General features: G+C 34.8%; 8 protein-coding genes and 4 long non-coding RNA genes across 12 annotated transcripts in view; 5 read left to right on the top strand and 7 right to left on the bottom strand.

Annotated features, from left to right (window-relative positions):
• Window positions 1-17,963, bottom strand: part of LOC136806115 (tetratricopeptide repeat protein 21B-like) — a 28,562-nt gene extending 10,599 nt beyond the window's left edge. The window contains exons 1-23 of the mRNA XM_067062682.1: window positions 17,899-17,963; window positions 17,350-17,479; window positions 16,940-17,217; window positions 16,630-16,761; window positions 16,418-16,474; window positions 16,192-16,292; window positions 15,712-15,796; window positions 14,846-14,944; window positions 14,549-14,641; window positions 14,318-14,417; window positions 13,800-13,897; window positions 13,522-13,629; window positions 13,044-13,136; window positions 12,647-12,776; window positions 12,324-12,409; window positions 11,628-11,820; window positions 11,018-11,118; window positions 9,603-9,667; window positions 8,671-8,760; window positions 8,138-8,221; window positions 7,799-7,871; window positions 5,912-6,022; window positions 5,431-5,480 (exon numbers count right to left, since the gene is read on the bottom strand). Of these exons, the coding sequence (XP_066918783.1) occupies window positions 5,431-5,480; window positions 5,912-6,022; window positions 7,799-7,871; window positions 8,138-8,221; window positions 8,671-8,760; window positions 9,603-9,667; window positions 11,018-11,118; window positions 11,628-11,820; window positions 12,324-12,409; window positions 12,647-12,776; window positions 13,044-13,136; window positions 13,522-13,629; window positions 13,800-13,897; window positions 14,318-14,417; window positions 14,549-14,641; window positions 14,846-14,944; window positions 15,712-15,796; window positions 16,192-16,292; window positions 16,418-16,474; window positions 16,630-16,761; window positions 16,940-17,217; window positions 17,350-17,479; window positions 17,899-17,925 (2,384 nt within the window). The 5' untranslated portion in view covers window positions 17,926-17,963. The remainder of the gene's footprint in view (window positions 1-5,430; window positions 5,481-5,911; window positions 6,023-7,798; window positions 7,872-8,137; window positions 8,222-8,670; window positions 8,761-9,602; window positions 9,668-11,017; window positions 11,119-11,627; window positions 11,821-12,323; window positions 12,410-12,646; window positions 12,777-13,043; window positions 13,137-13,521; window positions 13,630-13,799; window positions 13,898-14,317; window positions 14,418-14,548; window positions 14,642-14,845; window positions 14,945-15,711; window positions 15,797-16,191; window positions 16,293-16,417; window positions 16,475-16,629; window positions 16,762-16,939; window positions 17,218-17,349; window positions 17,480-17,898) is intronic.
• A 10,749-nt stretch (window positions 17,964-28,712) lies between these two features.
• Window positions 28,713-45,636, top strand: LOC136806114 (histone acetyltransferase type B catalytic subunit-like). The gene is made up of 15 exons (XM_067062681.1): window positions 28,713-28,884; window positions 34,723-34,788; window positions 35,189-35,264; window positions 35,603-35,639; window positions 35,983-36,063; window positions 36,416-36,458; window positions 36,913-37,040; window positions 37,328-37,415; window positions 37,866-37,899; window positions 38,290-38,394; window positions 38,802-38,845; window positions 39,254-39,316; window positions 40,118-40,269; window positions 43,181-43,297; window positions 44,876-45,636. The coding sequence occupies exons 1-15, from the start codon at window positions 28,866-28,868 to the stop codon at window positions 45,047-45,049; spliced, it is 1,227 nt and encodes a 408-aa protein (XP_066918782.1). The 5' UTR covers window positions 28,713-28,865; the 3' UTR covers window positions 45,050-45,636.
• An 8,519-nt stretch (window positions 45,637-54,155) lies between these two features.
• Window positions 54,156-69,503, top strand: LOC136806113 (uncharacterized). The gene is made up of 13 exons (XM_067062679.1): window positions 54,156-54,731; window positions 56,781-57,368; window positions 57,804-57,975; window positions 58,239-58,314; window positions 58,594-58,652; window positions 62,017-62,440; window positions 63,556-63,660; window positions 64,233-64,290; window positions 64,545-64,710; window positions 66,748-66,868; window positions 67,332-67,591; window positions 68,138-68,261; window positions 68,856-69,503. The coding sequence occupies exons 1-13, from the start codon at window positions 54,266-54,268 to the stop codon at window positions 69,129-69,131; spliced, it is 2,895 nt and encodes a 964-aa protein (XP_066918780.1). The 5' UTR covers window positions 54,156-54,265; the 3' UTR covers window positions 69,132-69,503.
• Window positions 69,504-73,529: 4,026 nt separating this feature from the next.
• Window positions 73,530-105,762, top strand: LOC136806112 (uncharacterized). Its single transcript, XR_010846521.1, has 3 exons — window positions 73,530-73,726; window positions 91,532-91,670; window positions 105,662-105,762. It is a non-coding gene; the product is annotated as an uncharacterized lncRNA (long non-coding RNA).
• LOC136806108 (uncharacterized) lies at window positions 75,073-89,191 on the bottom strand. The gene is made up of 2 exons (XM_067062676.1): window positions 89,114-89,191; window positions 75,073-76,955 (listed from the first exon to the last, which is right to left on the bottom strand). The coding sequence occupies exon 2, from the start codon at window positions 76,939-76,941 to the stop codon at window positions 75,826-75,828; it is 1,116 nt and encodes a 371-aa protein (XP_066918777.1). The 5' UTR covers window positions 76,942-76,955; window positions 89,114-89,191; the 3' UTR covers window positions 75,073-75,825.
• Window positions 90,750-93,544, bottom strand: LOC136806109 (uncharacterized). The gene is made up of 4 exons (XM_067062677.1): window positions 93,253-93,544; window positions 92,478-92,654; window positions 91,550-91,662; window positions 90,750-91,064 (listed from the first exon to the last, which is right to left on the bottom strand). Exons 1-4 carry the CDS (start codon window positions 93,257-93,259, stop codon window positions 91,041-91,043), a joined length of 321 nt encoding a protein of 106 aa, XP_066918778.1. The 5' UTR covers window positions 93,260-93,544; the 3' UTR covers window positions 90,750-91,040.
• LOC136806111 (uncharacterized) lies at window positions 94,608-106,065 on the bottom strand. Its single transcript, XM_067062678.1, has 3 exons — window positions 105,973-106,065; window positions 104,707-104,984; window positions 94,608-94,673 (listed from the first exon to the last, which is right to left on the bottom strand). The coding sequence occupies exons 1-3, from the start codon at window positions 105,974-105,976 to the stop codon at window positions 94,647-94,649; spliced, it is 309 nt and encodes a 102-aa protein (XP_066918779.1). The 5' UTR covers window positions 105,977-106,065; the 3' UTR covers window positions 94,608-94,646.
• Window positions 96,138-96,533, bottom strand: LOC136806155 (uncharacterized). Its single transcript, XR_010846525.1, has 2 exons — window positions 96,448-96,533; window positions 96,138-96,167 (listed from the first exon to the last, which is right to left on the bottom strand). It is a non-coding gene; the product is annotated as an uncharacterized lncRNA (long non-coding RNA).
• LOC136806107 (uncharacterized) lies at window positions 103,496-103,956 on the bottom strand. Its single transcript, XR_010846520.1, has 2 exons — window positions 103,871-103,956; window positions 103,496-103,525 (listed from the first exon to the last, which is right to left on the bottom strand). It is a non-coding gene; the product is annotated as an uncharacterized lncRNA (long non-coding RNA).
• A 9,283-nt stretch (window positions 106,066-115,348) lies between the features above and the next one.
• On the top strand, window positions 115,349-122,907 carry LOC136806106 (uncharacterized). Its single transcript, XR_010846519.1, has 4 exons — window positions 115,349-115,436; window positions 117,122-117,377; window positions 117,769-117,943; window positions 120,711-122,907. It is a non-coding gene; the product is annotated as an uncharacterized lncRNA (long non-coding RNA).
• A 4,417-nt stretch (window positions 122,908-127,324) lies between these two features.
• LOC136806144 (probable myosin light chain kinase DDB_G0279831) lies at window positions 127,325-128,962 on the top strand. The gene has a single exon (XM_067062710.1). The coding sequence runs from the start codon at window positions 127,325-127,327 to the stop codon at window positions 128,960-128,962; it is 1,638 nt and encodes a 545-aa protein (XP_066918811.1).
• Window positions 128,963-135,180: 6,218 nt separating this feature from the next.
• Window positions 135,181-144,179, bottom strand: part of LOC136806105 (gamma-aminobutyric acid receptor subunit beta-3-like) — a 13,557-nt gene continuing 4,558 nt past the window's right edge. Inside the window, exons 4-10 of the mRNA XM_067062675.1 lie at window positions 143,985-144,179; window positions 143,476-143,558; window positions 143,013-143,156; window positions 141,320-141,534; window positions 140,108-140,278; window positions 139,439-139,525; window positions 135,181-136,265 (exon numbers count right to left, since the gene is read on the bottom strand). The exon at window positions 143,985-144,179 is cut by the window's right edge and continues 23 nt beyond it. Coding sequence (XP_066918776.1) covers window positions 135,984-136,265; window positions 139,439-139,525; window positions 140,108-140,278; window positions 141,320-141,534; window positions 143,013-143,156; window positions 143,476-143,558; window positions 143,985-144,179 — 1,177 coding nt within the window. The 3' untranslated portion in view covers window positions 135,181-135,983. The remainder of the gene's footprint in view (window positions 136,266-139,438; window positions 139,526-140,107; window positions 140,279-141,319; window positions 141,535-143,012; window positions 143,157-143,475; window positions 143,559-143,984) is intronic.

The raw sequence follows: 144,179 nt of genomic DNA, 5'->3' as shown, positions 1-144,179 counted from the left end.
AAATAGACGTGTAAATTTCAGACCGTGATGTTACCGCACACGTTGTCGACTTGCAAACCCAGTAATCCGGGGCTCTCAGAAGTTTTCACGAGCACCATATTTGTTTCTGGGACAGATGCGGTAAACATTTCAAGAAATATTTTTAGATAATTTTTTACAAACACTTTAGCAGATGTTTAAACACATATATTGATTGGAAACGTAGGTTGATAGTTTCAGGGTGTTTGTACATCAAAAAACACTCAATGCAGATAATATTTGGACATATGACTGGGGTTACATAACACATCCTACAAATAAATCATTGGTCTGTAGGCTATGAAATTCTGATCCATTATGTATCCTGTTAAATAAAGCTTACAATTTATACCAAGATGTTGACCATGTATAAAACGAGTGAACGGGGACGAGACTACAGATCTCACAAAAAGCAGCAACATTGTAGCCTAACTTTCAGTGTACATAAGAAACAAAAAGATAAAGAGTACTGCAATCTACAAAAGAAACGCCCACTCTTTTTATACGAGTGTGTATAAAGCGAAAACAAGTATATCAGTCAAATGGGTGTTAACGTCTCACATTAGAGAGCACATTTACTTAAATGAAGTTAGAAATGAAGTCGCTTCTCATAATCAATATCTTCTTGGCGAGCCTGCAAATATCTGAGCTGAAACCGTCCACGGATACCAGTGTATTAAAGTCACAGATTCAAGCCCTCTCAAGAAAGATTGAGCTGCTGGAATTTCTGAAAACCAAGGATCGCGTTCGAAATGGTTTTTGTCAAACAAAGGCTGCCTCATGCGGATCTTGTTTTTGTGTAGAGGACTATAACCTGGTTGAGAAATATTATTGTGATTGTCGCGCCAAACCGGTCAGGAGAGATTGCAAGGATCATTATGCACAAGTCGATAGAACAAATGGTCTGTACCGTATCAATAAAAACATGATAGATGTGGTCATCCAGGTCAATTGTGATCAACAGGCTAACGGAGGTGGCTGGACCCTTGTGCAGCGACGCGTCGACGGCAGTACAAACTTTCAACGAAATTGGGAAGCCTACAAATAAGGTTTCGGTTGCTTGTATCGGGAGTTTTGGTTGGGAAACAAGAATCTCTACCATTTAACCGCACAAGCACATCGGACAGGAAGTGAAGTCCGTTTCGATATGGTTCAGAAAGATGGAACGAAAATATGGGCCAAATATTCAAATTTCGCAGGATATTCTGGCAACGCAGGAGATGGGGTGAGTGGTTATAGCGGAATGAAGTTCAGCACTTTCGATAGAGATGAAACAAATCGCTTTAAATGGGAATGCTATTTTTCTTGATGGTGAGCATTGTTCAATAATGTTTTTGAGTGTGTGAAAAACATAGAAATATAAGGAAAAAATCCAATGAAAATGTGCAAAAACGGCGACTTCCGGCATTTTCAACCGGAAAATTTTTTTTCTCAAAAATCGAACTCGGCCATGTTTAGAGCATTGCGAATACGCACTTTTCTGCAAAAAATCAGAAAAAACTAAAACTGAAAATTCGAGAAATTTGTCAAAAACCGGTTTTTCCAGCATATTTCCGGCATTTTCGGCCGGAAAGAAAATCAGGCTCCGTCAGGGGGGGGGGTCAACATCCAGATACCAAACCCATAGCCGGGTGGTGGTGTCTCTTTTTTCTTTACAAGTCTGAAAAGTCAAGTTGGTATTGATGGGGGTGGGTCCCCCTTTTTTAGAAAAAAAGAGTTATCCTCAGTTGGTATTGATACCAAAATAGGGGATGGGTACCCCTTTTTTTAAATAATATGATTCAGAAAGTTGGTATTATCAAAATGACAGCAAAACTTTCCTAATTTTTGCTCTTATAGCTAGAAAATACCCCGGGGTACATATCAGTCTAAACAGGTTTCAATTGGATTTGTTTTAGCTTTTGAGTATAATGACTGTAAATGAGTAATAAGTATAAATGACTTTGAAGTTTGTTTATTTTGGACTTTTTCGATATTTTCAAGTTTTATTTTTGATCAAGCCTGAAGCAAAAACATTTTTTCTGTGATAGCATTTGGTAATGAGTGAATCTATTCTGTTCTAAAATTATGTACTAATAATAGCTTCTCCTAGTTTTTTCACATCAATTATATTCAGATAATATTGATTCAATTGATTTTGCTAGCTTCATTGGGTTTGTTTTTATTATATTGTCAGTTTTCAGTCATTTTCTATTTTAGCATATGACATTTTTTGTGTTGTGTTGAAGAAAGAGTATTTCAAAAATGAGTTTTTTTGAAGTTTCTCTTAGTACCCTGTTTGTGTGGGAGGGGATGGGTCCCCTTTAAACAGCTTTAAACTCAAATTTGTTAGATTGGTATTGGTACTAAATTAGGGGGTGGGTCCCATGATATTTTGTCAAATTCAAAAAGTCATGTTGGTATCGATACCAAATTAAGGGGGTGGGTCCCCCCTTTTTCTGAAAATTATGATTTTCAAGCTGGTATCGATACCAAAATAAGGGGGTGGGTCCCCCCTTTTTCTGAAAATTACGATTTTCAAGTTGGTATCGATACCAATTTTGGGGTGGTGTTGTTAACTTAGCTCAAAAGGTCAAAAGTCAGTTTTTTGGGCTATGGGTTGGTATTATAAATGTTGACCCCCCCCCTGGCTCCGTCACATTTTAGGTATTGTCATATTGCATCAGTGTGCAAAATTTCATGAAAAAATATAAAGTACAGCTCAAGAAATTCAAGTCTTTCCGGCGAAAATAGGTTGTTCCGGCTTCAAAAATCTATTTCATTGGAAATTGAAACATGCTTGATGGTGGGCATTGCTATTAATAATGTTTTTGAATGAAAAAACAAGCAATTAAAAGAGAAAAGTCCAATGAAAATCTAGAAAAAACGGCGATTTCCGGCATATTTCAGGCATTTTCCACCGGAAAAAAAAATTTCTCAAAAATCGGACTCGGCCATGTTTTTACTCTGTACCAGAGTGTATCTCACGATTATCGTAGCCTAGTACACTCTGTGCGCATTGTCTGTTTGATGAAAGTTTTTCCGTACGGAGACCTCTGCGATGAAGTACAATTTTGAAATAAAATGGCCGCCAAGTACGACAATTGTAAACAAAGGGATGGGGTTCATTGAGGGGATCGAGGGTCACTTTCTAAGCATGTTTTAGAGATCGAATGTCGTAAAAGTAATGCTGAATTTGAACTTAAAAACATGCAGAGATAGTCTGAGTATATTCCTTTGCAAAGAACTGAAGTTAAAACCACTTTAAAAACAAGATTCCAATCAAACAACTTCTCTCTCATGTTCGTGAATTCAAAGATCCAAAATGTAAACAAAAAGCATTCGATTTGTGCAAACAGGGGGGTCAGGGTCCAGGATACCAACCCAGGGCCCAAAAACCTGACTTTTCGAGATTTGAAAGTAGTAGACACCACCACCCCCTAAATTGGTATCAATACTAACTTGAACATCCCAATTTTCTAGAAAAAGGGGGGACCCACCCCCCTAAATTGGTATCGATACGAACTTGAAAATCCCGATTTTTCTGAAAAGGGGGATCCACCCCCCCCCTAAATTTACAATCAGTAAAAATGCAAGAAGTTATATGCATAAGATACTGCATACAAGGGACGCTAAACAGAATCTGTGGATGTTTTTATTCAAAGAACATTCCTCTTCTTAATCACTTATATTATGTCAGGGGCCGCGGCACCGGGGGGGGGGGCACCCGGCCTTGTCCCGACCACATTATTTCAAAGTAAAAAAAAAATTTACTAATCAAGCCAAATTTTGTTTAATAACGTTAAAACAGACCTGTTTTAGGCGATCTAGAAGGGCTAAAATTCAGAAATGGTGGGGCCTCCTTCGTCAGTATATCATGCCCCTATCACTTTCAATTTGTCATTTTTGAAAAATCAAAAAGTTTTAAATTAGTCTCTCTAAGGGTTGGTTTTCGGAGGTCCCGTCCGCACATACCCCTCATTCGCCAACCCTAGTACCCCCCCTGCCGGATGAACGTTATGTATAGAAAAATTTTATCGCGACTAAAAAGTTCTAAGATCTGCTAAGACTTGATTCAGTTTGGTCAACTCTAGTTTTGAGTGAATTTTGGTTGATTGAAAGGATTGACAGCAGCAAAAGTTGAATAAAAATTTAATTTCAATTATAGAATGAAGAATGCTTTTATATGGAATCAGGGTATACAGGGGTATAGTGTAAACGATTCAAATAAGTTTTTATACTTACATTATACAACATATTAAGTCAGATACAAATTTCAAATCCAGCAAAAATTAAAAAAAGGGGGACCCACCCCCTCATTTTGGTATCAATACCAACTTGACTTTTTGAAATTTGATAAAAAAAATTGACACCACCCCCCGGCCCTGGGTTTGGTATCTGGATCCTGACCCCCCTGGTGCAAAAAGAGTTATTTTGCAATAGAATGTCTTCATTTAGAGCTCTCTTTTATTCCAATTATTAAAAAATTAAGAAGTCAGTTTTGTTATGAAAACACTTTTTTTCGACAAACTTCTATACTTTCTGACAACTCTGACGGCCATTTTGTCTTTATCGCCTCCGATTTCTCGCCAAACTCCAACAGCACTCCATCGTAGCGGTTGGTTTGAAAAATCTCAAACCAGAAAAGACAATGACAACAGACCCTCTACGGTAATGAATTTTGAAATTAGCCGTAGAGATTGGGTTTGTGTACAGACAACATTGTTTTGGGCATTGTTAATACGCATCTTTGAGCAAAAAATCAGAAAAAACTAATGATAAAATCTCGAGAAAATGCCAAAAGACCAGTTTTTGCGGCATATTTCCGGCTCAATGTGCAAAATTTCATAAAAAAATATAAAGTACAGCTTAAGAAATTCAAGAAATACCGTTTTTCCGGCGAAAATCGGCTGTTCCGGCGATTTTTAGAAAATTCTGGCTTCAAAAATCAGTTTTAATGACAATTGAACCATGCTTGATCGTGGACTGCTATTAATAATGTTTTTGTGTGAAAATATAACGAAATATAAGGAAAAAGTCCGATGAAAATCTGCAAAAACGGCGATTTCCGACATATTTCCGGCATTTTCGACCGGAAAAGATTTTTTCTCAAAAATCGGACTCGACCAAGTTTTGGGCATTGCTAATACGCATCTTTGTGCAAAAAATCAGAAAAAACTAATGATGAAATCTTGAGAAAATGCCAAAAAACCGCTTTTTCCGGCATTTTCGGCCGGAAATGAATTTTTTTCGAAAATCGGGCTCCGTCACATTTTGAGCATTACCATTTTGCATCTTTGTGCCAAAAATCAGGAAAAACTAATGAGTCAATCTCGAGAAAAGTTGGTAACAAACTAACGAACGGACGAACATCAGTTAATTTATAGGACCTCCGGGTAGGTCCAAAAATGAATAAAGTGGGCGTGATCATACCTTAGAACATGGTTACCAGCTCTCACTGCTGCTTCATAGTAACTGATTGCCTACAATGGAAATTATGGAAACAATGATACAGCCTGTTTTTTCAAGGACAAAAATCAGCACCTATCCGTGCTCCCCCTTTTATTGTGAAATTTGAAGAATGGGCACTACATTTTATGAACTCTATCGGTAGAAAATAAGTGAAACCGAATAATTTTTTGTCGACGATTAATATTTGCCGAAGAACGATTTAGTGGTTTTAGGTAGACCGTACAAGCAACCCTAAGAAAAGTCACGTTAGAGGCCTGATTCCGACAAGGAAAAATAATGGAAGGGATAAATATTGCATACAAACTGATATTATCCCATAATAATTATCGTATTATCATATAACACCCATATTACTGTATTATATGTATTATAAAAGACCCTACGAACATCTCAATTCAGACTCAACAAAATGAAGAAGTAAATTAAAGAAAAATCGATTTACTTTAGAATATTGATGAGTCTTGATAAATGCTTGACCGATCTTCATTTGTAATGAATGATCTTTGGGGTTCTTCTTCAAAGCGCTTTCGTATACCTCGATAGCTTTCTCAGGCTGAAATGAATGTGATGTATTAGCAAAATATGCTCTTGACATTATTGTAGTATACTTTCAGGTACTCAATAGACGATGGGATTGGAAAAAGTGAGTTGGTTTGTAAAAATCTTAAAATCAAAATAAATTTGAGCGGGAATAAGGATGCCGGTGTAACCGTAAATCTTTACTCCCCGGAAAAAATCACTCCCTCAGTTATAATTTCCCGGGAAAAAATGACCCCCGGAGTAATAATTACCTGAGAAATTATTACTCCCCCGTGGAAAAAATTACTCCCCTTCAAATTGCAAATTTATTTGCTCTAATTAGGGGGGAGTGTTATTTTCCCAGTAAATTATGACTCCCTGGTGAATTCCGGCTATTGCATATTCGAATTAAACATTCGATTTGGACATTCCAATCAATGAAGTCACTTGCTAAGTAGAGACGTTTTAAAAATGTATGCATACTGTAATCCATAAACTTTATTGTTGTGGTTGCTGTAAAAGAAAACCTAGCCATAAAATCATCTACAAGTTAAAGTGACCCGTTGTTACCCCCACCCATCCCGTTGAACTGTACCCCTGGTGACGCCGTTCGGGGGAAAAATCAAAGAATGCTATCCCCACTGTAGACGATGCTATCGTCCGTTTAAAGTAAATGCGAGAAAGAGTTAGGGCGTCAGGGCGGTTTACGGGAAAAAAGTGGCGGTAGAGTTTTGGAACACTGTAAACATCTCCGCCACTGCTTACTCCACCTGAATTTATCACGCCTCTCCTAAACTATTCCCTTTTTAGTGATCTTGTGTAGACGATAGCATCGTCTATCCCCACTGTAGCGATTTTTTATGTTCATTTTCCTTTTGAAATATTCTACTCTAAGGACCCGAATAATAGAGGGGTCCAAATATAAAAGGGGAGGAGGTCCGAAATTTCTGTAAAATATAATAGACGGGGGGTTGAATAAACGGGGGGGGGAATCAGTATACTCCTTTGTATTATAATTTTTATTGAGCCGAGAAAAAGCTCTACGAACAAGAATTTTTTGAATTAAATTTCAAGAATTATTTCAAAATAAAGAAAACAGTGTTGCATTGTCAGATGTACGGTTTTAAATATCTCTCAATTTCTACCCAAGCAATCGCACTAAGAAAAAAGTTAAATTAACTAAATGTCAAAATAACAGTAAAAGTCTATTGCTTTTGTTATTTATTCATGATAAACAGGAAAAAAAGATTAGGAACCGAATGTTGATTTGATATATGCAGTTTTTTGGTATACTATCAGGGGAGTAAAAATTTCCCGAAGGGAGTCATTATTTTTGCGTAAATTTATACTCCCGGAAGTAATAATTTCCTGGAAAAAGATTACTGGGGAGTAATAATTTCCCAGTAAATAATGACTGGAGAGTATAAATTTTGGGGAGTAATATTTTACTGTGACACCGGGATGCGCATATAATGCTAATTTAGAACTTTTAGGGCGAAAGAATGAATTTTGGAGAATATTTTCAACGAAATTAGCATCATTTCGGAAGAGGGTGGTTTCAACAAGAATGTCCGTGCACCGTGGTGAAATATTTTCGAAAGTTGAATTAGCGGGACGCTTTTTTGAAAACAAAGAACAACGCAATCGACAAATCCTTGTTAATTTTTCGGTTTTGGATACACCAGCGGGGAATTCACTGGGTGGGAATTCAACAGGGGGGTTTCCTGGGAACCAGTAGAGTGGTTGGAAGTAGCTTCACTTCAGTGATTTCATTTCTGCAGGCTCGGAACTGATAGTATTGTGTACAAACCTCCATGATGCTCATGTACGCATCTCCGAGAAGGAGAAAAGATTCAGAAGTTGGCATCTTCTCTACCAGTTCCCTAGATAAGATGAGAAATAAAAGGTACACAGCTGAAGTTTATGTTTTTATTTGTTTCATAACTGTAAAAGAATAATATGATAAGATTTTCAGTGTACACTTTTTTCGGTAAATCAAAAAATGAAAATAAAAAAACGAAGAAAATCCTTACCCAGTCGCCCAGTCAACACTCTTCTCAAGATGTATTAACAATTGAATTAAAAAAAATTTACGTCGATTCCTAAAAGACTACTGATAATAAGAATAACAAAATCTTAACTTTCTAACCTGTAGACACTAACATACAGCCGTTTGTCCTTACGATATTTCAAGTAAATTTCCGCCATCTTCTCTCTCGCTTGAATGAAATAGCTGGAACAAGTTTTAGAAGTAAGAAAAATAAGTCACAGTCATGAATTAAAAATGCTGAGTGAGATACTAACTTGTTTTCAAAAAGTCTTCCCAACCTAACTCTCGTTTGAACTTACTCATATCGGGAAAATCTTTACTGCTCTAGACGTAGGACTCGATCTAAGCTTGTTTTTTTGTAGGATCTGTTGTTACAGTATCGTATACAATGGAATTTTGCTAATTCGAACTTTGAATATTCGAATCTTTTTATAATTCGAATCAATTCTCAGTTTCCGTAAAGGGGTGTACTCTTAAAACACAATTAAAAACTCTCTGTAATTCTAACAAATATGACGTCACATTCGAATTCGATTTAGCGAGAGTTAACTGTAGTATTTGTCATTAAAAGGTCTTAATATTTTTCAAAATATATTTAAGATTTCAAAAGCCATTTTATTGGACATTCATACCTTTGATCAGGAGTAATTTTGCGTAACATTTCAAGAGCTTGTTCGATGTCTCCGCGACTCAATGAAAAGTCAGCATTGGAAATCATCACCCTGTTAAGATAAAACGAAACGATTTCAGGTATCACAAAACGGAAATTCACTCTTCTAAATCCAATTAAGAGCGCCAGTTGTTATCCAGAATGTACAAAGAGAGACTTGTTTTACAAAAACAAAAGATAAATCATATAAAACTCCGTCCAAAAAAATTCAGTTAAGGCTTGGGAGGAGTTTTTTTCGCGTTTGTGCAATGCAACATGCTCCATCCCACCAACCTGAAACACTTTTTTTCTTGTGTTGGTGGGATAGAGCATGTTGCATTGCACAAACGCGAAAAAAACCTCTCGTGTCCCCAATCCTTTAGGATACAAGAAAGTTTTCCAAGGAAAATAAATTTGTATATCCTAGAAACCTTAAAAATATTGGAGTTATTGACCAATCATTTGGCCATCATAATATCAACAACAAGAGGTTTAAGGCCGGCGCAAATGAATCCAACATTTGATCCAACATTTGATCCAACATTATTGTTGGATCAAATGTTGGGTTCATTTGCGCAAGTCATAATATTGCAACTTTTTAAGAAAATTGTTGGAAATCATGTTGGATGAAGTTTGATCGCCGTCAAACTTTTCATCCAACATTTTTTATGAGATTGACGTCACTTTTATGTTGGTTTCAATGTTGGATGCATTTGCGTAATCATGTTGGATGAAAATGTTTGACGTTTTTGCGCAAATGACTTTTCATGCAACTTTTCGAATTTTTCCACGTGACTTTTCGTCCAACATGTCGTCCAACAATGAATTGGAAATGTTGGATTGAATGTTGGATTCATTTGCGCCGGCCTTTACATTCTTTTTTAAAAGCCATGAGAATTTCACTGTGGAACTTACCTGATTTCTTCGGGAGTACCAGTAAACTCATTGATTGCATCTTGCATCGTTTTCGCTGCTTCATGCTAAAAAAATTGCAAAAAAAGAAATTTTAATGTGAATTGCCTATATAATGACATAGAAAACAAGTGATACTTTTATGGACCTACCTGGTTATGCATTTAACACATTTATAATTGATATCTACGTGACGTGACCATTAAACAATCATTCAGAACACAAATAGTGACGATCTATTAAAATTAGTCGTTTGTTTCTTATAAAAAAAACGTTTAGAAACCAAAATTTCATGCTCTTGAAATATTCTTTCATATTCAAGACTTTGTGAGCAAAAACAAACCTCTATCTCATCAAAAGATTGAGTAATTTGGCTAAGAACATTGATGTTGTATGCTTATTAATAGTGATTCTTATAGATAAAGATGCGTTTTTTGAGCTGAAAAATTCTTTGTTTACAAAAATCTGCTTGAGCCATCTTTTACCTACTTTCATGCAAAAAATCAATGTTCCAATATTTCACAAAGTCCAAAAAACCCTTTTTTTGGCTGTTTTTTAGCTGAAATTTACCTCAAAATTTTTTTCTCCAAAAATCGAGCTCCGTCACATCCGAGGGTTTATAGTTATGCATGTTTGTGCAATAAATCATAAAGAATGAAAGAGCCAATCTCGAGAAAAGCTAATACCTAAGTAATTGATGATGTGCTTATAAAAATATATCGAATTAGGCCAGTTCTTTAATGAAAACACGACAAGCAACCAAAATTTCATGTCTAAACACACATATTCTTCGAAAGTAAGCCCTCATGAGCAAAAAAAAACATCTGTCTCATAAAAAAATTGAGTAATTTAACTAAGAACATTGATGTATGCTTATTACAAGTGATTCCTATAGATAAACATGCGTTTTTTGAGCCAACAAAATTATTTTGCAAAAATCTAATTGAGCCATCTTTTACCTATGATGGTACCCTACTTTCATGCAAAAAATGAGAAAAAATTAATGTTCCAATTTTTCACAAAGTCCAAAAAACCCGTTTTTTAGCCGTTTTTTAGCCCAAATTTGCCCAAAATTTTTTTTTTCAAAAATCGGGCTCCGTCACATTTTGCCCACCACCATTTTGCACCTTTGTACCAAAAATCAAAAGATTCCTATGATTCAATCCCGAGAAAAGTTGGTAACAGACGGACGGACGGACGAACACAGGTTAATTTATAGGACCTCCAGGTAGGTCCAAAAATGAACCGAGTTCAGTCATTCCTTCTGCTAGGCAAATCAAGACTTTTCAATCCATTAAATTTCATCATTAATAACAATTAGTAACTAATATGACTTTGGGAATAGCCCACGACATGCAAACACAGCCGACTACACGTTAAATTCCGTAATTGTAGGAAAATCAAATGTTTTAACAAACCGTAAGATTGAGTTGTCGTTGAATGTCAGCTAATTCCAAATAAACCACCACGCGATCACCAAGAGTTGCCGAAAACTTTGGTGGCTTCTCGTTAGCTGACACTGGATGTATGAAAGTATTTTGTGAAGTACATAGTGTGATTGCTTGGCAAATATTATACAGTTGAATCTCGATAACTCTAACACGCACGGAAAACATAAACTTGTTCGAGTTACGGAGTGAGGTTTACAAGGCATTGTTAACTGAAGGGACCATGACACTTGTTCGAGTTACGAAGACATTCGAGTTAAAGAGGTCAGAGTTAAAGAGACTCCGCAGTAGATATTTTGAGACACAGTTTCCTGTAATCCCATACTATACGAATTTCGATTGATTCGTTAACAATAGTGTTGATTCATAATCAAAATTTTCATTACTATTTTATATGAATTTTTTCATTTGGGTTCGTCAAAGTTTTCAGTTTTTAAAGTTTTATATACCAAAACTAAAGTTAAGCTTCCCTTTGTAGAATTAAAAGTCAACAAAAAATCCTAAGTCCACAAAAAACTGTATACTTGTATCACCCGTTAGATAGATGCTAAAACATATAAAAACTGAGTTGGAAATTTACCTGGCCGTTTGACACCAGGTAGGTTCATTGCAACCATCAGTGTTTCTTTGGACTCATTCAAATTGTTTTGTTTCTTTTGTATCTTTGCACAAATGATGTGGTAGATGGGGCTGTCCTTCACTTCGAAGTTGTAACTCAATCCATTCTCAAGAGATGCTTCACAAGCCGAGTAATTGTTGTTATGAAGGTGGATCTAAAATTTTAAAAAGAAAGAATAGAATTGGAAAAGTTTTAACAGTGCATATTTATGCCTTTCGTAAAAAAGACGCCAACAAACAAACTATCTGTGGAAGTAAAAAAAAAAAATTCTTTGTCGCTCCAAGACCATTGCAAAATTCATTGCAAGGTGTCCAATACAGGTGAAAAGGTGAGAGAATTGTAACACATTCCCTAGCGACTATTGGTAGTAAAGGGAAAAATATCGGTATAGTACTTCAAAGGGCTATAACTTTTGATACAGAAACTTTTGCTTGATTTTTGATGAAATTTCAAGAATGTCAATGATTTCTGAAAAGAGGGCTCCACAGTGAACATGCTTTAAAGTTTTTGATGTTAAAAAGGAAATGAATTTCCTAAGAGGTCTTCTAATGAGTATTTTACCTCCCCCCACGTGAATAGTAAGCATGCTTTATATTTTAAAAAGTAGGGAAATTTAGGAATTATATTAAATGAAATTTGAAATGATAGTGTTTTTACCTGAGCCATGAGAATGTGTGCATTAACAAAATTAAGATCAACTTCTAAACATTTCTGGATATAGGTTTTTGCTGTGTCGATGTCACCTAAAAAGAAGAGTTGAAATTGAAAAATATGTTTACCAAGTCTGCCAAGTCTGATACTTGAGGTTGCTCCAGTCACTGTAAATCAATAAGACAAATCTTTCTGGGATTTTTCAACGTTAGCAATCTTAACATTGATCAATTTTGAATAAGATGATTTGTCGTAAATGAAGAATCAAAGTTATGCCATAAAGTAAATTTATGATGTAAATTCCTTCCTGTGAGAATATATTAACATACCAGATATGAATTTGACTTTGGCGTACACATATTGAGCTTTTACAAATCCTGGGATGGTCTTAATGACTGGTTCAAGGATCAGACCACACTTCTTTAAGGCTCCATTGGTAGACATCACAAGACCAGTTGGCTGTTATAAAATTGAAAAAATAAACGTTTCATCAACTCAAAATCAACTTATCGTACAAATTTGTTAAATATTGACACCAAGCTCATGAAACTTGGAAAAACTTTAGAAAAACACTTTAGAAAAACAATGAGCAAAGCATAAAAATATTACGAATGAAAACGAAGGATTTATTCAATGAATATCATGGATGTGGATATCTTACAAATTTAGTTGTATCATCTTTTTAATCTTTGTTAGGATATTAGGTTGACTAACAAGAATCCTTACCTCAGTAGGTGCATAGACAAGGAGTAGGTCAACAACTTGTAACAGAAAGTCTGGATTCAAAAGCTCAAAATATTGAGTGCCAAGTGGCAAGCCCTAAAATAAAAAAGATACATTGTGAACATAAACAACGATAGAAGGAAATAATATCATATTTACCTTTCCTTGATTTTTACTCGTAAATTAAATAAATCAGTTGGTAATAGCATTATTTTGATTAATTTGGTCAATCCTATTAGTTGGAAGCATAACTACTATTGTACAATTCAATGGTCCCATTCAAACAAATAGCAGAAGCAGCATGAAGGCCCAGCAATATTTGAATGTTTGTTTGCATGTTACAAGACGCTGTTTCTTCCAAATTGAACTTAATATTGACAAGGCGCTGCTTTTTCAAAAATGGACATACAGGCCGTCACGGACAGTGATGTGCTAAATGAAAGGCTCATTACTGGGTCTTAAAACAAATCCACAGACTTACAGCCATTTTTGCAAAATGACTTTCAACAGTTTGTTGACAGAGTGTCATAATTTCATCTGCCTTTTTCCCTTTCTTCATACCAAACAATGCCATTAAATATAAAACATCCTGAAAAAATAGTAGGGTATTCCAATTAAAGCCTATAAAAGAAGGAAGTGCAAAAGTTTCCCACTTAGGCTAGGGACATATCATTTCACAAGCCCGATAATTTTGTAAAAATACTGAAAGAAAGAGGTACTATAAAGATATTTCTAGGTACATGTTGAATATTGACTTACTGCAGTTTTTCCAGTAGAAGCTTGTATTTCATTAAAGAAATCAAGCTGTTGTTCAGCGTCATCCAATTGATTCTGCAAGATTTGACAATGAATGATACCTAAAGTGCGAATGAATGGAAAAAAAGTGAATAAAATAGACTGAATACAGAAATGATAATAAAAGTGATCACAGAATTTGAATTATAGTTCAATAACCATAAGTAATAACAATAAGTAATAGTAATAAGTAATTCATAAAAAAATAAACACAGTCAAACATAATAATAATCCAGTTATTAGGATCCTCAATTAAGGCTGACTTCAAAAATTATGACTTGCTGTCACTCGGGCTTTGGATCAGTGTATATGTTGGTAGAAGAATAGTCTTTTTAGTAATTCAAGGTTCTGTTCGGGTGGTTAAAAGACAATGTTTTTTTACTTAAGGTTGGGGAGGTTATGGCAAATCAAACAGTATTAGCTTAGCTATATAGCTATCACATTTTTGTCAATATAAGTATGAATTGGAAATTAAAACAAACCCATTAGTGCTTTTACACTTGATTCATCAATTTTCATTGCTTGTTTGAAACTTTTTAAACTTTCCCTCATTTTATTTTGAAGCATCAATTGATAGCCAGCCTAAAAACAGATGAGTGGATTTTTTTCAAATTCCCTGTTGGCAATATAATTGGTAAGGCATAAAGCTGTCTGTGATGTTTATGGTTATTTAAAAAAATATAATTGACATCTAAGTGAATAGGTATCTTTACCTCATTATATAAATCAGCATTTTTAGGGGAGACTGATTTTGCTCTTTCTAACAATGTCAAAGCTTGTTGTAAAACATTTTGATTTCTTCCACACTAAAAGAAAGTCATAAAAATATTATTATAACCATTATTTGAATTAATACTAAAAAAACAATTTAAAAACTTTCAGTTTGAGTTCTCCCAGAATGTAAAAATAACAGAGAGTACCAAAAACATCCTATATGACAACGCTGTTTTTAAACTAGTGAACAATAAGGCCATTGACCCCTAACCCCTAAAAAATTACACAAAACTTACCAGTCTTGCATAGCACTTTGACAGCCTAGCATACAAATGTGGATTTTTCGGCTCATGTCTGTCCAGAGCTTGAATGACATCTGAAATTTTCTCAACAGCCTGAATGAAAGATTATTGACATTGTTTCCTTATTCCCAGTGGTTTGATAGTGGAACAGTTCAAAAGTATAAAATGGTTTTCTCATGTCATAATAAGGCCAAAAAAAAAAGTAGTTTTGTTTCCGGAAATGCGGGTGACGAAAAAAAATCTCACCCGGGCGGCCGGAAAATATTTTTTTTTTTTAATTTTCCTAGAAAAACTCTAATTGACGTGTACGAAAAAATAATCCAGGTTCGATGTCTCTTTACTTGAAAAAACGAAATTTTAAGAAGAAGCTGTACTCTAAGGTAATTCTATTCACAACAACATAAAACAGGAAAGTAGAAAGCATTTGTGACAGAAGATTTTCTTTTTCAAAACACAAGTGACATACGTAAATCTTTGAATACAATCGTTAAATGGATCGAAGTAAACGCGTCGCGTACAATTTTTTGCACACATAATGCCTCGTGCACAACTAATACATATTGTTACTACGAAGAACTAAATAATGTTGAGAAAACGTTTTGCGTTCTTTAGCTTACTTGTCTGAAATATTCAGTTTGAAAAAAAGTTTTTTTTCTTCGATTGCACAAAAAAAAAGTTTTTTTCTATTTGCGGCCGGGTGAGATATATTTTTTTCCAAAAAAAAGTTCACCCGGCCGATTTCCGGAAACAAGACTACTTTTTTTTTTGGCCTAATGTAAAACAAATACAAAATAGACTCAAGGAAATGATGGATAAAAAAACATTGTCAAATAAAGTTAAATTTAATTTTTTCTTCATACCTGATTATAATCAGTATCTTTGCAAAGATAAGTCAAAACCAAGAAGTGTAAAGCTTCAATATTTTGTGTGTCTACTTGAAAAATCCTAATTAGAGAAAAATATAATATCATCCTGTTAATATTACAATTCTGAAAATTAGAAAACTATCGAACTTGCTAAACACACTGGGTCAACTTCAGTATCTTTGAAGCTACTTGTAGGACTAATTTAAAATTGATAAGACAATTTCAGTCTTTAGCCTCGTTTTTACTAAAGGGGTTTACCAAAGGATCAAGAGTGCTTCAACAAAATTGGACCATTTTTAAAGTCTCCAGCCAAAGTTTCGGTGCTAAAACTGGTGACCATGGCCTCAAAAATAAAATTTTTAAAAAATTAAAAAAATTAAACAGGGATTAACCCAGATATTCAGTCTCCAGTCTGTCTCAGATTTTAGCTCAACTGAAGTTTGAGAACAAGGTTTTAAAGGCAAAAATGTTGACCTATTAGCGGTCTCCATGGTCTGTTCCCAATCTTGAAGGGATAAACAAATCCGCATCTTTTCAACCAATGCTGGGAAAAAGTCTGGGTGCATCACAACCAGCTAAAATATAAAACGAAAATTTTCTATGAAAGATGTGAAGAAAAAGCTGACAAAGCTGATAAAGTAAGATGTCTTGATGTTATGTTTTGATTACATTTCTGAAAGTTCTTCTAAAATAGAGGTACCTGATTTGTCAAATCTAAAGCACCAGTGAAGTTCTGTTTCCTTTTCATGTATTCCATCTAAAGAAGAAAAATTGAAAATTACATTATAAAAAAATGTTTTTGTCCAGGAATGATAATGTCATTAGAGCAGGAGAACATTGAGGTTTACAGGATAAAATACATGTCTAATTTTAAGACAGTCCTATAAATACAAGTAAGACTATTTCCTTTACCTTTCCCAAAAGTGCATCAATATCTTTGACAGAATGATTGCTATTTAATGCTTCATCAAAATACTTGATTGATTTTTTGACATAGTTTTCTTTGGAACTTTTAAGATCAGCCCATCCTCTTAATATTAGTCCCTAGAATAGAATAAAATAAAAAGATTATATTTAATTTAGATAAATGACTAGTTTTAAGATGAGACTATGTTTTTGTGGATGGTTTCTTTCAAAAAGATTAAAAAAAGTAAATGAATGATTTTTAAAAATGCAAATTTAAAACAGTTGTGGAAAACTTCATGAATAAAATTAGATTTACTTCACTTGAGTCTGGTGACATCTTCAACATTCTATCTACATATTCTCGAGCTTTATCAGGCCTACCGCTATGAAATAAAAACATTCCTCCAAAGTAAAGAGCTGTTTCTCCACATTGTGTACGTTCTGATTTCAATTTGGCTTCCAATTGTTGGACAGTCTGTTTATCAGAGGATTTGGATCGTTTATGAGCCACAATCAGGGCCATCAAAGAACATAAAACAACATCTCTTTGATCCTTAATTCTTTCAAATTCTTGGATTGCTTCAGAAAGATTGTCTATGGTTAAAAAGAAATGTAAATAACATGTAGATAAATGCAGATGACTGACTAATTAAAAGAATAACCCAAAAACTTGTCCCTAATTTAAAGAACAAAGTACAAAAATTAAATAATTCTTAAGAGACAAACCTTCTTGAAGCATTCCAAATGCTTTCCAAAATACAAGGACAGGATCATTACCATATTTTTTCAAAGAATCTAGACAAACTGTTTGCAGTTGGCGATGGTAACCTTCTCTACAGCAATAATTTATCCAGGCCTACAAAAAAATCATAAAAATTAATCCAAAATTTTTATAGTGTGCAGAATCTCATCACACACTATAAATCTACCTTCTCTTTATGACCTCCACTTTTTGCAAATTGTACCTACCACCTGAGGAAGTAGTCATTTTTAAATACCTTACAACCGAAACAAAAAGGTGATTCTAAAAATTTCACATAGCTTAAAACATTCTTTTAGCAAATATACTGGTCAGAAAATCCACCCATCCCACCATAATATCACACCCCATCATAATACGCGCCTAGCCCTTAATCTTTTTCCATTCTTAAATCTCACCCCTCCCTTTAGTATTTTTAATCTAAAAGCTCAACAAGAAATTTCAAATTTTTAGCATGAAGAATGTGCAATCTTAGACAACAAGTTAAAGACAGAAAAACATTATCTACTACTTACTAATGTTACTGAGTCAGTGGCAGCCATTGTAAAATAAGAATATTTCAATTATAAATTTTTAAGCTAAAAAAAAGATTTGATATGTTACAAACAACATTACCTGAAACAATTTAAAGAGAAGCCTTTTCTTTTTGGCGCAAAAAAAAAATTCTTCTTAAACTTTTCTTAATCCATACCCACTAGTTTTACATGCATCCACTGAAATGTGGAGTAATTAGTTATGCAATAAACCGTGGTGTTTGCCTAAGGCTACAAATTATAAATAACTTGTGTTTGCGTCGTTTTTTTCAAACTATGAGTCGGGCAGAAATCAAATCTATCGGAAATTGAAAATAAACGGCCAGCTGTTTTCTGTGTATATGTAGACGGTCCGTCAATGTGGTCCTTGGATTTCACGATACAGCTCCTCTTTTATGTTCCCGCAAACCTAGGAAAGGGTTGGATATTATCTCCTTTATACCGTAAAACATTGAAGTAAAGATGGCGGGGGTGAAGCGAAGGATTGAATTGGATAAAATTCTGACAATTTTGCAACTTCCCAACAGTTAGTCACACTAGCATCCCGTCAAACTGTGTATACAAAGATTAATGCTGCGAAAGCGCTTTATCGTTTGCTTCACTAGCAACCAAAAGAATGCGGCACAATACTTCTAAAGGGATTTATAAAAAAATAAACCAGCGCTTTTTAATGAAACTTTTTTTTTAAACTATGAGAAATTACAACGTAGTGGTCTAAAGAAACGGCTATTCTTTTTTAGAATCAACCTTACAATCTAGTTTTTATATTTAAAAAAACTAGATTGCTGACGTGTGGAAAGGAATGTCGGCGTGAATGATCCTTTTGTTTCGATAATAACATCAAAGCGGGAACTAATTTTCTTCTCGTTTCTTTCTTTCCTTTTTCTTTCTCATAACTTCAAGCTTTCCCTCAGACTTTCCCAAGCGTGGTTAGCTCAAGTGGTTAGAGCGTCTGTCTCATAAGCATGGGTTTCCGAGTACGATCCCTCTGGGTGTCAAATTTTCCAATTCTTGATTTTGTTTTCTTACTCATCACTTTAATTTTGAATCACATTTCATGGGAGTGAAGAGATATCGACGGGTTATGTAATGTTAATTGCTATTAGTAATTACGCGTTCAATTTGAATCTATGATCTGTTCCCTCTTAGTGAGGAGTTTGATACCCTTATAACAACCGTATTTTATAAGCATTGAATACTGAAATTCAAATGACGACCACGCAAGAAAGATAAGCAAACGATTGGATCAAGCGTCAAACATTTTGACCCGGAAATCAATTAACATGCTCGCTCACTCGCTGGCTGAAAGTGGAAGAGAAAGTGAAAGTGAAAGTGAAAGTAGTGAAACTGAAACTGAAACTGTCAGTCACCAAACGCAGGCGCAAATTAAGTGATGCTATCATAGCTTATCTAAACCTTACACAGAGAGCGGAGGTAATATATGCTAGTTACTTGTTTGATTGACCTTCATTTTAATAGAAAGAGAATTAAAATAAGAAATTTGAAGAATTGAAGGGGGCTCACCCATAGTTATAGGGGTTTGTGCAAAAAACTAAGCATAGAAAATTTTTCCAAATCTCCCATTTCTATTAATGCAATGAAAAATGAAACTTTTCTATGTTTCACTTTTTTGCACCTATTCTTCAAAATGAAAATATTCAAGATTTTAAGTTCTTCTTTTATTCAATGATTTTTTACGGCACTTTGTTGACAATCTAACTCTCGCATCAAATTCCCGCTTTCTTCAGTAAATTGAAGATGAGAAAAAACCTAAGCCACGGATCACCGATTGAAACAAATATATGAAGCTTGGGATTTTAAAGTCGCCTGTCATGTATGTGTGTTTTTCAGCGACGGAGACAGTAAGGTTCTAATTTGGCTAGATCATGACCGTAAATCAGCACTTTTACCGTCTTCGATTTTGCGGGTCAGAACTGCTGGTTTTTCCAAATCGCTTCAGCCACTTTACCGTCCTCAAAAGAGCAAATACATAAACTCTCTACTGAAAAGCATTGTATTGTTGTAAAGGAAAAGATAAAAGATGTAAGACTAGCCTAGTTTATAATCCTGATATAGGAGTTCAAGCTTAGACTGCCTGACCACTAACAGTCAGGCACATCCTGGCAAATGAACGGGGTATTTTTCACTTGCGACCATTGGCAAATGAACGGGGTTGAAAACGAAAGTGACGTAATAGCGCCGAATACCCAGTTTAATTGAACCGGGTTGGAAATATTTTGCTTCATTTCAAAGAACTGCATAGATGAAATTTTTTTTCCATGGGTCAATTTTGCCTTCGAAGATTGAAGAAACTTTTAATGAAAAAATAATGTTCCCAGTTTTCTTCCTTTTTTCCCTTTTTCAGTTTGAAGTTCATTTTTATTCATTTTCACGCTTTTAGCCTGAGACGTCCTATCGCATTTACACTGGGTGACGAATACCCCATGCAAATGCTCACCCCGTTCATTTGCCAGGATGTGCCTGACTGACTAAGCAAAGAAAAATAACTTTGAACTTTCTTTCAATTTCAGCTGATAAAAAGGGTGTCAAAATTAGATGAGGGATGTCGACATTAGACCAAGTTACGGTAGGATATCTTATACCTGATCGATATAATCAATACTCACAATTTTTTAGGCGCAGATTATTTAATGATTAACGTTTTTAATTGATATTCAATCAATCGATTAATTATTGATTAGCTATCGATTTTAATCGATAATCGATTCTATCGATTAATAACGTCTCGATCTTCTTCCCATCCATCCTTATTTATAGAGCAAAAATAAAGTTTGTGATTGCGATTGCGATTGTCGCCTAGCCTAATAAATAAAGCCCTCAAAACTCTCTACTACTACCGTGAGATCGGGTAACTTGCATCAGTAGAGGCAAACTTGCATAGCCCTCAAATGAATGACACGTTGAATGACCTGTCTGGTCATAAAAATACAAAGTTAAATCAAAACAAAATTATGGCATGGTAGAGTAGAGCTGCGAGCGGAGTCGGTAGTTCCTTTGTTTTGAAATTTTGCTGCTTTGATTGGTCAGTCATTTGATGGCTATGCATGTTAGCCTCCACTGATGCAAGTTACCCGATCTCACGGTAGTGAGAGGCAAGTCAGTAGTGAGTAGAGTAGTAGTATCTTCCATGTCAGTTACATCAAAATGCCTCGAAAATGTCAATATGAAAATTGCGTAATCAGAGAACGTATGTCTCGCTCATTATAAAAGGCCGAGACAAACTTTCAATAATTGGATTGTAAAAGCGAGTTAAGTGTCTTTTGTTAAGTCACCAGGGGGTAAATAAAACAGACCTTGATACATTTATCGTTCATTTCAACTTGACCATTTGTTTAAAACTCAGCCTCCTAAACATTTGGGGTAGGTAAAATATGTACAAAGAAATTCATACTTTTCCAACCCGGCCAATCTTTAAAAAAGAAGCGAACAATAAAATGTAATTACCCTTTCCAAATAAACCTCTTCGGTGGCGAGCGTAGTCTACTCTGACGTAATTGTAAAATTTATGTAATGGGAGTTTGACATTCTCTGGGATTTCGATTGCATTTATTCAGGTTGATTTTTTATGACTTCTAATGGTACTTTTTCTAACCAGTTTGATTACTCTGTTCTCACACTTATGTCTTTTTTTTTCGCGTCTTTTTCCATTGATTACTTTTATTTATATTTTTAAAGACAGGTAAGAAGGCATATTGATGTAACTGCCATGTAAACTAAGAAGTTAATTTCAAACGTAAGCAGTACTTTCTCCCGACCTTTGTAACGATGGGAATCATCTAGTAAATAACTAGAATAATATTCACAAAAGCGAAATTTTACTTTGAACCTTTTTTCAGTCTTGAGGCACAGCCAGACAAATCACAGCAACTTTTCTCAGGCGAAAAATTCAAAAAAATTGAATAAGGGGAGCCATCCATATTCATTTGACAACGCATAACGTCAATTTGACGTTATCTTCCCAACCCCCCCACCCCCTCCAGATAACGTCAAGCGTGGTAGTAAATGAGTGACTTACAAATTTCGTAAAAGTTTTGCCTTCCCAACCTGTCACAGCGTCCCTCTACGTAGCGTGAGCTATATACCGTCGTTACCAAAAATATGGCCACACCAAGTTGGTATAGTAACGATAGAAATGTAAAATTAATTCGCGGGATTCCTCGCCAACTTTGATTACTTTCAACCCAATTCTTTCACAATACAATGACTCGGAATTACCGGAGGGGGACTCGAAAAACAACGGAATGTATAAATATCGTAATATTATTTTAAAAGTTTGCGAAATGTATCTGAAAATAAATATGATTGAAAAGACTAGAACAATTAAAATGTAAAATTGTATCATCAAATTTAGACAATTGTATCCGAAAAACTGATTGAAAAGACTAGAACTATTAAAAATGTAAAATTGTATCGATTTTAGACACCAATCATGCATCACAGCACACCGCACATCACGCACACCGCACCAATAAATTTAAGTGTCAACAGAAGAAGTAGAAAATAGGTATATCAGAACTTTTCTCGAGACACTAATCACGCTTGTGTCACAAATAAATTCGAGTAAACAAAGAACGTTGAAATATTAAGAAAATTAAGAAGTAACTTTTTCTCGTTTTCAGATCCGAATCTTTCATCACAAACCCATCACACATCACATATCACACATCACGCAAAAAAACTCCAGATTGTCCAGGTCCTCATCGGAAAGATTGTCTTTCTCAATACAGAAGTCGTGGAACCAATTTTGGCAGTCGCCGCACTGGACCCAGCGATTCCGACTGTTCTTCGACCGTGATTCGATCAAACATTCCTCTGAATCACACTGATCAGTCCCCCTATCCTTTGCGACTTTCTTGGCTTTTCTTTGTTGTGTCTGTAAATGGAAAGAAAAGTCATTTAAGATTGGCGATTTCTTAACAAAACTAAAAAATGTAAATACAATTTCAGCTGTATATTATGGGACCTATGGACTTATTACTGCAGTTTAAAGTTTAAACTTGAAATACACTAACTTGTCGATGCATGTCATTGATGGACAAACGATTCTTTTTCTTCTTGGATTTCTTCTTTGTTTGCGATGCTGGAACATCTCTTGCTCGATGATTTTCTTTCGTTCTGTGTCGACTCAATGAAGACTTTGATGTGTATACTTTATCGCAGCCCTGGAATGGACATTTAAATGTTGGCTTGTTCGCTTTGGGTTCAGTACTGCTCTTTGAGCCTCTTGATCGATGGAACAGACTGATGTGCCTGGCTTTCTCCGTTTTTGACTTAAAAGCCCAGCTGGGACAGGTATCACAGCTTCCGAGGTTAGCTTTTTCTGCGGTAGGTTGTCCTTTATCGCCGTACAACTACGAAATAAAAAGAAAGAAACTAAAAATCTAAATCACGATGCTTAAATCAAGAAGTTTCTTATCATAATAAGAGTTGTTTGATCTTTATGCCATGAAACAAAAGATGGCTTACTTTCGTGTTGTTGATCTGTTCCTCAAGGAAAGTCTTGTAGTGGCCCTTGTGTACTTCGCTTAACGATGGCGATGGTAATCGTTTCTTTTCACCCAAGAGAGCTCTGGCGGTTTTGGATTTCCAGTTTCCACAACAAGAGGATTTGTCACACTTCACAAATACAACCTGAAGTTGGATAGTTACATAAAAAAAGTAAATACTATTTGTGCAAGGACCACAGGCACGACGCAACGGGTACGGCAGGTACGGCGGCCGCCGTACCAGATTTTCACAAAAATACCCGAAGTTTTCCTCTTCGTCGGTAAAATCGCTTAAATTTCCTCATTCGCCGTACCAGATATAAAAAGCTTCCGTCGTGCCTGGGACCAGCTAACCTCTAAAGACACCAATATATAATATGATATACCCTGGCAGTGATAAAGCTCTACTAGTCGACACAGGAAAACAATAACGAAAGCAAATGAAGGGAAATAAAATATAGCTTGCGATAGATTGAACAAATTTGCCGGATTCTCAGAAAAGGAATGAAGATATTTGAAAATTATAATTGGATTATAATATACTCAATAAAAAGTAATATTTACGTACTTCATTTAAGTGTCTGTCAATATGAGTAAACATGTCCTTAAACTCTTTTACCAAGTCAGCGTATTTATGTAAATCACGAATTGGTGTCTTCAGAAATTCTTTTACCCTCTCAAAATCGTTAAACACAAGTGCATCTTCTCCAACGAGAACAGGGTCAACTTTGATTGCGTTGTCATCAAATTTCAGATCCTTCCAATGATGATTTGCAAGAGATTCCATGGCTCGGTCGAAAACGACTTTTTCTTTACGTTTCAGCTCTTCGTCGGTTAAATTGGTTTGCAAGGCAGGTGCCGATTCATCAATTTCATTTTCTAACGGTGAAAACAACACACCAGATAGTCTGTCACTTAGTTGAGACCAGCAATGTTCTATTGGGTTGAATGCAGAGTATCGTGCGGCATAGGTCATGACAGAGAGTATATCAGCATCTAGCTTTTTGAACAAACGATAGTAAAACAGATCATTCACGATATGGGCTGGATTGAAATCAGGGCCACCATCGGCAAGGAAAAAAAAAACGGATTTATCTTCTTTCATTGGAGACAAAATTTCGAATAGATCTGTAACGTGAGTAGACGCTGTGGTAGAGTTGTACTTGTGAGATCGCACTTTTAGATGGCAAGTACCAGTGTAAGGTGCATCGAGATGAAGGCGACCAATGGCGTCATGCCTTAACTCGCCACTTTCAAGATTTGAAATGATAGTTGCGTACTTTTCAACACTCTCTTTTCTGAACGTAACGTTGTGAAAAGTTTTGTTAGATTCGTCAAAGCCATAGTAGATGGCTGAATTTTTGATTGTGGTGTCGTACTGTCCATTAAATATTTCAAACTTTAGAGGAGATTTGCAAACCATAATGAATTCACAGCCAAAGAAAGAACTCAAAGTTTCTGATAACATTTTCAGCGATTCTTTGTCTATCGGATCTACGGTTTGTTCAGGCTCTGTGTGATTGGGTCTGACGAGCTCTTTCAGCTCATCTACTGTTATATCTACGTTTGATTGGATCTGTAGTTGTTTGACCAAAATTTCCCAAAAATCAGAAGCTTCCTTTTCCAATTCTGTCGTAACAGAGCCAACTTCAGTACTTTTTGAAATATCGAATGTTTGGGTCCCTGATTCACCGTTCTGACTACTTGCCTCGAGAAACATGTAACCAGATACCGATAAGAGGTAGTTGGGTACAGGAAAATCATGGTCTGGGAGGTTTGGCATATCTGTTGTTGAAAAAAGACGTCTTAGCTGATGGTATCTTGAGACTGCTGGAGCACCGACTTTCAACTTTGCCATATCGTCCATACTTAGGACACATGCATCCTTTCCTAAGAGCGTAGCAAACTCCCTCCTCTGTTTGTTGCGGGCGAACAAATAGTGGCTATCATGGTGGTACTCTCTGTAGTTATTTTTCTTAGTTCCGATTCTAGCGTCTACTAACGCCTTGTAGCGCTGACTGGCACGATTGCCTTTGTTTGGAGCATGGAAAATGCGGCGGACGGTTGTGAGGGATATTCCGTGCTCTTTCAGCCCGGGTATTTTGGTTAAAAGATGTTCTCTTATCTGTGAAACAGATACCCCAGAACTACTTCCCGTGTTTGATCTCCGCCTAATCTCTGCGGCAAAACTGTTCTGTTTGACGAAGTCGGAAGCTATGTCTACAATGGATGGAAATTTCGTGGTAATTGCAGGTTGTCCTCGGCGACTTTTTTGACGATTTGCAGGAGTTTCTGGTTCTTGTTGCGAATCAGGCTCGGTGACTTCTAGAATGTCGTCATCCCAATTCTTAGACTCAACAGAGAGAAGAAACGCTTCCATTACCCCTGGTGTGTAAATAAACTCGTGCATATTAATGAATACAGGTTCATCTTTTTTCAACATAATGACTGGCATGAGCTTAAGAACTTGATGGATATCGTCATTTGTCATAACATGATTCAATTCCTTTTGCGTAGTGACGATGTTCTCGGATAAAATATCAGCAGTCTCCATCAGCTTGTCGACATTCAAAGGATGCTGGCTTTGGTTTGAATTTTCCATGTCAATGAGTCTATCAAAAGTCTCTTCCCATGTTAAACTGCAATCATTATAACCATAACACTGGGTCAGTTCGTTACTGCTACGGGAAGTAAGATCAACGTCCTTACACTCTTGTTGTTGTTTGATTCGCCGTCTCAAGTCGTTTAAAAGAGCGGAGTCTGAGACTTTTAAATTGATCTGTCCTGCTTTGATAACGACACTTTTAACGATCTCCGCCTTTTTCAGGTACGTTTTGAAAATCAATGTACTGTCCATGTTTGGTGATTTTTTACATGCCGCACAATCTTCCAATAAGAATTTCAGCTCACCAAATAGAATGTCTATTTCAGAGAATTTGGCTTTCAGGTTTGACTTTCGATTTTTTTTCGTGGCAGCAGTATACACTACTCTTAGATCATTAAACGAATCGATAGCATAGCTCAAAGCGGTTAACGTTGATATCAACGGCTTGTCTGAGAGAACTTCATTGGTAAAGAAGTCGTCTAGGTTTTTGGCCCCGATAGTATGGAACAAAACTTTTCGGATTAAACAATGCTCATTACTAGATAAATATTCTTCACGATTGGATAGGTTGGTGGGTGCATTTGGAATGGGCGGGTAGGCTGTAGCAGAAGATTGTTCTGTGTTAGAGGAAGCGCTATCTTTTTTGTTCGAATCCAAAGAGGCCTGCAACGGTAGGTTGGTGGTTTTAAGAGAGGGAGCAGAGGCAAAGAAATTTTTCCGGTAGCGTTTTGATGGAGGGGGTGTCGGGCGGTCTATATAGTCACGGATAGCTTCCTTGTCATTCTTAATTTTTTCCCACTGGACTGAAGCTTCTTTAATGAACGATTCCTTATTGCTCGAAAAACGATTGTGGTTCAAGTGCCAGTTTCGATTAATGTATCGCTGATAGTCATTGGTAACCGTCTCGAAATATGGTTTGACTTTGATTTCAACCCCGAATAGGCTAAGCTGCTTGGCCATTGGCTAAAAATTAACCATAGAAACGTTTTTGAAAATAAGACTGTTTGCAAGCTGCGAGTTTACGAAGATGAGACCATCCCGAATTAATCTTTCAAGCCTATTATACCTCCTAAAACCTTTATAGATCTGGCTTTGGGATCTCTAGCATCCCATCTAGACCTGATGAAAGTTTGAGGACAAATTTTTTGACCGACTTCTCCTGTGGGTGAGGGATCTCACCAAGTCTCTGACACATATATATATATAAGAACAGGGCTAGTAAAATTTTCGTGAAAAATATTACGATTGTTTGTAAAAAAGATAACTTACTTTCTTTCAAGCGAAGGTTTGAAAGTTTTAAAATTCACAAAACACAGCTCCAATTTTTTCACAACTTAAGTTTTAACATTCACTTTTAATAAAAAACTAAAAAAGACAAGAGTAAAAGGAGAAGCGTAATCATAATTAACGACAGATTCTCTGGTAGAAATTTGGTATTTTGAAAATAAAATAAAGAATGGCTTTGGAGGTCAAGCTCCTTCAAAACAAACTTCAGAAAAACATCCAGATTTTCTGCATACAAACATCAACCATAAAACAGTCAACAAAGATTTTTCTACCAAACATAATAACCCCATTCTAATTACCAAAAATTAAAACTGAGCAAAACACCGGATCAGGAGAATCCTGGTTTTCTTTTTCTAAATTTCCCGCCACAACTCACAAGAGAACGATTTTTCAAAACATTCGAATGTTTTTGTGTTTTGCAATTCTGATTGGAAGAAAAAATCAATCACGCGGGGAAAACAATGCAATGACTTCTTTTCATATATTGTATGAGTAGTAAGTATCTCTCCCCCGGGGGAGGCAAAGACTTTATATCAAGAACAGAAGAGACAAGCAACGGAAAATCAAATAATTACAAATACAAGAAGAAATAAAATTAAATCAATCGAAAATATTAAAACAATCTTCACAACAATCCAACTCAGCCACCAGCTGTAAAGAATGGTCGAATGTTTTCGTTTGGTGCGATCGAATATTCGACGACAAAAAACAACGGAGCTCTCATTTTCTGCGATGAAAACCAACCGGAGATTCCCGAGTAGATCCGGATAATTAGAAGAACCAAATCAGCCCTTAAACTGTTTAAGAAACTTCCGAGTTGTCTCTTGCGAATTAGGCTTTTGGAATGATCGGCCAGAATGGTGAAAATTCGTGAAAACAAGCATCAGAGATACAGAGGCGACGTCGATGAAACCGGGAAATATCATATGATATGATTGAAGGTGGCTGCTCTTGTGAACTGTTTTCTATAAAAAAGGTATACATTTGGATTTCGTATAACGTCAAAATGAACTTTTGAAAACCCCCCCCACCCCCCCATAACGTCAAATTGACGTTATGCGTTGTCAAATGAATATGGACGGCTCCCCTAAGCAAAGCGAGCGGACGCGGACATGTTGCTCAGGAAAACTTGTTTATTCTTGTCTTTAAAAATCTATCAAACTGTAACCCGGTTTCTATCGATTATTTTTTTTTTTTTTCAAATCTCTTTAATCACCAAAATACTTGGTATAATAAAATATAAAATATAAAATTTATGAAGATCTACTGTTGGTGAAATACTCGCTAAAAGAAACCAGTTTAACTGAACAATCAAGAATATTTTACTGGCCCCAAGGCGCCGTCGTAAGCCAGTGGGGTCCCAAACTTGCAAAGTTTGCACTAAATATCATCTTTTCAATCCACATTGCATTTGTTTTTGGCGCGAAATAAAACATAAACCCAAAGCAGCCAGCCAGAGACTCCATTTTTTATACTCTCAGACTGTATAAACTTTGCTATTATATTTCATTTGCCAGTATTTTCCTTTCACGTTTGGCTCAATTATTAAGATGGCAATTGGTGCTGGAGGTATATATTTTATTCTTTATATTTTTTCTACAGTTGACAGTTATTTTTAGTCGGCAGTCGGGTGTTTAAGATAAAAACTGCAATTATTGCTCTTTTCGGAAATTATTGCCGAAAACGGCAATTTTTTTAACGATGAAATGCTGAATCAGTAGAAAAATAAAAAAAATAAATAAATGAAAATTGCCGTTTGCGGCAATTATTGCCGTTTTTGCAAATAAAAGTTGACTTTATTATTGAACACGTGGTATTTGACACCCTCGCGATAAGAAGGCCCACTGTGCCTCGTTTAGTTTTGTTTTCAACTGGTTTTTGTTGGAAATGCAGGTAGCAAAATCGAGTCATATGTAAACAAATTTACAACGGGGGTTTTGTTATCTCTTTCTGGCTGTGTTTCGGCATCGATGCAGGATCTTTTAACATATTATTTTAAAACTTTTCATGTTATTGAGCCACGAAAAATTGAAAAAATCACTTTTAAAAATCCGAAAAACCTTTTTCTCGATGGAATTTTACTATTTTCAAACACCTCTGACATCTTTGCCCTTATAAGGACAACACATTTTGCTGATTCAGCATTTCATCGTTAAAAAAATTGCCGTTTTCGGCAATAATTTCCGAAAAGAGCAATAATTGCAGTTTTCATCTTAAACACCCGACTGGTCGGTGGTGTGTTTTTTCAGTTTTTTTTAGGCCAGACGTCCGCGCTCGATAGGATCGATCATCGGAACGGCTCGATGGCGGATCGATATGTGATCGATGGATTACTTAACGATCCGGATAGGAGATTAATAGAGGATCGATACTCAAGTTTTTTTAAGCTTATGATGATTAGTTATCGATCTTATCGACCCTTTCGAACTGCTGTTCCCCTCAGGCAAAATCGTCGATTCTGTAAAGGTCACGAAATTGCTGAGTACAGACGTCGAAAAAAAAAAATTCAAAATGGCTGCCGAGCGAGCACTGACTAAAACAAAAAATCAGGAGTTTTCATTATTTGCCTACTACAACGGAATAAGACAGAGAAATGCAGTAAAATAAAAAGTAAACAAACCAGGACCCTGCCGACGCACCGGACTTAACGAACACCGGACACGCAAAAGTCCGGTGTAAAATGAGAATTTTTTTTACCACCGGACAATCTCTACACCGGACTTAAGGAAGTCGGATGTCCGGTGTCGAAGAGGGATATTTTTTTCCACCGAACAATCAAAACACTGGACATGACCAGTCCGGCGCATCCGGTGTTTCTTAATTGTTTGTTTAATAAATTTCCGGCGTCCAAAATTCCCTGTATGTAACACCGGACTGACAGCGGACTTATTGCGTCCGGTGTTGTAGCGAAAGGATACTTTTTGCCACCGGACAAATACACCGGACAGTCCGGTGCGTCGGCAGGGTCCTAACAAACCTTGAACCTTTTGTTTGTCAAAATAAAGAAAATATTCTAGCTGCAGTAATGTTTACATTCAGAAATAAATCCATTTTCCACCAGACCTACAACAAGGTTTCAAACCACGCTGCGGCATTACTGGCAATGAATTCTGACTTAAAAAATCTTGGTCCAGTTCCCTGGAAAGGGTATGATTACACTTCCAAATGACTTTTTTTTACAATAACATTTGTCTTCTCACAAATCCAAAAATATAGGTTATAAAACCAACACGGGGGTCAACATTCTTTACAACAAACCGTCAGATCAAACTTTAAAAAGATCAACCATGTAAATGTCACTTGTTTTCCTGATATTTGGATAATATTAAAACCTTTCTGTATATATTTGGTTCTTCAAAGCCATTTCCCTTTCCCGCAGCAGGCTTTAAAGTTCATGTTGACCCCCAGTTTTTTTTGCGCGGTAATCTAGAAAGGCCTTTAGTGCGGTATAAACAAATGATTTCATTGGTTTAAAAAAGTGAAAACATCAAGCTATATCACGTGATCAGAATCATGATCAAACTAAACGGTTTAGTAAACTCGACCACGTATCAATGTTTTGATTTTTCAAGCAGGGATTTCTGTAGAATGATAAAATATGGCTTGGCTGGAATGGATACCATGTAATGACCTACTGTGAGAACGGGTATAATTTGCATAAGATAAGGGAAGGACGGGGAGTTTTCTGGCAGAGAGCAGTAAAAAACACTATTTTTCTTTCCAGAAAGTTCCGGAGCTCTTCTGGTGCTTCCGGAGCAAGTTATTTTTACCACATTCTAAAAACTGTTTAAACATGTTTACAAAAAAATATTTGTCCCCAGGTGGACTTTGGTCAAATAAAATACTTACAGTTACAGACAGCAGTCTTTGAGGAATGGTTAGTTCAGCCATTAATGAAATTGAGTTTGTCACATTATTTTCGAAAGCATCACTGGTCGAAATATTGAAACTACCATGAGTTGATTTGAAAAAAATATATGCATGGGCAGTTAATTTTCACATGATTAGCACATATCGTAATTATATTGCTGATATCTTGCTCTGGAATACCTGAAGTGCTCCGGAACGTTTTGGAGCAAACTGATTGCCAAAAATCGTGCTCTGGAACACTGGAAAGGTGCTCCTGAATCTTCCGGTGTTCTGAAGTACGAAAAAACGGCATTTTTTGCTCCGAACGTTTCCGGAGCGCCAGGAGGGTCCTTTTGCATAGCCTAGACCAACCAAAGCAGCAAAATTTGGAAACAATTTCAAAAAATGTAATTGTGCACGAACTACCGTAAGTTGGTCTAATGTCGACAACCGTCTTCTAATTTCTACATCCTTCTTTATAGATAGGAATAATAAGAGGGTCGAAATCACTGATAGACTAAAGATTTTCCCTCTCATCGCGCTAATCAAAGTCAATCAGCGATTCCGACCTTCCTCAGTTTCTATTGTTCCTATCTCTAAAGAAGGGTGTCGAAATTAGAAGACGGATGTCGACATTAGACCAACTTACGGTACGCAGCTCCTTTTGCAGCTCTACTTGCCGCTGGCAGATAAATAAAACAGCCATCACATAAAAAATCAATCGAGATCATTATTTTAAAAGTTGGCTGCATGTGCTGGACATGTAATCTCGAACTTAATAATGGTATTCGACATAGTAATTACATTTTAATGAATAAAATTAGTAAATGTTGTAAATCAGGTTTGTTTTGGTTTAACTTTGTATTTAAAAAAATGACCAGCCAATTCATTTAGGGCTATGCATGATTGCCGCCTCATCTCTATCCTCCAGCGCGAGAACGGGAGCTAATCATTTTTTCTCGCGCATTAAAGCGGAAAACAAAAGCGATCGATATTCTTCAAGAGAAGAACGTTAGAAAAAACCCATTGACCAAAAGATGTATTTTGTGGTTGAGAATTGATCCTATGAAGATGAAAAAACCTTGGCAATGCGTTTTTTTCGGAACTCTGAAAACTCTAATTTAGATCTTTCTTTAAAGCTAAAGAGGTTGCAGGATTTGGGTTGGTGAGGCAAAAATTGCTAAAAAGCTGGTAAAATTGTAAACCTCAAATATCAAAGTTCCAGCCGCACCAGGGGGGGGGGGGTCGGGGGGGGGGGGTCGGTAGTAAAATCTCAGACATATATGAGTAGTAAAAGGATTTTATGAATTTTTACATACCACCACGAGAAAGTGAAATAATAAACTTCTTTCTTCTTTTTGACTCAGACTACTCTAACAGAAAACTTCCTTTCATGAAGACCAAATTTCATAACAGTGCTTGAAAATAATATACAATATCTATTTAAGCCTTCCTTCTTAAACTATCCCCCTTCCTTGTTATCCCCCATTTTCATGAAAATTTCTGACCCCCCTTCTTCATTTTTTCAGAAGGTCTCATCCCCCCTTAAGAAAGGGGGAACGAACTATGAGGTGACTGATGTTTTTCCTAATGTGACTAACAGGATATAAGGATTAGAGTTTCCTAAATAAAGTTCAAGATTCCAAGAAAATTTTTTAATTAAAACTTGAAAACTTGACATGAAACAAAATGACTGATTATCTACGTGCAGCAGCCAGCTATAATCAACTGACCAAAATTTGTTATTTATATAATTCCAGAGAGATAGTGCTTCGTTTTGTTAGGCCTTGCTTACACTCTGTAGTAAGAATAATTCTGCACATGGAATAGGTCTATATTTGAGGTCAGGCAAAATTTCCAGGAAATAGCCTATCCAGCCATGCACAGATCTATGTGGGTGTCTTCTCCCCTGTAGATCTTTTTCTTGGGAAGTTGTTCTTCAAATTAATTTTCAAGGTTGGCTCTCTTAGTTTTTGAAAATGTTAATTTCATTAAAAAGGGTCAGTTTATTTTTATCATGAATCCCTTTAGAAGTTTTGTGCTGCATTTTTTTGCTTTTGAGTCAAATGAACAATACAGCACATTTTCAGCATTAATCTTTGATACAACTATTGGTGGGGCGCTAGTGTGACTAACTCGTAACTGATGTAGGTTTCTGAGTACAGTAATTTGGAATAAAATATTCCAGCTCTCCGAAGCTCATTTTTCAACTATCCAGAGTCCTGGTCTTTTTCTGGTAGAAAAGTAGCAGTGGAATTTTAGTGTGGGAAAGGGAATCTTATGCAAAGAGCATCTACAATCAGTGACAAAATAATTGGCACAAAAGGGAAATTCCCCACAAAATTTCATAGCCACAAACAATTTGGAAGCGCTCTAAATTAGGTTGGAAGGGTAATAAATAGTAATAATAATAATAACATATGTTTTAAGTGGCATGCTCCAAAAAACTCTAGTATTTACACCCTGAGCATCAGGCCCACCACCATTACCACAAAGAACAAAACTTTTAGAAAGATAAGAAGGACATATATTTTGAATAGCTTTAAAAGTCATAAGAGCTGTACTATAGTTTGCAACCTTATTAAATGATTTGTTCATCGGAGTAACATAGATCTATCTGTCTAGATAGTGATTCAAAACGTTTTCCAACATGTTATAGAGTGTTACTCCAAGTATTTACGCAATAACCCAAATGGGGATATACCAAGGTATTAACCAATAACCGTTTCGTATCATTATTCAGAGTTGAGCTCACCTTTTTGATTTTGTTGAGTCCTAAGTAGGCTTGTTGTCTAACAAGAGCGGCATGTTTTTCCCAGGTTAGACCTTCGTCAAAGATGACGCCGGGGTATTTGACATGTGACTTAGGTTCGATTGGACAGTTTTGAAAAGATATAGGAGGCATATCCTTGCATTCATTAACTTTCTGTTTTCTGCCAAAGAAAATCACTTCAGTTTTTGTGGTGTTTACAGATAATTTATTGCAATAAAAGGGTGGAGTTTTAACTCTGAGTTTTAACGCTGGACTTAGGATTTGAGGATCCAAAAGCTCAAAAATGGTCCAGTAGGGCTTGAAATATAGCCTAGAAACCAATAAATCATTCTCAGATCGAAATAATCAATGAAATCAAGTCAAAGGCCCAAAATTGACATTCTCGCTCAAACTTCAATTTTCGAAAAAATGGTTGAATAGCCAAAATTGCCAATATGTTATGGCACTGATTGTAGTAACATGAAAGGCAAAATATATGATTCTTAAATGGGAAATCAAAACTATAAAATGCACTAAATAACATTAATTTGTCAGATGTAACAAAATCAGTAGTAACAGCACTGTCATCAAAGGGATTTTCTGTCAAAAATGAGCTGCAATCAATATGATTATAATATATTTTTAAGAGAAAAGAATGGGTGAGGGAGTAGGAAATGTGTAACACTCAAAGATGAAGGCTGTTTTGATAGGAGAATATTTCTAGAATCCAATAGAAATTAATTATACCACGATTCATTTTGTTTATACTTACATGCGAATAAATTTCAAACTTTTCTCTTTTTCAGCTCCAATTGATTCAACACTTGAGAAATATAAGATTGACTCAAATGAGGCACTCAATATTAAGTTAGGTAGGTTGTAATAATCAGTCAGTCAGGCTGAATCATTTGAGACGTGTGATACATGCGCACGCCTCCACACACGCCTAAAATCTCTGAGGAGCGCGATTTTTAGTTTTTATTATTAAAAGTGGTGGCTAGCACGCATTATCACACGTCTAAATCATCAAAATTCAGATTTTAGGAGTGTGATTGACCACATGTCTGAATTCTTCAAATGGCAAAGCCAGCAAGATTACAGTAAGAAGTATAAGAAAGCTTGAATTTGGCCATTATTCCATCCATCATCTCTAATTTGTCTAATCTCTACTTTTGTATACCCCTATGAAACTCCCCCATATTTTCAAACTTAACCCTGAAAAGGTTTTTTTATGGAAAAGTTCATTGATTATTTTATTAAAATAAATTTTAGTCCACAATGAAGAAGATGCAGTTAATGAGGAAACAACATTCCACTCTGAAATGAGTCACCAGGTTTTTGGAGATGGGTAGGACAAAATTATTTCACAAATCCTTTCTCTGTTCCTCTTCTGAAAGAAATTTGCAAATTGTAGCCTTCTAACTGTAAAATGACTAAAATTTGTCTAGTTGTCGAGGTAAATAATAAATGATTTTTATTTTTACCTTATCATTATCAGTAACATAGGGGATATTCTGGTTCACTTAACCTAAATCTCTGTGGTAACTTCTTCCTAATATTAAGCAAAAAATAGTTGAGTAACAAATTAAAAGGTCCTACATATCCTTTTCCTAAACAAAAGAATGAGATATCTATGAGAATTGTATTGTATTTAGTAGATGCATTTGATTTTTTATTTTTATTTAGGGAAGCTATATTTGGTTATAAAGATCTGAAAGTTAAGGTAAAAGTGGATTGTGTTAAAAAAAAAATTAATTTATTGTTCTACAGGAAACCCTTCAGAAAAATATTGGTTAGTCGGTATAATAAAAATAAAAATCTTAAAATCTAGGGTCGGAAAGTCAAGATCTAAAGAATTTCTGACGTGATGAATTTGCACTCATTCATTCAACATGTTCAGTTAAAAATATCTGAAAAAAATTACTATTATTTTTTCGATTTTGGAAAAAACATGATTGGTAGCACACTATTTTATCATTGTAGATCTATCTAAGTTGAGTCATTAAAGGAAAAATCGCTTTGAATTTTGAATTTATATTCTTTTATATCATCTGTTTTATTTCTAGTTGTATTACCATGCTGGCAGTCTGTTAACGTACATGAGCATGTCATTTGACTCCAAAATCCCTGAAAAATTTGGTATTAGTGTAAGAAAGTTTTGCATTTTTTGATAAAAATTTAATGTCACAAGTTTACTGCTACAAACTTTAAAAAGTCTAGTTACTTAAAATATGATTGACTTTAATAACCCTTTTTAATTGTAGTGCAACCTTACCTAAGCATATCCTTTTGTATAATTTGAATTTGAAGAAACTGCAATATTATTCACCAGAATGTGTAATAATCTGTAATAATCGTCCTAAAAGTATCTAGAAACTCGTTTATAGCTCGTCTTCGCCTAACTGTTTTACTGGTTAATATAAAAGGACTTAATATCATGTCTTAGTAGAAACTTACTTACTTACGATACTAAAATGATTTAAATTTTCTTTTTTATAGCCTGATCCAGTTCTACCAAAAATTGCAGAAATAATCCCAGAAGGTATGTAAAAGAATGGCAATTTTTCTTGAATCTAGATTTTAAACATTTTTAAGTTGCTATTCTGAATCAATGTTGCAGATTCTTCACTCTAGACGGATTTTTGTCCCGTTCTATTTCTGTTGTTTTTTTGGCTGCACTTTAGTTAACTATGTTTCAAGACTGGCTTAAAAACAATTTAAAGATATGTCGTTATACAGTTGCTATCCGAAATCAGTGTTGCAAGTTCTACACGTCGATGGATTTTGTCCCGTTGTATTTCTAAAACAATGCTTTTTCATCACCGAATGTTGGTCAGTAATTTAGGCCTCGTTTTTTGTCATGTATGATTTTCTTTCATCTTCAATATTCCACTTTTCTTTGCAACAAGTGCAGTGCTTAAGGCTAATTAAGATTGTAGTAGTAAAACTAAGCAATTATGTAAAAACATATTTCCATTATTGACTTATTATTGCAGGTTTTGTTTCTAATTTTGATGAATTCACCAAGCGTTTACCAGAAGAAAATAAATTCACACCGATGGGATCGAAGGTTCACTCTTACACACGTGAAAATGAAGTCGGTGTAGAATATGAAATCTATCATGTATGTGAATGAGTTTGTTTAATGCTTTTTTGTTATCGATTTCTGGAAAATATAAAATATGCTTAATGTAGGCTCTTCTAGTTTCATCAAGAGTATCAAGACCACTCAAATTTTGTTGCCTATTTTTAATTTGGAATGAATTCTTTTCAAAATGACCATATATTTTGGTGATTGCTGTATTAAGGTTTTTGTGAAAAGAAAGTGAGAAATAAGAGTTCTTTGGGCAAACTAACCAACGGGAGTGGAGGATGTGTTGTCATTTTTAACGGTGTTTTTTAATATTCTAGTGTGACATTTTTACACCACGATTAAAAGAATATCATGAACGGTTACAGACTTTCATCATGTGGTACATTGATGCAGCTTCCTTTATAGGTGATTTACAATATATTGATCAGTGTTCTCGTGACAATATATTGATCAAAGTGTTTTTGTCAATAAAGACGCAAGTTATAATATTGTGAAATTTTACCTGTGACTGTTAATACTTTGCACTATTTGATCATTTTAGTGGTCCATAGAGCAAGTTTCCTTTGGAGTGGATTTTCTGTGAAAGAAGCAGAGATATTCTATCTCATTATAAAAGTTGGGATTATACTAGAGGGAGGGACTGAAATAAACATACCCTTTTGCAAACTATACCCCAAAACCTGGATTAAATGAATTCTTTTTTATAAGCAAGTGTCAGCTGCTATATCAGGCTCGCATTATGTTTAGCATTCTATTGTTCTTAGACAATAGAAACAAAAACTGAGCCTGTATTTATGCTTATAAACGTTATGCTTATAAAAGAAAAAACATTTAAGTTTTCTTATTATTTGTCAGATGCTGATGATGAGAAATGGAATTTCTTTTTATTGTAAGTTGTTCATTCCAATAGTTATTATTTTTCATACTATAATGAGTACGTACCTTTGAGGAGGGAATTAAATTTCACTGTTCTGCGGTTTTTTAGCAAACCGCGAAAATTAGAACCCGCGAATCACAAATTTGGCCATTTTTCATCAAAAATTTGAAAAATCCCTAAAAAATTGAAATAAATGTGTCTAAAATAAGGCAATCGCGAAAATTAGCTCCAGCTAAAATTAGTTCCCGTTAAAATTAGTTCCCTTTATGGTAAATCCTGCAGAAGAGTCCCGCAGAAGAGCTATATTGGAATTGAGATCCTTTTTGCCAACAATTACCCATGAACTCTTCAATCTTTTACCTCCTCTTTTGTCTCTAATTTCTATACCTATAACATTTTCAGGTTCAAAAAGAAGAAAGGGCCAATGGAACCTCAATACAGCATTATGGGATACATGACTGTGTATCATTATTTCTCATATCCTGACAAAATCAGACCACGTATTAGGTATCTATCTCTTCATTTTTACAGACAGTGTGTCCGGAGAAAAGAAGAACGGAATTTATGAGGAAGAATCTTAGTAGGCTTTTAACAATAGATATTTAGTTCCCATCGTAATTTGATGGGTTTTTAAGAATCATTTTAAAAATTAATCACTCTATCGGCCCTTAAAAACGTCGGCTCTTATCGGTGTTATATTTGGCCCTGACGCGGGTTAAGGCCGGCATTATTCAAACTCACAAAAAGCATCGATCTTAAACTTACTAAGTTAATTCAATGTAAATTTAGCCAAAACCAATTTAGCGAAATTTTGGGTGTCATTCAATTGGCGTAAGCTCAAAATTTAGTAGGGTGATAAAAAAGACTTTTCTTCTGTTTATTATTTATTTCAATAAATTTTATTTATTTTTCAGTCAAATGTTGATCCTTCCTCCATACCAAAAGAAAGGCCATGGTGGTGAGTTTGTGTTTACTTTGTTCAAAACACATAATTGTCCCGTCAAAGTTCAAACCCATAGTAACCCTATACTAAATGTAATTGTCACATCACAATGAGTTCCTAACTTATTGTAACCCTATACTAAATGTTTTTAAATGCACTGGAAGGCAGGATATTGCAGAATAAGACAACTGGTAAAAATTCGCCCCGAGATTAGGAGGGCAAAACGTTTGACAGAGTTCGATTCAAAACTAGGTATTTTGTCCTTTAAATGAGACCTAATTTTTATAGTTGGTTGAATTTCTACATTGCCTCGCTTCTTTTAGGTATAAGAGACGGCGGAAGAGGTGTTAATTTATTTGCATCGACTTAAAGACAGTCCATTCCCCAAGTTTGTATGAAGCCTCAATACGTTCTTTTATTTAGTGCAACTCCTAGATACTATCACCAATTTCTACATGGCAAAAACGGAAGCAGTAGATATTTCAGGTAACAAGTCTTTTCATGAACTTGTCTCTCGCCAAATAAACGGGAGGGGGTTCGATTAAACGGGGGGGGGGGGGTTGGGGTTGGAAAATAAGGTAAATATAGGCTAAAATCAGGCTTTTTGGAGCAAAATAAGGCGACTTCTTCTTGCTAACTGAAAATATTCTTAAAAATTAATAAACGGGGCACATTAATCTTTTTGACACTCGTATAATAAACTTTAATAGACTAATATATTTTAGTCGATTGTGGGATTTAATAAACCTTTATATCGGCTAATAAATATAACTTTTAAAACACATGAAACTGGGTTGCATTGACTGACGCTGTTAAATATATAAACGCCATAAGGTCATATAATGGGATGGATTGATGGATCATGTGAACCGCATTGGTCCTATCCCGGGATAGTTGCCTATTCTAGGATAAGGAAATTTTGGTGCTTACCAGAGACTGTTGACCCTGTGCTCGCGACACACAACAGAACAAATGATGTATCGGCGACATTACTCAAACACGTGAGAGAAGACGATTGCTTTCGCAAGTGTTTGAACAACGTCACAACATATGTACTGTACTATGTCTGGCATTCCTACCCTCTCTCTTGTATTATAGTATGATACCCAATTACCTTTACATGACAAATGTCGATCAGGGCGAAAGTAAATTCACTTACCAAATCCAACACGGGAGGTCTTGCCGTTGTCGAAAGCGGTAACCACTATTCTACTACGCCTACAAGACCAAATCCCTTTGTAGCCCTTATTTACTCGTGAATTCAATCTTGGTCTCAATTTTTTTCAGTTGAAGATCCATCAGAGGATTTTGTTCGGTGTCGTGACTATGTGGATTGTAAAAATTGCATCAAGTTGGACGAATTCAGTAAAGAACATTTATTGCAAGGGTTTACATCTAAGATGACTACAGCGGCTTTGAAGAAATACAAAATCAATAAAGTAAGTCAAAACCCTGATCATGTCTTTCTTATGTGTTTGTGTCACTCAACCAGCGAGAATCATTTGGCCTTTTCTAACTAGTTAATAGCTGTGTCTGAGTATGACTGAATCCTAACACGATATGGCCGAAAGTTTTCCTATTAGGGGTATTTATTTTGTTTTTTCTAAAAGTTTCGTCATTAAGTTCTGGGGAGAAGAAATTTGTCAATATTACGTTTGGGCCTACGGCTACAATCAGTGCCAAAATATATTGCATTGGGAATTTTGGGTATGTCATCGTTTTTCAGAATTTAAAGCTCGTGCGAGAGTTGCAATTTCAGTACTTCCACTTTGTTTCAGGGGATTTTTCGATTTGGGAGGGGTTAAGTGGTTTTCAGGATATGTTCTCAGCCATATTGGGCTTTTAGATCCTGAGATCGTAAGGTCTTAAGTCTAATGTTAAAACTCAAGAGTTAAAAATCTACTTTCTAACCGTACTTTAGAGCACTTTAATCAATTGTGGTTTTAAAGTTTTGAGAGAATTCCCCTTTGGTGCCAAATATCTCGGCGTCGATTGTAGATTTAAACTGAAAGTAAAGCTTATCCCGTTTGCAAGCTCGAATTTTTATGCCCAGAAAAATCGTAATTTTAACTGTTGATTTTTTTTTTGATTTGAACAGAACTTTCTAAACAATTTGCGTCAATAGGTCATCAAAATGCCATCCTTTTTTTGAATGGTGAACTATCATTAGCAACCAGGTTACTAATGCTCGAGCCGTGAAGTAAACCAAATATTTTTTACTTTTTAAAAACTTTTTAAAATACAGAGGGGTCTCTTTAACTCGAACCCCTATAACTCGAATGTCTCCTTAACTCGAACAAGTTTTATTGTCCTTTGGGTTAACAATACCTTATAAACTTTACTCTACAACTAAAATTGTCTTTAATTAACTCAAACAAATTTGTGTTCCCCGTGTGTGTACGAAAATAAAAAGCCTTTGACCCAATATGTATAAAATGGCATTATAACAGGGTGGTCATGGTAAATTTCTCACATATTTCTCAGAATTCGATATAGAATGCTTAGCAACAACGGGGCTCGAGATGAAAATAGAATTACTTATGATAAAAAATGCGTGCCATTATGAGATTTTGTTCTTCAGCAAACTTCAACTATTTTTAACGTCCATTGCAAAAGTCAACTCGTTCACAAAAAAAAGATGTCTTTTAAAGAAGTTGATTAAGAGCAAGATATTATTAAGAAAACCTCAAGGAAAGCAAACATTAGGGTTTATACTGGTTTATACGCGTTTATTCATATGAACAAACTTTATAAGAACATCAGGCTTCAATGACCAAAATACATGTTTTTTTTATTAGAACATCGAACATCCAAAGTTTTTGAAGCCTTTGGATGTTATTAACCTTTTGAGTTTCAAGCCTAAAAATGTTAGAACAAGCTAAGAACATTTTTAGCTTTAAAACTCAAAAAGTTAAGAATATCCGAAGGCTTCAAAAATTTTGGATGTTCTTACAAAAAACTTTTTCTTATTTTCTATTCTTATTCTTATAACTAACGCGTGTTATGACAGACTGACCACGTGATACATAACAACAAAATAATACCATAGAGATATAAAGAGATAACGAAACCTATATCCCGGAAATGTTAAACATGCTATTTTCAAAAGGGAATAACACACAAAGTCGGGTATGTAAACAATGCGGAATGACGTCATTGAATACATATTTTCACAAACTCAATTTTGATTGGTTGCTATGCTAATTTATGGCTTGATTGAAGACGGGGGTTTTACATGTTATATTTTTGTATATTACAAAGAGACTTTTAACGACTTTTTTAAGGAACCAAAAGATTGTTTGGGTTATGGAGGTTCGAGGTATAGACTCCACTCTATAGGTTGGTTTTAAAAATATGGTGGTTTGGTTTTTCAAAGCTTTGAGATCGTATAGCCCAAAGAATGATGTTTGGACGTACCATACCATTTTTCATATGAACAAACTTTGAGACCCAATTACACATTTTTTATAAGAACAAACTATATAAGAACATAAGGCTTCGATGGCCAAAATATTAAAAACAAGGTAAGAGCATTTTAAGGTCTTGCGGACTCTAAAACACTCGATTTCTAGAGAAAAATAATCAAAAAATAAGAACATGTTAAGAACATCCTAAGGCTCAAAAAATTTTGGATGTTCTATAAAAAAGTGTATCTATCGAAAACAAGCATTATATCATCACGTGACCGATTTAAATTTTATGGCCTGTGTAATGATTTATTTCTATTTTGTTATTGATATTTTGCGATTGATATTTTGCGATTAAGAAAAGTTGAATAAAGCCGACATGCTCAGGATAGCGTGTTGGTGGTTTGGAAGAACGCCAGGTTTTTGCTAATCATTTTATTGCCATTAGCACATTCCATCATTGCTTTATATCCTAGCACCAACAAGACTTTATGATTGGTGGACGTTTTTTATAAGAAAGTTTTTTAAGCCTTTGGGTGTCCTTATTTCTTTGAGTTTTAAGCCTCAAAATGTTCTTAACATGTTCTTATTTTCCCCATTTTGTGAGTATTTTTGTCCATTTTCCTAAGAAAATAAGTGTTTCATGGTCAAAGCCTTAAAATGTTCTCAACTTTATATTTTGGCCATCGAGTACTTATGTTCTTATATAGTTTGATCTTATAGAAAAGAGAGTATTCTAGTGTATTTTCCTTAGGAATTGCACGTTTTAGAGAATGCAAAGGCTTTTTGGCATCAAAAAGCCTCGTATGTTCTTATCTAGTTTGCTCTTTAAAAAACGTTTCGACGTAAGATTACCTTTGCCTGACTAAATATTCTTTTAGCGAAATTCAGTCATGCTGGATTTGTTGATAACCATCGTGTTTTTTCTCTGTTTGTTTTTCAGCATCAAGCTCGTCGAATATACGAAATCTTACGTTTATACTACACCGATAGAAACAATGAAACAATGTTTCGCGAGTACAGACTTGACGTCAAGAACAGACTCAATATACCATACCAAGTAAGTTGATTTTCAAAATCTACCGGATGACCCCACGAAAAAAAACCCTTTTTAAGTATTTTTTACACTCCAACAGACTAAAGCTCATAAATTTGGCACTAGTGGGTCAAATTCAAATAAGCAACAGCTCAAATTTTAAATTAGGATATCTACATTCCTTATATTGAAATTCTTAAGCACTTTAAAACATTTGTTTTGTTCTTGAGACGTCGAGAAACGTCCGAACTCTTTCGTGGGTCACTTTTTAACCGAAGTTCTTTGGATCTTTGCGGGGGACATGGATATATAAAGATGTCATATGGCTTTAACTACTCTTAAACATTTTCTTTACACTGTCGAAAGCAGTGACAATAAAATGCTTGTAAAAGAGTGTTATTCAGATAATAGTTAGACTAGAGTCTACTTCTGGCTGAACTTTGCTTTTTTATATTTTTTTATGAAGATGAGTAGTAGACTTGTAGTAGTAGCACTTGACGAGGTCGCCATTTTTTAAAGAAATGTTTTGACTGTTTTACAGTCCGCCTAAGCAAAAGCATATTGCCATATATACTACCAGACCACTTAATCGCACCATCCAGACTATAAAAAAGCTTTATGTGGACCCCAGACTAAGTGGAAAGACTTTACTTATTCTCTGCCCTCCTTAAGGTCAAATTTTTATAAAAACTTTCCATAATTCGAATGTATTTGTAATTTGAATGACTTTAATTTTACTTTTGAGTTCGAATAAGCAAAAGTTAACGGTGTGAATTTTTAGCTGTGATATGCCATCAGGAATACAAGGTTAGACATATTCCTAAGTATTTCTTTTCAGTGAAGAAAGTTTAACCGACTTGCTTTTTATGTTTAAAGCTTAATATAGAATTTACCTGTATCTGACACGTGTATAGTGTGTAGTTGGTCCCTTATTGACCTCCCCGGTACTTTTGGCAAAATGTACCTCAACTGACAAAACTGCCACATATTCAGTACTTTAGTAATAGCTGAGTATGCCATATGATAGCCAGAATCTCCCCTGACTATATTGATTTTAGCTATTGTTTAAGGTAAAAGTGGCTTTTAAAATTTTTTATTGAGTTGAAAAATTGAGGGCTTTTCTGCATATTGTCACAAAATCAGCACCCCTTTCCTCATCTTTTATTTAATAAACAATTTTCCCTTCTATCCTCTCGGCCTTTGTGATATTTGGAGAGGTTCCTCCCCCATCCACCTTTAGAAAAGGAGAGTGCAGAATTAAAAGTTACTTTATATATATTTGGTGTTAATTCCTGGATAGCTATTTATAGCAAATCTTAATGTAACAGCGGTAGTAAGCAAAAAAGAAAGTCTCACTTTTTACGAAAAGAAAAGTAATACAGGAGTTATAAACCAGGTCAGCCCAAAAAAAAAGGATACGACGAATCAAAATATAAGACAGAATAGCAAGAAGGATGCGATGATGACAAGTACTCTGATAGGTGGTTCGTTTTTTTAAATAGTTATTTTGGAAAATTCTCTTGATTTCAAAAAGAAATAATTTCCACGTATAATGGCCAAGAATTACTTCACAAAAGACCACACCCTGTATCGTTTCTATAGAAACAAGCACGTGACATGAAGAAATTGGAGAAAGCATTATCAGCTGAAGAATACAATGCAGCTATTGTTGGATCGTCACGTGATGAAAGAATGCAACGGTTGGAAGATGCGTTCAAATCATTATGTGAAGACGAATATGCACGTGTTATAAAACGATTGAACACTTATTGTTGATTGGTTAGATTTTGGTGAGCTGTGAATTTGATTGGTCATTTCGGACGAACTCTTTGGATGAATTTGGAAATTTGATAATTTTATGGTAATTCTGAAATTGCCAAATTTTGATGTGAATATATCTGGACAGGTAAAGTTGATGTGTGGCATGAACTTCTAAAACGATATTTATTTGATAATTTTTAAAATATTTTTTTTACTAGACTAAAATTTTCAGTTTTCTTTTGTCTTTGGATTGATTTCAACATTGGTAAATTTCCTTTGACATAATTTGACAGAAGGATAAAATTTTTTGGTACCCGATAAAAATCCAATTTAATCTTTTTGCATATTGGGATTTGAAAGGTTTTTTATAACTCGATTGGTCATGATATCCAATAAAAAGCAACGAAGTTTCAAGAATTGTATTTTAAAGACATCGATAGGGTAGAAATATTCTATACCCAGCTGGCACACAACGTCGTTTCAACGTTCATCTAACGTTCACAACGTCCATATAACGTTAGATGAACGTTGTAGCAACGTTGTGTGCCAGCTGGGTAAATTTGAGTTATTGTCAGAGAAATATTTGACAAAATATATTTGAACTTTATAGTCACTGAAATTACTTTTCCCTTTAACTTTATGAATGTGATATAATAGGTCAAATCTCCAATTTTAAGAGAACTGATTTTCTGTGAGAACTAATTTTGCTAAAATCCATCTAAAGCTCTATGAACAATGAACGTATTTTCGTATTCTTGTACCGTGAAAAATTGTTTCGCAAAACCTTTTAGGAATTATTCCGTAAGATTCTATATTAGCGTTTTACTTGTTTTCCTGATTTTAGTTTAGGGCTTGAAGTCTCGAAACTTAGGAACAATGTATAAACCAGTGCGCTTATTCTCAGATTGCTATTACGGCAGGAGGGGTGATAAAGATTAAATGATAAATGAAAGGTAGATTTCTCCTGTGTGATTGAAGAATGACCCCCATCCTCGAGTTGGAAACCTAAGAAGAACATATTATTGCTTTTGCGACTTTCAAGGGTGACTGGATTCCAAAGATTCTTTCAATCACTCAATTTATTGACGTAATAAAATTGATGCACTCAGACCATTCTCTCAATGCTCTCTTGAGATTTGATTGGACAAAGTTTTTACAACGTGCTATATAACATGATACGTCGTGACAATGAATCTGGATTCGTTTCATATGAGTGATGGAGAAATACCATAGCCCAGTCCCAGTCTTTTTTTCGCGCCTAAAGACAATAGAAAAAGTGTTAAGAAGGATTGAATCGAGTTTAGGATGGTAAATTGAATAATAAAGTGGCACGCGCCTGACTGCGCGAAAAGGTGTATTTATTTTATTCAAAATTTTATAATTCTTCGGTACAAAACCAATTTTGTTTCGCAAATAACGATGTTTTGCGAAAATTAATTCATGAAAATTCACCGATGAAAAATTCTTCGGCAATAATTTAGTAATTTCTTAACGACAAATACTTTTTTGCCGATGAATTTCTTACCAGAGTAAAGTTGGCTTTTTAAAGAAGTTGAGGCTGGAAAACACCAATAAACTGAGTAGTTATTGCATTTCCTTTAATTTTTGTGGCAAAACCTTTGTTGTGAGTGGCACATAAACCAAAGATTCAGCGCTCAAGTTTTCAATTTTAAACGAAAAAATGTTCAAAGTAACCTAAAGTCATTTGGTAATCTTCGTCGGTCAAAAATAATTGTCGGCTATAGAAATTTTTTGTCACTCTTTATCACTGATTTTTCTTCCGATAAGGTATAGTCGAAGGCTAAAGAAGACCATCTATTATGTAGGATTTGAAGCCACTTATTCCCTACATAAGTTAATCATGTGATTATCATACATGTGAAAGTCTATCATTTGTGTTGACCTGCTTCGGGTCAATGGAACATGATTCACAAATTACAAAGATGAGTGCGTTCGTGAATTTATTTATTGATATTTCTATATAAATTTCAACATGTTTACCCAAAAGAAATCTTCTTCATTTATGACATATTTATGACAGAATTTTCCAAACCATGTCCAATCACATTGTTAAAATGTAAAATCGATTGGGCCTTTAGGCTAGATCTTCATTAAATAAAATGTAGGAAGGCACCTAAAATATTTGTAAGAACTGGGATCTCTTTACCCGATTTGCGTGACTGTGTTTATAATGGCACGCTGTGTCAATGTCAAGCTTGCCAAAAGGCCATTCCATTTTATATTCATACAGGGGGGGGGGTGATTGAACAAACATTTCCTTGGGGTGTTTTTTCATTTTCTCGAGGGGGTTAAAAGTTATTCTAAAATTTCTTAATGGAACAGCCCAATACCTATCTGTGCAGTCTATCAAAAGGATACTAAAAGACCCTTATAAAAGTGAAAGGTTCTGGGCTCTAATTTGATTTCACAAGTACTTACGACAGTAGAGTGTACGTGATTCAAGCTACGTCTCTTGTCTAACAATCACTTCTCTTTCAATAAATATTGTGGTTGTATCAGACTAACTCTTTGACAAACGAACCAATTTTCTGAAAAGTGATAAACGCCCATTCAGCAATAAAAAATAGCACCCTTAAAATTTGGATATTTTCCGACCCTTACAGAGACTAATTTAAATTTTTCAGATTTTTGCAACCCTTAGAGAGACTTTGAAAGGTGAAAAACCCGACCCTTACCGTCCGCATATACCCAGCACCCATTTTTGCTTAAGTACCCCCCCCCTCCGGGACAGTTTACCTAGTTTGTAGGCGAATTTTCAAAGCTGACATTTATTCAATGTCCAGATAACGATTCTTTTATTTTTATTTGCAAAAGGGGGAAAATGTTGTACCTCTCATTTTAAGCCTTTTACCTGGTGGTACTGAGTTTTGGTTGGGTACAATGGATAAGAATTTACCTATTTCTGAAAATCAAAACGGATATTTTCCTAAAATTCCGAAAAAGAATTCCCTGAAAATAATCAGATTTCCTTTAACGGGGATACATTTTTTGCTTTCGAATCGAAATCGAAAAAAAAATTGAAAAACTTCTAAAAGAGCTTTCCCACATTCTAGTGAAATGAAATTGACACGTTTTATAAGGCGTTTTTACAGGGTGATTTACCCATATTTTTCTTGGCAACGAGAGGTTGGATGGGGTCCCTTTTTTCCTCAAAAAAATTAAGAGCTAACCAGGTACCAAAAAGCGATTGTGGTATCTAAGACGAATTAGAAAATCAGGGTTTGTACTCTTTTGCATTTATCTGCCTTTTTTCTTAGAGCCTTTTTCATCTTTCCTGTTTTCCTTATTAGACTAATAAATTCTGATCTTGGAAAACCCAGTCAGTTTGTCTCTTCCTACATACTTCAGAGATTGATTTGAAAGCCAAAGAGCTCTTAGCCGTACATCAAGTACCCTACCTAATACTGACGTATTATATAATTCTTTTTAGCACCTACATATTTCTTCATAATCCATGTTTCGCCGCCTATTTGCGTCAATGAAAGTATCATTTTTGCGAGAATGTATTAGATTGTGATTTAACCATGGTCTAGCCTGTCAAAAGTGTTTGTTTTTATTTGTCATGGCCAGCCTTATTACATATTTTAGTCTTAGGCACGCTTTAGTTTATTCAATTTAGTATGTGTAACCATGAATCTTCATTTGGTTTCATGAATTTTCTTTTGGTTAGTGTCAAAAGTCCTGGTGTCAAGGCTGGTCTGAAGAGCTGTGAGGTAAACATAAATGTGTTGTTTATACACTTCTTAATCCCCGCCTAATTAATTTTGGAAGTTTTTCTACCAAGGAAATTTTTATTTCAACCTCCTTAATATTAATTTTAAGAAAAAAGTTTAAAGTTTTCATTATCATCCTGACCTCTCGCTTTCCCTGACTTTTCTATATCAAACTTTTCCTACTTCAAATCCAGGACATTCTTTTTCAAACCAGCTTAGCTCTTACACTTTGAAAAATAGTTCATTTACCCTTTTCCAGACCGTCCGTCTACAAGACGCCGAAAGTAACTTGTAGCTCTAACCTGCTTTTACTTTCTAATCCCCAAGTTGTAGAATCCCCAAGAATAACCTTTTTATCTGTGTAGAATTCGAGAAATGCTGGTTTGCACAAAACGATAACGATAAAACGTAACGAGGATTGATCTATACTTTAACGTTCCTTATCATCATTGTAGATCAAAATAATTTTCAAAATGCGTTACTCGAAGCCATCGTTTGATGAAATGACCTACTACCGTCAGCTGAATAGAGGTATGAAATTATGTTTTTGTTTATTAAAATGAGATTTATGTACTTTAATTGATCTAGGGGGGGGGGGTCGCCGTTTTCTTGATATATTGGACTCTCTCTCTAATTCAGTCTTCAAAAAATAAAACAATTCTCCGAATTAGAGAAACATTTCCATTACATAGAGTATTTATTTTGAAAGTTGAGGGGACTAATTTTAGTTTGAATTAGATAAATATTCGTATAACAGAGGTTCGAATGAGACTGAGAATGAGACTGTAAAAATGTTTGATTCAAAACATGGAAATGTGAATGACATATCCCTGTGACACGGGTCACACTGCTGGAAAATTTTGCCAAAATATCGTCCCGGTGGGAAAAATATCCCACATTTTCAGCCCCACTGGAAAATTGACTTCTATCTCATTCCCATTTAGAATAAAACATAAAATATTGCACTCCAAAACCATCCCCACTGGATTTTTTGACTTGAAACAATAGAATTTCTATCCCCCATTGGGATTTCGATAATTTCAATAGAAAATTTTATTCCCACTGTGGGAAAAAGTTTTACTGGGCTGTGGGACAGGGGTGTCGAATGGCAAACTCAAATGTGGGTACACCTGTTGGTAGTTGTTGCAAAATTACTTTAAAATATAATTTCTGTCCCTCCGGGGGATTTCTGTAAATCCCGATAGATCACAGAGACCTGCAAAAAATAGCTTCTACAGTATACACCCTTTTGCATTTTCAATGCATAAAAATCTCAAGGGAGTTCTTACCTTGGCAGCTGACGGGGACATGCCCCTGAAGTTGGAACAATCGACCATATCAACGAAATTTGGAGCCAAAAGTGAACCTCGATTTAAATTTAATGAATATGTAATAACTCTGTCAACTTTTGTTAGAGCTTGAAAAAGGGACCCTGACCAGCGACCCGCCTCTATACCTAAGTTTATCTGGGTAAAGCCCCCCATCACCACCAGATTCATCGAACAAGTTGAACTGATGTTTCAAACGTTTCGCTCCATGTTTCAAAACTTAGGGTGTGGCTGGTTTATTAACAAAAGCCTGGGGTAGGGAACTCCGTATCTAGAGCGACATATATTGTATAGCCCAAAGTACTGTAATTCTTGTTGTTATATATTGCTGTTGTGTTAAATTTTTCCTCTTTAAGTGCAGCTTATTATTTTCAACTCCTAGCATTTTCTCATAAAACTTCGCTGTACCGCGTAATTAACCTTTCCAAATTAAGATTCGGTAAGCGGAAAACAAAACATGTTCTTCGCATCACTAAAACAACTATAAAAGAAATACATCCAAATCATGATGATTTCATTATTTCAACGAAATAGATTTATTCAAATTTGACAATAAGCTTCTTTAGCTTGCATTGCCTAAATACCTTTTTTTGAGGACCAGATAACCTGTAAAAGGAGTCCACTAACCTCCGACAAAACTTCGATTTCACATATTCTTATAAAATATGACCTACTGATTCTTAGTAAAGATCGATCATTCAAAAAAAGCATGTTGATCAAATGAACAAGAAGTTCGAACTTGTTTTACAAGATAACAGACAATCAAACTCATTTGTGATTCATTATCATTAGCGATATTTTATGAGTGTGTAATTTCCAATTAATCAAACGTCAATACAACATAATGCCGTATAATTTTTATAAGAACACATAAAAGAGCTATGTTAGAAAGATTAATGAGATCAATCCAGGGGGTTTAAATCTTTATACTTCCGTATGCTCTTCAGACAGTTTGATATTGTTGCTTAATGGTATGATTTTCGCTGGTTTTTAGCTTCGCTGTCAATATGCATGTTGCTTGCGATTCAAAGATTTCTGTTGAATAAAGTTTACTTTGTGCCGAACGAAAAAAGGAAAATATAAAACAGTGGTAAAAAATTCGAGTTATCCAAAGGAGGTCAAGGTCAGCCCATGCGTCGCCGTTTTTTTTCTGTTGAGACTTTCACCCGTGGTGAACTTTACCCAACGGGGAGTGTGACCTAGGGGGTTTAAAAGATTTTTCTAAAAAATCGTATAGTGTCTCCTCATTCAAAGTTTCTTTGTTCAATGGCATGAAATGTAGATTTATTGTTCGAAGATTGCAGTTATGAAAGCGTGCGGTTCTCGGGGAGACCCTTCTCCATACGGTTAGTATCTTCATTTTTTATTTGTTCTCATAGTTCAAATTGGTTGGAATGAATTCAAGGTAATAAGGTACTATAAGAAATGTCTTTCTACGTTTGTAACCAATTAGGTTTTAGTCGTTTTTATCCGCGCAGAGAGACCTGCAAATATTTGCGCTTGTGCCTTCCTTTATACTTCAGGCAATCAGTTAGCATACGTAATTGCTTAAATTCACGAGTATAGCAGTTTATGTATCTGCACTTTTGAGGACGGTACTGTGACTAGAGCTTTTTGGAATAACCTGTAGTTCTGACCCGTAAAATCGAGGACGGTAAAAGTGCTGATTTACCGTCGTCCTCAGCTGGTCAGGATAAAATCAAATTAGAACCTTACCGTCTCCGTCGTAGAAAAACACAGATACATGAATTCGGTAATATGATTTTCCGGTGCGCGCTTCTTTTTTTAAACAATGCATTTAAAAAAATATTTATGATGAAATTGGCTAAAAAATTAAGAAAATGCTAAGAGTATCGACATTATAGAATCGGGCTACTGAATCAAGAATTACCATTCTAAGGGAATTTTATCTTATCTGTAAATTGGGAGTAAATTGCTAAATATCCCCAAGCAATGCTCAAAACTTTCAAAAAACGTCATAGTTTCCTTGAGAGCAGGTATGTATTATTTGGTAAAATTAGGTTGGCTTTGGGTCCCAACGGGGTCCCAACCTTCAAATATCGTTTTTAGGATGATTTTAGGATGATTTTCCACGAAATTGTCAAAAGGACAGATAAGGATCGATTATCTATGATCGAATAGAAAAACACCATTCTTATAAACGAACGTGTATCTATTTTTAACCTTGGGCGCAGTCAGGCAATTGAACGACGGTATGTTTTCAAGATATCTAAACTGTAAGGGTGGACTTTTTGATAAAATGCACTGTGAAGGGTAGAAATTTCAGCTAATCCAGGAAAAATGGCAAATCTTTGCCCAAAAATTCGGATTTTTTGCTCTTAAATTAAAGGGTTGAAAACTTGAGGAAAATGCACTGTAAGTATAAGGGTATGAATTTCACCGATTTTTTTTTGCTGCACTATAAGGATGCGATTCTAAAAAGCCAATTTCTTCGCCGCACATACCGCCAGATTTTTCCTTTAGTGATTATCAATACAAGTGACTCTAAAATGTGCGAAAAAGAAAGAACAGTAAAGATCATTGACTCTGAGCAAAGCTGAACAAAGGATTTATTGATGTCTGGAAGCGATCAATTACTTCTTTCGTATCCTTTAGACAAACACTATTCTCAATTCAAATGTTTGATTCATTTTTTGAGCATTGCGGTATTCTTTACGGCATGGCGGTATTTTTGTAGTTTTCTTATTTATATGCGGCGGCGAGTATTTCGTAATTGCACTTTCAACATTTTCTATGGCAAAACTACACACATTAGGCACAAAACATGTCAAACAAAATCACCTTGTGTGTTTACTTTATGGTATCTTTTTGTCATGTCACGCCTTACGGCCGGTCAGTCTTTTATAAGAAACACTTTATATGTATGCTGTACTTAAAAAAATACACCCCGTTTGCCAGTAAGCTTTGCGGGAAAATTTCTTGGATTTATTCTTACTACCACGTGGTATAGTCGTCGGTAACGTATTCTTCTCCAACGATTTAACGGTTAGACATAATGTAGATGGTTTTTATCTGATGCAATAAGTTTTTCATTCTTCTTTCTAATGCAATGTATATAAACATAGTTTCTTATAGAAAAAATCAGCTAGCGAGACCAATACACAGTTGGAAATTTCAATAGAAGAACCTGTCAAAAATATATTAGCGCGTTTGTATAGTTTTGCCACATAAACAAAACCATGAAAAAATGTTCGTGACACAAAATGTCTACCGTTCATAAACGTACAAAAATCAGTGATCTTTCACTTATGCTGTCTAATGTTTATTTGAAAAATGTGTCAAAACAAAACCCCATGCAATGACCATTATAGTGGCCATAGTGTTTGTAATGTTTTAAAATCTGCCATTTTTATGTTTGCGTGTTCATTTAAGAAAATATTCTGACTAGACTAGTCTAGTCGTTTTCTCTCTTCGTTATTTTCTTAAAACTTTCTATAAAATAGATCACGTCAACTCTTAACTCATCATTTTTATATGATGATGGTTTTCAAGAGAAACTAAAAACATAACGTGACCTTTTCTTGTGCATAATCTCCCCCCAGTCTGTTGATAATATTTTTTATGAAATTTTTGTTATATTAAAAGAAAATGTGGGATTAGGGGTTTTTACGTAATGCCTTTATTTCATCCAGGATTGCTTTTAGACTGTCCGCGAGCCTTTAGACCCTGCGCGTTTGCGTCGATATTTTATCGTTCTGGTTTGATACTCCTAGCAAATTTTCTCGCGTTGCTACCTCCGTCTCAAATTTCAATTTTGGATAAACACAAGGCGCCTGAACATAAAAAATCTTGTTCTCATAACGTCACAGCATTGTCTGAAGCACAATACAAGCATTTTATTGTTAGTTAGAGAAAGTTAGAGAGCGAAAAAAAGTATATATTTGCCAAAATGTTTTGTCTAATCGTCCTTTTGTTATTTTTCAATCAGTCTATTCAAAAGACGAGACTATACTTCGTTCTGATTGGTAAAACGCTTGTAGGAACATGCGCAGAAATTCGCAAGTCTCTGCGCAGATAGTGCGGTCATAACATACGGTCATAACATAAGGGTTACGAGCGAGGGTGTCAACAAGAGATGTGAAACATGTTTTTGGATGTTATTTTAAAGTATAAAATGTTGTTTTATTATAGTACCTGGATTTAAATTTATGGAAAAGACATATATGACTCCACTTGTCACTAAATGGAAAGATGCTTTTGGTCCAACTTCGTCTACAATGAGTATTGTTGTTGAGCTGTTATGTTACACTACGTGTTACAGGCAAGGTGGTGATTCAGAGAAATTTGCTCGAAGAGCCATCGAAAGTCTGGTCAAAAAACTGAGAAAAAAGGCTGATGAGCTTGAGAATTTAGTTATTGCTATTAAGTCAAAAGGAAGACAACCTTCAAAATGTGTTACAATACCGAGAACCTTAGATGGAAGGTTACAAGTTTGCGAAAGAAAAGGATTTCCCCATGTGATTTATTCCAGACTTTTTCGCTGGCCAGATATCCACAAAATGGAACTACGGCATTTGGATACCTGTCAATTTGCATTTGATTTGAAGTATGACGTTGTCTGTGTGAATCCATATCATTATGAAAGAATTTCGTCAACCCCATCACAGTCAAATGGTAGGACATTCAAATTATTCCCAAAATTATGGTTCAAGTGAAAGTTTTTATTTTTATTTTTATTTCATTTTGTAGATTGAGCCACATCTTGGCCTAGAAGAAGATCCTAAACTCTCCTTTTCTGGTAGAAATCAACCTGTCTTGTACACAAATATTTCATAAAAAAAGGTTTCCTTGAATAAAACTAAATTTGGGGAATTTTCGCAAAATTCATCAAAATTCAAAAACAAAAAAAAATTAATAATTTCTGGCTCCAAAACTTATTTTTCCCTATAAATTATAACCATTTTAACTGGTTACCTTTGCCAAAAGTAGTTTTCACTGGAATTGCTATTTTCCAATGGCCAAAGTTAATATTTTGTCACACTTTTACAATCAACTTTACTTTAGGTGTACAAACTTTGGCGAGCGAAAACTTTCGCAAGGTAAAAAAATCACGAAATTTAGAACATTTACTTTTGGAATAAAGAAAAAATATTTTTTGCGCGCATAAAACTTTTGCGAATCATCATTGGATAAAATGAGAATTTTTAAACAGAAATTAGCTAAAAGGTGACAAATGTTCCTTGAATCCAATACGGTTATTCCTTGACTTTAAAAAGGTGTCAAAGGCTAGAAATAAGCTAAAAATGCTAAATTTATTACGATTTCGAAATCTTACAGATTGTCAATCTTTTAAAAAAAAATCCACAAGCATAAACTTTTACAAATTACCCTGTTAAGAATTGCCAAAGACGTTAATTTTGAAAAAAGGCCAAAATTTGCAAAAATCACTAAAGTTTTTGCCCACAAAAGTTTGTACGCCAAAAGTAATACATTGCACAAAGGAGATTAAATGCAAAACAAGAGGGAAATACCACTTTAAAACTTGAAAAAGTTTCATTTATTGGATGGTTTGTCAGATCTATCTCTTTATTTATTTGATACAACTACCTTATTAAATGGAAGTATTTAACACCTGTGAAATGAACACAACATCAAATTAACACAAATGAGCAGGTGAGTTTTGCTTTAAGAATTAAGGGGGTTTTTATGAACACAAAAATTTTCCATTTATGTTAATTACACGCCTCTTAATATTTAGGTAATAAGGTATATACGCTTTCGATAAGTGCCCCCCAGCACATTGGACTGACTACCAAATTCCCCTTACATGACATGGGTTGATCCAGGTGAAGGTTCGTTCACTTGCTAAAGCTGCTATGTGAGTGGTAGTCAACTAATGTTGATGACCACTATACCACAGGGCCCTTTAAATGATATTGGTAGACCAAACTGGATTTTACAAAAAAATACTATTTGGATATTGAAAACACAAGAATTCATTTTACCATTATATATTTTTATAAATGAATTGGTAATCATTGAAAAGTAATCCATATCCTTGATTAGCTATCAACAGATGGACAGTATACATTTCTATTCAGGGGACAAAGCACAGGTGATTTTCATAAATATCCCTTATTAGGAGAAATTTCAACACAGTACTAAAATGAGATGGGGGGAATCGGGGTAAAAGGGCAACTGCTGAGGCAACTTTTGACCAAAAATAATTTCAAATTCTTTTTAATCCAGGGAAATTTCTCCAGAAACATATTTTTTTTTTTTAATCCATAATGAAGTGAACACTGCCTCTTTTTTTGTTTGAAATTTCAAATCAAGTAGCAAAAAGAACTGCTAAGGCTGGACTTAATCAAATATTGGTTGCCGTAATCCGACTGAACCTACCTTAGAACCTGCCATTCCAAAAGAATTAATTGCCATTTTAAAGAAGATTTTTTCCTTCACATCACAACCTCTATTGATTCAAAATTATCCAAATATAAACTGTTAGAAGACGACAAACCTAAATTTTGTCCAGTCTGATTTACTTTCCATATTTTAATAACTGAGATTTAACGATTCTATTGGCTATCAGCACTGGAACCTAGTTTTCTTTAGAAGAGCAGATCAGTTGGACAATAGTTTAATTTAATTTTATTAATTTTTCTTGAGTTCCCAAAAATATCTATATAATTTTTTTAAACATCTAGTTATTCTATGTTTTAGTTATTGACCCAGCTGGATTTCACCATCGTGGTCCTAGAAGCCAACCACCAGATTTATCTTCATCTACGATAAAGGCTCAACCTTTGAATAGACCACACATACTAACTTTTAATGGTGGTCAAACACAGACTCCCATTCTGCCACTGGCTGTTACGTATCCTCCACGAATGCCATGTGCTGCAGACCCTTTTCCTGTTATTGTACAACACCTTCTCTATCATACAAATTGGTATAAAGAGTATAAAGATGGTATTGATTCAAATGACAATGGTTTTACACGAAGAGCAATTGAGTCTCTTGTTAAGAAATTAAAAAAGCGATATAATGAACTAGATGCATTAATTGCAGCTATCGTTTCTCAAGGTAGAATTGAAACTAAATGTGCTACTGTTCAAAGGACGTTAGATGGACGACTACAAGTAGGGGAAAGGAAAGATTTCCCACATGTAACATATACTAGACTATGGCGCTGGCCTAATGTACACAAACTAGAATTGTGTAGTATAGACTCTTGTTTACATGGTTTTGACCGAAAAGGTGGAAACATTTGTGTTAATCCTTATCATTATGACAGGGTAAAACCACCAGGTAGGCTTATATAGATTTATACTGACAACATGTTGACACTGGTTGACACAATGTTACATTTGCTTGGTCAAGCAGTAAACTGGTGAATTTAGGGCAAGTACAACATGAGCGAGGTTAATCAAAGTCACAGGCAGGAAATCTTCAGCATGAAATTAGCAAAGCTTGTAGCATTAAATAGTGCCTTAAAGTATCACATTGCCATTGCTACATTACTTACTATGGGAGGTGGCGCTTCTGAATCTGAGAGATGAGAGTTCTGGAATTGGATAGAACAATTACCAGTATTCTTGTATTTTAGATACCTCTAGTGCTACCAGTTTTTCAACAAATTAACAGATATTTCATTTAGAGAAGAAAAATAGCACTCTCAGAAGCCGCTACTTTAAATTGTTCAAAAGTTTGAAGTTAATGCATTATTTTGGCAATTCTGTTTAGAATTACACACCTATCCTCCATCCATGGCACATGCTGAAAGCAAACGTCTTGGTTCAACTTCTACTTCAACTGCATCATCTCACAATAATTTTCATCATTTTTTCGAACGCAAACATCCTGATGCAGATAGAATGAGTATAGATGACAAGTCTTCTTATTCTAGGCGGACAAAGTAAGTGGCACATTTTGTTGAATGAGTAAAAGGGTAAAAGTGAGATTCTTTGCTCAAAGTCTAAAACCATCAAACTCTTAAATGGGCATTTTTACTTGCATTCCCAGCTTGCAATAGTCTATCATGAATCAAATAGAAAACTGAATACATTGATAGGTTCGATAATTATTTTAAATGTTTTATATTGTATTTATTTGAATTACTAGGATTTCTTTAAGCACGTTGTTAATTTTTTTTTCAACAATGATATTCTTATATTTTAGTAGTCCCAAACGGAAGTCCATTGAGGAAGTTGAACATTACGAAAATGGATCAAATCGACCCCCTAAAGAAATGAAGGTACTTTGTGTTGAAGGTCTATGAAATTTTTGAAACATTATTGATGTCTAACCTTGCTTGTCCTGAAGTCAGTAGCATGGAAATTTTTTTTCTTCAAATTTCATTCAAGTGAGAAGAAATTATGCTGAACTAAGTCTTATAAGGTTAGCACCAATATTTTAGGTTTTTTGCTTGCAATTCTTCCAAATAAGTCACTGGGAAATCCCGATTTCAATGTTATGACCTGTATGATGTACAGAATTCTTCTTGTCTTCATTCTTTTGATTTTCATATTTTCAGATCAGCAGTCCTGTACAGATACCTCACAAAGCAAGGAGTATATCAGATTACAGCTCAAGGTATGTTCCTTTCTATTGTGATTATATATATTATACAGCTCATAGAAAATAAGTGTACTAGGAAAATTATGTTTATCAACTTCTTTTATGTGATGTTGAAAGGATTTTTGAGTGATTCTTATTCTAACCTTAAATGATTTTTTCTGTTTCATTTTCTGTGTAAATGACTTTTGAAGTAGTCCTTGTAGTTGTTGCTTAAAGCCTTGCTTTTTCTCTTGTACTTGAAAAAGAATGTTCTTGATTGATGTTTAAGCTGTTACTAGGGTGTCTGCCTTTTGTGAAAAAGTTGTTTAGTTAAACATTAAATTCTTTTTGGTTATAATGCTTTAACTTTCTATCAGGTCATTCTGACCTGGAATTTTTTGCAAGTTGCATAATTATAGGCTCTCTTCTTTAATTCTTGTTCGGATTCAAAATCCCATGTTGCTTTCGAACAAGTCTTTCATTCTTTTAGTACCTTTTTGCACCTAAATCTGCTAAAGATTTTAGTAAAGTTTTCTTTATGTGTTGTTACTGTATTTGAATACGGGACCTTTTTCTCATTATTTGCCTCAAAATGTTGGTGAATATGTTTTTTTTGTGTACACAAGTTTCTTCACTATCAATTTAAGAAGGCTTTTTGTGAAAATGAAGCTAAGAAAATGGGTAATAATGTTATGTAAAAAAATTTGATTAAGATCTAAACATGCTTTTTGTTTTGTTTTGGGATATTAGTAATGTTTGTTGTTACACTATAAAAATGCATGTAAGACGGAGATAAAGAAAAATACATTTTGTTTTTCCTGTTCACTCATGTTTTGATTCAAAATATTATGTTCTTTTTCGTGTATTACATATGTTGGAGATGAATTTTAACACTACTACCAGACAATAGAAAACAAGAGAGAAAAATCTTAAGTAGCTTTTCTCTCTTTCTCTTTCCTCAGTTTTTTTTTTACAACAACACAAAAACGGTGTTTTTGAATGAATTGCGGAGAGAATCATTTCGTATTTTCCACAAATTTCCATGAATTTTCTCTGTTTGATTTCTTTTTTACTTTTCATGCACCATTCACAATATAGGTGTACCAGATTCCCCTTTTTTACTGCGTCTCATTCCTACTAAAATATATTTAATTTAATACATGTGGTATGAAATTACAAAAATTCCTCTCTAGGACGATAGCAATCATTATTATAAGCCTCTTTCTAACGGTAGATTATAGTGTGTATTTCTATGTAAATTTTTTTTGTAATAATTCATTCAATAAAGTGACACTTTTTATCATATGGTTGTATCTACATATTATAAAGAAGCCAAAAGAATGTCATTCATAATTTCATGTCTACTAATATCTTGATAAAGAGCAGTCTGTTGTAAAGCATAACATAAGCTATTGATGATTTGTGATGCTGAGGGCTTGTTTTTTTTCTTTATTTCCTTTTTACCATTGGTAAGCTCTCGAAGCACTGCCAAGTTTTATCAAAAGAATTTAGACAATCTTATTGTATGTGCATAATCAGCATGTTTTTCAACTGTGTTGACTTATTTAAGAGCTCTTCGAATAAAGTAAAAAAAAAACGTATATGTATATTAAGTAAGATGAAGCAATAAAAAGTGAAACCTTTTGGAAAAAAACAATAAAAAAGAAAGAGCTATTGTTTAATTTAATGACTTTCGGACAAGCAATTAAACAGTATATAAATAATTAAACAGGAATGCTCGTTTGGCAAGATTCACGCTCTATGATTGCTTGTATAAAAGACACCGCCATTCTTCTAATGAATTACTGTAGCTTTTTTTTTTTACTTCGTAATTTTCCCTCGGTCCAATGCTCTAAAGTTACATTTTGAGATTTTTCAATAATTTCCATCTTTATAAGAATTTCATTTGATGTCCATTCATTGCTAGAAATTTTTACTTCCACCCCTCCTGGGGTATTAATCTATAACCAGAGGCATTTTCATATAAAATGTGTTTTTCTGCATAATGATATTATGAACGAGTTATTTAATCTATGTAATACAAGCTCTTTACAAGTCTGTAAACTGATATAGTTGATGTCTCTTTCATCAAGAGAAAAAAGAATTTTTATAATATGTTCAACAGAACAAGTCGAGAGGGAGAAAGAAAATAATATAAAGCCATGTCTGAGTCTGATATTCTCATTTGAAATGAAGTATTAAACAAATATATGCAGTTGTAGTCTTTCTCTATCAGAAATTGACATTTCTCATATTACACCATAGCGTTTTATTATATTCCAACATGAAAAAAAAATTGGAAAATTGATTAAGTTTCATTAAAACCACACATCACTTGTTTAAGGTCGATTTCTATATATGTATTTTTATGGCAATGCTGTCAATACAAGTGATATTTATAACTACCTGTCGATTGTAATTTTTTAGGTTAAGTTTACCAAACATTATAAAATTAGAACATTTGAAAATTTGAAAACTTTAATAAAAAAGTTAATACTACAAAGGGTAACAAATGATTTTTTTGCAATTTGAGCTTCTATGAAATAATTCTATAAAAATGCTACCATGTTACAGTATACTTCAGAAAATTCATTTAAAAAATGGGTGGTCATGAATCAATCGATGACACTGCCTTCTTTTCAAGTTTCCAGAATTGTTGAGTTGAAAGAAAATACTATTTCTGACTTTGTCACGTGATGATGATTTCGTATTTCTTTCATTGTCATTGCGTCATGATTTCATTATCAAAATTCTCAATCATCCAAAGTTCAGATCTTTAAAGTCATTCAAAACCCTTTCAAATGCGAAGAAATAATTTAGATTTGATTCAGATTGGTATTCTCAACTACTTGATCAATATAATCAGTACAAATTCTTCCAAAGAGATTTTGAAAAATCTACACTTTTCGTTTTTCATGTCCTACAAGAACCTGCTAATGTTTTTAATGATGTAATGACATAATCTTCAAAATTGGAAGGAAGGGTTTATTACCATATCACCCACACTCACTTCCTAATGAAGATTTCTTTTCAGTACACAATGACTGATTGTAGTTCTCTTTTTAAAGTATCTTTAAATGGTAAAATATTTGGGGACCGTCTAGGTGTTTTCAGAACCTGACCTTGAAGCTAATAGAATCTGAATAATTCTTTACAATATTTGTCATACTACCATGAACGGTATTTCATCAGTCAAATTGTTGTTTACTATCAAAATTGCTCCTTGGCAAGCTTCTCCTCAAACAATCTTTAGAATATCTAAATATTTACACTACAAGAATCGATGTTCATCAAACTTAGTTCTGCAAACTGTTGACTGATGTTTTGTTACCAAAGCTATTAATTAAAGATTACCCCACTCCACTAGTTTCTTCATCTTTTCCTTTTTCTTTCATTTTAGTTCGAAAGAAGAATTACGCGGTGCTTCATCATCATTCAATAAGAACCTGATTACCTGTGCCTTCTGTTCATGCAGTGAACAGCTACCCTGGTTTAAAGGCCAATTCAAAAGCTATGGACCCCTTTCTAAACTTGCTGGGTCACCTTCAGCCAATGAAATCTTTCGACCTTACCTAGAAACAGATACCGTATCATCGCGTTCGGGAGGTGGACATTCTTCACCTGATCCTAAAGAATTCAACCCTTCGAGTGATGCGAATTCTCTCCCAATGCATGTTGGGTATTTCTTTCGATCGAATATTCATTCCGTAGTAGACTATGAAGAAATGATATGGGCCCATAAATCTTGCATGGATTGGAGTATATGTACATCGAAAGCTGAGTCAGATAATCCGCTTGTCTTGGTTGGAAAAGCACTGTCTCAGGTAATTAATTGAGTTATTGATCAGTTTATTTTTTTGCACCAGAACTATGGAGAATTTTTGATTCGGGATGGGGCTTAAGGAAATGTTAAACTTTGATTATAGTGCCTTAAGAGATTATAAGGGCGAATTTCCTCGTTTTTCGTTAACAGGTTGAATTAACATATTTACTTTTTACTGCAGAGATATTTTCAGGGAGGGGCGGGTGGATTTGAAATCATTGCTATCTGTCGTAATGGACTCTTTCCCTGAAAAAAAGAGTTGATCTTACTCAGAAAAGGCATTTCTTCTTCTTCTAAGGTCCAAAAGGTTGGAAGATTTTTGTTATTGTTACATTATCTTTGTGTTTTCGAAACAGATGAACTACTTTCTTAACTTCTTTCGGCTTTTTCCTTGTAAAAGGGTCACGCGATGCAAACGGAGACATTTTCCCTTCTTTTTGTCTCTTTTATCTGTTTTTCAATTTCCCTTTGTACTTAATCCCGGGGGTTCGTTTTATTTTTTTGGTCGATTCCAAACCCCCTCAAAGACGCAAAATATCTTTTTGGGGATTTTCTTTTGAATGAAATTTTTGAAACATTAAAAAATATAACTAGGATGAAAATATGTTTCACAGGTTTGGGAACATTACGTAATATAAAAACCACCCATTACGTACACAATTTTCATAAGACCAAACTGTAGTAGAACATATAACAAAGGCATTTGAGATAAAAAACACAAGAGTTTTGAAATGAATAAGCAGAGTCTAGTTTTCATTTTTCATCCCATAATTTTCATGGAAATTATGCTTTAGGCTTTTTTCATAACTTAAAAACACTTGAAGGACTACATAGTTTTTTTAGTTGGTCTTACAAAAATGATCCCATGAAAACATGACAATTTTTACTTGCCTAAGAAACTCAAAGAATTGATTAGCCTGATCATTTTGGGATGAGACCCCTGAGGACATTTCCCTGCAAATCTGATGACATTGAGACAAAGAGTCCACTATCCTAGCCAATCTTTTATCAATTTTTTTAATTCATTTCAACAAACTTTCTTGAGTAACTAACACCAGAAACATAAACTCACCGAGTGAGCTGTCAGTCAAGTGAAAACTTTCTGCTCTTTTTTAGTCATGTTCATTTTGTGGAAGATTTGGTGCCAGTTTAGGCTGCTGCGTCCAAGACTGCAACAAATACTTTCATCTACCATGTGCCCTCTATTCAAGTACACTAGCAGTAAGTCAGCATCAAAAGATTGATTGTATTTTTGTTTTTTGTTTTCGGATAATGAAAAAGAACAATTTATGTTTTGTGTATTTGAAAGTGTCCATTCTTTTGTAAATTTATGACTTTCTTGCGTTTTCAATCTTTTATTAAAAAGTTTATTCCAAAAATTTATACCCCCCCCCATCTTTAGGCAATTACATTTTTCCGTCATGGCAAAAAACCTGGAAACCTGGAAAAACTTGTATTTCGGAAAATTGGGACAAGCTGGAGTTTTTACAAGCTGTTAGTATTTGATTTGGTTGGTCGTTAAGATGTAATAAAAGAATCTCATTACATTTTCTAAAGAACGCAGCATCTCTATCACTTTAAATGACCAATTAGTGAAGTATCTTGTAAAAACTCCAGCTCATCCCGAAAAATTATAATCGCCCTCCCCCCATTTTTAGGAGATCACATTTTTCCGTCAAGGCAGAAAACCTGGAAAATCGAAATGTTCGTTAAAATTTCGGCAGTAATCCAGTTGAGGTACTTCTTTAGTTCCCACTGAAATTTCAAATTTGGTTTTCTTGTTTTTTTTTCAGCTTCACAAGTCAATGGAAATTTATTGTGCAGATCATCTGAAGTTCGTTCCGGAATCAGGTAATTTTTTTACAGAATTCACAATTCACTTCTGTATTTACCCATTTTAAAAGTATGATCAAGCCAAGTGAGGCGATTGCCTTGTTTAATCGTTTCAAAAAAAGCCAAGTGCCGCTCGTGACTTCATTTATGAAAAAAAATCATCGCAACATCTCATTTCTTTTTCAGGGTCTAAAGTCAGTCCGAGTTTACTAAGATTTTGATAAGTTTTTAATACGGGATTCGCAAATGTAATGAACTCTTTATTCTTTCAGTTGTGTGTCAGAAATGTGAGAATAATGAACATGTGGAGAATTTTGTCACCTGTTCGGTTTGCAATTCCAATTTCCACGCCAGTTGCAAAACTCCCAGTATCCATTTAACCGGTAGACGAAAATTGACATTTCAATGTGAATCGTGCAGGAGTTGTGCACTTTGCTCGTAAGTTGTTGCAGTATTAAAGATTGATAAACATTGATTTTTCAAGTTCATGGATTTGTTCTGAAGTGTTTTTGGACCTACCTGGAGGTCCTATAGATTAACCGTTGTCCGTTCGTTCGTTCGTTCGTTCGTTCGTTCGTTCGTTCGTTCGTTCGTTCGTTCGTTCGTTCGTTCGTTCGTTCGTTCGTTCGTTCGTTCGTTCGTTCGTCTGTTACCAGCTTTTCTCGAGATTGGCTTATTAGATTTTTCTGATTTTTGGCACAAAGATGCAAAATAGCAATGTCCAAAATGTGACGGAACCCGATATTCGAAAAAAAACTTTTCCAGCCGCCGGAAAAGCTGTTTTTTAGCATTTTCTCGAGATTTTATCATTAGTTTTTTCTGTTTTTTTGCTCAAAGATGCGTATTAACAATGTCCAAAACATGGCCGAGTCCGATTTTTGAGAAGAATTTTTTTCCGGCCGAAAATGCCGGAAATATGCCGGAAATCGCCGTTTTTCTGTATTTTCATGGGACTTTTTCATTATAATTGGTTGTTTTTTTTTCATTCAAAAACATTATTAATAGCAATCCCACCATCAAGCATGTTTCAATTTTCAATAAAACTATTTAAAAATCGCCGGAACAACCTATATCTTGAATTTCTCGAACTGTACTTTACCTAAAATGTGTCGGAGCCTGATTTTTGAAGAAAAAAAGTTTTGGCAAAAAATGCCGGAAATATGCCGTCAAAGCCGGTTTTTTACCATTTTGTCGAGATTTCATTATTCCTTTTTCCCGATTTTTGCACAAAGATGTGTACCAGTAATGTCCTAAGTGTGGCCGATTTGGATTTTTGAGAATCATGTTTTTCCGGCCGAAAATGTCAGAAGTATGCCGGAAATCGCCGTTTTTGCAGGTTTGAATTGAGCTTTTTCCTTATATTTCTTTGTTTCTTCACTTAAAAAAATTATTGATAACAATGCCACCATCAAGCATGATTCAATTGTCAATAAAACTTTTGCAATTTTGCAACCGGAACTTTCTATTTCTTTTTCCCTACTCCCCTCCCCCCCCATCAACAATCAATGATTGTTTTTATTTTTCTCCTTATTACTATCTAAGTTTCATCATCAGGTAGGTCCATTCAGCATCTAGCTTGTTCTACTTGGTTTGTCACATATATAAAATAATTGCTAAGCTGAAAGGAATTCACTGTATTGTATCCAACATTGTCACAAAAATCAGTACTAGTTTAACCTGTTGTTTGCTACCAGAATTCACAATAACCATTTATTTCATGATTGAATTTTGTCAAATTTCAATAATAAAACATCACGTCACTTTGGAAAGAAAACAATGAGTAAAAAGCCCAAGTGCTCGGGACACTGACTAATCATTTTAAGGTCTTCTTGGATTCTTCCTTTAAAGTTTAAAGGGATTAGAGGCAGTTTAAATAAATCGTAACCCAACAACATCTTTTTGGACCTACCTGGAGGTCCTATAAATTAACCTTTGTCCGTCCGTCCGTTAGTTACCAGCTTTTCTCGAGATTGGCTCATTAGTTTTTTCTGATTTTTTGCACAAAGATGCATAACTATAAACCCTCGAATGTGACGGAGCCCGATTTTCGAAAAAAAAAAATTTCGGCCAAAAAACGGCTAAAACGGGTTTTTTGGACTTTGTGAAAAATTGGATCATTAATTTTTTCAGATTTTTTGTATGAAAGTAGGTAAAAGATGGCTCAAGCAGATTTTTGTAAAAAATGAATTTTTCTGCTCAAATAACGCACGTTTATCTATAAGAATCACTATGAATAAGCATACATCAAGTTTCTTAGTCAAATTACTCAATTTTTTTTATGAGTAGAAAAACAAACGACTAATTTTGATAGATCGTCACTATTTGTGTTCTGAATGATTGTTTAATGGTCACGCTCACTTAGATATCAATTATATATGTGTTAAATGCATAACCAGGTAGGTCCATAAAAGTATCACTTGTTAAATTTGGACTCAAATTAGATTTTTATTCAATTTCGCTCTGTTTGTTTCACAGGAACATCGTAAACGACGATATATGTATCGATTGTTCATCATGTGGTCGATCATACGATTTGACGTGTGTCGGATTGGACGAAAAAAGTGACGAGAGAGAACGAAATACATGGATGTGTAAAGTAAGTCAAACATCCGTCAAGAGTCTAAGTGACTCCTCGTGTTGCTCTCAATGAGTAACCTTTTAACACCCTTAATGCGGAAAATAAAGACAAAAAGCCACTGTACTGTATTTACAGATATAAATAGCCAAAAGTTCGCTCATTTAACAATCAAACACTTTTCTGAACACCGGAGTGGTTTGTTTGGCTCGGTTACATCATCATTTTTAGATTCAAAAAATCAGTTTGATTTGAATGTCGAGTGGGCTTTTGGATAGTCCACCGTTAGCACGATGTTCACCAACCAAAATTACTGACTGAAAAATAATAGGTCCCAACCAACCTCCATAACTCGAAATTTCCATAATTCGAACAGATTTGTGTTTCCCGTGAGTGTTCGGATTATGGAGACTCCACTGTATAAATGAATCAATTTTCTATATTTATATCTGTAAAACACATTTATTTCTTTTCATATTTCTAGGATTGCATCCGTGAAACGCAAAAATATCCTTTGCGTCGCGTCCGTCAATCGTCGGATTCCGGTTACCATGGTTACCACAAGCAACGAGGTGAAGCTTCAAGTCCGAAGAGCCCGAAATTGGAAGTGGTTTCCCCGATCGCTTCCCCGACAACCGAAAATAAAGAACATCCTTTGTCTAAAGGTCATTGCACCACCTGTGGAGAAGCTTGTATTGATAAAATTAAAGACGAACTCATACTTCCCTGTAAAATATGCAAAAAGTAAGAACCTCTGGTATTTTTTATAATCGCTTTATTTTAAAGTGCATGGGATAAATTAATAGACATGATTGCTTGATATTGAACTGTACTAGTTCTGACACTTTGGTGAACCGTATATCGATGTTTCCTGGCTGACTTTGCTTTCGGTCAGGCATTAGATATGCTGCGAGAGAATACTCTTTCAAATTTTTCTGCAACTTGGCTGACATTGCCGTCATAATCAGTGCTCATATTTTCCACGTCTCAGACGGATTTCCTTCTCAAGGAAGTATGAAAAGAGACTTTTCCACCTTCAGAATTTAGAAAAACTTAGCGAAATCTGTAAAATCTGCGCTAATTTGTCGTGCTGATGATATTTTCCGTCTGAGATTAAAAAAAATCTGCTTTAACCACTGCATAATAGAGGCTCGACAAAGCGGTGTTTGAATTTTTTTCTCCAGACTCTCTACTTTTCCCGTTGAAACTAAATAGACCATTATGGATCATGAAAAACTGGGCTGAACCTATCCACTGATAATGACAAAGTTTTCTTTCCCTGATTTTCAGGTATGCACATGCAATCTGTGACCGAGTACCTCCTGAACTGGTTGAAGCTTTACAAGAAAAAGATTTGTTCATCTGTCGAAGCTGTCGCCAATCTAAATGTGAAAAGAGGGGCATACGGCAACGAGTAAGATCCCCCCTTTCTCATTCTATGGGCTTTCTGCTGAACTCCCCTATGATGAGTTTTATTTTTTTGAATTAAACGTTTAATATAATAATAATATAACTAGCTTTAAACGTTTAATATAATATTAATATAACTAGCTTCAAGAGACTAAAGGCTTGTGGACACGAGAATCTTTTTTCACGTTTGAGCAATGTAACATGAATCCATCCCACCAACCTGGAACGCTTTCTTGTGTCTCCACGCCATTTTTCTTTCTACCAATAAAAGTGAAATATCACTTTTGTCCCTGGGACAATGGAGGAAAATTGATTCGAATTAATTTTACTCCATTGTCCCAAGGACAAAATCAGCGTGTCTTTTGGTTATTTCCCTCACTTTATGTCTCATGAAACAGAAAAAGAAACCATGGGACACATTTTTTTTTCGCGTTGGTGCAATGCAGCATGATCCATTGCTGCATTGCACCAACGCGAAAAAAAACTTTTCGTGTCCACAAGCCTTGATGATCTTAATGATTATTCATCCCTACGAAATTATGTAAAACTAAGAGCTTTTTCTTTCTGATATTTACACTTTATCTCTTCATGTTTTCAGATATCTCAAGTCTGTTTGTGGTCAAATGACATGCCAAAACCATGGAACTCTATACACGACATTTCATCAGACGCTCAAAATGAACCAACGCCACGCACTATATCCGCTTCTTCAATGCTATCAATCAAAGACGAAGAAACTATTCAAAAATCTACTTTACATCCTGAGCGCCCTATCAGTGAGGACACGCCCACGGTAGGGTGTATGTCTATATCTGAACCGCCCGTGTGGTGTCGGCTGAAAATCATATACTCGTTTGAATATAATGGTAAGTGAGATGGTTTGGTTCCATATTGTGGTAGAGAGCTTCCCTTGTCCAAACGCAATTTCCGTCACCAACAGAAGTCATCAGTTACATTGGCTATCTCATTCTGTTCTGTAAATTACACATGCAAAGTTACTGAAACGTCGTTCTGTCATTCAACATTGCTGTTAAGCCTATGGTTCGGTAAACCTTTGAATCATTGGTGTCTATGCTCATTTATATTTTTGTGTCTTAGTGTTTAGGATTACTTTATCTCATACACACTGTATATTCGAATAATTAACCGATTCATTCATTCAAGTGTATTCTATCATCGTATAATCTTAACATCCGTATATCAGTACATATATTCTCTTTTTTCTGTAATTTAGTCAAAATGTAGATAATATAATATCATTTCTTCCTTTTGTTCTCAATATCTGACAACCTTTTTTCATCATAAATATCAGTTCAGACATGCTGAGCTAATAGAGGCTTTTTGAATCTGATACGGCGAATGCCGAAAATCAAGCAATTTCACCGACAAAATGTTTTTGGTCTTTTGAAAAAAATGTCGTATTTAGTATAAGTACATGGCAGTCAGACCAGTCAAAATGGTTTTGGTCTTTCTGTTTTGTTTATTTGGTACAGCCAATCAATGTACAATGTACAACTAATACACGTTTTTTATAAAAACAAAGTATATAATAATATAAGGTTCGAGTCCAAAAAATTAAGAACATTCGGACTCTTTCTTTGAAATAACACTGAAATGTTCTCAAAATGCCCAAAATAAGAACTTTTTGAGAACATTTTTTAAAAAACCCCAAAATTTAAAAAAAAACCTTGGAAGCTTAAAAAGTTCTGACGTTCTTAGGAAAAAAAAAAACGTGTACTACCCTTTGTTCTGCTTTTTGTATGGTGTCTAATGGTTATTGCTTTGAGAACAGAAAGATGCAGTTGTATATTATTCATCCAGCAGTCACTATAATAATCAAGTTGTATATTTTTGTTTATATATATTATATTATATACTCTTAATCAGTAGCACATCATTTTTTGTGCACCTCCAAGAAAAGGATTATTTCACATTAGGGCGTTACCAATCTTGTCTTGGTAGTTTAGTTTTCTTGCATTTCAAGTCAGTCCTTTTCTTTTTCTCTCTTTGCTTGGAATCTGGTATTTCTTAGCACTTCTTCAGCACCTTTCATCTTTTTACTTGGTAAACCCTACCATCGATTCGTTGCAAAGATACTTAACTTGACGATTGATTTGATAACAGTGCTCTTCATGTGGTCCTCATGCTCATTTGGATAGACTTGAAAATTCTAAACAGATGCTTACGTGTAACTTTGGTGTTTGGTCAATAATATTTTAACATTAAATATTTTTTTAAAGAAGCAGGGTCTTCATTCATTATGCCTATGGAAGACATTTACATGAGAGTGTCATGAATCTGATACCTCCTCGCCTTAGTACCTTCGTATTTTGGGAATGAAACATCGTGTTTGAAGGTCAATCCCAAGATAAAGGTATGTGGGAAATGTTCACAAAAAAGTGAGAATTTTATTGTTTCATACCACTCCATGTAAATGTTGTATGTTTTATAGACCTACCTCTAATAGAAATACCCATACGCTTATTTTAATCTCCAAGCAGATTATGATACACGTTATTTTTTAATAAGAACAAACTATATACTATACATAAGAACAAAAGGCTTCGACGACCAAAATGTTAAGAACGTTTTAAGGCTATATGGACTCAAAAACACCCGATTCCTTAGAATGGTCGAAAAATGGTCAAAAAATGGCGAAAATAAGAACATGTTAAGAACGTTTTATAGGTTTAAAACTCAAAAAATGAAGAACATCCTAAGGCTTCAAAAACTTTGGATGTTCTTATAAAAAACGTATACTCTGCACATTACATGTTTTCACTCTAAATGTCCTGGCTCCGTCACATTCGGCATACCTCTTTAGAGCAGAGCGTGGCGTGAGCAGAATGGATGATCTGTTATGAGATTAGATTCTCCTTACCCTACCCTGTTTTTTCATACAGTAACCTGAATCCGATTCCATTACTAGAAATGTTATTCAGCTACCAAGAGGTCGGTCTTTAAAACACTGCAATTACATTTTTTAAACAATTTAACACAAAACTGTAAAATAAAATATACACTATGATCATCTATTACTATAATATTATTAATATTCTATATTATCCTATAATTGTATAATTGATTATGTAATCCTTATAATATTTCGATAGGCTATTCTCTCAATATTTTAACTTTGGATTTTAAAAGCCTAGAGATTTAGTGAATTTTTAATAATAGAATTTTGTCAGTTTTTTTTTTAGATTTAGTTATTAGGTGATTGTCTTTTTGTTTAAATTTGTGAAATCAGCCATTTTAACCCATTTCTAATATAAAGAGAATGACATAGTGACAAAGGTTCCTTTGTGCCCAATTTTTGGGTGGTTGTTTCTGACAACTACAGTATCATGCAAATTAAAATTCTTCTTATTGTCCAATCAATGTAATTGATGTACCCCTGCCTCAGTACTTCTGTCTCAAATGAATCGTTCGCGTGATATTCGCAAGGGGCAATGAATCAGGGTGAATCAGGGTGTATCATTAGTTTTTCTGTTCTCTATAATAAGTTTAAAAGTGAAAATTGATATATTATATTTACTTTTTTTTCAATTTTTATTTTATTATTTTTATCATTTTTGTTTTGTTTTGTGGCCTGGATGTATAATAGCAAGAAAAAAGTTTTAATATTATTATATTGTAATCCCCTACGATGCTTGTATGCAATTTCTTTATCATATAGCCCAAAAAGAAATAATTAAAAAAAGTTGTTAGATTTATATTTTCGATTGACATTTCAACCCTCAGAGCGCCTATGGTTTTATGAAGCTTCAGGGTTGAAATGTTCTTGAATAGACAGTCAGGTAAAAATACTAACAAAAAAAAGCTTTGATTTCAAGTCAGACCCTTTTATCCTCTTCTCCAATTTCTTAGGGTACCATACACATATCAACATTTAGCGGCACGAACAGCTTTTGAGGAAACTGGTTATGCATTAACAAGGAAAATTTCTTACGAAGCTATCGAAAACACAAGCTTGTGAAAAAATGCTTTGAAGTGAAAAATGTTTTGCAATCTACTGCAATGACAATTAGTATATGTAATCACATGATAACGAGTGCAATTTGAGAATAATTGCACGAGTGATTTTTTTGTTATTAATTTTCCGAGTCCGAAAGGACGAGGAAAATTCGAAACAACAAAATCACGAGTGCAATTTTCGAATTGTACGAGTTATTATGTGATTACGAGCTAATCGCACAATTTTGTTCACTACTTTTTTCCCTGTCAGGAAAGTAAATTACACTGGAAGTTTTACATTTTACTCTTCTCTTTATGTTTTTCTTTTATTGTTTGCTTAAAGATTTTATTTCTCACAAAATGAATTTCGAATGCAATTAAAACGTTCGATAAAAAAAATGTAAGAAAAACATTAAATTCAATTTTGTAAACATTGGCGCGTCATTGAAGAGTGTGATTAACGATTAATTGCTCTCTACAGGATACAATTAACGATTAATTGCTCTCTTTGAAAGCGCGCCAAAGAAGAAAAAATAACTCATCGTGCGATTACTAGTACAAAGAAATCATATTTTACTTGATTGTCTATTAAATAGGTTGTCTCAAAATACTGAAGAAGTTTAACAGCCATTCCAATCTAAGAATTGTTCGAAAATAAAAATTTGCCTTTGAAAATAATATGTGCTCTTGACGGTGCACTCAAATTATCTTTTCAACGATATGATTAAATTAAAACTTTAAAAATGTATAGACTATTCATCATAAAATCGGCCAAACAATTATTAAGAACATGCTAAGAATATCACCTTCAACCCGTCAACTGAACCAATTATTCCCAAAAAAAGCTCAAAATTTTCATGAAAATGCCACATTTTTTGCTCAAACGTATGTATTGTATTACAGATTAATTTAACGTAAAATTTGAACTTTAACCTAAGCTAATTATACCTAACATCAATCTTATAAAAAAGTTGTACCTGTGGTAGGCTATAGTGACAGTATTTTATCAAATATCATTTTTGCTTCCTCGTGCATGATGCTTAAATCGACTCACAGATATCTTTCCTAACGAGCACAGTACAATAAATCATTTATCAAGCCTTGCTTGATTCCACTACAGATTATATTGAAACAGACTTTAATTAATGAATAATTGACTGTACTTCTTTTTTGAGACAACCTTCCAATTTTTCCCAAGCCCCTAAACCGAATGACCTTGAAACCTCAAAGAACTATTTGATCTTTATTCTTGTCATTGTTATTATCATTTCAGCAAAAAATAGAAATGAAAAATAAAATATTAGTGATCTGAATGAAATAAAAAGATTACTTATCTGAACATTTAAAATGGATGAATGTCGAATGAAAACATAATTTCCTGAACAACTGAGTGAAATGCCAACTGCATCGGAGATGTCAACTGTTTCAGAAGTGGTTACTCGATTGTTGCTTATTTTGCCCGATTGATTACACATAGCAGCCGCAGTTTACCAGCGCTATCTTGTTGGTAGAGTAAGTAGTTTTTTTATTTTTATTTTCTTTATTTTTATTATCCCCTAGCAATGCTAAAAGCTTTAATCTTTTGCTTGAGGTATGCATTGCATGCTACAATCATGGTCGTAAGATTTGAGAAAAAACTCAAAAAAATTCACCGGGAAGTTTTGAAACCACAATCGATTTGTAAATGCTCTAAAGTAGGTTGGAAGGGTAGAGTTTTAACTCTGAGTTTTAAAATAAGATCCAAAAGTTCAAAAATGGTCCAATAAGGCTCGTAATATAGCCTAGAAGTCTATAAACCCGAGCCAAATTTAAATGTCCGATTAAATTTAAGAGATGGCTCAAAATCGACTTTCTCACCCGAACTCCAAATTTCGAATAAGGAGGAAATAAGCTTAATTCTCAATAGATTTCGACCATGATTGTAGATTTAGCTTCAGTTTGGGTCCTTACCAATACCGTAAGAACATTTTGGAATGATTTTCACCAACAAGTTACAAATAAATGGAAAAACACCATTCCTATAAAAGAAAAAGAGTGTCAACGGAAACCGATTGGATCTTACCGTAAGTATGGATTTACACTGTGACGACAAATAAATATTATTTTCCACGGAAATTCAGCGAATGCGAGCTGAAGCTCAAAATGTAATGTTCTCTCATTAATATGATGGAGACATGCGTAAAGAATTCTTATAATCCGTCTCGACAGGTTAGATTTTCAGAGAAAGCTAAACTGTATTAAAATCTACGGTAACCGAAGAGCTCAAGAATTCCGAGACTTGATAAGCTTCCGATTATCGATTGTAATCAACATTTCATCAATCTATTATTAATAATTTAGCCCTGAAAAACGAAATTTAAAAAATAATCGTCAGCCGTGCAAAATTACTCGAATCTGATTGGTTTAGAGGAGTGCGAATAATCGGTAATTGCACTATTACCACTTTTTGCACTCTTCGGCGGGGGGACACTTTTGTCCCCTTATTCTTTTCTCTCCCAAGTCCTGTGTCAGAGACTTATTTACTGACGATTACTAGTACTAATTGGTCGGAATTTTGGAATTGGCGGGAAATCTTCAACTGGCAATCTGGAAAATATTGATGGAATTGCCGAATCAGACACCTTATGAATTATTGACGTCCACACCTAAAAAGCCAAATCTTTTTGAGCATTCATTTACCCTATTTAATTTCAGATTTTGATCTTATCTCTGTAGGATTTCGGTGAAATTTTCTCGAAATTCGAGCTTCTGAAAGAGTAGTAGTGAATGCTTGTGGTAAAAAAGTTTGTAAGAGTTTTGTTCGATTTCAGGTCTATTATTCCTCAAAGTTAAATGATATATATTTTTTCGTTTAAAAATTAAAAAATAGTTTAAAAGTTAAAAAAAAATCTGTATATTAAATAATAATCCTAGATATGATGATTTATACACAAAAAAATGTATCCTTTTAATTAAGGACTAAATTGTAATTTTCTAGAGGCGCGAAAAATTGGTTGCTTTCTTTTTTGAAGCTTGAAAATCAGAGTAGCAAAAAAGCTTTTCCATGTTGAGCCGCAATCTGAAAGAAGTTTTCATTGTTTACTGATGAAATATTTTTGAGGTATAGTGACAGTAACACCCCTGTATCACAACCCCGGTGGAACTTTTTTCCTCACTGGGGATAAAAATTACTATCGAAATTCAAATGGGTATATAAATTATATATTGTTTCAAGGTTAAAAAATCCAGTGGGGATAGCTTTGGAGAGCAGTTTTTAAACATTTATTTTCGGATGGGGATGAAATCAAAGTCAATTTCCCAGTGGGGCTGAAATCACCGGGTATTTTCCCACCGGGGACAAAATGTTTGCCAAATCTTCCAGTGGGGCTGGGGTCCAAGCGGGTCTGTGACACAGGGGTGTACAGTATCACAATCGCAGTTTTCTAATATTAAAATCTATTCATAAAAATCCATCTAATGTTTATATTATATTTTTCGTTCTTTTTAATAAAAGGGTAGCATAAGAAAAGCAATACAAAACTGTTCCTTTAGCATGTACAACACTATACACGTTATCTTTTCAGTGAAGAAGAGTTTGGTGCAGGATATTGTTCCTTTATAGACTCCAAACCTCAAACTTTCAAGATGAGTTCCTCGCTTTGTCTGCGTATTGTTCTACAATCAGATTTCTCGCAATCCAGAAGCAATTCCATAGATTTGTTACTCCATATAGCAAGAACCATTAAAGCCAGCGTACAAATTGGCACAATTGTCAAAAGAGCGGGAAAGGGTGCATTGGTTGCGACATGCGATAATAAACTAACCGCACTACCAAATGCAAATACTGTAAAAGCAACATAATTTGGTTTCTTGAAAAACCGGGACGCAAAATTAGCCACAAAAGCACCAATCATTATATCACCTGTACCAATAAAAACATGATCTACCTTTGAACCGAATTGTATAGAAAAAGCGGTCGGGATTTTAAAGGTGCTGTCGTGGTTGAAAACATGGCATAGAAGCGTCTTGCATAGTTCCTCATTGTCGGTATGTTGCACCGATAGTGGTTCCAATGTGGTCTCGCGTACGCTAAAAAACTGGAAACTATCTCCCAAATGTATACTGCTCAACATATAAACATCATAGACAAAAGCCAGCCACATAAATATCTGGAGATAGATAAAGTTTTTAAAACGAATGTAACCGGTCAATAAAATACACATGATGACAATCGTATTATTTAGCATCCAGCGATAGTCAGTGTTCACCGATGAAAGCCATAGAAAACCGTACAGAACTGTCAGGGGAACGGCTCTAGATGGTTTGCCGAACTGTAGAAAGTTTAATAATATGACACCAATAACAGCACAATGTTGAACAATGAGCAGAATAACAGCATATTGATGCAACACTGTTATCAACATGAACATGAAAACAAAATACAGTGAATTGAAGAATATAAATTTAGCGTAATCTAACTGACTATTCACATCCTTGGCTCCTTTGTTTATCATTTTAGCTTCTCCTTTCTCCTCATCGGTTGGTCGAAAAAGAGAATGAAAGAAATCAGGAAAATCAATCATCTTGTGGTCTTTATTCCTTGATTTTCGCCTGATGAAGCATTCGGTAAAATACACATTCAAAGAGACAATTCCACACACGCAGAGAGTCATAATACTGAAATTCGATAGCTCCATATTTTTCATCGGTGGCCATTCTAAGACAGTATGTTCCCAGGTCTTTTTCATTGTTATTCTTGTACCTAAAGGAAACGATAAAAACATGAATAGCAAGATTCAGAAGAGACGAGAGGTGAGTTCTACTATTTTATTGGTCACTGCCTTTGTATTGAATATGTTTGTTAACTACACATTTTACCAAACCCTTCACATTTGGAAATGTTACCACGCTCCTACCATTGACAATGTTTTGCCGCACTCCTTACATTGGAAATGCTTTTCCACACTCTTTACATTGAAAATGTTTTACCACACTCCTCACATTGAAAATGTTTTGCCACACTCTTTACATTGAAAATGTTTTACCACACTCTTTACATTGAAAATGTTTTACCACACTCTTCACATTGGAAATGTTTTGCCACACTCTTTACATTGAAAATGTTTTACCACACTCCTCACATTGAAAATGTTTTGCCACACTCTTTACATTGGAAATGTTTTGCCACACTCTTTACATTGAAAATGTTTTACCACACTCCTTTCACATTGAAAATGTTTTCCACACTCTTCATTGAAAATTTTTGAAAATGTTTTACCACACTCTTTACTTTGAAAATGTTTTACAAAAATGTTTTACCACACTCCTCACATTGAAAATGCTTTGCCACTCTCTTCACATTAAAAATGTTTTACCACACTCTTTACTTTGAAAATGTTTTCCACACTCTTCACGTTTGAAAATGCTCACACACCTTGCCACACTCTTCACATTGAAAATGCTTTGCCACACTCTTCACATTAAAAATGCTTTTCCACACTCTTCACATTAAAAATGCTTTTCCACACTCTTCACATTGAAAATGCTTTGCCACACCCGGGGGGGGGGGCACTCAAGGTAAATGACCTACCAGACGTTCGGCCCTTAAGGGTAGGTTTTTCATAGTTCAGCTAGTGCACTGTAAGGGTAGGAAATTACAAACCTGCGCTGGACTGCACTGTAAGGGTAGGAAATTGTGATAAAAGGCAAATTTTTTGGTGTAAAATTGGCACAAAATTGGTCAATTTTGGAGGAAAAATTCCACATTTTCTTGGAAAATTGCAAAAATTTTCGCCCTTACGGCCAAGAGATTTTGAAGAGTGCACTGTAAGGGTATGATATTTCATGGAAATTCACTGCACTGTAAGGGTCCAATTTAGAAGCCAAATTTTGGGGCGAACATATGGTCGTTTTTTGCCCCCCCCGGGTGCCACACTCTTTATATTAAAAATGCTTTGCCACACTCTTCACATTGAAAATGCTTTGCCACACTCTTCAAATTGAAAATGCTTTTGCCACACTCTTCACATTGAAAATGCTTTGCCACACTCTTCACATTGAAAATGCTTTGCCACACTCTTCAAATTGAAAATGCTTTGCCACACTCTTCACATTGAAAATGTTTTACAACACTCTTCATATTGAAAATGTTTTACCACACTCTTTACATTGAAAATGCTTTGCCACACTCTTCACATTGAAAATGCTTTGCCACACTCTTCACATGCTTTGCACAACCATAAAAATGCTTTGGCCACACTCTTCACATTTCCACATCTTCACATTAAAAATGCTTTTCCACACTCTTCACATTGGAAATGTTTTGCCACACTCTTCACGTTGAAAATGCTTTGTCACACTCTTCACATTGAAAATGTTTTGCAACACTCTTCATATTGGAAATGCTTTTCCACACTCTTCACATTAAGAATGCTTTTCCACACTCTTCACATTGAAAATGTTTTGCCACACTCTTCACGTTGAAAATGCTTTGTCACACTCTTCACATTGAAAATGTTTTACAACACTCTTTATATTGGAAATGCTTTTCCACACTCTTCACATTAAGAATGCTTTTCCACACTCTTCACATTGAAAATGCTTTGCCACACTCTTCAAATTGAAAATGCTTTGCCACACTCTTCACACTGAAATGCTTGTCCACTCTTTACTTGAAAGTTTTAACACACTTTGACAATTTTTGTTTTTACAACACTCTTTATATTGGAAATCTTTTCCCTTTCACATTAAGAATACTTTTCCACACTCTTCACATTGAAAATGTTTTGCCACACTCTTCACATTGGAAATGCTTTGCCACACTCTTCACATTGAAAATGCTTTTCCACACTCTTCATATTGGAAATGCTTTTCCACACTCTTCACATTGAAAATGCTTTGCCACACTCTTCACATTGAAAATGTTTTACAACACTCTTCATATTGGAAATGCTTTTCCACACTCTTTACTTTGAAAATGCTTTACCACACTCTTTACTTTGGAAATGCTTTACCACACTCTTCACATTGAAAATGTTTTACCACACTCTTTACATTGAAAATGCTTTGCCACACTCTTTACTTTGGAAATGTTTCACCACACTACCTTATTACACGAATATTGAAAAATTTCGTGTTAATTAATATTCTTGTAATAAGGTATTTACATTAAAAATATTATTACAATACACGCCCTTGTTTTGTAAATGTTTTGCCACATTGCTCGAATGAAAAAAATTACCACAATCCTTGCGTTAAATGTTTTACCATATTATTTACAGTGAACATGTTTTACCACACTCCTTCCTTTTGAAAATATCAACCGTAAATGATAACTCATCTCAGGTTCAATAATGATAAGATGAAATTTCTTTTAAATTGAAGAGCAAGACATTTATTGTGAAATATTTTTTCTCGACTCAAAACAAACTATCATGCTGAATCTAAAATGCCGAACTCACAAAGTTACAAAAGGAAAGAGAAAAGAAGAAGAAAATATTTATACCGCAAAGAGAAACCTTCTGGATGAAAAACTAGCCAGTATCTCATAGTCATACGCAATCTACATAAGGACTAAGCCTGCTTTAAAACTTGAGGTTGTGATTTAAGATGGTATATCTGCTAATAATTCACAAGCTCTTTCATACAGTCGTTTTTTTTAATGAGAACAATTTTATAAGATAATGATCAGGCTAAAAGAATTCACAAAAAAAACAAGAACAATTTAAGAACAATGCTGAGCATAGAATCGCTGAATTTCAAGGATTTTAGGGATCGTGTATTAAAAATGTTATCAGGCCTGTTGCCTAAAAATAAGAACAGGATGAGAACAACTTGAGGCTCAAAGCGGCTCAAAGTGCCAACATATAATAACAGCCGAGCCACAACAAAAATTTCTCTCTCCCTTTCATATTTCTAGCGAATCGGAGGATATCAAGGGCCACGTTAAATGAAGTCGAGGCAAAATATAGTCAATAGTCGATTTACGTCAGTCAGAAAGGATATAGTCGATGTACGAATTTATATCACCTTTGCTCACCTAAACAGATGACTGTATTTTTGTGTTTTTACCGTCGTCGAGCAAAGTGGACGGCGATTTTAGCGACATATCAACTTTGTCTTATACTGTCTCCTTCGATTTATTTCTAATACATAAACTCGCTTTTGACTCTTCAACAACAACCAGCTAGCCTGATACATTTGACTTCTTTTCGATCGAAAATTGATATAATTTAGTAAACAACGCATAGCAAATAACAAGGAAACAAGGCTTTCTAACGATATCAATTTACACCTATATGTTTTCATTTGTTGTCGACCTTGAATATGTTTGAATAATATTTAAACAGACACCTCTCTGTTTTAAAAAGGTTATGAGACATAATCTTCAACCTTAATAAAGCTTAGTGGGGTTTAATTTCAGCCGATGATGACATCTGCTAACTATTATAAAACAGCTTTNATAGAAATTTTATCGCTGTAGAAAGTATCAAAGATGAAGAGCAAATATTACCATATTAATACCTAGCAGACTGTATCAGTATGCACTTTACTATTTACGAATTCCCCAGAAACCTCCAAGTGTAATTGAAATGAGTTTCTTTCAAAAGAAATCTTCTACATGATTCCCAAATGTATAACAGTGATTACTAAACTACTAATTATGGTAATGTTACTTCAATGGAATCGAAATAACATTTTTTACTTTTTTTTGACGACGGGAATGAAAATATCAACTTTGAACTTAATCCAAGATTATGGATTGTCGTCATGATTACTTTTCTCTACGTTGATTGCGCTCTGAATAGAATCTGAATTGGTCGGCACAGGTTGATATATGATTTCGGCATGTGCTTTTCACAGTACGCAATTGCACAAATTTCTCCTGTCCTACAGCCCGCCCAGTGGAAATTTTCCCCACATTTAGGATAAAAGTTTGATAAAAGGGTCTGTGATACATACTGTGGTGTGCAAATCTTTCTTTCTTTAAAATTGTCGATTTGACTGTAAATTTGAAGTATTTCACGTTAGACAGGATGTATTTTTATGAAAAATTCTATGAACTAATGTATACAGGACGGATTCGGGCTGTGAGGCAACTCTGCCTCAAAAAATTTACAGTGGGAAACTTGAATTTAGCGTTGTCCTCACTTACTGAAATAGAAACAACTGAAAAAATTACGTTTTTTCTAGGAAAGTGTGACCAGTGAAGTAATACTGTAACAGAATTTGATTGGATATGTCTTCGACTGTCGTTTGAATTTCAAACCATGTTATTCACTTCGCCATCAGTATATAAAAGAAGAGCATGGATCTCCAGGCTAATTTCGCGTTGGCTTCTTGGTTAGCTTTTCTTCACACTTGAAAATCCCGTTCAAAAAATATTATAATACAAAAAACATCTCCCACAAGATTTAAATATCAATTTATTCTCTTGAAGAACTCAACCTCCATTACTCGAAGCGAAAAAAACTTTTTTACACACATACATACGTATGTCTTCACATGATGGAAGTAAACTTAAAATGAAAAAAAAAAACGACGAACAGTTTGTTTAACACTTTTTTTTGACCTGTTTGTCGTTCAAATAAATATTAGAAGGTTTGTTCAATTCTATCTATCATAAAAAAAGAGTGATAAAGATGTTGTTTTTTAATTTACCGATTTGTTTTCTTTGATAACATTGTGATAACATTATTCAAACTCACTTTTTTCCCTTTCGTTAAATTTCTCACAATAAATGAGGGAACAAACAATAAACTTAACCCGGAAACCTGGCGACAAAAACCCGGCAATAACCCCTTAGATGAATCCGACCACCTAGATATTTACGGTGGCGTTGTTTGGCCGATTCTTGAAAATCTGCACCGCCGCCTGAAAAAGAAAGCACCTGTTCTAGGTTCTAATTAGACTATGCTATAGTCTAAGACGAATCACTATCTAAGAAAAAAGCCCAAAGCCGAATAAAAAAATTCGCAAACGGTTTTTTTTGCCGAAAAGAGTTTACAGTCGGTAGAGTTGCCAGTTTCTTCGAAACTCTCCCGCCGATTTTTTTCCGTATACCGCCATAATGCCATACCGCCATTTTCCCGCCTTTACTATCACTGTAACGGACGATAACATCGTCTAGGTTCTAATGTACAATACACCGTTTAGCAGTCTCGCTATCTCACAGTGCCAAAATCAAAACAATGGAAAATTGTTTGGACGCCTGCGCAGTCGACACTACTAGACGGTGTATTAGATTGAGTAGATTTTGATGTATACATAATTAACACTCTCTTTAATTCGACATTCATTGTTAATGCTACGTTTTCCATCAAATTGAATTTTATTCTTATTATTCTTTATGCAAGCTTTGAAAATCCATGCTTTCTTAGGTGAGACAAAATTAATTCATTGTTCTGCGGGGATAACCGAGCCGGTCTTTTCTAAATCGAAAAACAAAAATATTGAATTTGCAAAGCTGGAGGATGGATTTTATATTTTTTTTGCTGATATTTTTAGCTGAACAAGTTGAAAAAGTGTAATTTCGTCCCAGAACTTAGATAAATTTAAATATCACAATGGAACTGGTACGAAGGTCGCCCATCGTTAAAGAAGAAAAAATTTACTGCTTTGAAAAGTCACAAATCTTTCAGATCTTGACCTTCCGACCCCAAATCCATTTTTATTATACCATACCGTATTTTCCTGAAGGTCTTCCCGTAGAAAAACAAATTAAATCGGTCTCGCCTATCTATTGGTCCTATCCTGTAAAAAGGCCTTTTGGAAAGTATGTATTTTTGAATTTTTCATAATCAGAATAGAATTTCGGAATCCGATTCTTAAACACACAAGTATTCTTTCTTCCTTAAAAGTTAAATGATCAAACCTATTCGGGTTTCGTTTATATTTTGCTCTCGTTCTCAATTTCTATCTAAAGTTCGGTATTATACGTTACGTTTGTTGAGACCCATAGCGTGATAGCGTGGTCTTTGATTTTAAAAAGCGTGTTACGTGATTTAAAAATATTTCTTTTAGTGTGATGGCGTGAGGAAGACCATTTTCTGCGTAATCACGTGACCAGGGGCTCCACTGAGGGCCACTTTCCTGGATTAATAAATCGTTCACCTTTAAGATGACCACTTCAATTTTTGGTTTGAATCAGGTCTAAGATCATCAACTGTACATGTTTTTTTTAAGAAAAATATACTTTTTTAAATAGAATATCAATGACAAAATCGGCCATCATTAAAAAAAGCGTGTATCCATATATTTATAGCCCGATAGGCTTAGATGTCGTGCTTTGAGCCATCGCAGGCAAAAAAATGAATATCGGAAAGAACATTATTAGTATTGTTTTTGAAAACCTGCGAAGCTTCTGATTGGTCAAGCGCTGAAATTCTATTGTAATGTCACGTGACCTACTCTTGTCTCCCGAATAGACGTCCCCTCGCTAATTGTTAAGAGAAAAAAAATCCACCCCCGCCCCCGCTAATTAAATTCGAATAATTCAATATTTTATTACAGTGTAGATAGACCTTAAACTTGTTAAAATTTTCTTATTTGTTAGTTATTGGTTCTTATTTTACGTGTTCAATTGTTAAAGTTTCTTTTTTGTTGTTGAAATTGATATCAGTTAAAAAAATTATGTCTTCAAATTACCCCCCCCATCTTATTCACCCCCCCCCCCCCCCCCGCTTTTTAGAATTTAGAAAATTTTCCTACCCCCTGCTTATTTTGGAGACAAGAGTAGGTAGGATTTTCAACCTAACCACGGCACACTTATCAGCAAAAGTATGACATCTAGCCCCTCGGGCTTTATAAATCCATGCGTTTACCGCGTTCTTTTTTGGTCTCCAAGCCCCCAAACCTTTAAGACATTTTCAACGAAGACAAACTCCCTACTAAACATTCTCCTTCTGATGTAGCTCCACCCAAGTGATCATTCATTTCTCATACTAAACCCATGAATGAAAATAATACAATCTCTGTAAGTAAAGACCAGATTATAATACTCCCTTCTCATAGACCCACTGGGACCCCTTCCCACTGGAAAAATTGGCCAAAATATCGTCCCCTGGTGTAAAATTATCCTCCATTTTTTGTCCCCACTGAAAATAATTAAATAGACCAATCCTCACTGCAAAACATTATTCTATTTTTCACATCCCTTCTAAATTTTCTTACTTGAAAACAAAACAATTTAAATCCCCAGCCATAAAAAATATGGGAATATCGATCCCCATCGAATTTCAGTCCGTTGTTTGTACCCCCAGCCACTGGCTAAATCTTGCCAGGTCTGTGAGAAGGTGGTGTATTATAGCCACATTTATAAACAACCAGCCAACAACCGCCAAATCCAAATCTAAACACATTTTTTTTTTCAAATGACACTTTGTTATAAGCTATTTTCTCGATTACATTAGCTGTAATTAATTTGAAAATACTTAAGCAACAGTAATTTAATGTAATGTTCTCGGTCTGATTACTAGATACCATCATCATTAAAAGGGAAGTTGTTAATGGCTTGTCTTTTTCAGCTCAGTATAGATTTCCCTTTTCCTTTTGTCACGGCATTTCCGAATCATATTTTATAGGATAAGAAAAACGATTTATTATTCCAGAAAAGACAAAAGCTTTTACAATTTTTTTATAAGAATGTCAAACAATTTTCAGTTGCAAAGGCCTTGTAAACTAACAAGTACACGTTTTTTATATAAGAACAAACTTATAAGAACATAAGGCTTCGATGGCCAAAATCTTAAGAACAAGTAAATATAGTTAAAGAACATTTTAAGGCTTTGCGGACTAAGACACTAAATTTTTTAAGAAATTGCACAAAAACACTCAGAAAAGGGTAAAAATAAAAAAATTTCAAGAACATTTTTAGACTTAAGTTTAGAGCACCGAAAGCTTCAGAAATTTTAGGTGTTCTTATAAAAAACTATTGTTAAAAAGTGTTAACTGCGAAATTAGATTCCTATCAAATTCAAAATATCTTTCCCTTCAAATCAAATTTCCACCAAAAACAATTCAACTAATTCAACTAAAGGCCGAGGTAAACGATTCCAACATTTCATCCAACATAGAAATTGAAATGTTGGACGAATTTTGGATGAATTTTGGAAAGGTGCTGGATCTCCTTAAAATCGTTTCGTCGCAATGTCTAACATCATTTTCATCCAACATGGGTGTTCATTCATTCTTTTTTTAATTCATTCTTTTCAAATTAGAAATGGCGAGGATTTTTATACCCAGTGTAACCAGTGCCACTACTGCTGTTCATGCGGACAAAAATTATAGTCTAACAATTGGACCCTTAATGCAGAGAAAATTCTGGCGAAATATCGACTCTTATGGTGCAATTTCCTGAAATTTATTTATCTATCTCAAGGCAAAAAATGGTCAAATTTTCTAAAATTTTACAGTGCATTTTGGGAAGCCTGAAAAACGTACCTTTAAAGGGTCACACCTCTACGATAGATCGCTTAATTTCAGCCCTCCCCCTTGGTTTATTTTCCGAAAAAAACAAAAACATTCGAGCTATTAGCTTGATGTTTTAAATTTGTTACGAGATTTTTCGAATTTTTGACAAAAAAAACATTCGATTCTATTTCTAATGACGTCATTCCCTTTCAAATGTTGGATGTGAGCTGAGTAAACGAATCCAACATGATCCAACACGAAAAGAAGAAGTAATTGTTGGACAAAATGTTTGATGGCGATCAAACTCCCATCCAACACTTTTTTTCTTCTTCCAACATAATTTTTTCTTCCTTTCCGATTTTTACATTCGAGTAAACGATTCCAACGTTCTGTTCAACAGAGAGAAAATGGCATGTTGGATGGAATGTTGGAATCGTTTACCTCGGCCTTAACTGCAAATCAGGAACACGCAAAAATTATGCACGACACATAGGGCCAGGGCAAACCAGTCCAACATTTCATCCAACATGATTTTCAAATGTTGGATGAAATGTTTGATAGAAAAGCTTGCGTTGGATGAAGCGAAAATCAAGGCCGGGGCAAACCGATCCAACATTTCATCCGATATGACTTGGAAAAAAAGTCATGTGTACCATTCAAAGCATGTATTTTACAATTTCCCATATAAATCATGGATTAAATAAAAGGTTGATCTAAAATTTCAAAATATCATGAATGAACTTTTCTAGATTTCTAATATTTAGTTATAACCGCACATCAAAATTACTAGAGTACCCATAATCTTTCTACCATGACTTTTTAATACGTCTATCATTTTCTATGTACATCAGCCTGTTTCAACCAAAGCTATATTTTTGTACATCTAAATTTCCTCATCATCCATCATCGCTTATAAAATCTGTGTTATATTTAGGCATACGCGGTTAACAAGTTATAAAACTTTTATCAAGATGAAAGCTATAACCAGAAGATTATAAGAAGTTGTATCATATCAGATCTATGAGAAAGATACTAAGATACTAAACCTTGCCACGTGCGTTATTCGCTATCTGATCTTTATTTTTACCTAAAAGAAAATTATTTCTGGGAAAATTGTAAGGTTGACTCGTTAAATTCCTTTCAAACTATCAGCATCTAAGTAGCAAATTAATCGAGTTGATAGGAGCGAAAAATTAACCATTTCCATATCATCATTATCATTATTCGACCGCAAGCGATACTAGAACATTCGCTTTCCTTTCTGACATCTCTACCTTGTTCTTTTTACCTAGATTCACTCTACCTATAGCTTATAACTTTACGCTAACACTCTCTTCCTTCTAAGCCAACCTTCCAAGTCTACCAATGCGGCTTGAGGATTTTCAGATTATTTTTGCAGTCTAAAGTGTTCAGCCTCCTTGTCGATGTAAGCTGTTAATGTTCCTGCGGTAGATGAAATTTCAGTATGTCTCCCCGGATAACTGCTTTGATTTCAAAATGTTCACAATATCATTTGCTTTCCTACTGTAGAAAATCTGAATAGCCTTCCCTCTCATATCTGATCCAAAAAAATCAAAAAATAAAGAAAAAAATACCACCAAACCAATCCAACACGAAAAATTACACAATTCAATGAGAGAGCTTCTTTGATCTCGCCGCAAATGTTGGATGAAATGTTTGATGGCGATCAAATTCATCCAACACCGTCCAACACGATTTTTTTCTTCTTTTTTTGATTTTTCATCTTTTTCCAAAAATTTGAATTGACGCAAATCGGTCTAACATTTCATCCAACATCAGAAAAAAGGCATTTTGAATGAAATGTTGGATCGGTTTGCCCTGCCTGTTAGAGCTCCAAGGTGGAGGATAATCTTGCTAATGGAGGGGTATGTGCTGCCCGAAAGGGGATCTTTTCTGGATGTTTAAAATCGCTAAGGGTAACAAAAAGCATGAAATCTAATTTCAACCCTCCCCCCTAAGACTTAAAAAAAGTATAAAATTTCAACTGTCACACTAAATAAACCACGAGTTTGTATGAAATTCCCGCAAAATTTTGCATAATAGCTATCAATCACCAAATTAATTTTTTCGCCAAAAATCTATTCACTCAGAGTAAATTTGTTACTTAGACTATCGATGTGACCAAGGCAAACTGACCACATCATAAGATGAAAACGTCCTAGTAGCAAACATATCTCCTTCTCACAGACACGGTAGGATTTTTTCAGCCGCAGTCGGGGTAAGAATTAGGGATTAAGACTTGATGGTGATTGATATTCCCATGTTCTTTATGGCTGGGGATTTGAATTCCATTGTTTTCGAGCCAGAAAATTCAGCGAGGATGAAAAAAATCGCTTATAATCGAATGGTGAAAATGAGAACATGTTAAGAACAATTTCAGGCTTTGTGAACCCAAAACACCCGTTTTCTTAGGAAAATGAGTAAAAATGGTCACAAAATAATAAGAAGAAGAACATTCAAGAACATTTTAAAAAGTTAAGAACATCCCAAGGTTTTATAAAAAAACGTGTACACTATAAAAGAACATCCCAAGGCTTCAAAAGTTTTGGATGCTCTTATAAAATAACGCAAGGCTTCAAAAAATACGATTACTTAGGAAAATGGATAAAATACTTTTAAGATGGTGAAAATAAGAACATGTTAAGAACATTTTTAGGCTTAAAATTGGGTCGGTGGAAAACATGGATCCCATCCATGGACTACTCCATTGGTGTACCTGTTGGAGTACCCCGATATAATTCACAGACCAGAATGGGAAAACTCGTTTCTTGAATTACAGACCAACGATAAAACGAGTTCCAAAATAAAAGTTAGATAAATCTTAAGGGAACAAATTTTCGCTGGAAGATATTTTTGGCGGAAATTATTTTCGCGAATTAAAAAAAAATTATTTTACTTTCCTAATAGAACAAATGTCATTGGCTGAAAATGACGTAATATTTCAACTAACCAATCAATTATCGCCATACTAGCCCGTGTTATCTTATGAAAATAGAAAACAACAGGCTTGATACTAATCCAAAACGGAAAATCGGGAAATTAGTCTGTCTTTCTTTCATCTCTCTTTCCTCTGGTCTGCAAAATTTCTACTCAAATCGATTTTTAATGCATCGAGAGCGCTAGACAATATTACTGCGGCGATCTTGCTGACAAAATGAAAAACTTCTAATTTCTAGATTCTCATTATGTTATTATGTTATGGAATCACTTGAATTTCAAATAGAAGTCACCTACACAACTAAAGAAATCAGTAATTCTATTATTTTCAAGCTCTAGGGCATAAAAACTAGGGTACGCCAACAGGTACACCAATGGAGTAGTCAATGGATGGGATCCATGTTTTCCACTGACCCTTTAAAATTCAAAAAGTTAAGAACATCCGAAGGCTTCAAGAATGTTTCATGTTCTTATAAAGAAAACGTATAGTTACTAGTTATTCTTTGTAACGCTGCCTCCGGTAATTGAATTTAGTCATTATATTTACCCTACCTAGCGCAATGTCGATGATCAAATTCCTCTTCTTTCATTTTTAGAACCACCTCTTGTATCCGCCATTTTACTTTCGACTGTTTTGATGCATAATATTAATTTAGTTTAGTTTTCGTGGCTCTTTTCAGAAATTGATAGACTTGTCAACAATTAAAATCACACTCGCGTATGTGAACACACTTGCATATGAAGTGTGAATACACGTGTGGAGCGTGAAATTTGTCCTTTTCATCTTTTTAACAACTCGTTATTGGTATAATTATCTAAATCAATATAATTGTTATGTAAAGACGTTTCATTCATGTGGGTACACGTTTTTTTTTTTATAAGAACAAACTATATAAGAACATAAGGCTTCGAGGCCCAAAAATTTAAGAACATTCTAAGAACATTCTAAGGCTTTGGAGACTTAAAAACATGTATTTTCTTAAGAAATTACATCAAAATGCTCAAAAAATGCTGAAAATAAGAACATTTTAAGAACATTTTTAGGCTTCAAATCCAAAAAACTAAGAACATCCGAAGGCTTCGAAAATTTTTGACGTTCTTATAAAAAAAAAAACGTGTAGTAGGCTTTTCCGTTGCAAAACACAGATATCTATATTTCTCCTCGATAGATCGTGTTTTTTTTCTCGATCCAATAGATTAAGTGAAGATCAGTTGGAAAACATTCCATCAGGGTATCATGCCGTATTGTATGTGTTCCGTCAACAAATCCTGTAATTCTTAGTTGATTTTCCTTTTTTCCCCTATTTCTCCAATTATCCTTCAAAGCTCATTGTTAACTTTCGAATATTTCAAATCGTCTTGAAATACAAGTTTTTTTATAAGAACATTAAGACTTTTTAAGCCTAGGAATGTTCTTAATGTTTTAAGTTTTGAGATTATGGTTTGTCGTTATAAAAAAAAACATGCAATCAAAATCTAAAGAAGTCACAAGTAGTCGGTTTTTCAGACATGATGGCCTTAACTTCAAATGCGCGTACACATACACTAACTAAACCAATAAAGATACAAACCCGCTGGGAGCCCAGCCCCACTGGAAAGATTGACAAAAATTCGTCCCCGGGTGGGAAAGTACCCTACAATTTCAGGCCAGTTGGAAATTAACTTTTATTTCATCCTCATTCGAAATTCAATGTTTAAAAATTGCACTTCAAAAAAATTGCCACTGAATTTTTTAACCTTGGAACAAAGAATTTCTCCCCATTGGGATTTCAATATGACGGCAACATGAATTTGAATTTTAATCCCCACTGTAGACTGGAGTCGTTTATAATGCGTGTAATACAGTAGTATAGGCGTTATATGAGAATACGGTTATTGTTACGGGGGTTTAGTTTGTATAAACGACTGCAAGAATTCGGTGTTCCGGCCTTATAGAATCCCCGGCTAGCTCCGCAGAAACTTGCAAACAAACTCTTAAAACAAAATCAAGTCAAATGAAAAACTTTTAACACACAAATCCACACACATTTTTTTTCAAGAATTTTTTTGACACTTTTCTTTTGTTTGGAGTTTCTTCCACCGGGGCTGTGAGACGGGGGTAACAAGAGTAAATGATGCCTGAAATTTCAATTTGTACTGAGTAATGAGAAAACATATTTAGAGAGATAAATTTACCAAATTCATTTTTAGTAATTTCAAGATTTTTTTTCATGTTTTACTGATTCTTAAAAAGTCAATGGAATATTCTATTTACACGTTTTATGTACTATATCAGGATCTTGGATTATATATTGTTGAAGGCCGAGGTTCAAAAATCAATACAAAATTTTTGGGAATGTTTCAATATTGTTGGTTTTCCTAGCAATAGAATCAAGTTAATCTCTTGTGCAATTGTCCTTCAATTTGGCATTTTTTGGAACCCCTGCACCAAAATTTGCTGACTCGTCACTGCTTTCTTCAATTTCCTTTTCCTTGTTCTTCACACGTAGGATTTTTCAGGACACTGAAAATGAAAAACATTAATAACATTTAAATCACAAACACTCGCAATACTAATGATGCCTAAAGCGGACCCAGATTTAACCCTTTCGTGTACCTTTTTTTTCGAAACTCACAAATTCACGCAAATTTTTCTCGTCTTTCACGCAAACCCGATTTCTCAAAACATCGGGAAATTTTTCGGGAAGTCGGGTACACATTTGAAAACCGGAAAAGTTGCATGTAATCGGTGAAAAAAAGAGAAAATTCACATTCACACAAAGAAATAGCGCATATTCATGAATTCACGCTATCAAAAAGTGAACCACGTTCACGCAAGTCTTACGAAACCGAAAAACCCATTTACGCATTCTAGCAAACTGCTGGCGGCCACACATTGTCCAAGGATGATTTACTCAAACCCTGATTTACTTTGACAACAATATTTTGAAAACGGGGCTTGGTATGAATTATGTATTACTCTATTTTCAGACACCGTTGAACACTTACCAGACAAGCATACCATTGAAGAACCATGACCACTAAAGTGATGCCAGCAAATAAGATGATGATTGCAATGATGACTTTCTCATCCGTACTTGATGTCCTCACTCCAATATCCTCTGAAAAGGTACGGAAAAAGTAAAATACGTTCGCTTAACATGTTGGACTGCTTCCCCATTAGAAGGTGTTGCAGGGGCCACGATAGGGGGGTCCACCTGGGCATTGGCCCGACCACATTTTTTCAAAGCAAAAAGAAAATTCACTGATTCAGCTAAATTCTGCGTATAAACCTTGAAAAAGACCTGTTTTAGGCAGTGTAGAAGAAATAATTTTCAAAAATTTCTCCTGTCAGCGCCAACCATGGTGGCACCTCTTTAGACACTAAACCATAGCCCTACCACTTGCAAAGTGAAGCGGTGGCCCCAGGTTGTAAAAAACTCCCATAATATTCCCGGTGAGAAAAGGTAACCTCATCGACCTCATTCTCTGCGTAACAGTACTTATTGGTGGCGCCAGACATTCTCTGGCCCATCAGTAACGTAAATAAAGCCTGGCATACACGGAGACGAGGTTGACCATAAATCGGGAAGTTCTCATTCCGATTAAATACCCTCTCCGATCCGTCATTCTCCCAAAACTAAGCCTTAAGTTGCTGTTCCTATTTTTTCCTAATTTTTAGGATTAAAATGTCTTTAATTCGTTCTCATTTTCCTTACTAAAGGGCTTTCAAAAGGAACTTTTTAGTATTTTCTTAGCAATTTCTAAATTCTAAGGCTCGTTTGGTTCTTGGTTGGTTCTTAGGTTTTGGACAGATTTCAGCCTTATAGTAGGGGGGCAAAGGACCTGTGCCTGAAGGGTTTGCCCCCTACTAATAATACTTATAAAGGCTTTAAAGCAGGTAACAATGAAACAGGGGCGAATAGGTGCATCAAACCTGTGGTATATGGTTCAGTAGTTGTTGATGGTATGAGAGTAGGTATTGCTGGATTTGCATTCTGATTGTTTATGACATCCCTTCGGCTTCTTCTTGGTAGAGCATCTTTTTCAATAGGTCGACCATCAGCAATGGATAGGATTGTTAGGTAAATTAAAGTAATAGCAAGAACGAACTCTATAATGATAATAGAAGAATGAATTTTATGAATTTGCGATTTTATGTTGTACTTTTCTGCGCTTAATTGAGAAGTGTCATTTTTCGAAAATTTTGGAGAAAAGTGCCATATTTTGACCAACGTGATCTATTTCAAAAACAGTTTGAAGAGCTCCCTTTAAAAAAGTTAACGGCTTTTAAAACGTGTTCAGTGTGAGAAACACTTTTATTACCTCTACAGACCTCTACAACTACTCTAGAAAAGAATTTACCCTTCCTGTTTTAAACCCTCTGCAATAAAGTACTGAAGAGCATACAAAAAACTTCCATAACCTTGCTTGCTTGTGTCGAGGCTGGGGGAACGGCCTTGACGGGTGTCTTAAATCAATCATCAATACCCTGTGACAAACGAGATACATTTTGAGATTTATGAGACTTTTTGAAAAGCTTTCTTAGTGGCGGACGTAAAAGGGGAGATTCAAAATTGAGAGAGAGTTTTGCCAACACTTGTTTAGATAATGATAGTGCCTAGTAGAACTACCTCATCTTAGATGAAATGATTGATTTGCTTCCAAACACAACACAATGGCAAAGAAGAAAAAGAAAAGTTTTTACTTACTCGCCATTTTTATCACCTATAAACAGCAAGCTGGCCTCTACAAGCAGATATATATTATTCAATCTAAGCCATTTCTAATTAGGAGATGTTCATATTTCACAATTAACAGAAATATTAATTGCAAGGTAATTACAATGTCACTTCAAGATTAATTAAACGTAAAGTGAATACATGTTTTTTTAAATAGGAATATAATACTTTATAAGAATATTAATGATAAAATTTGCCAAAAATTTCAGAATATGGTAAGAATACCACAATTATTGAATTCGACAACTGACCCTGAGAATACCGTTTTAGAGCATTTTTTTCACCATTAAATAGCCAGTTTTTCCCCAACAATGCAAATAAGGTTCCACTAAAATGCCAAATTTTTAATTCAGGTATGTATTACATGCTAGATTTTGGCTTGGTTTGGTTCCAAACCCAAGAAAACCGTAAGAATATTTCAAGATGTTTTTCACCAAAAAGTTGAGAATATTCATGATGAATTGGAAAAACACCATTCTTATAAAAAAAACGTGTCCAGTATTAATATAGTGGAGTCTTCATAACTCGAACCTTTACAACTCGGATGGTCTCGTTAACTCGAAAAAGTTTTCTGCCCTTCAGTCCTTCACAATGCCTTATTAGATTATGAACCAATCCCACAACTCGAAATTTCCATAATTCGAACAAATTTACGTTTCCTATGCGTGTTTGAGTTTTGGAGAATCCACTCAATAATATCTTATATACATACCGCGTTTTATTATCATGTTGATCATGGTGACGTTTAGCCCTTTCTGTGAATGGTAGGGTTACACGAGATTTCGGTATTGCAGAAACCTGTTTTTTAATTTGGGATTTTTAAAATCTTACAAATTCTTTTCGGTGATCCAAAAATTAGTTTGGTATCGGCAAAAATAATTACTTTTACATTAAAATCTCGGTAACGAGGAGTATCAATTCTTAAATTTAATTTTCGGCAAAATGGCTCAAAAAAAATATCAGCATTGAAATTAAAATAATTTTACCCTTAATTTCAAGAAAACTCACTACAAAGTCCTTATCGGTATTTCGGAAATCAGAACCGCGTACACAACCCCCTCCTTCTTAACGGTCCTTGCTAACTTCTTTTCAATCGGTTCGATTTCGTTGAATTTTTGTTGTCTACCAGTAGAATCTAAGAGATTTGATCACATTCACTTGGGTGCGATTAGGGAAAATTCAAAGGTCTTCGTAAAAAACTATAATAAAATTTGAAAAACTTATGAATTTATACAATAATATTTACAACACAAATAATATAAAAGATATATATATGTATAAATTGAGAATAATATAAAACATCTTTTTCAGTGTTTAGTGATACACTGCAATTTTCTTGCATTTTCCAGTATTTACAATTTGATTTAGAACAATGCATTTTTCACCGTTTTCTAAGAAAAGAAAAGATGACTGTGTACACAAAAGAAGTTCTTAATATTTTAAGCATGTCCCTAAATTTCCATAATTCAGCTACGTCATACATGAGGTACACATTGCCACAGAGTAGCCCTTCGTACACCCTGTGCAGAATCAGAAATTGGAGTGGATATTTTTTTCTTTCCTGGGAGAAACGTATTAGTAAAAATAAACCTATGACGGACGGAGCCACCAGGGATCAAAGGAGATATAACGAATACCATGAGTGATTTCATTTTAGACAGAGACTGATAATTTTGCTATTTCACTTATCAACCAAAGTGTCCTCAACAAAATTTTTCTGTGCGACAAAATAACGAATTTTATAAACTGCGTTACCGTTCGCTATAATAACGGTTTTACAGTCTATCAACGATAAGTGAGCACTAAGTTTAGCTTTGATTGTTATTTCTCAACCAATGCTTCAATCTTAAAAAGTTTGGTATCGTTGGAAAGGTAGGAACGAGGAACTTATTAAATTTACTGTTAGTTTTTGGACCTACCCCGGCGGAGGTCCTATAAATTAACCGATGTATGTTCGTCCGTTCGTTAGTTCGTTAGTTACTAGCTTTTCTCGATATTGGCTCATTAGTTTTTTCTGATTTTTTGCACAAAGATGCATAACTATAAACCCTCGAATGTGACGGCGCCTGATTTTCGAGAAAAAAAATTTGGGGGCAAATAATATGGGCCAAAAAACGGCTAAAAAAGCAGTTTTTTTTGGATTTGTGAAAAATTGGATCATTAATTTTTTCTGATTTTTTTGCATGAAAGTAGGGTACCATCATGGGTAAAAGATGGCTCAAGCATATGTGTGTTCAGACATGAAATTTTGGTTGCTTGGCGTGTTTTTATAGAAAAACTGGCCAAATTTGATATTTTTTTATCATTACTTAGGTATTAGCTTTTCTAGAGATTGGCTCTTTCATTCTTTATGATTTTTTGCACAAAGATGCTTAACTATAAACCTCGAATGTGACGGAGCTAGATTTTTGGCAAGAAATTTTTGGGGTAAATTTCAGCTAAAAAACGGCTAAAAAAGGGTTTTTAGGACTTAGTGAAATATTGGATCATTGTTTTTTTCTTTCTGACTTTTTGCATGAAAGTTGGTAAGCAGATTTTTGTAAAAGAAGAATTTTTCGGCTCAAAAAACGCATGTTTATCTAAAAGTATCACTATTAATAAGCATACATCAATGTTCTTAGTCAAATTACTAAATCTTTTGATGAGATATGATTTTTTGCCCACGAAGTCTTGAATATGAAAGAATATTTTAAAGAGCATGAAATTATGGTTTCTAAACGTTTTTTTATAAGAAACAAACGACTAATTTTAATAGATCGTCACTATTTTTATTCTGAATGATTGTTTAATGGTCACGCTCACGTATGTAGGGATTCACGGAGTGGGGATGAATAAATTTGAAGCGGTCACAAGTGTTTGTAACATGTGTGATGATAATGTTCAAACTGAAAATTGAAATTGAAAAAATACTAAATATTGATCACAAGGAAAAAGCTTAAGTCTAAAGTAAAACTAAAGTATAAGCCTGTTTGAATGTATAAATTTGAATATTGATTGATGAATTGATTGAATAGTATTAGTTGAAAATAAAGTAAGCTAGTCCTAGCCTAATCTTAATGCCTCATGATGCAAAGCATCAAGAAAGAAAAAAAACAAAATGGCCGACAAAACAAAATGGCCGACAAAACAAAATGGCCGACAAAACAAATGGCTGAAAAAACTTACCAGCTTGCCTGAAGTGTGAGGCTGGAATAATCCAGGCAGTGGTGTGATAAAAGTTAGTAAACTAAACTCATATTGATGAGAGAAAAGTTTATAAGTTATGAGACTAAGTCTTGTTTGAAGTTGACTTAGAAAAATTTGATGTTCACTCCATGAAATCTCTTGTTGAACTGATGTGAAAATGAAAGTCCTTGCTTAAATAGCAAATTCTAGAAAATGTGTAATTTACAGAATGATAAATTCTAGGTCATAGGTCAAAGTTGATAAATGATAAAAAATGTATAAATTACTGACCAAAACCAAAAATTGGAAAAATGCATATTTTGAATAAATTAACATAAATAAACAAATTAGAATCCAAAATGGTGAACACTGAGAACAGAAAAACACTGAAAATGCAGAAAACATGAGAAAAACTGAAAAACCGAGAAAATGAGAAACACAGAGAAAACCTGAACAAAATGTGAGGGAATGCCAAAAATGATGAGAAAAACTGAACTGAAAAGGCTTAGCCGTTACACTCCCCCAACAGATATGAAAAATACTAATAGAAATTATATGAATATTGAATATACTTGAAAATATACTAATTGAAATAAATGTATTAAATAAATTTTTCTTGAATTATATATGTTAAATTTTAATAATTTTTATTTGATTTTTGAATTTTTCCATAAAACATCAAATCACATTTAGGATTTGAAGATTCATTTAAATTGCAAAATTTGCAAATCATTTCAATTTGAACAATTCCTTTGATAAATCAATCTCATCAGCTCCCAATATCAAAATCAAAGTCCTCACAGCACGTGTCGTTAAACGCTTTGTATTCTCATTACTATTCTGATATTCAACCACGACATCACGAATGGCATTATCACGACCACGATTTACTGATTTGATACGACCATATTGATAAGTTGAAGCGATGGCAGAATCCTGTTTGGTGAACAAAACGACGTCACCTGGTTGTAGATCACGATCAGTGTTAAACCATTTAGGCTGGTGCATCAATGATGGTACATGCGAGGTTAACCAACACTCAAACCACGCATTGAAGATTTTCCCATTGGAACGGATGATTTTATCAGAATCATCTGATATTGACAGAGGTTCGGTTGGACAGCGGTCATTGTTCCTCCCGAGAATGAGTCTGTTCGGAGTGATGAGGTCTGCGAATTCAAAATCACCTTTGTTTTTTATTGCCATAGGTAGATTGTTTATTGAGTTGGAGATGGGTGCTGCAAGGGTTTCCCATTGCATCATGGATAGTCTTTCAAGGTGGACTGATTTCTCCAATGATTTTCGAATTTCTCTAATCTTTCTTTCGACTCGACCATGGAAGTTGTGTCCACCAACTGGGCAGGTGCTGAACTCGATAGATGATTTTGCCTCAATCTTGGCCTTGATGTCTTGGAAGTTGAGTTGCATTGACTTACATCCCTTGAGAGGCTGACTCCCTTCATCAACAAGTAATTTCTTTGGGTAGCCAACTTCACATGCCAAACCTGTGAATGCTTGCACAAAGGATGTCGTTGTGTAATCTTCCATCAGCTTGATCTTTACGGCAGTCGTGGTTGCGCAACAGAAAACGATTAACCAGATTTTTACTGTTGTTCGTTTGTGATGATTCGAGTAGGATAAAAATGGTCCAGCCAAGTCGGTTTGGGAGCAATAGAAGGCTGGAGCGATGTTGAGACTGTCTAGTGACGTGGGCCCCATAGATACATCAAGTTGTTGTTTCATCAAGAATCGACATTTGGCACATAAGGATCGAATCTGTTTCACGAGGTATCTTCCTTCAATGATGTATGCTACTTGAAGGATATATCTCCAAGTGGTTTCGACTCCTGTGTGGCTGGCTGTCGGATGATTCCAATGGATGTCGTTTACAATGGCATATGCCAGGGGTGAATGTCGATCGATGATTGGTACATGAAAGTGAAGTGCTCCTAGATCCTTCATGACATTTGTTGCATTGCCAAGAATCGTGACATTATCTGTTGGAAGAATTCGTCCTGTATAGTACAAGATTCCATCTTTCATTTCCGAGATTTTCTTCACCTTGTTTGTAGGTACAAAGGTGTTGACTTCCAATGTTGCCTTTCTGAAGACGTAATTCCTTGCTTCTTCTAAGTCATCCTCTTGAATCTTTGTTTGAAGACGTTTCGGGCGAAGTGATGAGATCTTGAGATGAGTTTTTCGAATGATAACCAAGATACGTACAATAGAAGAAAATTTCCTGGCGTTTGGATCAACGAGATAATTTGAAAGCTTGTATCGTTTAGCGACCTCATCTGCTATGATGATTGAAGATGAAAAGAATGACTTCGCTTCTGGCTTGCATTCTTTATAAGCCAATTGACGTTCTTGAGCACTGAGTTGAATCTTGTCCTTTGATAGGGATGGAAACAGTGTAGAAGGTAACTTCATCCAACTGTATCCATTGATCCAGTCTGATTCTTTATTGATGGTGTTGACAGATGAGCATCTGCGAGTTCCGATGTCGGCAATCATGTCTTCTGATTTGACATAGAACCATTGAGATCGGTCAGTGAAGCGTAGAATTTGGATGACTCTGTTTCTTGTCCACTTCATCAGATCAAGGTTTGGGTTGCATATCCAGTATAGAGCGATTTGAGAGTCGGTGAATTTGATTGACGATTTATGACGGTCACCAAATGCTGACTTGACTGTTTGGCCAGTATGACTGTTGAGAAGGGCTGCCAGGAGCTCTCCTCTTGGTTGGGTTGTTTCCTCTAAGACTTGCGATCTTGCGAAGATGAGTTGGCATGAGTATGTTTCATCTTGGAGTTTGAATCGGACGTAAATTGCTGAACATGCCAAATATTCACTGGCGTCGCCAAAGTCAAGAGTTTCGATGTTGAGATTAACAGCCTCTTCTGGTACAATAGCGCGTTTATATTTGATGGTCTTTATCTCTTTCATCATTTCGAAGTGTGATACCCACATGTTGCGGAGGTTGTCCGGTAAGGTATCATCCCATTCAAATTTGTGCTTGACGATTTGATGCATATCCATCTTCATTGTTGCAATGAAAGGTGTGAAAATGCCTGAGGTGTCGTATAATTCTCCAAGTTTGGATGAGCATTGTCGGCGTGTTAGATTGGTTGGGATGTCAGAGATTGAAGTTGGTTTTCGACCACGATACTTTTTCGCGAAATTCAGATCCTGAACATCAATTGATAGGGTGTCTTCTTTTGGGTACCACTTGAGTCCAGCAACTGATACAGAATGACTGTCCTTGGAAAGCTTTTTGATTGGATCTTGGCAAGAGAATGTGAAACCTTTGAGTGTGAAGCCACCATTGTTTACAACAGTTTCGAGTCGATCTGCAGTGTTGATGACCTTGGGAAGAGTCTGATCACCTGATAAGCAATCATCCACATAAACGTCCTCTGATACGATTCTGTAGATGTCAGGGTGATCATTTTGGAATTGCTTGGCTGTCTCTCGTAAGCATCGTTCTGCCTGGTTGCCTGATGATTTGACACCGTAGATTAAAGTTTTGATAACTTTTTGTTCTGGTGGTTTGGTAGAATCAAGTGTTTCGTTCCAGAGATATCGTTGCAGAACCCAGTGTGATTTGTCTAGCTTGACCGAGTTGTACATCTTTTGCACATCTGTGTGGAATCCGAATCTGTATCCCCTCCACCGAAGGAAGATGTTGAGAAGCTTGTTCATATTGTTTCTCCCCTTAGCGATGATGTCATTTAGGGAAAAACCGCTCTTGGTTGGCATCGAAGCATCAAAAACAACGCGACAAGGTGTTGATACAGAGTTTTCTTTCCAGACTGCTCTCCATGGGATGAAGTTCTGGATATTAGATTGATGAAGAAGGTCTTGGTCTGCTTGAGAAAGGTTTTTTACATAATCAACATACCCTAATGATTGGAGTTTCTCTTCAGATTTGATGATGTCAGCTTTGTCATCAGGGTTTTTCTTCAGACGTTTGAGCTGTTGATTGAAGACTTGAAGAGCGATGCCACGATTTGGTTGAAGACGATCAGTGCTGGCAATGAGAGGAAGGGTTGCTGTTGAACTTCTCTCCTTGATGTTGACTGTGACAGAGTTGTTGATAATCTCTTGCTCTGCCTCCTCTTTGATGCTACATATGTCGTTGGGTGATTCTTTGCAGGTTGAACAGTCTCTGCATTTGGTACATCGATAAGTGATTGAGCTTCCGGCTTCCTCAACAGAGTTGAAGAGGTGCATTGGATTTGTTGTATCGTCTTGGACATCTCCAAAATGATTGTTGTAGCCTAGAAGACGGACATCTGGATTGACGTGGTATCCAAAGGAGTAGAGTCTGAGTTGATTGGTGACAAAATTGGTTGATTGATTTTGGTGAATGAAATTGAATACCTGATGTGGTCCCCCAATCAAACCAAAGGAGCCATCGTTACTTTCGAAGGATGACTCATAGATGGTGAGACCTGATAGCATTTGAAAGATGGGCTTTGGAAAATGACGTAGATATTTGATACCAATGATGAAGTCGACATCACCACCGACCTTCTCTGGAACCGTTGGAAGTGTTGATCCATTGCCTCCATTCGTAATGAAAGCTGTCTTGATGTCGTTGAAAACTTCCCCATTGAGTGGATACATAGGGAATGTATTTGTGACTCGATCGAGACAAGGTCCAGTCATCAGTGCATTACCCCCAATTCGTAGAGGTAAAAAGTTGACTTCATAGATACCATGATTGGTTGGACTTGAGATGCCAGCAATTCCTTTCATATGGATTGTACCATCGTAGACTTGTTTTGCTCTTGATGGACCAAGACGTTGCACGGATTGATAACGACTGATAAAATCACTACAACCGTTATCGTAGAAAATGGTGAAGTTGGAATTTTCAATCCTGATTGGTTGAAGGATGAAAATTGCGTCATGTTGATCGTCAGTTGGTGAAGGTTTGATGAGCTGAGATTTGAAGATCGAATGGAAGATGCTGATGTTCTTTGAATACGTAGGAAGTGGTTGTTTCAGGATGCATCTTGCTTTGTAGTGTTCAAGCACGTCTTTGTTGTGTTGATCATTTTTGTGCTCGTCGCACACGAGAACATGCTTCGTTCTTGGGAATCTGTTGTGTGACGAGTTTTTGCAAGCGAACTGATGTTGACACTTCCCATCTCGATGTTTTCCTTGGTTGACGTTTGCGCCAGGGTAGAGACATTGGAAGCAAAAACCATTTGTAAGAAGAAATTGAAAACGATCAGCAGGTGACATGTCCACAAACTTCTTGCATGCAAAGTATTGGACAAGTTTGGTCCCATTTGGACCATTGGTTTGCACGTGATCAGTAGCACCACACACAAAACATTCAGTGATTGATTGACCATTTGCTTGACCACCTGATTGACCATTTGATTGATAACCAGGGTGACCATTTGATTGTTGACCTGATTGGCCAGTTGATTGACCACCAGATTGTCCATTTGATTGTTGAGCAGATTGGCCATTGGATTGACCACCAGTGTTTGAGTGATTCCCAAAGGATGATGGTTGTTTCTTGGAAGGTTGTTTTGGAGCTTGGTTGGACGCAATCTGTATGGCAGCCTTTTGCTGATGCACCGCCATTTCAGTTTCAAGGAAATCAATCATTTGCTTCCATTTTCTCTTCCCAGTTTCTGGAGATTGGCACGAAAGTTGCAGCCATCTCATCATTCTGCTATCTCCTAGATTGCTGACGATCTGAGAAAATGCGTTACTATAAAAAAGTTCATTTTCGATATTGTGTTTTGCAGCAAGTTGCATGAGATCTCTCATTGTATTAGTTATTTTACTCAGAGAGTCTATGATTTTAATCGAATCTTTCAGTAACTTTGGATTCTTTGTCAATTCCATGAGTTCGTGGAGTTTGTGTTGTAAAAGTACCTCCTTATCACCGAAGATTTGTTTCAGGCGATCCCATATGTCTTTGATGTTGTCAATACTTTTAACAATAGCCAAGGCTTGTTTATCGAGGTAATTGTTCTTGAGAAACTCTGGCTGAAGCGACTTGGGTACGGAATCGGAGTGAAGTTTATCAAACTCATCAATAAAAGTATAAATGTCAATTTTTGAATCATACCCGGTGAATTGTGGCAGTTTGATGTTAAATCGGCTCTTCTTGAACGATTCAAGCTTGTCGAATTCTCTAAGTTTGACTTCATCATTAATCTTTACGTGGTATGCTGCTCTCGATTTGATGAGTGCTTCATACTTTGTCTTCAAACTGTTGTATTTCTCCATATCTGGACGAAGACCGAGTAGTTCACGAAGTTTTGATGGTATTTCCTTCAGCTCTTTGGATTGCTCCTCAATGTGTGATTTACGCTGCTTGAGTTCTTCATTACTGAGGAAGGTTGCAATACAAGTGCAGCTTGCGTTGAGGTAAGTGATTGTGCGATCAATTTCGTCAATAAAAAGACAAGCTTGATTGGTTGAGATCTGAGTGGCAGCATTGACCTCTGCCGAATGATGAGCCTCAGTGAGAATGTTCAGTTGTTGCAAATACACTACCACTTGATGTGTGATGTCTGTGTAGAACGGTTGATAATTTGTTTGGTATTCCTTGGGATCCATCAATGCAGCAATGGTTTTGTGGATGGACCGATATTGAAGGCGTAGCTCTTTGATTTTTTCGGTGCTTGAGTTGATCAGCCGTAATGAGTTCTTTACAATATCTGTTGAGTTTTCTTGGATAGCATCGGTGATCTCATCTCGAAAAGTAGACTCTTCAATGAGAAGCTTCTTTAATTCAGTCTCCACCATGATGCCATCAGCTCTGGGTTTGATCGCTCGCTTCTTTCCTTCATTGGCGGATGATAAGCTTCTTCGGCTAGCGGATGGGTAACTTCCGGAGATGTTGGCTTTATGACTTTCTTGCCGGTAATACCATAGATATCGTATCTGATATTGGCTTTTGATCTTCTGGGTCGATCTGACATGAAACGTTGATCGGTTGACAAACAACTTCAACGCTGTTTGAATGTAGGGATTCACGGAGTGGGGATGAATAAATTTGAAGCGGTCACAAGTGTTTGTAACATGTGTGATGATAATGTTCAAACTGAAAATTGAAATTGAAAAAATACTAAATATTGATCACAAGGAAAAAGCTTAAGTCTAAAGTAAAACTAAAGTATAAGCCTGTTTGAATGTATAAATTTGAATATTGATTGATGAATTAAACAAATCAATCCTTTCATACAACTTAAGTGTAAAGTTTATAGTTGACAGAAGCTTCATGTTCATTTTTGATTGATGAATTGATTGAATAGTATTAGTTGAAAATAAAGTAAGCTAGTCCTAGCCTAATCTTAATGCCTCATGATGCAAAGCATCAAGAAAGAAAAAAAACAAAATGGCCGACAAAACAAAATGGCCGACAAAACAAATGGCTGAAAAAACTTACCAGCTTGCCTGAAGTGTGAGGCTGGAATAATCCAGGCAGTGGTGTGATAAAAGTTAGTAAACTAAACTCATATTGATGAGAGAAAAGTTTATAAGTTATGAGACTAAGTCTTGTTTGAAGTTGACTTAGAAAAATTTGATGTTCACTCCATGAAATCTCTTGTTGAACTGATGTGAAAATGAAAGTCCTTGCTTAAATAGCAAATTCTAGAAAATGTGTAATTTACAGAATGATAAATTCTAGGTCATAGGTCAAAGTTGATAAATGATAAAAATGTATAAATTACTGACCAAAACCAAAAATTGGAAAAATGCATATTTTGAATAAATTAACATAAATAAACAAATTAGAATCCAAAATGGTGAACACTGAGAACAGAAAAACACTGAAAATGCAGAAAACATGAGAAAAACTGAAAAACCGAGAAAATGAGAAACACAGAGAAAACCTGAACAAAATGTGAGGGAATGCCAAAAATGATGAGAAAAACTGAACTGAAAAGGCTTAGCCGTTACAACGTAGATATCAATTATATGTGTTAAATGCATAACCAGTATAAATCACTTGTTTTCTGTGGAATTTGAAAAGAACACGAAGAAAAGAAGCATTGTTTGAGAAATAACAAGCAAAGCTAAATTTAGTGCACACTTATCGTTGATAGACTGTAAAACCGTTATTATAGCAAGCTGTAACGCAGTTTATAAAATTTGTTATTTTGTCGCACAGAAAAATTTTGTTGAGATCACTTTGGTTGATAAGTGAAATAGCAAAATTACCAATTTAAATCATATTTTGAAGACAACAAAAAATGGTGTCTGTAAAAGATGAAAACTTACGAAAAGTGATGTGAACTGTGAAATCATGACTAAAGCCGCTACAGCACCAAGTATTAACAGGATTGAAACAACTGTCGTTTCTTGTGTTGTCGGTGTATTGTACGGGAATGGAGTTGTCGTGATTTTGCGCATATACTCTGGAATATTGATGACTAGAAAGCCTTCAGTTGTTTGAGTACTAGCAGTTGATGGTTGTTGGTGATTAACGGGAGCGGCGGATGTTTGGTTATTGAGAAAGGTAAACAGAATGATAACAAAGACCAATAACTTTTGCATACCTATAAATGAGAAAATAATACAATAGCTTAGCTTAAATTGAATGATGGAAGTGTACCGTGGGATGGCTAAACTTCCTCATTCCTAGTGAAACTTTCCTATTCATGATATGCACCATTGTAATGTCTTTAACGAACCCAACAGCTAATTGATTACAAGTGACATATGGACTGATTTTTCGTCACTTCTCACTTCTCAATTTTGTAAACATTGGCGCCTCATTGAAGAGTGTGATTAACGATTAATTGCTCTCTACAGGATGCAATTAACGATTAATTGCTGTCTTTGAAGGCGAGCCAAAGAAGAGAAAATAACTCCTCGTGCGATTAGCACAAAAAAATTTTACTTCTTCGTGCAACAATACGAGGCTCGCAGTCGCGAAAGGTTATCCTAGATAACCTTGTTGAGAGTTTGAAATTTTGTGAGCAGAATCTGTGATTTTATATATGTAGGGAAAAAATTAAAAAGTATAAGTAGAAAATTCCAGTACGGGTAACAACCCAGGAAATTCTAACTGTATATATAAATCTTTTTGTGTTTACCTAGTGTTAATTTTTAATATGTAGTGTAGTTTTTTAAAAACAATTGTTTTTACGCAGCAACTGCATCTCATTGGAAATTGGCGTGGAAGCGCTATAAAATCACATATCATAACTGTATCTAATCGTCATTATTTCAGCTTGGTTGAATCTCCGAATAATTCTATCCTTCTAACATCAATCTCTATTCTGCCGAACAGGCGTAAAAGTATTCCCTTGCAGATCTTTGGAATTTACATGACAAGTGGCAAGGATTAGGGGAGAATATTTTTTAACCCTTAAGGAAACCTCCCACTGACATACTGATCTTTGAATTGGAAAATTCCTGTAAGTTCTTATTTTGGGCATTGAGATTGAGACAGGTGGTATTTTTTAGATCGTTTATTCTTCTTTAAATATTCTAACAGGGCGGAAATTTGGAAATCAATAAAACGAAAAAAAAGAACCTTACCCATTTTCTGTCAATCTTCAGTGGTGATTTATTCTGCTCAATGTTTTACATGTTTACTTCTGTGAAAATAAAACAAAAATTCAATGTACAATGTATTCAAACCGTTCATTAAAAACACAAGACTTGACTTGTTTCAATAGAACAAGTTAAGAATAAGGAGATGTTCTTGTCAAAAAACAACAAAAACAACATTTCAAAAACATCAACCAAAAAGTTAACATTCAAAGACTGAGCCAAAACATTACGTATTTTCTTTATGAAAATAGTGTACACATCAAAGCCTCCTCTCCTGGTAGCATCGACACTTCTTTGAAGAACAAATCAAACCACAATAAAAACCTACTTTTACTGCTTATTATTCCAGTTCAAGTATATACGTCTCCTTGAAAATGTGAATCTAGACATGTGGTCATCTAATCCACTTTCTTATTATTATCCTCTATACTCATTATTGTAGAATTATCCTCGCAATTATCGCTTATTAAGTCTGGAACGTCTGGAATACACGTTTTTTTTTATAAGAACAAACTATATAAGAACATAAGGCTTCGAGGCCCAAAAATTTAAGAACATTCTAAGAACATACTAAGGCTTTGGAGACTTAAAAACTTGCAGTTTCTTAAGAAATTACATCAAAATGCTCAAAAAATGCTGAAAATAAGAACATTTTAAGAACATTTTTAGGCTTCAAATCCAAAAAACTAAGAACATCCGAAGGCTTCGAAAATGTTTGACGTTCTTATAAAAAAAAAACGTGTAGACGATATAAATAGAATCTTTATTTCAATTGCAACTGAATTGAACCAAGAGAAGAATTATTGAAGTATTCTCTCTTCACTGGCGTCATACGAGAGTGTTCCGATTCTTTCCACTTTATATTCTCATCGCAAAAAGTGCGCTGAAAAACCTCTGCATGTTTTTAAGTCTTTATTGGAACAATCGAAGTCATTAAAGAAAACATTTGAAAATAACTTTTTTGTATTAAATTTTTTGTCTTCGAAATTTCCTCCTCAATTATAAAAAGTGTTTTTGGTGAACTTTACCTTTAATAGTACTTGGAGCTAATACAAGTGTCCTTGGTTTTTACGACAATTTTAAAATTAGAAGAAAACAATTTTCGAAAAAAATGTCTTTGGTTCATTAAATACTTTTTTTGTCACTTTTTAAAAGGATACTTCATAACATACACGGAGGGGGGCGTACGGGGGTCGCGGACACCGAAATACCGATGCACATTTCTTGGATTACCGTCAACACCGACAGAAAAATTTGGTAAAATCCTTATTTCGTCACCGCATGGCATGTTTGACACCGAAATACCGTCACTTTTTTCTTCAAACACCGACAGAAAAAAGGGTTAATACCGTCACAACGTGAAACCCGTACGCCCCCCCTACACGTGGTTTTCTCAAATATAACACCTTCTTAATTGGTCATCAAAGGTGTGAAGGTTTTTGTTTAATTGACTTGTCATCATACTGTTTTTTGACGTTATTTTACCATAATCATGCTAAGTTTCACCGAGAGAAGGGGTTGCCTAGGTAATGAAAGGGTACGTTCCACTTTTTGGACGTTTAAAATCCTGCTAAGGGTCGTAGGAATGAAAAATCTGATTTAAGTGTCCCTAGGTTACAAAAGTTTACACATCATCTTGAAAATTCTTTCCCAAGCAGAATTTTCACTTGTCTGGGCAATTTTAAAAAACAATGCAAAATTTAGTTTCAGTACAAGTTTTTTATAAGAACATTCAATATTATTAAGTTTTCGAATTTTTAACTTTTTGAATTCTTAAAGTGTTCTAATTTGCATCCTTTTGTGGATATTTTTTATACGATTTTCTAAGAAATCGGGTGTTTTAGGGTCCGCGAAATCTGGGTTGCTCTAAAAAGCAGGGTAGCCAATTGGCTACCCCAATTGGGTTGGGTTGTGCGAATACAATTCTAGAACCTTTTAACAGTCATATAAAGAAAAAAGGTTCAAATTTGCTCCGTAGCTTTAGTTACTGTGGTAATTTTTGTAAAAAGTACTAAAATCTACTTCTGTTTACTGAGGGCAGTCGCCATTTTGTTTTCCTTCCTCTCACTCTCTGAAAAATTACAGACCAGACCATTTTTATGTGAAAAGTAGAGAATATTTTTAGATCCCCAACATTCAACAAAAACTTAAAATGAAAACCAGAACAATCTGGAACAATGGGTAATCTTAACATCAAAGGATGATTTACTTTTAAGGTAAATTAATTATCCCTAATTAGTTGGTGTAAGCCTTACATCTATGGTAACTCAGGGATTCACACCTTGTAAGGAAATTACATTTGATAATTATATTTAATCAGAAGGTCTAAGTTCAAATATTGCAGGAAACAAGCTCGGACCATGCGTGTTAAGTTAAATCTTTGAATATCTTCTGTATCATAAATGAATAATTAGAATATTTTTTCAAAGTTTAATCCCCTGGCTCGAAGAGGATTATCAGCTAAAAAGTTTAATTTTTTTACTCTGGTTTGTGAAATACACGGCTACCCCACAACCTAGTCCAATTGGCTACCCCAATTGGCTACCTTGCATTTTAGGGACAAGCTGGAGTTTTTACAAGCTCTTTTTTGATTTGGTTGGTCGTTAACCTGTCATAAAACAATTTTGTTACTTTTTGTAAAGAACGCATCGTCTCTTTTACTTTTAATGACCAATTAGTGAAGTATCTTATAAAAACTCCAGAACATCCCGCTCTTTAGACCAACCTGCGAAATCTGAAAATGTGCTTAACTTGTTCTTATATTCTGGGAATCGATGTTCTTGTATTAAGGTTTCTTTTTCTCTTCTGTGCATGATGGATAATTGATGTGTTGATGTAATTTGGCAAAGTCATGTCAAATCAATAACAGTTAATAATGTCAATGAATGAATGAATATGATATTCTCTGCTTTTGTATCAAAGTTCTGGATGAGCTTTAAAGGGACATAACAGTATACTTGCGAAATTTGTAAACAAACTGTATGCAGCGGATACAAAATCAAAACAAATGTCATATTTCAAAATAAAAAATCTAACCAAATATGGCTAATTTTGATTGTTCAATTGTTTTACAAGTTTGTTTTGGACACGTGATTTTAATTGTTCTCTTAGACTAGTAAACTAGTCGTTGAAAACAGACCCATCTACAAAAAAAATCAAGAATCGAAGAAGTGAGGTTGCGTGTCTTTTCTAAATTTCAACGACTAGAAGCTTCTTCCCTCAAAAAACGTTGTTTAATTTTACAACCTTTTTTAGGTTTTTGAGAATCCATCCAACTTTTTTGACTAAATGATATTTCATAGTAACATTAAATATGGGAACATATAAATAAATGAGCATTTCCAAAAATGCAATAAACAGAAAGAAAAATAAATGCAATCCCGCACGGGTCAGACATACAGAAATCTGTATGTCTCTCCTTACGAATTTAGGTGAAGAAAAAAAGGCGTTGGAAGAAGCTTCTAGTCGGTTATTTTCCTTTTCTCTCATGCGCGCTGAATATTTAATTAGTGTTTACATTATTTGATTGACAGTTTTATTATAAGTAATAACCGACTAGTTTACTAGTCTATTGTTCTCTTTAATGTCACGTGATTCACGCAATGTTTACATTTTACTACTTTAATGTCCCTTTAAGAGCATCTAAAATATAAAAAGGTAACACCACTCGGCTATGGTGCTAAAGGTACCTAAAGGTTGTGTGTGTATGGGTTCAACCCAATACCACAGCTCAAAGCGATTGTTTTCTCACAGCTTTATATCCGCCTTGTGTTAACTTCGACTTACACACCCCTGTGTCACTGGGACCCCAGCCCCACTGGGGGGGGGGTTTGTACTTTTACGGTGTGACGGGATTAAACCTTTTTTAGTACGGTATTACGGGATTTGACGAAAAAAGATACGGGAAAACGGTATTTTATCAGACGGTGACGGCATTTAGGTACATCTTTGCCCTGTACAAGCCGGTGTGACGGTGTCATTATTTTTCCAATTTTCGGGATTCCGGGATTCAGCAAAAATTTTGACGGGAAAACGGTATTTCGAACCCCTACAAACCCCCCCCCCCCCACTGGGAAATTTGGCGAAAATTTCGTGGGTTTTGTCCCCAGTGGGAAAATACCCTGGAATTTCAGCCCCACTGGGAAAATGACTTTGATTTCATCCCCATTCAAAATTCAATGTTTAAAAATTGTACTCCAAAACCATTCCCACTGGATTTTTTAACCTTGGAGCAATAGAATTTCTATTCCCGGGGGGTGGTTACACGTACTGTTTCACTTCGGGTAGCCGAAGTGAAGTGAAGTGAAAACACTTAGGTCTATTCACAAACCTCACATGTTGTATACACGGGTGAAGTGAAGTGAAACTTCACTCCGGAGTGATTTCACTTCGGTCAAAAAGACAGGCATGAAATTTCACTCCGGTGTGAAAACTCTGTGTATCTCAAAATATTTGAGTAGAGACCAAAGTGAAAGCTTATTTTGCAACTTGATACAAAAAATATAAACACAAATTTGAAATCAGCAACGTTCAAATATTCTTAAAAATCTGAAATGAAATATTTAGGCCGGTAAAAAAAATCTTAATTTTTCAATTTTGCAATAACCTTTAAATTATTCTCCTTGTAAAAATCTTTCCTATAGTGTACTATTTTATATAATATATATGCTGAGAAATTGTCAAAAAAGTAAAGTGTCCATATGCTTTTGAGACAGACTTTAAAGTATTTTCTGATAGGTAAATAAGAATCCTTCTATTTTCTAGTAAATTCAAACCGACTTTAGCCTCCAGAGCTTGCTTACTTTTACATTTTTACACCCCCTTGCCCTCATTCTCACTTGTATTTTCTCAAATATAAACTCTTAACTAAAATCTTAGTTTTAACCAAAAATTAATGTTATCTCTCTATAAAAATAACTCTTCAAAAAATGCATGGATGATAACAATCTTTCATCATACCACCAATTCCTCTATGCTCTCTTTTTGAAAACAACAAAATAGAGAAAAACTTCATCAAATACACTGCTAAGTTTTAAATGTGATTGCATTAGCATATTTATTTCCAACCATTTCATGACATAAAGAGGCTTTATTTCTATTTCTCATTTTAATGCTATTAAGCAACTATTATTACTTTCTTATTAATGTCCAACCGCTTTATATTCCAATCAATTTTGTCTGTTTAAGTAGTTATAAGAATCCGTCAATATCGTATCCAGATACACTTCTACCATTTTTCTATTTGACTGATGTGAGCAGAATAATGAAAAAGGGAACTGAAGTAGTCTACACAATAGACGGCTCCAGGCATTTAGGCCTTACTCCTGGTCTATAGGCACTGCTATAGACGAAATTGCTTATTAATAGGTTTAAACATAATAGACAACTTTCAAAATAGATGTTTATCAATAGAGATTTCAAATAAAAAAATGTTTAAAACACAGCTGATTGGCTTAGGTTTCGAAACTCTCTATTGTTTTATTAAAACCTCAGTGCGCATGCAATGTATCCGGAGAATTTCAATATTCAAAGCAAGAGCAGTGCTCATACCCCGAAGAGTAGGAGTTTTACACTCGAAACGAAGGAAGGTAGGACGTAGCCTACCTTGTTCTTTATATGTAAGAAACCTGGGGAAAGCAAATAAGCAAGTGAAGAGTAGGATCGAAATTTGGTCGAATAAGTCCCATAGTAAGATACGTGCAAAAATTCATGTTAGGATTTACAATGGTTGTAATTTATGTAATTCCAACGTAACTCTATGGAGCATCTCATCAAAAGCCGGAATTTTTGAACTCGTTTTTTAATGTGAAGAGAAAAAAAAGCCGTGACGTCTAGTATTGGCTAACGTAAATCCCGATTACAGCATTGCATTTATATGAAATTTCGCATGTGACTTTTCCTTGCAAATGGTCTTCCTTGTGCAATCTTTCATGTTGTGAGACTTATTTGTTGTAGAGAAACGCAGATTTGTACTTTTGCACTTCGTTGCATTACGTTTTTCTTATGTATCTTCTTATGTTGGTGGGTGGCGAATTAATCTTTTGAAAAGATTTTCATACACACCTTACGTGTTCAAGCCAAATCTGGACTTGTTGGACGAATTTCTCCTTGAATTAAAGCAGTTCTAAGTTTTGTTTGTAAAGGGTCATAGAGCGGCTTCGTGATTTTACGTTTTTCGTACGTAACTCTCGTCAACAACGTATGAAGCAGAGTCTTACGGATACTAAGATATGTGTAAAATTTTGTTCTAAAATATACAACAGAATTAGCGCAATCAGTACGGTACTAAATACTTCATTGATCGTAATTACGGTTTACGTTACCATTGGTCCATTGTGAAGACATGTGAGAAGTTTGAATGATATACGTCATTGCTTCAATAGATGTTAAGGAATTCCGTAGATTAGTAATTTGCAGAACAAAATGCCGTAACTTGAATCACTATAGCCGTATAAGGGTCGTAAAACTCACAAAATTTCCCTGTTTTCCCTCCTTTTTTAGTGCCACTAAGGGTCCGAGGGTCGAAAATCGGGCGCCACTTATACGTCAGCTTACAAACCCATAGCAGCCCCCCCGGATAAGAAACCTTTAAAAACATACCTTCGGGCTATACTTTTTCAATGGCGAATTGGTTTGCTCTGATGTTGAAGGTGAATCGTACGTTCCGACAAACTGTTTTCATCGAAGTACCGTTCCAGCTTTGGCAATGAGGCTATATGTAAATGATGTCTCGCTTTCCCTATTCTTCGAATTGGATGTCTCTAAATAGTGAAAAACTATTTGAAGATACAGTGTAGTCTCTTTAATTCGAACCTCTATAACTCGAATGTCTTTTTAACTCAACAAGTTTCTCGTCCCTTCATTTAACAGAATGCCTTATGAACCTTACTCCCTCGAAATTCCTTTTTTTCGAACAAATTGGTGTTTCCCGTACAAGTTCGAGTTATAGAGAATCAACAACTTAATATCAGGACTTGAGCAGAATCAACTAATCAAGTTAAGGGCTCTGACCATGGCGAATTTTTCATAATTGCCGTGTTTAAAATGTGTTTTCTGACTGATGTAACCAATAAAACTATGGCATGTTATACATTTTCTGTTAGACAAACTATTCCTGGATCTGAAAATTCAAAAATGGCATTGAAAAATTTTGATGAAGAAGAAAATGAAGACTTTTGCGAGGAAGAGTATTTCAACTTTGAAGAGCTTAGTTCCGGCGAAGAAAAAACATTTTGAACATTTTTTTGCAGTAGATGGTGTATCTTTTACCGAACAATAAAAATTTTTGCGGAAATTTTTTGTAAATGCTTCTTTGTCTCGAAATCTTCGAAATAGTGGTTTTTCATCAATTTTTAACTGGATTTTGCTTAAAAAAACAGTCATAACTTTTGACACATCTTTTTAGAAAAATTTTCCGCAAAATTTAAAATAGTTCAATTTTCTTTGTGGACAGTATAAAGACATTTTGAAACAAAAAGGTTAATTACCCATTAAAACTTAGCACTTTTTATAAAAGAAGGTGATGCAACATATTATTAACGTCTTTTTAAAGTTCTTAACGTCATTTCTGCAATTAAATTCTTAAATACTCTGAAGGGATTTGATTAAAAAGCAATTTATAAAGGTAATTCTTTGTTGAAAGTGTTAAAGAACCTAAAACCATAGAGGTATAAAGAAAAACAGGAGATGAATTTGTCGGTAATTGGTCGTTTAAGTCTTTTGATTTCTTTTATGTAAAAAATCAAAAGAAATTCTAGGCTCGCCCGATGAAATGCGACTTTTTAGTAGAACTCAAGTTTGCTCTGAACATTCTTACTATCAGCATCGAAGATTTCTAGCCTTCTAATATACGAGAATAAAATAAAATTTAGCTCCACGAAATAAGTTTGCGTTCAATTTTGTCATCCATTAAATTTTGTTTTGAAAAGATATTTTCTCCAGCCAGAAAATAAAAAGTTCTTTATAAGCACACACAATTTTCAGACCCCAATTTGTAGACAAAAAGTCGCTGGAGATTTTGGGAAATTTGGAGGAAAGTATTAAGCAATAGAGTTCACCTTGAAGAAAATGTTGATCGAAAAATCTTGTCATTTGATGAAGGATTGCAAAGTTTACAGGCCCTTTTTTAATCCAAATATTTTCTTACACCAATGTCAGAAACAATGAATCTCGTCTCATCTTATTTCCAACACTTAAGTTAGCCAATAAGATTTCACCTATCAACAAAAGAGCTCATTAAAAATGCACGATGTATGAGATTATGAGCATGCATACCTCGTAATTTTTTTAATCGTAGGGCGAGCATGGTTACAATAGCATACTTCTCCTGTTTCTTTATACCTCCATGCTAAAACATAACTTTTATGTTCAAATACTAAAATCAATTTTCCGACTATGGTCAGAGCCTTAAGTGAACGGTTGAATAATCTAACAAATTTCGATTCCAATACTTTTGCACTACGTCACATTACGTTTTTCTTATGTATCTTCTTCTCACGTTGTTGGGTGGCGAGTTAATATTTTGGAGGGCATTCAATGTCCTGATGCTTCAAATATGATAGAATATTGGACTTATTATTTCAGACAGAATTTAAATTTTTAAAACAAAACAATACCAACATTTTTAGTTGTTATGTAGTCGTATAGACAACCCATGTCAATACTACCTTACCGACCATTAGTAAGTTGATCGAAGCAGAAGCAGAGGCGAAAGTGTATGAAATTTCAGCTGATACAATAGCACTGTTCTCAGCGGTCTGTTTCACTATTTCCGGGGGAGGGGATACTAGGGTTGGTGGACGAGGGGTTTGTACCGACCGGAACTTCGAAAACCGAACCTTAGAGAGACCAAATTTTAGTGAAAAAGTGCCCCTTAGAGAGACTTTTTTGAAAAATTTTCTTCAATCTTTGAAGTTTTACCCTTAGAGAGACCTTTTTACAATCATGTAATTTCACTGCGAAATTCCCTCTCCTAGAAAAAAAGAACAGAAATTTTGAAAAATTCCACCGCTGGCTGCTCCTGCTGATTTCCAAGATCAAGAAATCACTAAGTTAACTAAAAAGGATTAAGGTTTTTACCAAAACTTGCCAAAAGAATGCGGGAAAGTTGTTTTCTACATACAAATAAAATTCGATCTCGTATCACATGGTCGCTATTTGGGCATGCGCAATGAAGTTCAAGAAAAAAAAGGATATAATAAACTGAATATGAAATGAGATATAAATAGCATGGTCGCTTAGGGAATACTTTACCAGTTGAAATGGAAGAATGATCAATACACTCAATACATTTTTTCCGAACATTATTGATGAAATTTTAAAGAAGATATTGTCCATTGATGAATGACCAAATTTTTGTCATACTAATTTTCCTTTTTTATTTTTCTTGCTATCACGATTTTTACATATCATTGATGTCTCCGGAAACTTTAACGTGAAAAAAATTTCAGGTATGTTTTATGACTAATATTTCTTCAACAAATATTGTATTTCATTTCGCGGATATTTTGTATTAATTATAGAATTTATTAACACATGTTTTTGTAATATAGTTTCTCACAATCTTTAAAATTCTTCCTTTGAAATCATCGATAACGTGAATGCAAAAAAAGATTCATTGCATTCGCTTTTAGTGCACTAATATTTATTGTGCTTACCATTTTTCATCAAATCTAACAAATCATATACCGTTGAAAAGATAATTCAGAGCACTATAGTTTTTGATAAAGCTTTTTCAAAAGGTTTTAGAAGATGAAGATGTACCAAAGGTATTTTGAAGCCTCTTGTTTCCGGATATATAAAGTATTCTTATTCAAGATATTCATGACGTAATCTTTTCTACGGAAAGACCCCGGTTTTTGCCAGTAGTGGCAAATTTTGTACAACTTTTGTCTACTTTAAATTTGCCACTACTGGCTAAAACCGGGGTATTTCTGCGTAGAAAACATTACGTCATGAATATCATGAATATGCAATTACTTTTCACGTTATTGCATAGAAAGTTAAAGGTCTTAAAGTCTATTCACGATAAGTGTGCACTAGATTTTTCTTTGCTTGTTATTTCTCAACCAATTTGAAGCGTAGGTCGTAAAACGTTATTTTTACATCTTTGGAAAGCTTAGTGCTTGGCGATTTTAAAAATATATACTTTTACTAGGAGATATAATTTGAAATTTGCAATATTCAACAGAATGTAAAGTAGATTGGCTGATTTTTCTGAAAAGAAATTTCTTACACAATGTAAAATTCCGGGGGTGACAAAGTGGTTTCTTATCTTATCTTATCTTATATACGAACTTGAATTTTTTCTTCTTCATTTTTCTTCATATTCTTTTCAAGTTTAACAGAAAAAACTAACTGTAAATTAATAAGCTCCTTCCAACCTTCCCAACGGTACCAAACTTTTTAAGATCGAAGCATTGGTTGAGAAATAACAAGCAAAGCAAAATTTAGTGCACACTTATCGTGGATAGACTTTAGAAGGTTACCCAAATGAGTGAGAAAAAAAAACAGCCAAACGGGGTTATTCGACTCCAACAAGCTAATCTAATCTTCAGTGCAAGAATTTTAAGGGGAAAATATTTGTATGACTCCAATCAGGAGGCTCCAAAACACCTCTGTACAAAAATAGAATTCCTAGCCTTTAAGGAGTTTCATTTTCTTCTTCATTTTTCATCTTCATTTTCTAAAATTTTTAGAACGGTTTCTCCTAAAAATCAATGCTCTGAATTATCTTTTCAACCGTATATAATTGAGGCCCCCAGCAGTTTTCGTGATGGCGTAATTGGCGTTTTTCCAAGTTCGTGATTTCGTGATTTAGGATTTTAAAGTGCGTGATTGCGTGATCGGAGGAACCAACGTGAAAAAAAAGATCGCAAAACTTACCATTTTCAAAGTATGAATTAAACTGCAAATTATCTCCAAATAAGGCTCAAAATTTTCTTAAAAATGCCATTTTATGGTTTTGAATGTAATATTACAATGTGTAATTCTATGTTGAATTTCGATCCTGACCTAAAAGTTTTAAGAATGTCCATGATGAAATGAAAAAAGAAACACCAAATTGTTATAAAAGAAGGTAAACCTGGAAATTTTGTAAATTATTTATCTAATTTTGCGGTTACTTTCCATCCAGGTTATCTTCAAAGGTGGTTCAAACACTGAAAAGAATCACAATGAATCAATGGAATCTCATCATACATTTTATTGCTTTCATTCGTATTGGTTCAGTGTGCACACAAGAGCCACCACCCATTGACATGACAAAAAACACAGATTTGAAATGGCAAAGTCGATTTCAAAAGAGTTTGGGTGGGATGGATGAACTTCAAGAAATATGAGAAAACACGGTTTGGTCATTCCTCACCCTCGATTGGTGGTTCAAATTTCGAGTAAGTTTTATTTGGGTGATGATTGTATGAAGGGTTATTTTGAAGACTAAACAATACATTAGTGAGTTAATCACTGCGATGAACGAAAAATATTCAGGCTAACGAATTTTAAGATTTTCACTAACCCTATTAAATATTCTGTTCGTGGCGACGAACACACCCCCCGCCCTTATATTTAACCTCGCTATTGACGATACGAACAGTATTCGACAATATTGTTTGCGGACCGTATCTCGGGCAAGTTAAGTTCTCACAAATTAAAAACTACCAGATCGATCGCATTGGTCGACAGGAAATGACTAAACAAATGACTGAGCATGAGGGGTATATGGTGTAGTTTCCAACTAAGTATATCCCCATTCACATGTTTTATTTCATTTCTTACTTATAGTACTGTTGATCTGGATACGTGCATGCATCAATGTCGATCTACTGAAAATTGTAACGCAATTCAGATGAGAATAGATAATTTTCCCCTCAAATGTGAACTATTCTCTAGAACACATTACGAAGAAGGCGCGGGTCACCTCATAGCCAATCCTGATTATGATTTTTATGTCAGATGGGTGAGTCAAGTTAATACACAACCTTTCAATGTAATGACGTGACCTCAGATTTAGCGAAAATGTTGTCAAAATTTCGTCCCTGGTGGGAAAAATACCCTACAATTTCAGCCCCACTGGGAAATTGACTTTGATTTCGTTCCCATTCGAAATTCAATGTAAAAATTGTATTCTAAAACCATTCCCAATGGATTTTTTTAAACAGCTTAGAACAAAAGTATTTTTATCCCCACTGTGGGAAAAAATTAACCGGAGCAGTGAGACAGGTGTGTAAAGATTAAAGATTAAGATAAAGATTAATTGTGTATTCTTATAGTAAACATAATTTTTCGATGAGTCAAATTAGAGTGTTTGTTTGTATCTCCATATTAAAATACTGAAATACTATTGCTTAGAATATAAATCAAATTTATATCGGTCAGTATCATCTCTCTGTTGAAATATTTGAAATTTCCTATCAGCAGATTCAAGTAAAATAGCCACAAAAAATGTCGAGTTATGCTCTGATTGGCTGAGACATGTAAAGATTACCTCACTTGAGTGAGTTACGGTACGTCCAACTTTTCAAAGATCCAATGCAACCCAATTGCACTCATGATGGAGATACAACCTCGTCCCCGTGTATCCTAGGCTTTATTTACGTTAATGATTGACGCCAGAGAATATTATCTAGCGCTATCAGTAAGCATCAAAAAGCTGATAATACGCAGGGAACAAGGTTGGATGGAGATACTCATTCATACATTAAAAGAAGTCCAAAGCAGCGTATACCGATTTTTGCACTCAGAAAAAGTCATTACCCAAAACCATGGTTTTTGACGTCATAATGATGACAAAATTTTTGATGACATCAAAAATTAGGATTTCTGATGACGTCATCAAAAATGTTATAAATTTTTCTATTTGAATCAATATTTTGGTGAAAATTTGAAGTGATTTTGATATTCAATGACGTCAAAAATCATGTTTTTGGGTAATAACTTTATTGAGTGCAAAAAAATTCAATTTCAACACAGCAATTTTATTAATGTACATCGGAATACGCTTGTTTTGATGTATAAATGAGTACTCGGGTAACTTAATGCATTTCCCAAATTATTCAAAATCTACTTTTTCTTTTCGCCCCAACTCCAGCCCTTAAACCATAACAAATTATACATTTTTGGAAGCGTATTTGGATATAGAATATTGGATTTGGTGTGACTTTTTTCTCAGCACAATTAGAGTTTTTTTAACAAAACCTAATTATGACGTCATTATTCATGACATCATTATTTAAAAAAGTTGAATATCTCAAGAACTAATGCTCGAAACGTTATGAAATTTAGACCAATGATAGAACTCATCAAGAGGAGGAGAAATGTTTCAAAAAAAATGAAAATTAGCTGATGTCAGCATTTTATTGCAAAAATTTGAATTACTGCAATTTCTGCTGACGTCATCAATTTTGGGAAATATTTTAAACCTTTTTTGAATCATCTTAATGTGCTCTATCACTGGTCCAAATTTCATAAAGTTTTGATTTATATTTCTTGAGATATTGAACTTTTTGTATTTATGACGTCATAGCAGGTTTTCTTAAAATATCTCTAATTATACTGAGAAAAAATTTGAGTAACACCGAATCTGATATTCTACATCCAATTACGATCCCAACTAGCCATAACTTTCATTAAGGTGCCACCGCAGCAAAACGAACACATAGAGTTAAATTTGCGTTCAAAAGGAATGATCTTAGCCCTACAAAAATTTTTGCTAAGAGTGACCTCTCATCTGAGACAAAATTCTTTTAAATGCTAACAAATGTGTCAAGGGAGTGATTTACAGTCTACTTAGAGTGACATCCGTACCTTGTCTTACACGTTTTTTATAAGAACAATTTCATAAGAATACGAGGCTGAAATTTGGCCAAAACCTAAAAACAAATTAAGAAAAATCTGCGCCTCAGATTTCAGAAATTACTGAGAAGTACAGGTGACCATTTTCATTATTAATATTGACATTTAAGCCTGAAAAACTCATATAAAATTAAGAGCAGCCCAGCCAGAATCATATGACTTCATGGTTTTTCCTATAAAACGCGTATATCTGAAGATACTGCTCTTCGTGTGTTATTGTACTAATGTTCTAATGTACACGTTTAGCAACATAACTGTTCGAATACTTTGAGTAGAGTAATGAAGAGCGCTTAATAACTACTTGTGGTATGAAAAGGGAATTTCCAAGAAAAGGGAATTTCCTTAGATTCATTAACTCTCCAGGGATAAGAAAAAGACAAACTGAGATTTCAAAATGAGTAATCAGATCAAAAAGATTCCGGTAAAGTCTTTTTGATGATGATAAAACAATAGAGAGACCGTAAGATAAGAATGCTACCGTTAAGCGGAACTAAAATACTGAAAAACGCGCAAACGCAAACGCAAAATTATGAGATGTTTGCCCAGCTTCCTTATGCGTGAAGCTATGAATGCCATCCTCGGTCGCTTTAGGCTCCCTGCAGTGGCAAAAATATATAATTTGTTATGGTTTATGAACTGGAACTGGGGGCGGAAAAATTAATGCAATTTTGGGACATGCATTAAGTTACCTGAGTATCTCTATCATGAGTGGATTGCATTGGAGTTGGAGTCACCCCAGCATACTTTAGTCATTTAGAAGAAGAAAAAATGTTTATGTGTGCAATTTTCCGCCAATCAGAGCTTTACTCGACGTTTTTCGTGACTTTTTTACATGAATCTAATGATAGGAAATTCGTGTACTTTTTTTTTAGAACCGCTGCATTTATCCAAACTACTGCTTAAACACTACAAAGTACGAATGTGTTCCTGATTATCGTACTGACTCAGCAGAATGTAGATGTAAAGGGACAACAAATGCTGATGGCTTTTGTGTTGTCTAGATACACGGTTTTTTTAAATAAGAACATGCAAAATTTTTGACGTCTTACGATGTTTTTAAGCCTAAAAATGTTTTTAAATTGTTCTCAATTTGTGGAAACTCATAAACTTGAATACACGCTTTTTTATATAAGAATACACTTTATAAGAATGTCCATGACGAAAATGGCCAAAAAATAAGAATATGCTAAGAATATCACCATCATAGAATTTTGCTAATCAAGCTAAGAATGCCATTTTTAGACCATTTTAAATTATAAATTGTCAATTAGGATCTCAACCTAAGAATGTTGTAAGAATATCTTAGGATGATTTTCCCAAAAGAGTTAAGCATATCATGATGAAATGGATTAACAACATTCTTGTAAAAAAAAGCGTGTACTTCCCTAACTCGAACAAGTTTTAGTGTCCCTTCAGTTAATAGTTGCCTTATTAATCTTACTTCATAAATTGAAATTTTAATCTTTTGTGTTGTTCCCCGTGAAGAGTATGATATGCAATCTCCTGAGAAAAAAAACTAACTAAAAATGTTCGTTATGTTTTGACCATTGATGCCTAGAGTTTGTAATAACAAGTTAGAACATTTTGAGGAATTGTGGACTCTAAGATACCCGTTTTCTTAGGCAAACCGTGAAAAGAAGAAACATATTATAAACATTTTTTAGCTTAAAACTCAAAAAGTTAAGAACATCCAAATGATTCAAAAGATTTTAGATGTTCTTATAAAGAAAACGTGTATACAAGCTATGTGGCGGCACGAAAAGGTTTTCTGGTTGATGGGATGAAGCATTTTTCACCAACTTCAAGAACTTTTCTCTTGTCCTCATTTCTAGCCTGAATATTCAGGTTGTAAACTTTTTTCATATTTGTGATGTTTTTGGTTTATCAGAAGAAAGTGAAAGCGTACTTTGTTAATTCTAATATCTCGCGAAGTTGAAAATTTGCCGACCTTGGGTTTACAACACTCTAAACGGAACAGCCTGTAATTAGCAGAAATATCAAAATAAGAAAATCATTTAGAGCTTGGTTATCCCATGAACATATGAACGACTGGACATCTATCTTTTATTGTCTCTTTGAAGCGAGTTTCGTTGCCGCCTGTATTTCAAAATTGGTATGAAAAATCCGACAATATTCCGTCATAATTTTATTTCTTTAAATTATTTAGGTAAAAGGATTGATAGAGCTTGAACATTACTCCTAATGCACAAAAAATTATTCTAAATTTTTTTCACAAGTTTGCAATATATTTTATCAGCATTTTTCAACTCTGAAATGCAGAATTTCAACTGCGTGTATACTTTTGAATCCCTTTTGTCACTCCAATAAATTTTTTGATGACTTGAAAAAAATAGCTTGCTAAAGTTGAGAGCCTGTGTCATAAGAATACCAAAATTAGAATGTGACACTCTCTAAAATTATTCGACACTTTTATATCAAAATTTAGAAATATTAGTCGCAGTTTTGACAAGCTGACGATTATTATGCCTCTGTTATCTTTGCTATGATATAGATAAAAGACTTGAGAAGAGTAGAACAACAGAGACTTTTGTCGAAGTTTTGACGTTGTTAGCAAGGTATTCCCGAGTGGTATATCATCAAAATTTATTGTTTCATTTTATGCTTTTAACGAGGCGGCAACGAAGCTAGCAGCCCTTTCTACAAAAAGACAAAGGAGATGGATGTCCAGTCGTTTATATTTTCATGGTTATCCAGGCTACCTCATTTCTTTACAGTAAAACTTTTGACCACTTATGTAACATTTAGTGAAGTAATATAATTTCTTTCCATGAAATATTTGAGGGGAAAATTATTGGTCGGCAAATTAGAAACAGTCCTGGCGGTTTATTCAAACCTGTTTTATTTGCGTCTTTTGTTGTTGTTATCAAATGTACTATTTATCTTGTTTTTCAGTATTTCTAATTTTTGCACTGTTTTTATTACGATTTTAGGGGACATAAATTTTGCCAGAGCAGCAGAAGTCACATTCAAAAATTAGTTTCAGTGAGCCAAAATTAGAAGATTTTTTTATACGTTTTATTAAAACTTTTTTTAGGCAATTTTGAATTTGTAAGGGTAAGGTATTCTTTTTGTGACATACATCTATCAAATGTTATCGTTTTTTTTATTCCTGTACTCGCCGGTATCATTAGACCTGGATCGTCATGTCGCATTTCACCCTGTTTTACCACCCCTATAATCAAAATTTTAATTATTATTAAAATTATTGTAAAATATATACTATTTATAATCATTTTTCACTTGTTATTTGATGAATAATAAATAAATTCGCACTTTATTACACGTTTTTCTTAAATCTCTGCATGTTTTTTTATAAGACCATAAGGCTTCGATGGCCAAAATATTAAGAACAAGTTAAGAACATTCTAAGGCTTTGCAGACTCTAGAACATCGAATTTCATAGGAAAATAGACAAAATCACACAAAAAAAGGCAAAAATAAGAACATACTAAGAACATTTTTAGGCTTAAAACTCAAAAGAATAGACGAAAAGAAGAACATCCCAAAGCTTCAAAAAGTTTGGATGCTCTTATAAAAAAATGTGTATGTTGCTTAGGTTTCCGGACTGGTCATTTTGAATTACTCTGTAAAAAATCAAGCCTTTGAAATGGGCTATGATTACTCTATTTTCAACCCGGAACCAAGCTAAACGTTTTTTAACATATATTTCATCTGCCATTCCTCTTGCTCTGCCTGGATATGCGTAAGTTACTACAATCACATGTGATTTTTATCATAATCGCACGATGAGTTATTTTTTTCTTCTTTGGCGCGCCTTCAAAGAGAGCAATTAATCGTTAATCACAGTCTTCAATGAGGCGCTAATGTTTACAAAATTGATTTTAATGTTTTTTGTTACATTTTTTTATCGAACGTTTAATTGCATTCGAAATTCATTTTGTGAGAAAGAAAATCTTAAAAACAATAAAAGAAAAACATGAAGAGAAGAGAAAAATGTGAAACTTTCAGTGTAATTTACTTTCCTGACGGGGAAAAAGTAGTGCAAAAAATTGTGCGGGCTGAGTGGTTACACAACAATATTTCAAACTCTCACAACAATATTTCAAACTATCGACAACAATATCAATATTGTCACAACAATATCAACATTCTCACAACAGAATATGGAAATTCTCACAACAATATCAAAATTCTCACAACAGAATATCAAACTTTTCACAACAATATCAAATTTCTCACAACAGAATATCAAAATTTTCACAACAATATCAATATTCTTGCAACAATATCAATATTTTCACAACAATATCAAAGTTCTCACAACAATATCAAAGTTCTCACAACAATATCAAATTTCTCACAACAGAATATCAAAATTCTCACAACAATATGGAAAAAATCTAAAGTGTTCTCTCCGTCCGTGATTTCTTTACGTCTTGTTAATGATGATGAAGAATCTTCCGGGAGGGCAGGACCTTAAGTTTCTACACATATAGGACTACGAGGATTTCACCTAGTGATTGAATAGGTTGCATAATTACAATAAAATTACATAGAGTCTGGTAGTCGTTCCCCTGGGGGGGGGTACTAGGGTTGGCGAATAAGGGGTATGTGCGGACGGGACCTCCAAAAACCGACCCTTCGAGAGACTGATTTTTGCTGAAAAGGTGACCCTTTTTTCGATTTTAGCTCGGATTTTAGAAAAATGTCATACCCTTAGAGAGACTTTATTACAATTTTTTCTCTGGAAATCAAAAAACTTCCTAAAAATCCTGAATTTTCCGACCCTTAGAGAGACTTTGAAAGGTAAAAAAACGACCCTTGCCGTCCGCACATACCCATCATCCATTTTTTCCTACGTACCCCCCACCCCTCGGGTCGTTCCCTTATAAACGATAGGAAAAAAGGTTATCCATTGTATAGAGAATTTCTAACTTCCAGAGAAACCATAAGTAACATGGGCTTTATGGACGGTATGGACAAGGACCAACTTCTAAGATTGAATAGAAAATACTTGCAGTCTCCTCCCCACATTCCATGCAGTAGTTCACTCCATGACGACTATTACCAGACTCTGTAATTTTATGATAACACAAGGCGCCTATACGTGTGTTGTAACTTAAGATCCTGTCCTCACGGGAAATTCTTTATCATCAACAAGACGTAGAGATAAATCACTGAGGGAGAGAGCACTTTAGATTTCTTCGGTTTTTTCATATTGTTGTGAGAAAATTGATGTTCTGTTGTGAGAAATTTGATATTGTTGTGAAAATTTTAATATTCTGTTGTGAGAAATTTGATATTGTTGTGAAAATTTTAATATTCTGTTGTAAGAAATAGGCATGTGAAATTGATATTGTTGTGAAAATTTTAATATTCTGTTGTGAGAAATTTAATATTGTTGTGAAAATTTTGATGTTGTTGTCGATAGTTTGAAATATTGTTGTGAGAGCCTGGGGGGGGGCAGTCAGGCAAATTGACTGACGGGTATGTGCAGCGGTCAAGGGTGTGTTTTTTAAATAGCAGAAATACACTGTAAGGGTGGACTTTTGATAAATACACTGTATGGGTGGAAATTTCAGCAAATCTATAAGAAAAATTGCAAATTTTTGCCCGAAAATCTTCACATTTCACCGATTAAATTCTGCACTGTAAGGGTGCGGTTCTAAAAGCCATTTTTTTTCGCCGCACATACCGTCAGTTGGTTAACCCACTGCCCTCCCTGGTGTGAGAGTTTGAAATATCGTTGTGAGAGTTTGAAATATTGTTGTGAGAAATTGTTGTCGTTGTGGCCGCTCAGGGCTTACGTAGAAATTCGAAAATTGCACTCGTAATTTTTTTGTTTCGAATTTTCCTCGTCCTTTCGGACTCGGAAAATTAATAACAAAAAATCACTCGTGCATCAATTCGTTCTCGAATTGCACTCGTTATCATGTGATTACGTATACTAATTATTATTCCCGATTCGGGGAATTTCATGAGAAACCAGTCGCTTTCGTTTTCGTTTTTGATTTAAGGCAACGAGATTTTGGATGAATACTCGGTTCAGATCTTTACTATGAGAAGTTTTAGCGCCAACATATCAACATGTGTGTCTAGACTAAGCGAAAATTATAAAGAGGCTACGTATTACTAAAACCTCGCCCTTTTCGCATAATGAAAATCTTTAAAAACTATCAATAAATAGGGCCAAGGTAACTAACAAGTGAAAAAATATTGATGAAATCTTTTAGGGAAAATATTTTTTCAGCTGTTTCTGTTTTTTTTCTCGAACATATATCTAAGTGAAAAGCAAAATGCATTTATTGTTCAGGCTTTTTGTGTTTGTTCAATACAGTTTTTTAGCCAAATGTTTAGCAGTTAACTGTGGTTTTTTCATTTTATTCTTTATTTTCTATCACAAAATGATTATTGAAAAAACACTTTCTATAAGACTCAATAAAATTTTGTCTGGGTCATTTTATCGTGTGTTTCAGACTTACATGTTTTTAAGATGTTCTTAATATGTTAATCCCTTTACATTTTGAAACTTTAAATTCTAAAATCAGCATTCCCTTTGTCATTCCTGCGATTTGAGGTTCAGTTTGTTCTTGATTTATTCTTAGGCGCTTGTCAAAATTAAGTCTCGTGTTCTTATTAAATTGTTCTTGTAAAAAATGTGTGTATCTGATAGGGGTACGAGAAGTTAAAATAAGAATAGAGAAAATTGAAAGAAATTTTTTTGATTAAAAAGAAAAGAAAAGCGAAGAATTTGAGCCTTGTAATTTAAATTTTTGGTCGTAGCATCGAGCGAGAGGGCAGAAAAAGTTAAAATCGAAAAAGAAATAGAAGAATTACATATAGACAAAAACATGAAAAATATGTTTAAAAAATATAATAAAGAAAGGAAAAAAGAGGGAAGATTTTTATTGAAAAAGAGTGAAAATTAGTAGAGGCAGGTGGTTTTTTTTTGGCTTTTTGACATTTATAAAAGGTGAATGGAAAAAAAACTTGGAAAATATATCCTCTCTCCTCTACACCAATAATCTAATGAGATCTCTTGAAAGTGATAGCTGGTTCCTGGATACTTTGTAGAGAAAGAACGAAAAGGGAGTCGAAATTGTACTGCTCCCTTTTTTTACTTCCAAAACACACAAAATAAAGAAAATATTCCTATTTTCTAGTGCGTCTTATGGGAATAACAAAATAAAGTTGTTATTATTTTTCATACTGAATTATTAAAGAAGGCTTGGTTAGCCCCTTAAAACATTTACACTACTGTAGTGTCAAAGATTACAAATTATTGAAATTGGTGCAAAAATATTTTTTATTGGTTTGTTTGTTGGTTGGAAGGGCAAAAACCTTCATTGTTATTTTAAACAGGAAAAAAGTGTGAAGAAAGTTTTAACTCGTAATTTCCTTGATAAAGGTGAAAAAGAGGTGGAGAGAGAGAGAGAGAAAAAAAAGACTTGAACCAAATATCGATACATTTGATTTTGGGGTTCATTATCAAAACGCTATAATGATGACTTTTTGTTCGACGACCAACAATCGAAAGAAGAACGCACAATTCACAATCTCGACTAGTGCTAAAGAAAAGACTGTACCGAATAGTTACGATAATAGATCGTTTTTACGCGATTCTTTTACGAACATTTCTGATTACGACAATCAGCAACATCGTCAACAACGCTCGCCGATCCTTTCCAAAAATAACCGAAGTTGTCAATCAGTGTATAACGAAAACATGAGAAATCTGACAAACCTGTCACTTTCACCGTCACCGTCGGTAAACAGTAAAGACAAAACAATCATCTCAAATAATGATGTTACTTTTTCGATCGATGCAACTTCTTCATCAAATACTAAACTACCTCCAATTATGGATGATTTATGCCTTAGTAACAATAAACGGAATTTTGATTGGTTGAACTGTAAATCTACAAATAACATTGTTGTAAACCCATTATCAACTTCATCCACACTATCATTAACCGCAGCAACAAATCATCATTCTCCTCTTAAACAACAATCGAACAATTTAATTAAAACTTTCAGTAACAGTAACAACAAGATAGACACTAAAGCGCATTTCTCATCGTCGTCAACTATAACACAATCACAGATTGGGACAAAATGGAATAAAACTTTCATCAAATCCTCATCACAGTCTGCTATCTCAACACCAAGAACAATTAATTTAATGTCACCATCAAACAGCGTGCCTTCTTTTAATTATCGAGGAGGTTTATCGAGCATGTCGATTACTGAGCGTGGTGGAGATTCGGCTCACAAAGAAGAGACCAGCCGAGGGGGATCGGACAGAAAGGTGTCTTCTAGCAAAGGAACACTGGACAAATATTTCTCCTCTGATGATATCATTCACGAATACCCTGATGAAAATATACAAAACGGATTATTCTTAGAAATCGGGCAAGTCTGCGAGGAGGAGAGCTCCACCGATAATGACTTTATAGCGCCGCTTGAACGGCCTATCGGTTTAAAACGCTCATGCACGAATGATGAACGTATGATGACCTTGAGGGAGATCCCGTTACAACGCTGCCAAAGTATTGATAGCACAAAAGGTCTTCAAAAACAAATAGATGAACAGGCTCGCTTCTTTTCAGAGCAGACAAGCCTTCGACCTCGTCAACGCAAAACATCATCTAATGAGAAACCTCAACAAACAAACACTAATACAACGGTAACAAAAAGCCGTAAAAAATTATTAAGACGTTCTATGTCGACTGGTTTTTCGAAAATAAAACTCATCAAATCAAGCATTTCATTCACAAAAAGTCATCAGCGTTTTACGGATGAGGAACTAAACAGCGTCGATATTAAAGACTCTGACCATCAGACGTCGCGTCGTAAAAACACGTCGTGTTCGTCTCCTCTTGACGAATATATTGAAGAAATGAGTAAGGGAGAGAATCCTGATCGGGATGTTGACTCGAACCCGGCTGCTGTACCGTTCTTAAGAAGCATTAGTGCTCCTGAACAAATCGATAAACTTGATGGCGATGTTTATGATGAAGATTTATCGGAGCTCTATTTACCGAGGCGTCGTGCAATTTGTCCAAATCTGCCAGTCCCGGCAATGAAGCAACTGAAAACATACTTGATTTTAACGAGACTTAAACAATACTGTTTTGTATGATGTTGAGGGTAAAGAAGATGAAGAATGTGTAAGGAGGTACACCTATATTCCTGGAGCTTGATTTTATTTGATTTGCGATAAATGGCTCCAACTATAAAATACAATTATTAAGATCTGGGAGAAGACCGCGAGGCAGAAATATCAATAAGCATAGATGTGATGTGTTTTTGACTGTTACAATTTTCTTATTATATGATAAAGGAAAGATTTTTTGATTTGTTTTAAACAAAAGAGGAGACAGTTCTATGATATGAGGCTGGTTCTGGAAAATAGTGCGATGAAAAATACACTTTTATAAAATTTTGTTGAAAATGTGTATCAATCTTGAAAGACTTGAAGTAAGAGAAGTAAAAAAATCTGTTGTAAAAGCTAACCCAACCCCAAGTATCAAAATACGAACTGAAATATAAGATTTTTTATCAGATCGAGGTTTTGGTTTAGATATATATTACAAGACGGAGTTATCTTGATTATAGCTTTCTTATCTCTTGTAAAGAGCTTCTGTAGAGATTGTTTTTTCAAAATAATAACATTTTAATTGATCTTGCCTTGGTAGGGAGAAAGCTGGACTAAGAATCCTTTATTAAGATGGAAAGCTTTTGATTTGAAAAACTTGTCCATATGTTCCATATTGAAGCTTCTAAAGTTTGTTCTGGGAATTTTTACACAGTATTTGTTAGATATAAGAATAAAGTATATAAGAACATAAGGCTTTTGTAGTACCAAAGATGCAGCAAACTTCTAGGTAGTCTTTTTTTATCGAAATTGCATGAAAATGAAAATAACGCAAAAGTCTCTTTTACTGTAAGTCTTCTCAGAATATTTAAATGAATATTTTCGAAAATGGCTAAAAAATGTAGACAATGTAATAATAATAGCATGCAAAAACACTGTCAGTTTTTTTTCGATTGAATTTAATTTTGTTTTTATTTATTGTTTACAGTATACAGTTTTCGCTGTTACTGTTTTTTTCATACGCTAAAAACATTGTTATTTGTAAATAAAATAAATAAAGTAACACAATAGTCAATGCAAAAAATAAAATTTTCCGGTTAGCTGAAATTTTGAGAATTCCCCTGAATTTTCGAATGATTGAAGTGCATCTACACGTTTTTTATGAGAACAAACTATATAAGAACATAATGCTTCCATGGCCAAAATGTTAAGAACAAGTTAAGAGCATTTAAGCTTTGCAGACTCTAGAACATCGAATTTCATAGGAAAATGGGCAAAAACACTCAAAAAATTGGCGAAAATAAAATCATGTTAAGAACATTTTTGGGCTTAAAACTCAAAAATTTAAAAACATCCCCAGACTTCAAAAAATGTTGGATGTTCTTATAAAAAAACGCGACTACTTTATTCAAAATATCCAAAACAAGAGGTTAGAATTCCCCTTGGTATTATTCAGTTTTTTTTATTTTTTATTCCCACACTTGGTTTCACACATTGTCACTTGGTCATTGAGACAGGGGTGTTTTTAAGTATTTATGTATTCATAATATTCTGATGTATTCTCATGAATTCTGGAACATTTTCTCATTAAAAACTGTAAAATAACCTTGTTTACGATTTGTTTTGATTAATTGCATTTTTTTTTTTTTTTTGCAAATTTCTGTTTTTCTTCTCTCATCAAACATAATGACCTGCTAATGACGAAATTATTTCGAAATATTTTGGCAAAAAGCCATACCCTCTTCTCTCTGTTTTTTTATTGCTACATGTTTTTTGTTAAAATTCTTAGTATTTTATTTGCTCAATCTGTGTTCTCTTGAAATGCCTTTGGCAAAAACATTCAAAATATTGTTTGTTGGAAAACTCAATGCAAGAAACAAATACAATCTCAAAGCTCATGACTTTTTACCCCCTCACATACAGTATACCTTATCCGGGAAAAAAATGTCGGAGTTTTATTTAGTCGGGTTTTTTTTTCGTCGGGGAAAAATTTCGTCACCTAGAGGCGTTTTCGCCACTTTTCCCCGACCAAAATTTCAAATTCGTCGCTTTTCCCAGACCAAAATTTCAAATTCGTCACTTTCACCCGACTAAATTGTGCAAAAGAAATGGTTTCCTTCACTATCTCGAAAATGGACCTTGTAATTCGACGTTTAAAGCACTAATTTCGGTAAGTAAAAGTGTAAAAAAATTAGATTTAAATTTTGGTTGCGGTATAAAATTTTGGGTAAATGTTTTGGTGGGGGATAAAAAAATCGGGTACATGTTTTGGTCGGGTGATAAAATGTCGAGGAAATATTTCGTCGGGGAAAGATTTCGTCACCCCCTCAGAATTTTCGTCACTTTCCCCCGATATTTTTTTCCCCGATAAGGTACATGTTTTTTATAAGCAAGGGTCTGCCTCTATATCAGGCTTGCATTATGCTTAGAATTCTATTGTTCTTAAACATTGTTTAACCATTGTTTAGGTACCAAAAACTGAGCCTATAATATGCTTATAAACGTTATGATTATAGAAAGAAACATATATTGGGTAATGATTTTCATTTAGAGGAAAAGAAAGGTCACATTTTCTCCAAAACGGAAAAAAAATTAGAGGTTATAGTGTTGAATGTGTGTTAATTTTTGTGTTTTTCTCTCATCCAACATTTTTGACAGCTCTGGTGGGTGTTTACCGCAAGTTCCTATGTAAGGTATTAGTTGGGAAATATCTTCCTTCTTTTAAGGCTTTTTTCAAAAAATTTCCATTCTTTTTATAAGAAGGATTTTACAAGAACACGAGGCTGAACATTGGCTAAAGCCTTAGAATAAAATAAAAAATTTGAGCTTCATATTTTGTAAATATAAAAGCAGAAAATCAGGCAGCCAAAATTAACTGGGTTTTATGAATAATGTGTGGTATTTGACAGTGGGAGTGCAATGGGAGGGTGAGTATTAGTAGTAATAATTTTTTGACTAACAATTGGAAGAATAAGCCTCAGAAGCACACTTTATCATTGTACCTGTTTCTCCACGCATGGTATATCCATGCCGTTTGAATATGTTTTTATTGTAATCTTTACCTTAAGACACCTCTATCTCAGTAATTGCTACTGGAAAAGAGAAGCTTTTGCGTAAATATAATGCCATTGAGATGACAATTTCGTGACTGAGTCAAGAAAGGCTTCTATGTCTGAAATATTAAGAACAAGTTGAGAACATTTTAAGGTTTCGTGGACTGACCAAGTTACACCAAATTACTTATGAAAATGCGAAAAATGTCGAAAGTGATATTTTAGAAACATTTCTGGGCTTATAAAAGAACATTTGAAGGCTTCAGAAAGTTCAGATGTTCTTATGAAAATTGTGTAGCTTACAAAAACTCTTTCATGTCGAGAGGCGAGGTTTCAAAAGGTCCCATCAAAATTTGTACGTAGTCTTATAAATGTAATGATAGATAGAGAAAAAACGTTTTAATTATTTTGGTCTTGAAAATTGATTTCTTTTCGCTTCTCTCTCACTCTCTAAAACCCACGCTATTTCGTTGATATGAGACTTCAAAATGAAGAGTTATCACTGTGTCTTTATAAATCGAAATCAAACTTCATAGCCTACACAAAAATATACAGCGTTTCGTTTAATTATTTGTAATGAAATATTTATTTGACTTCGTTCATCGAGAATTTTCTCCAATAATCAGCAACCATATCCTCAACCCCTATTCCTCCCAACGACCGGATATGGATTTGTATTTTTTACACCCCTGTCTCACTGCCCCGGTAAAGCTTATTCCCACCTGCGGGGATAAAATATTTATCGAAATGCCAATGGGGATAAAAATTCTATTGTTCCTAAGTCGAAAAATCCAGTGGGGATGTTGCTAGAGTGCATTTTTTTTACATTGAATTTTGAGTGGGGATGAAATCAAAGTCATAATTTTCCAGTGGGGCTGACTGGAGTGCATTCAGGTCATTTTCTAATTCCTTGCAACCACACCCATATCCTGAAGATGATATGCCATTTTTAGTATTTACCTGGTGGTGATGGTCGGCCTAAGTACTTCTAGAGTACCACATCTAAGACTCGGGCATATTTTAGTAAGTCAATAAAGAATGCAGTGCGTGACCCTACTTTTGATTATAGGGATATCATAAATAAAACTCACTGACCTTTATAATAATATACCTTGGACCAAGTTTCTCAATCCCGGCCAAGCAAAATCTTTGATCGGAGTTTTTTGTACCCTAATGTCGGCACTACTCGATAGCGGTGTAAATGCATCGAGAGCGCTATATCTACTTTCCCTCGAAAACTATTGATGATGTAGCGCCGTTAGACTTTAATTTTTAACACTGCAATAGCTTCTTTACGGGTACCCATTAAAAAAAAACGCCGATCAAAGATGGTGGATATAGCTTGGTCCAAGGATATATAAAGGTCAGTGAGGAAACTGCTGAAACTGGCGAAACAACAAAGGGATCTTTTAGCTTATGGATATATTTAAGTCCGTGAAACTGCTGAAACCGTTTTCTCAGGATGCTGTTGATATTATTCATCTAGATTTAGAACGTCATATGTTTCTCTAAAAAAGATCGTCACTATAAATGTCTCATACTTACGGAAGCCGAGAAGGGACATCCAAATTTTCTTTTTTCATCGACTTTTTTTCTTTTTTTGCCGACTTTTTTTCTTTTTTTGCCGACTTTTTTTTCTTTTTTTGCTGACTTTTTTTCTTTTTTGTTAACTCATGACGTCAGCAGCATTTTGCTGGGAGCATTTTTTAGGAAAAATCTTTCTCACAGCTGGCGGCAGGATAGCTGTAATTTATTAGTATCCATATTATTGGTATTGTTTGTTAACTTTCGATATGTCTAACTAGATCTCGACAGATATTTTGGTTTAAGTACTGAAAATTATCGATATTTTCAGCTGAGTCAGCAGTTTTTCAGTATATATACACCTTAGATATGAATTATCTCGAGATCTAGACACTAAAACATAACAAACCATTTTTAAACGCTGGGGTTTTTTGAAAAAAGAAAAAAAAGTCAGCAAAAAAAGAAAAAAAGTCGACAAAAAAGAAAAAAAGTCGGCAAAAAAAGAAAAAAAGTCAGCAAAAAAAGAAAAAAGTCGACAAAAAAGAAAGTTTGGTTGTCCCTTCTCGGCTTCCGTACATACTTCTTAAAATCATTGATACTTAACTCGGGGAAAAATTTATATCAATAGCAATAACAATATTCTCGAAAATTTGAGATAAATAAAAAACACCAATAGGTCAACTTGTAAATCCCTTTTACAACCTCTTTTCAACATTTTTTATCCAAATTAATTGACGCCTCAGTAGTGTTACTTCCACTCCCAATCGACAGGTTTCGTGAGTTCCTTTTATTCTCTTCGCTTTTTGATTCTACTTTTTCCCATAGTGGATATGAAAATTGCTATCGAAATCCTTATGGGAGCAGAAATTCCCTTGTTCCTAGGTCGAGAAGCCTATATTCGAGAAACATAATTGAATTTTAAAAAGAGATAAAAATAAAGTCAATTTACCATTATGTATTTATTCCGGCAGGGACAAAGATTTGTTCAACCTCGTACCCGTGTATCCCAGGCTTTATTTACACTACTGATGGAAGCCAGGGCATTATCTAGCGCCATATAGTAAAGCATAAAAAAGCTGATAATGCGCAAGGAACGATGTTGAGGTTCGTCCAAATTTTCCAAGGAAGGGGGTCCAGGCAGGCCTGTGACAGAAGGGTGTCCGTATAAAAATACAATTATGGAGTGTTATTATTTTAGATTCAGGCTGCGATTTGTAAGCTCTATTTAAATCGGGAAAATGGCAGCCTTTTTAAAAAGTTTACTCTTAACAATTTATGACTGACAGTTTATTCTTTAAACCTATGACATGGTTAAAATTTTTAGCTAAAAGAATATGACGTCAGACCATTGTTGTTCTAGTTTTACTAGGTTTAGAAAAAGTCAGATATGTGGGGACCGAACCTCCAAAAACCGATCCTTAGAAAGACTAAAATTTTGCAAAAAAAAATCCAACTTTAGACTACTTTAGAGAAATTCTTATGACTTTTCATGGTTTTCGTACCCTTGATTAGAGCTAAAAAGGGAAAAATCGGGACCCTTAGAGAGACCAGTTGTACTTTTTATTGTTTTGTACATCCTTAGAGAGACTTGGGAAGTTAAAGAAACCGACCCTCACCGTCTGCAAATACCTTTGCACCTATTTTTGCTTAAAGTATAATAAAATTCAAAACCAAAAGAGGTATATCGAAGGGGTACATAAAGCATTTCTAAATTTTAAATATTTTAATTTGTCCATTAATATTTTTTCTTTCAAAATATTTTTTTTTCTGTCAAATGTGTTACCTATACGTATTTTCAGTCTGTATTTACCATATCTTCTGGATGTACAAGAAAGTTCCGCATTTCCTATTTTTAACCGCCTTCCACCAATAAGCACCACCCTTTAAAAAGTCTGGCAAGAGCGCCGCCCTTTAACAAGCGCTGAACCCCAAAGAGCGGTTTATCTTTGCTTTCGAGCTCGTGATAAAATATTTAAAGGCTTAAACCATGTATCGTATTACTTCAAATAAACGCCCCTTCTTTTAAACGCCCTCTCGAATGGATATTTCAAAAGTTAAAAATAATGCCGCCAAGCGCGCCCTCTAGAGAATGCTGTACCTAAAATCAACAATTCAAAACGTTCAAAGAGCGCTGTAGCGCGTATTCTAGGAAATATGGTAGGCTTTTAGACAGTTTGTAATTAATGGTTAAAATGTCAATCGATATCCACGTTACTTGTAAAATATATCACCAAATCATGTAATTCTAAGCAATGCTAATGTTATATGCCTATTTGCTCCATAATAAAGTAACAGTGTATCATTTTCATCCATAAAAAATGTCTCTCCGTTATAAAAAGAGTTTTGGGAGTTCTTTGAAACGATTTTTGATTCTTCTTCCTTTCTATAATATTCCCATTCAAAAATATCACTCCCAAGTATTCTTTCGGTGTCTCTCCAATGGTTCTTTGTTTGTAAAACCGAAGCTGTAAAATTTTGAACCATGCCATTCATTTTTCATTCTTTTTACTGTAAAACAGTAACCAATATACAATGTTAAAAATGATAAACGCAAGTGGGAAAATCATTCTCGAATATTCGTCTATAACATCTACACGGAACTCACATAGAAATTTACCAGTGTGCGATTGTAGCGCGGCCGAATGATCGTCGTCGTTGTGCGCGCGCGTATGGTGATGATGGTTTTGTCGATGATTTCGTAGGTTTTTCTCTTCTAAGACGACGATTAACGGTTTCGTTTGAAATTCACCGTCAGAACAATCGTAATGGTTCTAAAGAGAAAAAAGAATTTTGATTGATTTTTAATGACGTAATTTTTTTAATATCAAAACAGGCGTGACTGGTGTGATCTGTAAATACACCTTTTCGACCTTAGCCGCCAATTGGCGCGCGGGCATTTTTTTGTCCTTTTTACCACCCTAAAACCGTCCCAGTCTTTTTTCACACCTATAGACAATAAATAAAGATGTGAAAAAAAAAGGATTAGATCGAGTTCAGGGTGGATAAACGAACAAAAAAATGCCCGCGCGTCAATTAGCGGCTATGGTCGAAAAGTTGTATTCACTCAAACTGACCTGACGTGTCACGCTTTGGATATCAATGAAACAGAGGATATTTTTGTATTAGAGTATGACGTATATGATTTGGAATATTAGTGGTACAGTGTTTATCAGATGTAGATTTACCAAGAAAATGAAATTCCATGCTAGGGTTTTGCAATAATTTTTCTAAATTTCTAAAATTCTTTCTGAAATACTCAAATTTTTGTGAACAGTTACTTTTACGATTTTCGTGCATTTTTCACGGCAATGCGTAAACTTCTTTGAAATTACTCGAAGCAGAGAGTGATTTGCGAAAGTTTAGAGAATTGATAGCTCAACTTTAATTAGCTTTTAAAAAGTTTTGTCAAAAAGATCGTATATTTCAAACTTCTGCATTCTCACATTGTCCCTTCTCTTCTTTCGAATCATCTGTGACTCGCCACTTCTTACTTTGTTCTTACGCTCCACTTTTAAGGGGAGGATTTCAGGGGGTATCTAACCAATCGGGTGTATTTGTCAATTTTTTCCGTCAGGTCGTCTAACCTAATGTAACATAAATTCTGCGACCGAAAATTTCTTCTAAATTCGAGATTTTCGTCATATATTCCGGAAATTTGGAATATTTTTTCATGTAATTTCTTTTTCGATCTTTGCACGTTCACGCAACGAAAAAACCCACGTCATCACACAAACCACGTCATCACGCAAACCACGTCATCACGCCTGTACCACCCCACCCATGCGCGTTTTTCATATTCTGAAAAAACTCTGTTTCGGTAAGTGAGATTATGACCACGTTCACACGTCTTTCAAGCTCTCTAGTATATTCTCAATTTTTTCTTTTTCCTTTTTAATATTCTCGAGGAAGGATATTGTCAACAGTTTTTTTTGCTGTTTTCACGGAGAGTGCGTCAAGAGTTTTTTGTATTTTATGCTGTAAGAGTGCAGCAGGAATTTATGTATTTTATGCTGTGAGGGTGCGGCAATAGTAATGTATTTTATGCCGTGAGGGTGGGGCAAGAGTAATATATCTTATGCTGTGAGGGTGCAGCAAGAATTTATGAGTAATGCTGTGAGGGTGCAGTAAGAGATGACAATGCGAGGGTGTATTGAGTATTTCAGTAGAAAACTTCTATGTAAATAAAGACTCCTTTCGGGCACTTACAAAACGAAAACCTTTGTCGAGTATACCGAACGGATTTTTCGAGGCCCTTACGGTTTCCTCTACGACAGCTCAGTAAAAAATTGAGACAGCCTGGGCACCCAATTTTGACCACCAGGGTCCGGAGGTTTTTGTCCGGGGGACTTGTATCAATCCGTTGTCTAAGTCAACAAGATAGCATGAAGATAGCGGCTTCTATAAAAAAGCTCAAAGTAAGCAAATTTGATATAAATTTAAAAGAAGTGCCTAAGAGGACCTTAATTTTTTAATATCGGTTATTGCTGTAAAGTAGGTTATGCGATTTTGATATCTGGTTTTCACTTTTCTTCATTTCCTTATTTTTTGCTTTTAAGGCCTCTCACAGTAATGATCCCACAGGGATTGGTCAAAGAAAAATAGTGTTTTTTATCAAAAGGAAAGTAGAATATTTTTCAAAAGGAAAGTAGCGGTTTATATCTAAAGGAAAGATGTGTATTTTATCAAAATTAGGTCTACTTAGGACCTCAAGTATATTGCTATTGATAACTGCTGCTCTAACTACTATGAATAATTTCAATTTTGATGGTAGGCAAAGTACCATTTTATTTTGCTATATCCCAGAGGAATTGGTGCATAAAAAGGTGTATAATTTCGTAGAATTAGGTTTTTTTTTAGGACCTCAAGTATAATAATATCGGTAATTATTGTAAAGAATATGGTGTTTATTCAATTTTGACAGTAGGCAAAGTAACATTTTATTTCAAAGGAAAGTATAGCCTGGATATCCAGGCTGTAAACTATTTCACAGTCTAGTTTTTGATATTTTTATGTTCTGGTTTACAGCCTGGTCTCCCTAGAGCGTTTTGCATTCTCATATGAGAATGCATTCCGCTTGCTTGCGCTCACTTCGTTAAAGCCGTAAGGACCAATATACATGGCGTGGAGCAATTCTGAAGCAAAAATAGGATAGTCCTCCACTTGCTAGTGAAGATGGAGTTTTCTGTTACATGAAAATATCAAAAGGAAGAAAACAGAGGCAAGTTCATTTTCCAAAAAAACATGGTTGGTCATGATAATGCATGCAAACTTGTTCATGGACTTTGGTGTAATCTTTGGATGTTTTAAATAGTTTTAGATCTTGTAAGACTGCTTTTTATTAATTTCTGTTTTGCTGCCCTGGGTTTACTAGGAAACATGGGTTTGCACTTTCTTTCTCTAGGGAGACCAAGCTCTATAATTTTAGAACTTTGTATGTTGAGGTAATTTTTGTTTTTTCTAAAATTTTGAGCTTGGATATCCAGGCTAAGGAAAGTAGTGTTTTTTATGAAGCTGTATAATTTCGTAGAATTAAGTTTATAACTTTTCGTACAGTATCTATTTTTTTATCGTGTTCCAGGAGAGCCTTGAAACGGTTAACTACTACAGCCTTGAAACGGTTAACTACTAAACTAAATAAAAGGGCACAAGAATGTCTCAACAAATTATCTCGTTTTCACTTTCTTCATTTTCTTAGATTTTGCTTTTAAGGCCTTTAACAGTACTTGCGTTTTTTCTGAAGGATTAGTAAATAAATAAGGTTATTTTCGGTTCAACGATTAGAAAATAAGTATGAACGTAATTCGAAACGTCAAAAAAAACGTTTTGCGTAAAAATCTCAGAGAGACATGGAATGTCTAACCGTAACAAACCGAACTTCGCGTTATCTTTTCAGTTAGCTTCTAACAGGCTAGCAAACCGATAGGGTGGGGACATTGACACATACCTCCTTGTAGTTGTTGTTTTGGTACGCCCTTGAACGTAATTCGTGATGGTTATTACGGTCGATCACGTGACCATTTGCTCCAACGAACTGAAAGAATAATTAGTATCGAAAAATGAACTTTCTATATTAGCTTTTCCAGAAATAAACTATTTACTTTTCCCTGTTAAGGATATTCATTGCCGTTCTATTGAGTTGTTTTTCTTAAGTTTCTTGAAAAATAAACGGAATTTCAGGGGAAAGTGAATTTTTGTATACTAAAGCTGCTTGAAACAAAAAGGGTTAAGTACTTAAGTTGGAATTCGTAGAGCAAAAAAGATTGGAACTCCTCAACATGGGGGTATGTTTTCGTACGCGTTATCCCCTCGGGTGACAGTCTCAGGTAAATTATGAAATATCTTAAAATTACCATAATTTTTAGATCGCATAAGTCGACAGAAAATGAACAAATGACTGAACATGAAGGGTACTATGATGTTGTTTCTAACATGAGGTGTAACCTAATTGTTTTTTCGCTGATTTTCGCGAAAAACCGGAAAAATGATTATTGCGTCATATAAAAACTAAAACTTGAATTTCACAAGAATGGTTCATCCAATTCCCTTCAAACTTTAACCAAAGATGTATCTTGCCAAAGTTAATCTTTTGAAAAATGTTTTGTTGATATTTTACCTGCTTGTCCATGTTTGGTGGTCTCTTCTTTTTGAATTTGTTTTTATTTTCTTCCTGTGTTTGTTTTTCTTTATCAGTGAGGTATAAAACCAACGTGTACTCTATCAGTACTGCAAACACAAACAAGAAGCTGACGATCAAATACCAATCGACCGCTTTGATGTATGAAACCTGTGTAGAGAAATGAAGTAAAAGAGGTAAGTTTCCCGGCTGGTTTCCCAGCTGGCACACAACGTTGTTTCAACGTTTATAACGTCCATATAACGTTAGATGAACGTTAAAACAACGTTGCGTGCCAGCTGGGTTGCAATGCCCGTAATGGTATCCAACATTCGTACAGCGCTTTAGTTCGATCTTCAAAGAGAATTCTACAGGTTAGAATTAGAGAAAATTTATTACATGAGCACTGTATGATATGGATATTTTTTGGTAGGAATTTTAACTAATTGAAGAAACGCCGCATTTCTTTTTCTTTTGGATATATTGGTGAACGTGAAGATTCGAAGGAGAATTCATTGAGAGAAATGGAGAAAAAGGAACAAAATGTTCAGTTTTGGTTGTTTTGGCTACAGTTTTACTCCCCTCCCTAATTGTCTTTTAGTAATCTTTGGTCGGTTAGTTGGCTGAGAAAGTCAAAGTTTTCATATTTCTCTATATTGGCAACAGAGAACTGACTCTCAATGGTCCTAAATTTCGTTGAGCTATCCAATGTTACAAAGACGCGAACCGTTTCAGTCAATTGGAGGGAGAAGGTTTTGAGAGCTACTATGATATACTAGGGTTGGAGAATGTCGGATATGTGCGGACCACACTTACAAACCCTTCTCCTAAAGAGTTCTAAAAGTACCTAAATTTTGTGGGTATCTGCTCATCCTCTAGCGAAAAATGTTTCTTTTATAGGAAATGTATCTTTAGAGGTCTGCGATTCAGACTATAAATTTTGATGGAAAAAAGTATTTCTCAGAGAGAAGACAGTCAAAAGAGTTCCTTTAGAGTTCTTCCCTTAGGCTATGTTATTTCATTTTTGCAACCCCTTGAGATACTTTGACAAGACATGTGTTGACGGAAGTACATATAATGGACTCTCTCTATAATTGATTCTCAAGGGACCAAAAACTTTGATCGGAATCCAAGCCTTTATTTTGGTTCGAATAGTAGAGGTTCGAATTAGTTGACTGGTTAGAAGAGGGTGACAAAATAAAGAGGTCATACCTTTGGCATAGCAGTATTGAGCATGTTTAAGATAGTTGTTATGGTTAACACTGAAGTGATTCCCAATGCAACCCTGGCTGCCGTCGAATCTTTTGGTATACAAAAACTAATCCATGAAATCATAACAATAAGAGCGCACGGTGCGTACAAGTGAAGAAAGAAGTAACCGGTGCGTCTCTGTAATACGAAAATAGCTGTCAACCTTGAATAATTACCTAAAAAAAGGGAGAAAGGGAATTTTTGATGAGATAGGTTATGTAAATCCCCGTGTAAATCACAGAGAAAATAAGAACTTTAGCTTTTTTAGGTAAGTATAAAAGAGCCTCTTTGTTTGATAGTTACCCATCTTAGGTAGGGAATGACCCTAATATTTCATTTCAGCAGTGACTAGTAAAGGTCCTACAATGCCGTAGGTTCAATATCGCTGTCATCAAGACAAAAGGTCCAATCTCAAAATTAGTGTCTGGGAAAACTGAGAATTTTTCTGTTTTGCTATCTTTAGATTTTGAGATTGACCCTTTTTCATGTAGATGGGATCCCCCTGACTATGAAAAAAGGGCTAAGCTCAAGATTTAAGGTTAGCCAAACAGAAAAATTCTCAGTTTTCTCAGACACTAATTTTGAGATTGGACCTTTTGCCTCGATGGCAGCAAATCTAAGGTCTCACTACATGCTAGGGACTTTCTGCCTGGTAGCAGAAGCAAGGACAGGGCTCCTTTATTTTGCACACCCTCTTTAATATATCCGTGACTATGAGATGTTGTCCGCTGTGTGACCTACTGATATATCTAAAAAATAGCTTATTACAACCTTCTGATGTTATTTTGCAAGAACATCGCTTAAATTAGGCCCACGTTGCTTTGTCAAAAAAAGCATTTGCTTTCGCAGTTTCAACCGCAAAGTACGGCAAACTACTACTACTAGTTTCGCTAGTTATTCGTGGGAAAATATATACCTAGCTAAAATTTCAGAGAAAGATTTTTGAAAACAAGGGAAAATATTTTCAAATTCTTTCGGTGAAAGTGTAAAATATAAATTGGAGTAACAAAAGCTTTAGATCAACCTTAAACTCAGGCGAATTTCGAGCAAACTATTCAAGCCTTTACTTTATTTCTTTTATTTTACCCTTAAAATTATTTGGAATTCCAGAGTGGGTCACAATATTATTTTCGATTTTAATCTTTCAAGCTTAGGTAACAAAAACCTCCCTGCGCAATAACAGGAGTTGCAACGATTCTTCATCCCCAGTGATCTCAAAAATGTAGTCTGAAATGGTGGAGACTAATACTCTGATGTGTGAAACCGGTGATTGTAAACACTTTTCACAGCTTTACTGTTTCTAGACACAGACCGTTTTCATTTTTAGCTAGAAATTGTTATGGAGATATCCATTCACAGCAAGCCCAGCAGAGCTGGAAAGAGAAAATATCGGATTAATAATGGAATCTTGGGTAATTTTCTAATCCGATCCCAAAGTATGTTTTTCACCGTCTGAGTCCAGTGTGTTCCAGTCTTTCCTAAAGTTCCTATAGAGCTCTAAAGCGCTAGGATTTTTTGTCTTTGATGAAATTAATGCAACGATTTAAGACTTTTGACGTTTGATCATCCCTTGTAAACTCTAACCCAGTTCCCTAAAGTTTCAAGGGTTCAGAGATGTAATTTACTTTAACATTATTTTGTTATTAAACCTTACCTACGACATAAGCTTCTGTACTGTTAGCTGTGTCAAATTGTGTGAGATTGTATTGTGGTAGTGTACGAACTTTAGTGCCGATAGAAAGTCGTTTCTGTTTATCTTCTTCCCATTGGAAACGTATGTCATACACACTGTAACCATCTGAAAGAAATTCCAATATTTTTGATATGAGAAGCCAGGAAGCCATGAAGCCAAATTCAAAATTTTGTAGCAATTTGTTCCACTAAACTAGGGACTGAAGGAAATTTGTCATGTCTTATAAATCTTCTCACTTTGACCCCTATAAAGATCCACCAATGGTTAATTCTACCAGAATTGAGCAGAGTTTTCTACCGAGAAACTTCTTTTTGAAGTTTTTCGAAGTGCCATCCGCGGCGCTATCAACCCATTTTCCTTTATTCGGGAGATGCAATTTCTGACATAAGGAAAAATCGAGAAAGAGAAGTTTGATAAAACTTACAGCTTTCAATATTGAGATTACATTCTTGTGAATCCATAGGGAACATGCGCAAATCCATTGGACATGATGCGCGTACCGATATCCTGAAAAGTGATCGAAATATTACACGTTTTACCCTTAAACTAGTAGGAATAAAATATTACTCCCTACTCGGACAGTGTAAAAAAAAGAAGAGCGACATAAGTTACAGCACTCCTCGGCCGTACAATCTCCCTTGATGCACGTGGTACTGAAGTGTACTTTAATTCCCATTGATTATAGTTGCAAAGATTGGTAAGTCCAAGGGTAACCAATTTCAAACAAAAGCCTATCCTGACTTATTTCTATCCTGCCGTTATACCCAGATAAGTTCAATGTCTTTTATCAAACTTAAATACGACCCTGCCGATACATCAGACGCCGATGCATTTTGTCCAGTATCCAGAAGTACTTTTTCCTAATACCGGACATTATTTGTGCTGCCCGGTGTATCGGTAGGGTGAATTTCCCTGAATCCTCACAGGTCTCACCTTGCGTTATATAAAACAGTGCCGTCCGGTTTGATTTTCAACATTTTATTTGGTACAGTGACTGAATGAAATTGTGAATTTTTTGAGTTTTCAAAATAGGTATCTGGTACCCATAATTTGTCCAGCATAGAATTAGAAAGAGTTAGAGTCTGTGGATAGGAATGTTTTAAACGTTCATCCGTCCAACTTTGACGA

This window comes from Clytia hemisphaerica, unplaced genomic scaffold (genome assembly GCF_902728285.1).
Source record: "Clytia hemisphaerica strain Z4C2 unplaced genomic scaffold, Clytia hemisphaerica genome assembly, whole genome shotgun sequence".
NCBI classification, from domain to species: Eukaryota; Metazoa; Cnidaria; class Hydrozoa; order Leptothecata; family Clytiidae; genus Clytia; species Clytia hemisphaerica.
This window is presented reverse-complemented; position numbering and strand designations above follow the sequence as displayed.

Excerpts from the sequence above, each read along its gene's own strand:
- LOC136806114 (XM_067062681.1), top strand. Across the intron at positions 35,265-35,602 it reads CACCAGGTTTTTGGAGATGG|GGAAGCTATATTTGGTTATA; the intron begins GTAGGACAAAAT and ends ATTTTTATTTAG. Across the intron at positions 37,900-38,289 it reads AAATGGAATTTCTTTTTATT|GTTCAAAAAGAAGAAAGGGC; the intron begins GTAAGTTGTTCA and ends TAACATTTTCAG.
- LOC136806144 (XM_067062710.1), top strand. The coding sequence starts at position 127,325 with ATGACTTTTTGTTCGACGACCAACAATCGAAAGAAGAACGCACAATTC.
- LOC136806109 (XM_067062677.1), bottom strand. Across the intron at positions 91,663-92,477 it reads TACTGAACCATATACCACAG|AGGATATTGGAGTGAGGACA; the intron begins GTTTGATGCACC and ends GTACCTTTTCAG. Across the intron at positions 91,065-91,549 it reads TTCAATGGTATGCTTGTCTG|TGTCCTGAAAAATCCTACGT; the intron begins GTAAGTGTTCAA and ends TTTCATTTTCAG.
- LOC136806111 (XM_067062678.1), bottom strand. Across the intron at positions 94,674-104,706 it reads CACAGTTCACATCACTTTTC|AAAACGGTGAAAAATGCATT; the intron begins GTAAGTTTTCAT and ends TTCTTTTCTTAG.
- LOC136806113 (XM_067062679.1), top strand. The coding sequence starts at position 54,266 with ATGGAAAAGACATATATGACTCCACTTGTCACTAAATGGAAAGATGCT. Across the intron at positions 57,976-58,238 it reads TCTTATTCTAGGCGGACAAA|TAGTCCCAAACGGAAGTCCA; the intron begins GTAAGTGGCACA and ends CTTATATTTTAG. Across the intron at positions 66,869-67,331 it reads GAAATACATGGATGTGTAAA|GATTGCATCCGTGAAACGCA; the intron begins GTAAGTCAAACA and ends TCATATTTCTAG.
- LOC136806108 (XM_067062676.1), bottom strand. The coding sequence starts at position 76,941 with ATGAAAAAGACCTGGGAACATACTGTCTTAGAATGGCCACCGATGAAA.